The sequence below is a fragment of the Anopheles marshallii genome, chromosome 2 (assembly GCF_943734725.1).
Source record: "Anopheles marshallii chromosome 2, idAnoMarsDA_429_01, whole genome shotgun sequence".
Lineage (NCBI taxonomy): Eukaryota > Metazoa > Arthropoda > Insecta > Diptera > Culicidae > Anopheles > Anopheles marshallii.
In genome coordinates, this window is record NC_071326.1 from 51,553,079 (window position 1) to 51,697,257 (window position 144,179).

The 144,179-nt window shown below is 43.9% G+C and overlaps 9 protein-coding genes across 9 annotated transcripts; 5 read left to right on the forward strand and 4 right to left on the reverse strand.

The window, feature by feature from the left end:
- Positions 1–4,921: 4,921 nt before the first annotated feature.
- Positions 4,922–73,907, forward strand: LOC128709686 (mushroom body large-type Kenyon cell-specific protein 1-like). The gene is made up of 7 exons (XM_053804696.1): positions 4,922–5,015; positions 51,235–51,618; positions 51,700–52,146; positions 52,255–52,640; positions 52,717–52,969; positions 53,042–53,270; positions 70,589–73,907. Exons 1-7 carry the CDS (start codon positions 4,922–4,924, stop codon positions 73,905–73,907), a joined length of 5,112 nt encoding a protein of 1,703 aa, XP_053660671.1.
- Positions 73,908–102,893: 28,986 nt separating this feature from the next.
- Positions 102,894–104,110, reverse strand: LOC128708644 (probable E3 ubiquitin-protein ligase HERC3). Its single transcript, XM_053803623.1, has 3 exons — positions 104,044–104,110; positions 103,452–103,947; positions 102,894–103,392 (listed from the first exon to the last, which is right to left on the reverse strand). Exons 1-3 carry the CDS (start codon positions 104,108–104,110, stop codon positions 102,894–102,896), a joined length of 1,062 nt encoding a protein of 353 aa, XP_053659598.1.
- A 781-nt stretch (positions 104,111–104,891) lies between these two features.
- LOC128718111 (ADP-ribosylation factor-like protein 3) lies at positions 104,892–111,765 on the forward strand. The gene is given in 6 exon segments (XM_053811785.1): positions 104,892–105,419; positions 111,359–111,414; positions 111,416–111,491; positions 111,493–111,534; positions 111,536–111,618; positions 111,705–111,765. Coding segments are annotated over 6 exon segments (846 nt in total).
- On the reverse strand, positions 106,736–108,581 carry LOC128709445 (uncharacterized). Its single transcript, XM_053804442.1, has 3 exons — positions 107,587–108,581; positions 107,132–107,414; positions 106,736–107,059 (listed from the first exon to the last, which is right to left on the reverse strand). The coding sequence occupies exons 1-3, from the start codon at positions 108,579–108,581 to the stop codon at positions 106,736–106,738; spliced, it is 1,602 nt and encodes a 533-aa protein (XP_053660417.1).
- Positions 111,766–111,819: 54 nt separating the features above from the next.
- Positions 111,820–112,886, forward strand: LOC128709058 (luciferin sulfotransferase). The gene is made up of 2 exons (XM_053804044.1): positions 111,820–112,163; positions 112,247–112,886. Exons 1-2 carry the CDS (start codon positions 111,820–111,822, stop codon positions 112,884–112,886), a joined length of 984 nt encoding a protein of 327 aa, XP_053660019.1.
- Positions 112,887–114,399: 1,513 nt separating this feature from the next.
- Positions 114,400–116,545, forward strand: LOC128706929 (protein fem-1 homolog C). The gene is made up of 3 exons (XM_053801873.1): positions 114,400–114,910; positions 114,978–116,257; positions 116,318–116,545. Exons 1-3 carry the CDS (start codon positions 114,400–114,402, stop codon positions 116,543–116,545), a joined length of 2,019 nt encoding a protein of 672 aa, XP_053657848.1.
- A 3,649-nt stretch (positions 116,546–120,194) lies between these two features.
- LOC128707700 (protein Skeletor, isoforms B/C) lies at positions 120,195–123,815 on the forward strand. Its single transcript, XM_053802659.1, has 3 exons — positions 120,195–120,318; positions 121,733–121,952; positions 122,024–123,815. The coding sequence occupies exons 1-3, from the start codon at positions 120,195–120,197 to the stop codon at positions 123,813–123,815; spliced, it is 2,136 nt and encodes a 711-aa protein (XP_053658634.1).
- Positions 123,816–124,015: 200 nt separating this feature from the next.
- Positions 124,016–125,274, reverse strand: LOC128708445 (allantoicase-like). The gene is made up of 2 exons (XM_053803423.1): positions 125,188–125,274; positions 124,016–125,113 (listed from the first exon to the last, which is right to left on the reverse strand). The coding sequence occupies exons 1-2, from the start codon at positions 125,272–125,274 to the stop codon at positions 124,016–124,018; spliced, it is 1,185 nt and encodes a 394-aa protein (XP_053659398.1).
- Positions 125,275–128,928: 3,654 nt separating this feature from the next.
- Positions 128,929–135,334, reverse strand: LOC128709628 (protein phosphatase PP2A 55 kDa regulatory subunit). The gene is made up of 4 exons (XM_053804633.1): positions 135,260–135,334; positions 130,889–131,040; positions 129,454–130,263; positions 128,929–129,347 (listed from the first exon to the last, which is right to left on the reverse strand). The coding sequence occupies exons 1-4, from the start codon at positions 135,264–135,266 to the stop codon at positions 128,979–128,981; spliced, it is 1,338 nt and encodes a 445-aa protein (XP_053660608.1). The 5' UTR covers positions 135,267–135,334; the 3' UTR covers positions 128,929–128,978.
- Between the last annotated feature and the right edge of the window lie 8,845 nt (positions 135,335–144,179).

A 144,179-nucleotide genomic window follows, 5' to 3' on the forward strand; every position in this document is an offset into this window, starting at 1 on the left:
TTAAAGACATCCACGTGTAGCGGACCGTACTGTTCACTAGCAGTGCTCGCTGTGTGCCACCACGAACCAACATTTGCACTGTTGAGGATGTAGAGTTATGCGATCCGGCCACGACGCAGCCTGACGCTCGATTGCTAATTATGCAATCTGTTGCACCATGCACATTGGTGGGATTGGGCGACTGAGGTTAACGTGTGGGAGTGTAAACGTCCAACTACACACACGCACACCTCTAACCTAACCTCTCATCAATTCATTCATTTTCGGAAGGATCTCCATTTTGGTGTCGGGCTTCCCGGGAAATCCCTTTTCGATTTTCGTGTTTCCTTCCGTTGTCATTACGATCCGAGCGGGCATACAGTCGCGTAGTAAACGGTCGAGATGCATGCATTGCCGTTTATCCACCCTGCCTGCTTGCTGCACAGCATAACGTACGATACAGATCCAAACGACTGCGAGCGAACGAATGGTCCGAACGTTGCTGAAGCTATTTACGGAACAAAAAATGCTTCCCAACGCCGTCACCTCGCAGGTGCAACGGGTGCATTGATATCCGAGCATGCAACAGTACGGCGGATAGAGTTCCCTGTGTTCCCTGGCACTCGACAGAAGCACTCGTTATGCGATGCGACTCGACTTCCCCGGTACCATTTGGTCAATGTAAACCGAAAATTAATACGAATTTAAAAGCTGGCTCCCTGCTTTGCAAACTCCGGCTGGTCCGGGGTCGGAGTCTACGAGTTTGAAATCTTTCTCCTGCCATGGGCAAATGCGGTGTGTAAACCATCGTACTTTGCGTTCCCGGTGCCTTTCGGTATGCCACATTGCTGAACTTTAACTATGCTCATTCCCAATGCACTCGACTGGTATTGGACTGTGGGGAATTGCGGGTGAAAATGGGGAGCACGGGAAAGGGGTTTATCGTGCAAACCAACACTCCATAAAACCGGTCCCAAATCGTTTAACTTCTCGTCTGCCAAACAAAACCGAATTACGGAAGCTTGGAAGTCCGGGCGGCATCGGTGGAATGATGCGAACGGATACGGAGCGGGTAGTAAGTGGTTTGGTGACGTGTAAATTTTCGGCATTTTAACGTAAATTGCTCTCCTTTGTGCCGGCACACACCTTGCCTCGGATTTCCCGCTAGTGGTGGGGGAAACACGGGAATTGATGTTGCACCACAGCTGGGTCGAGTTCGGGTGTCTGTTAACAAAATCTGCCACGAAAGCCACTTCGTTCCCAAATTGTTCCCTCCGGGGAGCAGATAACGAACTGGAACAATCGGTAGGTTTCAAAGGATGGTGCTGTCTGTGGATGGTTTTATTTAGACCTGTTGCACCAGTGGCTCTTCTCTTTGGAGTGATTTGTCAGCGTATGAAAATATGAACCCAAGAATAAAAGGAAAAGAAATCCTAAACACATGATACACACCTTGTAGCATTTGTTGGACACACTTCCACACCTTATGTCAGTGCCGTTACCAGGAGAAGTTTTCCTTTCCAAAATGAATGTTCCAATGTGTGTTTTCCGACGGTTTTGAAAACGGTTGCTCCAAAACGATGGTGGCGCTTCGAGTGGTTCCAACGGAAGTTTGCTTCCGCCCGTTAGCCAAAGCATCGAATAGTTTCTCGTCTTGTGCTCAGAGGATGTAAGGGATGTTGGAGATTATTGTAAAACCTGTTGAATGTTAAACTGACACACTTGCATGTACGATGTATTAGTCGTAGTGTTTGAATGTGATTTTGAATGTAAAGCATAACACATTTCCTTACTCCTCCTGTGAACACACCCCAAAGAGGACGTGATCTATTGAAGGAGTCCTTCTGTTTTTATACCCCGGTTCCTCTGGCGGAACAACCAATGTGTTTGTTATGTTGCCTGTCATGGCACCAATATTCATTTGGATTAACTAGATGGACCTTACGGGCTGAGTCGTTCGGTGCCATTTTAATAACATGACCAGCCCACCATAGCCAGTATAATTCGCTGTGCGATAGTGAGTTCATTGCAAAAGTCATCAAACTTGTCACTATAGCGACTCCTCCATTGTCATTCTACGCGTACTTCTTCTGAGCGTCTTCCTCACGAATGCGACTATGAGGTTTTCGTTTTGGTTGAAGTCCATGTCTCAGAGGCGTATGTGAGTACGGGAACTATAAGGTCTACATAGTCCCAGCTTCTTTCTTCGCAACAGGTGTTTTGAGTAGAGAAGTTTCTTCATATTGTAGAAGGACCTGTTTTCTGCTAGAACCCTACTGTATCTAAAAATCAATGCTATAATCGGTGTTGACCTTCGACAGTTTTTTTGAACGACTTCAAAAGAACGACTTACTTGTACGCCATCGCTGAATAAATCAGGATTTGTGGTATCACCATCAATTTGGTGGCATTGTCTTTTCACTCCTTTATACTATTCTTTATGTTAATCCTTTTTTATAAATTATTTTCTTAACTGCATTTACTATCATTACCATCTTTTTTTAATTGAAAACAAGTTTTAGTGGATCAGTGCAAAGAAGCCCGTTTAACTTCATCTTAGGATTTACATATTTTGTTCATTAATATTATTACTGTTATTTGCTTCTTGCTAAAAAAAATGCAGAAAGGTATGTTCACACGATACAATTTTCTGCTCGATTTTTCACCCACTGCAAACCTTTTCTTGCATGTGTTGGTGTATTCGAGCAGAGCTGGCAAATCTTTTTGAGCAGAAAAGATTGGCCAACTTTGATGGACAACACAAATCATTTGCATGCCATCTTTTGACAACCGGTTAGAATTTCAGCTATATTGAAGCAACAATGTTTGATCGCAGTAGCCAGAAAAGGATAAACAAATTCATAAAAGATTTTAATCTTTTGAACACGAAACACAAACGAATCTGTTTTTATTGATACAGTTTGATTGATTCTTCTTTCCTTCTCATTCCAGATGTCATTCTGCCTCCATGACACTAAGCTAACACGATCATCGTATTGATTCGAACTAAAATTCATTCCAAACAAAGTAAGTACATTCGGAACTCGCACAAATTCTCAACACACAAGTGGGAATCCGTCTGTGTTTATTTAAAAAATTATAATTTTTCTCAAAAGTTATCTCGATGTTTTTTTTATGCTGCCCTATTGTACGACACAGAAGCTCCACAAAAATCGAACCAATTCTTCCCTAAAGGGTTATAATAGGCCACAGCAAAAAAAAAAAATTAGTGGCAAAAAAGCGAGCCAATGCAAGTGCGATAGTAACTAATGCCAGAACGCGAAGGCGTCTTGCTGTCGCCCGGAAAAATGCTATATCTCCAACCTCATGTGCACTCCCTGCAACTGCGCGCACTAGTGGTAGTGGAAGTTTCCTTCTTTAGCAAGCGTTGCGTTTGCGTTTTTGTTTGTTTGGCTGTGTCTGGATGTATTCGTACACAGACATGGCGTAGAAACCGCCCGTCCCAGGCTAAGTAACTGCAGCTATTGCAGCGTTTTAGTGGACGAAGCCGCGGACGGTGGCCAAGGATTTGCTGGGCGACGGGTGTGTATACCAACGGGCGTGTGTGTGTGTGTGTGTGAGCTGGTTTTTTTGTTACGTTATTTCCACCCCATCCCATAGAGATGCATTTTTCGTCCAGCCAACAGAGTATGTGTGCCGCGTGTATATGAGCGGAAGTGGCCCTCGTTCTTATAGCGTTTCTTTCTGTTTTTTTGTGTGTGCATCATTTTTTTGAACGATTTCTTTTCATTTCCGGACTTCCAATTCCCTGGCCAAGTTGCTTAGGAGTTTATATGGTGTTTCGTGTTTTTTTTTCCTCTGTCGTTCTTTTCGTTCGAGGAGTTTGTTGTTTTTTTTTGCGCTCAAGCACCATACAAGTTAATGTTGTATATTTCGTTTAGTTTACCCACCTTCCGGTTCATTTTTCCCCGCCTCGATTCTCGCCGGCGGCGCTTATATTTTTCTTCGCTGTGTGCAATACTTTCTGGTGTGTATTTTTTAATGTATATAATTTTTTCCGGCACTAGCATTTCCGTTTGTATTCGAGAAGTTCCAGCATGGTGTGCAGCAGAAAAGACAGTGTTTGGCGAGTTCCGGACCTTTCTCTTGCGCGGCATCTCGTTCGTTCGGATGCGTTTGGCTGGTGGACGCTCTGTGTCGCTCGTTTTGCGCACAACCCGCCCTGTGTCTAGCTCCCGCTTGCGTTTCCCGGCAGACGGGTCTTTGTACGTTTTCAAAATCCCGACCACTTGTTGTTGACGGTATACTTCTAAAATATTTTCCCATTATCTTATTTTCCCGTTTTGGGTGTTCATTCGTTTCGCTTTACTTTCAGCCCAGATCCTCCTCATCCACCCACGAGCACATCTTTCTGCATCAGTAGTAGTAGCCATCACCGCCGATACCGATATCGAGTGCGCGCGTGTGTTCTGCGTGTTTGTGTACGTTTTAGTGGGGCGATACTAGTGAGCCCCGTGCGGTTTTTGCATTCCATTTCCGGCACGGAATCACTGTAACGTGTGAACGAACGTGTTTGCGAGGGTGTGAAGAAACACATCCCTTGCGCGATTGTGTGAGCTCTCAAACTATAGTACATGAAGAAAACAGTCGATAGCGAAACATAAAGAAAAAGTGCAGGCAGTGAGGTTGGCTCGAGAACATTGCAACAGGTGTGACGTTACCGTGGCCGCTTTTTAAACCTATTTTAGTGAATTGATGTTACTTAGGCGAACAGCAGTGAATAGCCCAGATCTGCACGGTGCACAGTGTGGGAAGCGCGAATGTGCAGCGAAGATTTTCCAGCACAACAAATTGCCAAGTCGGAACCACCTGTGGCTTCTTGGAATCGTGTCCTCCGGGTGCGCCGTTCGCTGCAACCAAGTGGGTGCTGCTGTCTGCAGGAAATCGTCCACCTTCAGCACCCTGCTCCCGGGCCGTTACGATGGCAGACTGCTCGTACGCTCGCTGTGTTCAGGAGCGGCGCTACATAAGACGAGAGCTGGCCAAGTGGACGAAAAATATGGTGCACATAGTCGGTAAGTGTACTTAATATCTGTTTTAATCGTTCTATTCTGCAACGCATATGTAAGTAAGGGAGTGTTTTCTCATACCCGCGACCTACCACGGCGCGCATAGCAGTAACGATGCCGGATCAATAAACGATTTAGAATGCACAAATTTTGTCATTCACACCTGGCGGGGCAAACTTTACGGTTGAAAGTTATAACATCTCCCTGCCTTTACGACTTTTGTTGCCATGCCGAAATAAAGTACGTTTTTTTTTATTGTTGTTGGTCTTGTCTTGGAGCGCGATTCCGCGTACGAACCTTGCTCTCAGACACACCTCGCAAAAGCAGTCGGCTCCTCTCGAGTCGCTGAGCAGTAGTGGTAGTAGTAGTAGTAGTAGTAGTAGTAGTGCATCCGCATGTTGGACGCGCGCAACAAGTGAAATTTTCCTATATTTTCGAGTTGCTTTCTGACGTTTTTTTCCACCCTACACTACTACCCCCCCCCCCCCACTTTGCACGCTCCCCACCACTCCTTATCAGCCTTTTTGGTGGTGGGTGTGAGTGCATCCCTACTCGGTTCCTGACGCACGCAGCTAGCAAAGGGATGGGATACTTGTTGTTAGCGGCACGTACCAGTTTGTACTGTGTTTCACTTTTTACTTTTTTTATTCGTTAACGCGTCCTCCCCCCCCACCCCCCCTCTCCACCGCATCCTGCCGACCATCTCCATCCCAGTTGTGCATGCGTCCTTTTGGTGGACGCGGCAGTCTGTATATGTCTTGCAGGCGCACCCTGAAGCCAAGGCTTTGTTCGTGGCGTTGCGCGAAACAGAGAGAGATAGTGTGAGTGTGAGCGAGAAACGTTCGCTAGTGCTTCCCGTGGTGGATGGGTCCGAAGTGCACTGGTGCTGGGCGATGGCGATGGCGTACACACAGAAAGAAAGTCGTTGTATATAAAACCGAAACTCGCCGTCTGGGTCGGGTGGGTTGCTAGGGATGCCAGGACACAAGGCATGGCGAACCAAGGAGCCAACCCACCACCCCCCGGTACAGGAAATATAATCAGGTTTGTGCGCTTGTGTGTCAGTCGTTTCCGCTTTTCGTTAGTTCCGTTCCTCAATGTGCACCCTTTGGCGCAATCGGGAGAGCCTTTTACTGCGGGTGCTGCTTTCGGTGTGGCCTTCCTTGGGCTTCCTGTACAAACACGAAAATACCAACCCGTCGGGGACCGTTTTGCGCCTACCCGTCCCCTGATTGGGATTGGTTCGACTAATTCGTGCTCCTTGCGTTCCACCCGCCAGCTACGGTTGCATAGGGAAAGCGATCAATTTTTGTTGTATAACGCGGTCTGCATCAACCAGCACCCGATTTGTCTTGGCCCAAAACCCCTGAAATGACAGGAACGAATGTGTTGGGTTGGTGCTTCAAGGCGGCCGCTCTCTCCTCCTTTCACCACCCAGACGCCGTGGAGCGCGTCCTGCTTGATCTATCTCGCTCTGCTTGTCGCAGGCAGCAACAGAAGAATGGAAATCCTCCTCCTTGAGATGGTATATTTTCGACCGAGAAGGTTGCACTTTTCTTTATCGCCTTTCTGTCGCCTCGCTCTCGCTTGGTTCGTCTGACCGTGCATCCAGCACCAACACCAGCTCCCGCAGCCGGCTGTCTTCTGAATGTGGATCGAACGGAAAACTTCTTCCCACCCGGGGGCGCAGCGCTACCTTACCAAAAACGCACTAGAAAGGAACGGAAATGTCACTTCCCAGTGTACTGCATGCTCCGGCACACCCGTGTCGGACGATCCCGTATCCGATGCCGCTGGTAATGGGATGGTAGTCCAATTTTCGTTCAGTTCCATTCCGCCACGCACCGTTTCTCGATTCGTTTTCTTGCCATTTTCCCGTGCATCCTTATCGCTTTCGTTTGCTGAAGTTGGCTGCGTCTTCCGGGTGTACCCTGGCCAGAAATGGAATAAAACACGTGACTGTGTGGTGGAAAAGCTTCCTACCGCCGTTTTTCCATGGAAGCAGCGGTTGCGGCTAGGGATGGTGGCTGTGTGGCAGCCGTTTCCGATGTTGTCGGTGATGGTGTACCAACCCACACACACACAGCCGTTGCGATGCGTTGTATGCTACGGGCAACAGGTTTCCGTTTCAAACACGACCGAAAACAACGACAAACACCGACAAGGACGAGAGGACGGCGAGACGTTGGCCATGGAGGAGCGTGGTGAAAAGTTTTCTTTACAGCACAAAATCGCTATCAAAGTGTGCGACGTTCGGAGCGTTTTGCTGGTGGATCTCCTTTCCCACCGTGTATGCATTCGTGGAATGTCGGTCGGGTTTTGCGTACAATAAACGGCTGATGCGGAAACAGATGGTAGCCCATGGTCTTTTCACACAAATAAATCAATGAAGGATTTTCCAATATTGCGCAAAGGATTGATGGATGGAAGCCGTCTCGCCGAAATTGGTGGCAGCACACCACTTGGATAATGCGTTATTCATTCGATGAAATCGATACCACTTTATCACGAATCGCGAGGTGCTGCTGCTGCTGCACATAAAAGAAACTGCTTTGTTTGGGAAGAAAGCTTAAATTGTATGCCAACAGGAACAGAAATGTCAACAATGTCATCTTAACGCGCGAATGAGTTGATGAAATAGTGGTTATAAAATTCGATCACAACCGTTTCATCACTCGTTAGCTGGTTTGTGTTCTAACTTTTAATTCGTTACCGTGCTATTAATTGGCAGGAAACATGCTAATCTTTGACACAAACATACGCAGACAAACACCCTAAACCTCAGAAAGCAACTAGTGGTTACACTCCAAACAAGTGCCCCTTAACCTGCGCACCTTCCGCCGTTGCACTTGGCACTGCACACACCGACATTTCGAAGTGTTGCGCCATGGAACGCAACGAAATCACTTAATAACTTAATCCCTTTAACCGGCGAAACTGACGAGCGGCCAAAAACATTTGCCCAAACAACCGAAAACATGTGCTCGGCAGACAGATGTCGACCGTGCACACGCTCATCTCTGGCAATCATCGCTGCAGTGTGCATGTGTAACGGAAAACGAGCAACGGGAAGGCCCACAAAACACCCCTTGACAACCCTAGCGCTGTCGGGTTTCCAGCCTAAAGGCCGAAAGTTAAATGGCACCAAAATCTGAAACGATCAACTTTTTGTGGGGCGAACTTTTTGAAATTGATAGAGATAACCGGACCGGTCTGCATTCGTCGCCCCGCTCGTGGACAGTGCAATGTGGCATGGGCGGAAGGTATTTTGTGGAAATTCTAACCATTCCGAAAATGACCCGTTTGGTGTTGCGAAGGTTCGCCGTCAACGTTTAGAATGGACTATTTGGGGCAAACGATAAGGATGCATTCATTCCTTCGGAATAGATAAACGATTGCAACGGAGTGAAAGCGTCTGGGTTTGCCTCCCGACAGACCAGCTGCTAACTGTGCCACACTGTCTCGTGTGCTTCTGTGCCTATGTCTGCAACATTTTCGGACAAGTGGGCACTTTTTGTATCCATTGAGCACTCGTCCTCGCAAGCATAACGATGGAAACGAGTAGGACCCTCAGTCCGGTGGACACCAAGGCTCGGTGTTCAGGTCGTTAGAAACGGATACGATGTCCTTCTGGTCGTTGGTCCGGTGGTCCAGTCCGATTTGGCTTTTTTTCAACTGAACCGGCACTCGAAACCGTAACCATAAACCAACAGAATTGACCATTTTCGGGGTGAATCTGTTCACCCGTACGAACGTTCTGAAACGTTTGTGCCAACCAGGGCGAATTGGTTTCGCAAGCAGGCTAGATGCGAGGACTTCCAATAACCTTAGCCTGTTGCACATCTCACTGCAACGAATGAGTATCGAGCAGAAGAAAAGGAACAACAAAACAACAACAGCTACAAAAAACCAGGGTAGAAAGGTTTTCTGTTTCAATGCGACTGGGTAGAGAATTGGTTTCCATGCCCGGCCTGTACCGACAAAGCGGAAGCCAATTTTCCTATCACCCACCCGCCGGATGGAGATTCAGCTTTTGGCTAGCTGCTGTATCCTGTTGCTTTATTTTTGGGGCCACACACAGCACTACCGCACTCTGCATGAGAAAAATCCCACAAAATCCAGACGGAAACAGGACTGGCAGACTGTTGCATGTGACCAGTTGTGGCTGTCGGCTTCGTTTCCTATGATATTGCAATGTCTGTGAGCGGAGTGTACAACTTTATCCGTATCAGAAGGTGCTGCAGCACCTGTTGGGAAAACGCCTTTTTTCGGCCTTTTGTTAGTGTTGCATTTAATACAATTACTTAAAGCGTTTTCGTACGTACACGTTCCGGTCATTTCGGTATACTTAACATTAATGTATAGCTAATGAAAGGAGGAGTTACATCATTTAAGGTGTGTTCCAATGAATTGAAGCTCTTTTACCTTAGTAGGCAATTTTCACCAGGCGCCTCCATTGTCCTTAGAATTGCCATTGCACGTATTAAAATTGTTAGGACACAGCAGGTGTCGGTGTGATGCGATTGAGGCGAAACCTACGAGAGACTGCACTAGTTGCGAATGTTGATGATGCGGTAAATTTTAACCAAATATCAACCCACACTAACCAGACAGCCAACTTCCCGGAAGGAGGCATTTTATCTGGAGTGTCTTCACTCGTCTGCCATCGTTTTTTGATACTCGATTCCATCAGCCGTACGGGAACGGGCATGCGAGCTGTTTTTTGTGTGTGTCACGCAACGGATATTGTTTGTTTACGGCAGCGACCAAGCGCACCATCCACCGAAAGCTCGCGACATGGCAGCAGGCAACGCGATACGAAGATAATTTCATCGCCTCGCGTACTGAAGCCCCATGTTGGCAATAGAGCAATGGAGAAGCTCGTCTCATCATACGATTCCATGCGCTAAGCGCGTCAAGTGCTCTCCACTGGTGGTTTGGCGTTTTTGGGCGATGGCGAATAATGGCGTGACGCCGCATCGGTGTGACCACCATCATAGGGCGCACGTTGGCAGCATGCCACAACCGTTGCCGAATGGCGATGGTGAGCTTCGCTTGGTACTGCTAGCGGAAACACTTGTTGATGGGCCGATCCGACACAGTCTGTGCCGTGCTGTCTAGTGGTGGTAGCATACCGTTGCCGCTAGCACATCTTGCCCGATATGCTAGGAAGCGGACGGAAGGCCTACTCAATGCGACCCTTACCCAAAGAGCGCATGGAACGTAACGCCGGTGCAAGAGATAATGTCGTACTGGCCGGATGAATGGAATGTTGGCAAAAGTTTGCATCTTTCTGTTGCTGTTATTGTTTATGTTGCTGCAACGGCTGCTTCCGGTCGTATTGGTGGGCAGTATTTAGCTTACTGCGTGAAATGGAGTCTCCAGGGTGAATGGGAAAGTTATCGTTCGTGCTTAAACGGCTTATCGATTCTTGTCATTATTTTGTGAGGTATATTTTATGATTGTTTTTAATAACTGTAATAAGCGATTAACATTGTTTAGATTCTGAAATGTTTAACTTATTGGCTAAATAAATATCCGAAATTTTAAAAAAAGTATTCGTAGTTAATATGTAACGCAACACAACAAATTAATAGTTGTATGTTTTCCAGGAACAAGCAACAGGTTGCCAGAGTCATTACTCTTGTTAATGTGAACAATCGTTGGATAGAAGCCAAATATATTCGAATGAGAAATGCATGCTCGGCTCAAAGATATACGTTGGCGTACGAGCAAGAGTCCAAATTAATGGAATAAGCTTGTATGACTGAAATTGACGTTAGCCCAAATAAATATAAATCACTATGTTTAAAGTAGTGATGGGAAAATTCGTTTTTTTTGCGAAACTGAACGGAACTAGGTTCTTTGCTTAAAGTAACTGAACGAACCTAGCAGGTTCGTTGAATCCACTTTCACGAGAAAATTAAAATAACCATGCATGTTAGTACGATTTGCTTTGAGATGTCAGTTAATGTAAACAACGTCTTGCCGGGAACCGGGCGAAATAGTTGTCTGCTAGTGTTGCTGAATGTAGCGAATTTATTTACAGGATCGCACACCAGGTGGTGCTAGGAGCAAAGTCAGGTTTGACAAAAGGGTCATCGATCGACGCTAGGTCTGTCCAGTTGTAGAGAAAATTCGTTCCGCACAGAATGTAACCTTCTAAGCCTACCACAAATATCGTGGTATACGAACAGTTGTTACCTATGAGAATGGAATATAACAAAGAGTATTATATTGCAGAAAATCATTGAAGAAACATGAACACATTCTTGTCACTGTGAGTGTTGCTTACACTCTACTCGGCTTTGAGAAAGAGTAACAGAAGTTATAATTACTGTTATTATTATTATAATTATTAATATGAGTTATCGTTATAATCTTTGCAAGTTGAACATAACTTGTAGGTGAAAAAGCCTACTTTATGTTTTTTTGCACCTAGGTTCGATCGTTCTACTCAAGGAACTGCAAGAACCTAGTAGGTTTGGAACGAAATTCTCATCACTAGTTCAAAGTACCAGTTGGTTTTTAACCAGGTTTGATGCTTCAAAAGATTTTTCTGCTTCTTATCCGTTTTTGTACTAAGATGAGTCTTCTTCTTGCGATAACGGCGTACTGGGTCATGTGGCCTGCCATTTCTGACATACTAGACTTATTTTACCACGTAGCCAGATACTCAGAACTTGGTACGGGGAATTAGTCTAGATGAGGTTTTGGAACGGTCCTGTCGTGTGAGGACCAGCAACGCTACCAACACACCAACAAGCCACTTCGGTTTAGTGTAGTTAATATGTGCGTAGTTAATATTTCAACAATTTTGTAAAATATATCTAATTTTATAGAATTATGCCCAATGTTGTAGTATAAATAATGAAAATGTATCATAATTCATTAATAGGTGAGAATTTTCATAAATTAATAAATTGAATTAAATCCTTCAATTATCTTAAGGAAGGGCTTTCCTTGTTACCAACACTTCATTTGCGATCGTTTAGTTTAGCGACTATCAAAAACGCTGCCCAATACTGTCCTCTTTGTCTGGACATTGCCACCAGTTTCGTCTTCTAGATCCATCAGGATAGACGATTGCCCAAGGTAGCGCTGGGGAACTTTCGGACGACACTCACTTGCTTCAGTCCACCCTTCAAGCTTGTGCTAACTTCTGTTGAAAGTTCCTTCTGGCCCAGCCAGTTTTGATCCGGGGCGATGATTTTGTACTTTCCCTCACTTTGGTCGTTCATTTTCGTTCTTTGTCCAATTTCGAAGCCAATCCGTACAGTTTTTGCTCTTCGGGCAAGTAAAATCGAAAAAAATCCGATGCTGTCCCTTGTTTCGCCAGCATGTTGGTGGAACCGGACACATGCCCATGAGTATGATTTGGGTTTGAGTTAAAAACATAGCGAAAAAAAGGCACACTATGGGCCCGTTTCTTCATTAGAAAGTCCCCAGTTGCAGCTCCGTTCGTGGCATCAGCTCAGCGAGAGTAAAAGAGAGCAGCTCCGACAAGAAGTGCTAAGCAATACGTGCAGCTTAAAATATACTCACACTCGGACAACGCAGTGGAGAAACAGCCCTGACCGCTCTCTTCCCGCCACACTCCCATCCGCATGGGGCGAGGGAAGCAAAAATTAATGATTTTTTTCACAGCACATCCTTTCGCTTGCGTCCGCTCTTGTGTCGCTTCTTGTTTTATCCTTTCGCGGCATTCGGTTTCGGGCAAGGATCTAATTTTTTCCACCTTCCATCCAACCAACCTCATGGTACGCATGGACTCGTTCCTTCGCTGGAAAGTTTTTGCCCAGAACCCCGACCACGTTCCTGACCGTCCAGGGCGAGTCCCGGACATTGCACAGCACTGGCAACGATGCGCTTCCTTATGTGCTTATTTATTATTCATTTTCATTCTACACGCCACCGCCACGGCCGACGCTGGGTAACGAAACGCGATATTGAGTCTTTGCGCTGCACCCTTTGCACCACGGGACGGGAGTTCCCTTTGGTCCGAGTTGCCACCTAGCTCTAATTTTCATGTGTGTGTCTGTATGTGTGCGAGAGTGCGGTCCACTCTGTGTGCCACTGTAGTGGAGTTCACTCGTAGGGTCAATGCAAAAACCGAATATCAAAGTACGAGCTACCACCCTTCCTCAACTTCCATTCAACGAAGGAAAGAACAGAAGGAAAGCACGAGAAATGCCACCCACTTCGGGTGGGAGGTGAGAAAAGCTGTGCTTAAAAAATAGGATGGCCATCCGCTGTCGTCTCCACGTTCCGATCGTTTCATTGCCGTGGCGACCGGACCAGCCGGGTTGCTGCTTGCATCTTGAGCGAGATGTCCAGTTGAGTTCGGATTTTTAGTGGAGAAAAAACCGAAAAAAAATATTGATGATATCCGCTTCCGCCAATGCAATACCAAGACGCAAACTATCAACCTCGACGAGGCAAAACGGCAAAATTGACGCACACGTACACACGTGTATATATATATATATATATATCCTTGCGAACACTCTCCCACTGTGTGGGAAAAGGAATAGTGTATAAAAATTGCATCAAGCTTCTTTGCTGCCCGTCCCCACTGCTGCGAGTAGAGATGCACGGGTGGTGCGAAGGGAGTTGATTTTTTCCCGATACGCTCCTTAGTATATCTATGTCTCTGTTCCATCTGTTCTGCTCGTTCGTTTATGCCACTGTTTCTGTTTCTTTCGGTTGATCACGGCCTCCAGCTGAATGTTTCTTTTCCTCAGCTGTGCTTTAGATGGGGAGTTTTTTTTTTGGCCGTACCATCATGGAGATTTTTCTTCATTGCATTTTCCCCATCATGGCGCATGAAGGTAAAAAATGTACCCGATGCGATTTTAGATGAAGTTTTGTTGTTGTTGCCATGCATTTTATTTTGTTTTATTTTTTTTTTTCGTCTGTTTGGTTTGAGTTGAAGTATTTTTTTTCATTGTTGCTTTTTTTCACGCTCAATAAGAATAATGCGCACAGCGCAAATGCTGCCTCACACGAAAACCCCTTCACAAATACCTATGCACCGTGGAAAGCATCCTTACAGTTCGTGCTTGTCCAGGAATTGGCGTCCAGCCTTTCATCTCAGTTGAGCAACGTTCCGAAAGCCTTTTCACCTTTTGTGAAGTATTGTACAGTTTTAGCAAACAATTTTACCGATAGCCTTCATAAGCAAAAAAAGTTACCTAATTTCATACAACTAATATTTATGATTAATGTATGTATTGATAATATTAATATCGGAAGCTAAATGTGAATGTTTCTTCATAATACAAGTCTTAGAATTTTAGTAAAGCTTGTACCTATTTCGCTAGCTAATTTCTTTCAAGAATGTTGTAGCTTGAATATCTTTTACTAAAATTCCAATTAACATTGTTTTTTACAAGAAGCCTTTTTTTACCTTTTGTATACATCCCTTAATATATTCCCTTAAAAAATGGGAACCAATCGAGAGTCGCTGCCACACACCAATTCCCAGCCAACACATAAAACGTGCATTGCATTACGGTTGGCACCGTTCCAGTCAATATGCATCAACAAACCGCCAACAGGTGGTTTTACCCTAGCGTGTGGCATTATACACGTTGCATCTCATGCTTTTGAAGCAAAGCCGTCCTTACACGAAGGAAGCAGTCGATGGAGTCGCATGGTGGCGCTTTCAAGACACGACCATACGTGTTGCTTTTCTGAGCCGCCTTAAAAAATGTGTTGTTTATGTTTATGAAAGTTTTAGAAATTGTCGTTTGTTAATTCAGTTTTAAATGACTTTGAAACAGAAGGAAACTCGCTGCGCATACTTCATACTGCTTGTGCGGAACAAAATTAAAACAAACCTTAAACCCCACCATGGAGGAAAAGGCAATATAATCAAAGAAATAATTAAACATGGATGCAGTTCCTTTATTTTGATTTAAAAAAACACAGCACAAAACCCCAGCAAAAGAGATAGCGATGAGCCAAAATATAAGAACTGAGCTCCAGATACCCTTTTCCCCCCTTTCCGCCGACTCTCTCTCTCTCTCTCTCTCTCTCTCTCTCTCTCTCTCTCACTCTGTTTGGTGGTGTGAGAATTAAAATAAAAAACTGGTGTGTATATAATAACATTTGGATGCATTATGTAGTTTCCTTGCTGTAGTTTTCGCACATAGCGCCAAACAGTTCAGCAAAGCGTAGCGTTTTCTGTTTTCCGATTTACCGCACGTTAGCCAGCCATCCCGTTCCCTGTGCCGTGAAATTTTTATAGGATTTTTTCGGTATCCTGTCCAGGGGTATATCTTATTCTTTGCCCCGGTAGCCACCAATCCACTCTCTGCCCGCGAGTGCTAGTTTTCATTTCCTCATTTTATTATGTTTTTTACGCTCGCACTCTACCTGACACTAGCGTCTCCTGGCCCATTTCTTGAATCACTACTTAAGCTGTTAGTGTTCGTGTTGATCTTCTTTTCCGTTCGCACACCTCTCTTACGGACTGGAAAGAATTCCATGTGCGTGTTTTTTTTTATTCCCGTGCCGCGCTGCTGTTATTACTTTCCATCTGCCCGCTTTCGCACACTCGCACACACCGTCGCTGATCGTGGCACCGTGCTGAAAATGTTTTTAGTTATCAAGCTTCCGTGGTAAGAGTACCGTGGCGATTTGGCTATTTTTCGTTCGTCACTTTTCGTTCGTTCGATTCGACGCTCGTGTGCATCCAGCGCTCGTTCGTTCAACCGTTCGGGGCTGTGGATTTGGTTGTATTCTTCCTTTCCGCTTTTTTTTTTTTTTTTGGAAGCACCGAATCCCGAAGGATCCTGTTCGTATTTGCCATTTTCTAGTCGTCTATTGCATGCTCCTCAGTCACCGGTCGTTCCCTTCCCCGCAGCACAGTTTCACGATCGTGGTCTCTTTCTCGCCCACATGCAGCTGCAACCTTTGCATTGTATGCGTCGGTGCAGGTTGGTGGGTGGCAAAACTTTTTCTTTTTTACAACTCTTTGTTTTGTACATTTTTCAAGACCTTCCTTCCACCCGCGTGAGCGCCCACGATCGTGTAATCGCGATGCATTTCGGCTTCCTAGTCGCTTCATCGACTTCGCGTGCTGCTCTCTCGTTTTCCCTATCGCTGGCGTTTTCTCGCTCTCACACATGTGCACTCTTTTTCGGATGCATTGGCACAAACACTACGGCATCCTTGTTATGATGTTGTAGAAAAACTAGTCGCTAGGAGCACCGCACCGCAACCCGCTCGACGTTCTTCCATCTGCCGCGTCCTGGACGAAATGTGAATTCGTTTGGGGTTCGTTCGGAGTTCGGCAGTTTTCGGGACGTCTCACCACCCCACCCCTTGCCAGTCCGCCAGCGAACTAGCGAAACTAAATACGTTCGTGCTTCATACCCATTTTTTGTGCTGAAATGCTGCCGGAGGAACGCTGGAATAGGTTGCTGCGGAAGTGGACTACAGGAGGCTGTCGAATAGTGTGGCACTAGACACCAGCACGCTAAACCCTAGCGCTGCACCTCCACTTGATCATCGTGCTTTGTGCACTTCTTTGGGAGCGCACGGGGGTGGGTGACTTGGAGCAATTTTTCGGAACCACCGAACCACTCGCCATTTCCTGTCACGCCTGCGTCTCCATGCACTTCCGCATTCTCGGCAATGTCGTCGCTTTTATTTGGACAAGTTTTTCGTCGATGGCGAGTGCAACAAGTGACTCTCGCCCGGACCGGGTCGATTCGGATGTTGTAGTAGTTCTCGAACAACAATACCGTGCGCTGCTAGCGATCCTTACGAGTGTCCACCCCAATATTTTGACCGTTACAGAGACAGTTTTAAAGGAAGTTCCACCAGTCCAAAAGTGTCTCGAGGAAGGAGAAAATTTAGTAACTATTAATCAGTATAAGATCAGTGTACTATTAGTATAAAATGTCGGAGTTTCAAAACAACTTTGGAATGTAATGCGCTTATGCCACCTGTTGTTAGGTTGACCCACAAAGGATGTGATTTATCAGCTGACTGGTGGAGACGCATGGTGGTTTGTGGAATCGTGAAATCTCGACATAGCAAAGTGTCGTGACTATCTTACTGTGGTGAAACTGGTACCCAGAATTGAAGAAACCCTTCTAAAATTAATCTCGTGTTGTGTTAGTGCTGCATTGTAAATGCTTAAACTGTTCATCGTGTGTCAAATTTATGGATTAACAGTAGAGCAGTGATCGTAAGTTGGAGTTGCTTCAAAACGCTTAGTATTAAATATTTATGCACCGATGACAAGTGATTAGAGCGAAATGTTTTGCTTCGGTTCCGAAGTGATATCTCACGGTGGAGGAGGGCTTATTGAACCACAGTCTAATACCAAATGTCAACACTTTCATCATCGCGTTCATCATACGTCAATTGATCAGCTACAGCCTGCGGCGTTGCATGATCTGCAACCAATTGAAAATTCCGAAGACAAAATGAACAACGTGGGTGAGTTGGTCATTTTCAACTGTTTTTAATTAACTTTCGTTCGCTTAAATATGTTTTGTCACTTATTTCTTCAACTGATGTGGAATAATAATGAATGAAAAGAATATCTAAGAATTATGGCACCATGATGCGAATGGAATCCTAAACAACCACCTGTTGAATCGTGTGCCAATACTTTGCGGCTGTTTGACTTTTTTTAGGTGAAATCAACTCACTGAATTGTTGAAACTGATGGAAAAGCGGTTATTTAAAGTTGGATTCAACGCCTCATTTAGCACAACTGAAAGAATTTGTAGTGACAAAAATATTATTTTTCAAACACTTCTTATCAAATCTCTTTTTAATATTTCAAACCACGCCCCAAATGCTGTCAATGAAGTATTAGTGTTTTTTTAAGCTACAAATAATAATCCCTAATAAGTATGGACAGTGTTATTTTTTTAAACATAGTATCAATAACATGAACAAAGTTTAGCGAATTATTTGTCAAATAGTGCAATATGTTGTAGCTTGCAATGCATCGTTTATTTATGTCATGCACGGAGTGGAGCTGATGTCATGTATAAATATGAAAACTTTGTGTTATTCTGTTCGCCCTTCAATTAATTTGAAATAAAACAATACGGAAGTACTATTCCTCAATTATACAATTGTGCCGTCGTCAATGACATACGAACGAACTATATTTGAATGAAACGAGCCGTTATTTACAAACATTCCCAACATGTTTGGATGAACCGACTCGGTTGTGACTTTCGCAATGTACAGTGCCCTCATAGTTTGTGTAAACAGTCGCATACACTTCAGTGTGCTTATCAGAGTAATGCATTTTCGCAACCCCAAACGCATACTACATACGCACACGCAGTAAACTGTTTCTTATCAAAATAAGGCTCCACTCCAAGACACTAATCACAGATTCACTAACTAACCTCATCAACAACTTGAAAACAGAGCAAAACAGCGTTTTGCTTGTGTTCCGCAGATTGTGCTCCACCTATCAGCTCATAAATTCAAGGATTTCTGGGAAAACAGCAGTTCTAATACCTACAGTTCTAATAACAGCAGTTCGAATGTGGTTCCGTGTCAATATATTAAAATATTATGAGACAACACGAACTTCAAACTCTTCTCCTGTACGAACTTAGCGATCAATCTTAGTCTTACGGGTAAGGTCACCTTATATGTTGTTTTCTGATAAGAATATCAAAATATGTGGTTGAAAAGGTAACTCATTATTTCAGTCTTATCGCTTGTCCGTTACCCATGTTGTAAGGCACAATTGTTCGTCCATTTGTTTGGTGATGTCCAGAAAAAGGGAACTCTAAGATGGCAAGTGTATTTTATAGCTTCGGAGCTAACATCCCAAAAGCCCCCAAAAGAAAGAAGCACACCAGCAAATAGAAAACCCAGGGAAGAAGGACAATGAGTAGCGAGCAGTGAGAAGCGATCTCACCATGCTGCTGCTGCCGTTTGCTGCACTATTGCAAGATGCAACAAGTTTCTTTATCCCACTCGGTTCTCCACTGTGCATGCAACATTTGGCAAACTCTCTCGTTCCGTTCCATCGGCTCCATATCATGTCCTTCGAAACCCTTCTGTTTCACATCACTCCATTACAGCGCCGTCCGCTGATCGTCTCTCCACATCCGCACTGCACTCCCTTCCCCACCAACCCTTTTTCTCATCAACTCACATCCATACGCACTCACACACGCGAGTTTCTGCGTTTCTCAACGCATCATCATCTTTCATCGTCACATTATCGTCGTCGGTTGCAAGACTGCATTATAATTCCAAGTACGCAAGAAGTGCCAATTTTCTAAGCACGTTCCAGTCGCATGGACCACCGCTTGGAGCGCATTTCGTTGCGAGCTTCTTCCGCATATGATGCAAAATCCGGAGCGAAAGAGCGAGAAAGCAACAGGCTAAGAGCGTACAAACAGAACAAAAAAACCACACACACACACGCATTCAGAATGAAGGTCCAGAAAGGGAGAAGGATAATTCCAATTTGTGATTCAACCCCTAATGCACAACCCTCCCACAGTGCAGGGTGTAGGTTAGTTTTTTTTTCCCTATTCCAGTTTGCAATAGAGAGGGAGAGACATTTTTTAGGCCACTAAATTTAGTCTCCCAATTCACGCGACGGGAGAAGAGACACCATCAGCGGGCGAAGGACAGAAAGGGGGAGAACGCGATGAGGCGGAAGTGCGCCAATCTTCGTCTTACCACTACGGCCACTACCGATACAAAAACGCACACTAAAGCGATCGCTCGCCCTTCGCTGGTGTTTGTTCCGAACGACTTCCATCTCACGCTCCAACTTCGTTCGTTCTCGGAACTGCGCATCTATCGTTATCTCGTTCTAAAGTGCATGTGCAAGGGCAGCGCTGCACCGTAACCTCGCTGCCGCTACCGCACACCCCGAAAAAAGGGGAAAACGCATTCGGTTGTTCTTTATTCGCAGCACGAGCGAACGGGCACAAGCGAGAACGGTGTCCAACCGCACCGGAGCGACAGCGGAACGAGTGCAACGGATGCAGTTTCGGCGAGAACTGCACTTCCCGATGCAAACGGCGTTTCGCATGCGCCGATCGTCTTGTGCATGCAATTGTTGGGGTGGTCATGATTCCGATTCCATACGCTGCACGTGCACGCTAGTGTTGGTGAGTGACCGCGGGGGGTGCGCGCACTCGTGAGTGTCGGGTAGTTTTCCCCACCCCTGAGGCGGGTGCGCGCCAAGTGGTCACAGGGGGAAGCGCATACGGGCCGGCAGTGCGAGCGAGACAACAGGGCGTTTGGCAGAGCGCGCCTGCTCGACACGATGGCATTCAGTCCTTTGCGCGGCGTTTTCCCCGTTATTTTTTCAGTCGCATCAACGCACTGCTCCGATATGCACCGGAACGCAATTTCGGACGCGGCCCGAGTCGACCCGAGTAAGCCTGGTTCCTCAACCATTCACAGTCCGTCAGGCTCAGTCATTTTCCCAGCACGCTGAGCCGCAACGCTTAACCCACGCGGCGGTTGGCGGCAAGTGTGGGCCGCATGTCCGCAGTTGTGCGGACCCGGAGTCCTCGTAGGATCGCGAAAAGCCTCGCAGGCAGGGTGGGCCCTGGGAGAGAAGACGCAAACCATAATACACCGCCCGCCCCCGTGTTAGTGTCCGGTGTTTTGAAGCATTTTTAACTGCTCTCGGTGGTATTTGGGCCAATGAAGCGTTCGGTTGGCTTTGTGGCTCGAAGAATAGCAGCGAGTTAATTCGTGTGCTAGTGCGTGTGTCGATGCAGTGAGTTGACGGAAGTGGCGTGATCAAGGTAGCGGCGGCTTAAGCGTCCGAGCGGTTGCTCTCGAACTAAGCCCTATGAGAATTGATGAGGCGCGACGGTGGTGGTTGGTGTTTTTTCGTCGGTGTGGTGTTCCCAAAATTCCCGAAAATTCCCCAATGCCAGTGACGCGTTCGTCCGAATGTGATTCACATGCCTGTTGTGCAGTTGTGGAGCTTGTGCCTTACCCCTGTTGCCCAGAAGCAGCAGATCAAGTAACTTGATTGTCTTTGCCGCGACTATGCGGCGTACGAATCATTTGTGTGTGACAGTGCCGACAGAAACTTGTCGTGGTGTCGATCGGATGCACTCAAGTGTGCGTCGGAGCATCTACAACACTGTTCTGCGTTTTTTTCGTTTGCGTGATCTGCTGTGAAGATTCCCGGTGAAGGTGCAATTTCAGCTTAAACTTAGCTTAAACTAACCGCTTCCCACCAGTGCTACGTGCGATGTCATAAAAATACTGCACTTCTCTAGATGCAGTGGCGGCTGCTTACGCTAAGCAGACAGTAATTTGACAACCGAAGCAGAAACAAACAAAAAACTGAACCTAGTTAATGGGCACGAGCCGCTAGCCTGCCAGCTACCTTCGAGCGCCAAATTCAAAGCAACGAGAAGCAACCATAAAAAATGTGTACCAGTGAACTGAAACAATATCGTCGCCAAAAAATATTGCAACAAAAAAGAAGTTACCACTGTTTGCTGTTCTTTTTTTTTTTTTTGTTCAAAACCCATGTTACAGTGTGTTCAAATTATTTTCGACTCCAAACGTTGTATATGTCGACAGAAATTTTGGTGTCGCTACAAAGCCAGCAAATGCATGGTTCGTTGTTGGTGTCGTGTAAAGTTTGTTCGTTTCATGTTTTTCGGTTGTTTATGTTTTGTTTGCGATAGTTTTTTTGTTTGGTTTTTTTGGTTAAGTTTCTTACCCGGGTTTTACACATTTTTTGAGCTACTCGCAGGGTTAAGCAAAGATCCGTTATAATCGCGCGTGCGTGTGGAGTGATCGTGCGGGTTGGGCGTCGGTTTTATTTTGTGTAAAATGAGTCGGTTTTTTTTCGGTTCCTTCGTTTGGCAAGCATATTTTGTGAATTATTCTGTTAAAGTTTTCCTGGTTTACACTGCGCTGTTGCTTGTTTTGTGTCCCACTGTGAGTGCGCGAATTTACTGAATGTTTTCATTTTGTTTTTATTCTTCTTGCGTGTAGTTTCGTTATTGTTTTTACTCAAACTCCTCCACAACGTGTGCTTAATACGCGCCTTCAACGAGCTATCGCATCTAATCGGAACAAGTTACGATTGCGTCCGTGAGCGCGAGAGTGGCGTAAGACAAACTCACCATTACCAAGAAGCAAGCAGCTTAGATACTGTCGATACCGGTGCAGCATCAGCAAAAGTGCACAACAAAACTGCCCACCACCATGTTACTTAACCGAGGTCGGGTTTGTGTGCTAGTAGCAACAGCCAGTACGGCTTGACAGCCTTAACGTCCGTTGTCAATACCAAACTAATCCACGAAGGAAAGAGATCAAAGCCAAGGATGGTGCCAAGTAGTGTTTGTTAATGGAAAGAAAAACAGGTGATCGTGCAGCCCTTTGATAGTGTTGCTTTAATCTATGCATTCGTACCCTGCTGTGGTCGATCCTTCGCTTCACGTGACTGGCTACCTAATTTGCAAGCAAAACTAAACGCAACACTATTGTCCATCCGATGCTGTATGTGTGCTGTATACCCCCACACTCACACAAACACCATCGAACTGCGTTGTGCATTGCCGGTAGTGCGTCCAGGGATCGATCGAAGCTGACGCCCTCTTGCCTTTTGTACATCTCTGTGTTCCAGCAGTGTGCGTTAGTGCGTGCGCGTAGTTGTTATTTTATGTACATATATGTGAAACGAGCGGTGCGCGTTTTTTGTCCCACGTAAATTGCGTTACAGGCGCAGTGCAAACAAGAGTTCGAAGGAGGCGAAGAAGTGTGTGTGTGTGCGTGTTTTTTTTTAAATGAAAAGTGGTAAGTGTCGCCGGCGTGCCGTTCGATTTTAATGTCCACTGCTCAGCCGAGGTCGCATAGAGTTTCAATGTGACTCACGCACCACGGCTAGTGAGAGAAGCCGGAAGAAATATCTGTTGGTGACCCACAACAGCAGCAAAACAAAAACAAAACTAGCGCAAGTCAGAACGTCAAAGTAGGAGACTATCTTATTGAACCAGTAGTACGGAAAGCAAAATTTAGCCACCACTAGCGGTACGATCGTGAAACGACAGTATACAGTGGCGGAGTGACGGAGGTGTTGCATTTTGTTCGCAGCTCAGCGCCTCGTTGCCGAAAAGGTGGCGAAAGCTAGATTTAGAAGTCAAGTAACCAGCCTGGTAATCCCTACACTCGCAGCATTCTGTTTGCATGAAGGGAATCTTTGCCGTTGTTTCGTTCCGATCGTTCATTTGCACCTCGATGTCGTGATGTTCTCCGAGGCATCTTCCTTCCTGCCGGCAAAAGATATGAGTGCGTGAGTTTTACAGTACCAATTCTCTTTCCTTCACTACCGCGTGTCTGTCTCTTTTTCATGTTTGCTTCACCTTCCGTATTTTAGCCCGTTCTCGTTGGTTTTGCGACAAAACCAGGACTTTTGCGTCGTTGTGATTAACTTCAGCCCCGGGGGCTCCAAATCGATGGTGGTTAACTTTCTTTCCGATTTCCTCACACTAATCGTCTGTTCTTGTACATATTAGATAGCGGTTACTTCGTCTGAAAACTATTGTTCTGATAGAAATCATTTTGTTATTTGCAATCAAGTAGCATAACAGTAAGTGTGCGTTAATATTTATTCCATCGTGTAAAATACAACTGTAGCATGGTTTTACTAACAAAAGCTGTTCATAAATAATTAACTGAAATATTCCTGCAAAGCTCGCTATACTTTACATCGAATGGTTGGTGAGATATCCCGAAAGGAACTACCGCAACCACAAAATGGCTGTTTCTCATCAAACCGTTGCTGGCCGAAATTTTCGAAAGCTATGAGTCCGTGCCGCCGGTTGCTTACAAACATCTTAAACCAGACAGTGCGAAATCTGCTGACCCGACATGCACATGGGAAAGAAGCTGCATAAATCAGCGATATATGCGTTGAATAATGATACAGACATATGTTTGCATTGGGAATCAGATCGCTTTGACTACATTTTAGCTTTTGGATTTCTTTTTTTTATTTCGTTTCATTGCTTGTGCCTTCTATCCCATGTTTGTGAGACGAGATAAAGAAGAAAAATAAACCAGATGTCTGGCGCTTCATTCTTCTTCTTGCGAGAACGGAAGCGTATCGCATAAATCCGACTTCAACCCTTGGGAATTGTAATAGCACATACACAATGTCCTCATTTTGATACGAAGTGGCATTAAGTTGAAGTTGAGAATTTACAATAATCATAACAAGTAAAATTTAATAATTAAATTTAATTTTATAGTAACATGATTCGGGTTTGGGGCACATTATGCAACATTTAAAACATATTCATATCAAATATGAACCTGAAAGTGGAGAATCTTAGTATAACCAAAATATATTTTTCCACACACTGCATAGCACGTACAATTGTTAAAGCTATATTGAGACAGCTGTTAAGGTTTTTAAAATTGTGACAAAAGGACTTTTCCACTAAAATGACCTTATTGCTTATTAGTGCATAGCTAGATATAATAGAGGGAAATAAGCTGAATATTGCTATTCTGCAAGTGATCTTGTGAAACTCATTTCTTGGTCGAGGTTTTGGTCTTATTTGGAATTATTTACCTTTGGCCGGTGGCAATTTCACAACTTTCCAATTGCGTACATTTTTCTTCGCGCGAACCAGTCTGAACCAGACGTTGAAAAGGCTTTTAAGCTTTACTAAACGTAAAAAAAAGCAAGTGAGCCTTTTCGAAGCTCCTCCTTCTTTCTTACTAATTTCCGCTAGATTGCAACAAAATGCAGTCGAAAGACAAACATTGGGCAGACGGCATCAAAAATGCATTGATCGTAAGCGTACAGCCTTCTGTGCGCTCTATCAAGAACAAGAAGCGCCACACCACCGGCGGGTGCCCGGCCGATGATGAAATGTAAATTTGCGACGTGCAAAGGGGGAAAAAAATGTTGCTCGATAATAGGTGTCGGCCAAAAATAAACCTATACGGTTCTGGGTAATCGAAGCAAAACAGTGGATCACACCGCGACAAAGCAGTGAGAAGCTAATAACATTACTAAATTGTATCAAATTGGAAGAAAACCACATAAAATGGGGGAAAAAAAGATTGAATGAAGTGAGTGCGGAAAATCGGCAAATAGCAAATAGGTCGAACGTTTCCAAAGAGTGTAAATCGGGCATTGCAATCGAGCGTCTTTCATCATAAAGGGTCTTTTTTTTTGCTTTCACCTCAAAAATATGCTTTCTTACCTCCATCCGGTTTTGCAACTGCACGAACAAACACAAATGTATGCCGCGCAGTGCGTTTCAGTTCAGTGACACTTGAGGAAACAGGGCAGATGTTAATTGTACTGCTCAACTTGACTTCCAGCAAGGAAGCATTGCTTTAAATTGTTTGATGCGTCGCACGTCTTGCAACGGTATCAAAGCAAGAACATTGCGGGCAATTTTTCACCCAAACCGATAAAAGCACGTGTGCGGAGTGATTTCATGCGCTGCTCAAACGATTCAATTTCATTAACCGCCAGAGGATGATTTTACACCACCGAACTAATCCGTCCACCACTGGGCCGTGTAGAACAATCCCATTGAAGAGTCCACCGTATGCTGCCATTGAACAACTCGTGCCATAAAGGTAGAAGAACGGAGCAAGCGGTCGTTCTGCAGGAAGACGGTTTCGCTAGGCGATTTGTGAATGAAACGTACCACGCGACTCACCCATGGGCCTTAAGATGCATTCGTAAGATATGCATCACCGTTCCTGCGCAGCGCCGTGCAACAGCAAGGAAATATGGAGGAAAAGTGCAGCAAATCGGCTTCGAACAACGCGGCTGGGCGGGTTACGTGGTTTCCCGAGCGGGCGTAACGCAACACAGGGTGGTACTGGGAGGAAAATCTGCTGTCTCTGATGCTGCTGCTGCTGCTACCCTTCTACTACTGCTGCTACCCTGCTACGTTGACTGCCGATTGCCAGTTGCAGTTGCATAATCACAAGCGCACAACAGACACACAAACCGGCTTTCACGCGACGAATGGTAATGGTTTTCCGTGAAGGTCGGCATCCATCCCACGGCGACGAACCGTGCGCGCGCGAAACGGAAGGGTCAAGGGTTCGTGGCGTCGAGGACACGATGCTCTGATGCACCTTTATAAATACGTCACGGTCTCGGCGGAGACAACTCGTTGTGTGTGTGTGTGTGCTAGTGCACCGGAGGGAATTGGAGCAACAATCTCACGACGAGTTTTCCAGACGCCGTCGGTCCAGACAACAGCATCGTGGTGGCGGATTTTCTTGAACACCGTTCACCCCGATTGTATCGATTGCTCGCCGTACTGGGCAAGTAAATGCAACTAGTGCATTCCCACCTGACCATAACCCCCACCGTTCTCCACCCGTGGCGACCCGCGACCCTTCGAGCAGTGGCTGTAGATCAGTCGGGGTGGTCAGTCATCTTCACCTTGACGGTGGGCGAGATGCTGGGGTTTACCTTTTAAAGTGAAAACAGTCAACAGTGTGTGAGCGCTGCGGTGGTCCGGCGACCGGTGACTTGTACCAGACGGCCAGAGATGATGATCGGCACTGTCCGGCCGACTGCAAACCGGGATGGCACGTGCTTAGTCGCCTCGATTGCGAAAAGCTGAAGCATGTCGGGGCACATTTTACGCCACTCCATTCAAAGCAATCTCGGCTCGGGGTGGTGCATTAGGGGAGTGCGTTTAGAATGCTTCCTCTCACCAAAACACACGCAACCATGCACTCGGTGACGCTGTGACTGCGACCTGTGCAGTGGGTTGCCGCTGCGTTGGAAAATTGGGTAAAATTTTCAACCGGGAACCTCGTGTGCGTGTGGGTGTCTGTGAGTGAGTGGTTCAGCATATTTCAGCTGTGCCGATTCTAATCGCTTCTTGTTTGGAGCGCTGATCACACACTCCCACTCGATATCTCGGCGGACGTGTGCACGGACGAGTGTCGATTCGGCCTGCTGTCTCCCATCAGCTGCAGTTGCACAGTGAGTGCAACAGCGCACTGGGTTGGGTAACGTTACCGTTTTTGTGCCGAAATAAAAACTCAATAAAACCTGCATATGTGTGCGGAACGGATGCAACAGATGGAGTATGCTTAGAAAACTTTGGCTCACCACACACACACACACGCACTGCTGAATCCAAACAAACACATTTATCGAAACGTGTACCGAACCGGGACAGAAACAACTGGTTTGCTTCGTTCCCATCCCGACTGGGGGGGGGAGGGATGGAAATAGATTTAGAAAAAGCAGCTCTACGCACTCGAACGGCCTAACCGTACCGAAATATGGAGACGATACGAAGCTAGACGAGGACAAAGCGATGATGCATTTTGCCTAACTGCAGCTACGTTTTTCTAATGCATCGTTAGCCACTTCTAGCGTTGGGATGAGTGCGCCCAGTGTCGGTTGGTTCAAAAAACGAAACCTTCGGAGTTGCATAGAAAAACCGGATTTCGGGCCCTCGTCATTGGTTCGGTCAGTTTGGGTGATTGAATGAAGGAATTTTAAGAATAAGCAACGAACTTGTGCAATGCCGGAGTGGACAAATTGCAACACTACGGTAACTTGGATGCGTTTGGTGAACTACTGGAGTTTGGTGGAGTTGTAAAATACATCTCCAGCTTAGTTTTGCTATTCTCCAAACATTCATATTTACAGGCTGGATTTGAAGTAGATACATAAATCTAATAAGGATAGTTTTAAAATTTTAACTACAGCAGCATCGAAACTGATCGCATTTGATACCTGTACAGACGCATACGGCAAATAAACTTGACCGAAATGACTCAACCGGACGGTTCCACCTCGCTATCTTGACCTTAATGAGTCGCGAAGTGGACGATTTTAATGAGATTTTGATTGAACGATCACCTACATCTAGCAATTTCTCTAAACGGATCAGAGAAATGCCTGCGCTCGTACCGTTGGGTTTTGCCCTTAAATCATTAAAAGCAAACTGACACGGCTAACCCGTCACCGACCACGTTGCGTATTTTGTATTTCCTTTCACGTGCGGTGCTTGGTTTAATTGTGCACCTTCAGCCGATCGGTTCTTTGCCACAGTTTTAGAACAAAACGCTGGAAAATAGGTTATGACATGTGAGCGCTCAATGCTAACCGTTCGCGAACCATGTACGATGCAGAACAAAAAAAAATCCGGACGAAGCCCTGTCCGCGGCTTCCAACCAAACAACGGAGCACCTTCCACCGTAGCGCGCGATTTAGAATCGCTCTCAAAACGGGTTCGTATATCCACATACGCCAATTCAAGATTCAAATCGTGCGCCCTCAAAGGCCAAACCCTCGAAACAGCCATTTTTAACGCTTTACCCCCATGCGCCTACCTTTCAGCCCGTGCCGCGGTCACGAGACAACTTCGTAGGTTCTCAAGCTGCCCTTCATCCCTACCACGTCGACCGTACCCGTTGCAGCTCGCACGTTGATACGTTGTAAATAACACAAATGCACAAATCCCTCCCTCCGATGTCCCTCCTCATGTTGCGGTTCCACAAGCTTAATTCGATAAATTTAAATAAATCTAAACTTGAAATTCCACCATCGCTGTTAGTAAGACCTCGAAGCGGTTCTACCTGCAACGGTCCAGCTGCATTAAGTTCAAGTTTTTTCGCCATTACCCACTGCTGGCCACACTTCACTGCCTTCATCGACAGTTGCATCTCCGAGCAGCCTAACGCCCTCCCCCCACCCCCGTTTCCCGCCACCCCACTCCTCTCGTATCTCGCCCATCTACCGAACGGTGTCCTTCATCGTTTCAGTTCCTCGATCATCGATCGTTTGGAAGTGCAATATGGCGACCCCCAGCACAAACGGCACAAAACTCGCAGCAGCGTGCACTCGAACGTGCGTAATTAGCGCCTAACGAGTGGTCACTAGATACTCTCCGTAGCAGCAGCAGCAGCACACTACCATGTCATAAGAGTGCCGTTTTTTTCCTGTTCGTATGTAGCGAATCGAGCAAGCTTGACTACCCCGGTTAGATGGCTCGATCAAGCTCAAAAAGAATGAGACGGCCGTTCCTACACTGCCCAAGAATTCGTGATCATTAACGATCCGATACCCCTTTTTTTGCTACTGCGCCGTTTCACGTTGCACTCGCAGCTCGCAGCAAACCGGTTGCACTTCCTTGAGCGAGGGAGGCCATACCCACTGCCAGGTTTACAATCATTTTGGCATAAAAACGATAAAGACGATCAAACACCTTAATGACGCTTCATTGCGCTGTAGAGCGTCGTCACAGAAAAAGTGGCACGATTGGCGTTTCGTTCGGACAGAGCGAAGAGCCGATATTTCTATCAACCCATTCGACGGCTGCTCTTCAGCAGGAAGGGAACGTGAGTTAAGCACCATCCGGAACCTGCCTCTAAGTTTGCACTTATCTGTCACATATGCCAAACAGAAGCCACCCGCAACCCCCTATGGCCTTTGTTGGACAACGGGGTAGATCGGAATAGCTCACGTCCTCCGCACGTGCAATTGCTGATTCGCTTCCACCAGCCGACGAAACCCGCGTTCAGATTGTTTGCACTTTTGTCTTATTTTTGGGGTGCCTTCTTCTAGAACTTGTCACATATCTGGTGATTATTGCTGTGCCCACAAGCACCACCTCCGGCTATTCTTCTTTGTTTGAGGCGCTATAAACACACGCTACCTTGAACAACGTTGGAACAATCCCATGTCCAATACAGCAACAATCACTTTGTTGCTGTTTAGAAAACACCATTTACATCATTTTCTTTCGTGTACTTACTAACATTTGATTTTAATGCAACCGCCAAAAACTACAACCGATACGAGAAATTCCATGTGCAATCAGCAAATATTTGGCATGCTTAATTAACTTGAAATTGGCATAATTTCTGCCTTATTTGTTTCCCCCACCCCGGCTCAACATTTATCGTTTATCTGTCAACCTTGTTTGTGTGCGCCCTTCTTTGCTGTTGCCTCGTTCGATATCATTCGCAAGGTGGTAAGTGTGCGAGCTTCATGGAACCACAGTTGGCACTGGGACAGGAAGGGACCTGACACGAGCCAGGTTTGGACGTGAGTTAGGACGCATTTTTCTAAGTGCGACTCATCGTTACCCCTTCAGTGTCGCGTGAATCTGTCGCACGCGCTCTACTTGGGCTTGTTGTTTGCTCGGTACTCGGCATCTGAAGCAAGTGATGCATTTTGGCGCCATTTGTTATTGAAGTTTTTTATTTAGCAATTTAGCTTGCTCAGGCAACCTTCATAACTCATGACAACTTTATTCGTAAATTTTATTAGTATCCCCGCTCAACAGCTAATTGCCTATCTAATAAAATGCAATAACATTAAAGTAATTATTACCAATAAACTGTGAACAATAATTAATTACAATCATGTTTGTTCGAATGTTTGATAATAGCCTTCGGGAAAATAGCATTGACGACCTATTACGCCAGCTGGTCAAAACTTTAGTAAACGTCACTCAAAACCTGTAGGTGTTGTCTTTTCGTATTATCTTTGTAACTATTGAATTCGATCCTTCGTTTGAGGTTTGCTCAAAATAATTCTGTTCTTTATATCAGAGTGCTAGTTGGAAGGTTTGTGATCTTGGGTAAATCTTTAAAGTATTTTTTTACTGGAAATTTCAGTTAATCCTTCTAAGGTAAATCCGATGACGAGCTCAGATGTGATTGATCTTCATGAACATTGAACTGAATGAATGAATCCAATTCTCTATTTGAAAGATTCAAAATACCTCCAAAATTCATGAATCACCCAAGATTCGCCTGTCCGTCTTGTCGCCATCCCCTTCCCGGCTTTAAGGTACCAAAGACTGGCACGACTACCATTCCGCTTAAGGCTTCCAAAGTGGATTCCGCCATTGCTTTGGGGATTTGTAACCTTTTGAGGATAGATTCCTGATTTAAAAGACTCCTCACTATACAGGTGCATGATAGGATGGCAACAAAACAAGGAACCAATGTTATGTTCTCCATAATAGGGACAGGGAGCTGGAATGAAAAATCGCAGAAATTAGTGAAATCTTTAAATGCATGCATTTCATTTTTAAACAATTGCATTCAACTGTATGCCTTCAAAGGCCGTTTTTGTCGTTGTTAACTTCACAACTATCTAAGCTCGGCTTACTCGGCTTACTCGGCTTTAGCAACTTTATCGCTTTGTCATGGTTTTCTACTGAACGTCATCGATACTTGCATTTGAATGCACGTTCGAGGCGCGCGGCATGCGATCTATCATCAAGTGTGTTCCAAAAATTCAATAACAAAGAACCACACCCATGGCGCACTCCCTCACCTTACGTTCGGGGCCCATAAACTACCAGTGGCATACAAGAAAGATCCTCACTTTCGCTTTCATGTGAATCACTTCCATCACAATACCCCCCCCCCCCCCCACCCCCTTCTCCCAATCTCCCACCATAAATGAAACAAAAATGCACTCGATGACGCGAATCAGCACGCTGGCCTCATTTCGGCTGCATCTTGCCGAAAATGCATGTCAGCGAAAAGGAAGCGCATCAAGTGAACGCAAAAGAGAAAGCATGCATGTGTTTTGGGCGGCACGCAGGGCAATGAAGGCAGCGTTCTGAAGCGAGACTTCCGTTTACTGGCGTGCCAGAAAACGGGCCATCTGAGCACAAGGATGGGGAAATGCGATCCATTCGTTCGACATACAAGATAAACAAAGCGACACTCAGCTCAAGGTCTTCCCGTCCATCGGGCCGGACAGAGCAGCAGGCTGTTCGTTCGGCACGGCGAACACACCACACACAAGATCAGGCGAAATTCGATTCGATTTCGGCATATTTTGGCGCGTCCCGAGTCCCGCGTTGCCAGCACACGCATGCGGTAAGCGAAACTGCAGCCGAAATAAGCACGCCGGCCGAATCTTGCCGAAGTGCATACCGTGCCGGCCTGCACGCTTGCATGTGGTTATGTGCGGTGAGAGCCCGCCGCCGGTTTGCCGGCTGCTCGTGGCGCTGCGTACTTCGCGAAGGATGAGAACCGCGTGGTGTGCCCGAAACCCCAAATTCGGGCCGCCTGCCGTCGGTGCGTAGGCCGTGAGCGGTACCGTCGCGTATGCACTTACGAGACCAGCACAAGGCGCCGCCGATTTCTGCTGGTGTACGTAGCGCTCTCTCCGAATTTTGCGGCCTGCTCGTTGTTGCGACCACGACCGTGAAAGAGAACGGCTTTGTTTTTGGTGACTCGCGTTTTGCCGCGGGATTTTTTTTTCGCCTTCTTGCTGTGTTTGTCGCTTCCCCTTGCCCTACTTTCCGAGCCAGACGGACGGACAGCAGCAGGGCGGGATCAGATTGGGACCGTAATGATGATGCCCCCATCACGCCGGAGCACGCTCGCGACGCAACGATAACGTAAGGTTTTTTTGGGGTGTTCTTTTTATTGCTTATTTTATTGCGAGCGCTATCTGGTTACGGGTTTTCGGTTGCTCGAATCACCCGCCCACCCCACCACCTACCACCCAAGCAACGCACGCGGAGCCTGTGTTTTTTGTGTTGTGTTTCTTTGCCGCCTGAGGTTGGTTGCTGTTTCTGGCACAAATGTATTGACTCGACTGGATTCGGCTGTAATCGAGCCGAGTGGACGATGGCAAAACGGCAACCACGACCACCGCAGACTGTTTACACTTACACGTATTTAGGGTAGGTCATGGTCGTTGTCTGTACGGGTGACGCACCGTTCGCGCCGTTTCTGGTGTCTTTGTCTCGGTTGGGATAAGATATACCACTAAACAGAGTGCAGTTTATCGCTTTCATTGATTTTAACACCATGGCGTCTTCCTTCTCCCTGGTGTTAGTCCAAATTATATGACTCACACGTTTTAGTACATACATCAACAACAGGTGTATCAAATATGTCATATTGAGCTGGAATTCTTTTCGTGCAGTTGGGAAAATCAACACTTTTTACATAGTTTGTTGTTTGTATAAAGTGAAGTAAAGAAGAATAGCAGCTCCCACTTCAGATCTAAGATCGTATTTATAGTATGCGATGTAAAACAAGAGGCTACTTCCGTTCCCGCTCGATATCATGACAATTACTAACCTGCTATCATTTCGAAATGCTGTGCTAGTATTGCACATTTGATTGAAAGCTACTCACAATAAACTGTTTCATGTCAGTAGTATACTTTTTTAATGTAGGAATTAAGACATAAAAAAGACATAAGACTTGACATAATGCAATTTAAGATTTTATAAGAGAAAATATCATCTGTCTTATTTTTAGCTATTTCTCACAATTTTATTAGATTTTCAACCAGTATGACTCTGCAGTGATATAAATAGACTGGTTTATTTGTTGGAAATAGCCTCGCCAGTTAGAGGGAACCATAATGATGGTGGAACCAAAATTCCTGTTAATGTGAATGATTAGCACACAAAAAAGACCCCTTCGTTTCCTTACTTTCGGGTTTCGGAATGAACAGCAGCAATTGCAAGTGCATCTGACCGAACCTTACCCCGGTAGGTGGGTGTATGTGCGCTTGTATGCGATGGATTTATGTACGAAAAAGTGAACATGTTGCAATCCGCGCATGTATGTACTGTTGGCAGCACTGGTGAGCATTTAAAAAATAACATGTCCCGCATACGGCGGTACGAAAATAATGAAAAAAAAAATCCCACTCCCCTGGGCGTCCAGCATCGAATTTTTGCACACACCTCTGTCCAGTTTTTCCGAATCCCTAAAAACGCAATTTTATTCCGCTATTCTGTTCTCTTTTTATCTCATTCTCTCTCTTTCCCTCCCTCTTCCTCTCGCCTTCTCTCCCTCTCTCTTAAACAATTTATATATATTTTCCACCATTACCTTGTGTGTCACCCGTTTTCCCCTATTTGTTCCGTGCCCATTTTTCAGCACAATGTACCATCGAGCGTAGCCATCACCACCGATTAAAAATTCATTTTTAACGCTACGGCTATGAAGGTTTATTTTTTCGATCCGTTCTGTTTCCCTCTGGATTTTTTTTCTTTTTTTCTGTGTGTGTGTGCTGCACACGGGTGTGCACTTCTCCACAGAGAATGCATTTCGTCCCAGTCATCCCCAGTACTGTCCCACCTTTGCAATGAGTGCGCTCGGCTAGGACTAACTTCCATTGGCAACTACAGCGACACCGACGATGACGTTGACGATGATGATGACGATGTGATGACGATGATGGGTTAATGGGAATATAAATGTATGCGTGAGAGGTTCATTGTAATGGTTTTATTGGTACCACCGGGCATGCTGCTGCGTGCCGGGGCCATCGGGTCCTCCATTCGGTGTTTCTTTTTCGCGAAACATTCGATGATGCCAGCCTTCTTTTTTTTACCTACGTAGTAAAAATATTTGAAAACATCAGCACCCTCACTACTAAACGCACTTATGTATGGCAAATAGCGCTGCCCGTGTTTGGGCACTTCGGATGTTGGAGTATTAAGCATTATGTCGATTTTTGAACGCAGCCTTCCGATCCGTCATTGGATGTGGGATTCCACGATGTATGGGATTGCATTTTTATATAAATATACTAAAAAAACACACACACACACATACATACACAAGTTTGGTTGGGTTTCCTTTTTTCCTCGCTCAATTTTTCCTGCTCACTTGTGGAAAAAGAACCAACACATGAAAGCGCTGCGGGTTGGCGTACACCAACACTTGGAATGAAAATATTGGTTTGGAGTTTGGGATTGCAGGTTTTTATTTGCGTTCCTGGCGGAGGAGTTTTTGTTTTATTTTGCCAGAACCCATTTGATTGTGCGCTAGTAGCGCAAAAATTCAAGCGCAACCGACGGCTAAAAAACCAAAAAAAAGCAACACCAAATGGCGTCCTCGACCTTGCGAGTGGAATGCAAAAAGGCAAACAAAGCCGCACTGGGCCGAACACAAATCGTTGAACCCGCGCGCCGAAAAATAAACTAGATAAAATTTGTCTTGTTTCACGATGGGCACGATGAGAATGGCCTTGGAATGAAAGCAGTGACTTTCGTTACCCTGTTTGGTTGTTTTTTGGTTGGTTCGTTATGCTGCACGGCTGATGAATAGTTTGCACGTTTCATGTTTATTTTGGGCTTTAATTTAAAGTTTGTGCATCTTTCTGGGAAGTGTGAGCGCGAGATGATTTATGTATTAAATAGTAAGAACGGTTCATATAGGAGCCACCGTAACGAATCGCACATTATTGATTGATACTTTGTGTGGATTTTACGAACTATTTCAACCTTCTTTTCGTGTTGAATGCTGCTGGTGTACAACGTAAAGATACGTTTGAATTTGAATTTAATTTCTCTCCATTTCTATAAACAAAAGCTATAATTGGAGAGAATATAATTTTGAGCTGTTTTCGAAAATCCGGACTGTCCAGTGTTTGTAGTGTGTAGGACTCCACCGTCATGCTGAAACCAGTTGGCTCATCTGCAGCTGAGGTATGCAACGCTAGGAGGTACAAAGCAGAAAGCGGAGGGTTCGATGTGTGATGGGAAATGAATAAATTATGTTGATTTTTGAACAAGAAAACATACAACGCACGCCGTCAGTGGGTATGAGCAGAACGCACGATTGTGTTGAGCACGAGATATATTAAAAGGAAAAGCAAAAAAATAAATAAATACCGCGGAAAAATGGACACTGGAAAACCCGACCACCGTTCCGGTTAAAAACTCTGCGACCAAAAATATTGATTTTTGTGTCGAAACAGAAACAAAAAACGAGAGAAATGCAAAAATTCAATACACACACACCCACACGCGCGCGCCCACACCCACACGCACACTCACTTCAAAACAATCATTTACAAGTGCGCATCCTATGATGGGCAATAGCAAAAAAAGGGAGGAAGGGAGGGGTGGGAAGTAAAAAAAAGCAGCACACAGATAATAATTGTACATAATTTTCCGTCCGTGCGTCAGTTCCGCCTGCATCGCTTTGCATTCCGCCGGCAGCTCCACGCCACGCCTTGCGAAGGTGTCAAAATTATCCTAACCCGTTTCGGATGCGACAAAGTGTCCTGTGAAAGCGCTGCATTGGCACAAACAAAGGCGTTTGTGTTGTTTGAACGATCACAAAGTCGCCCTTCGCCGTCCATACACACTCTTGATGGCCATTTAGCGATTGGTGACGCCGCTACCGTTACACCGCCGTTCGCCGATCATCTCATTGTGACACATACGTGTGAATCATCTTCTTTCCCTATCGTATAGCCAACTGTCTGGCCTTTTTTTGTTGTTGTGCCTTGTCTTGCCTCGCGAACGAGTCTTTGTTGCGACCGGAATGAGTCGTGGTTTGATGGAGCGCCGAGCAGAAACCGGCGCGTATCGTACACAATGATCGTTGTTTCGCTTCTAACCTTGCATTTTTATCGTTTTGTTAGAGCGAGCGTGACTTTATTGCAGAATAAATTAAAAACAATCTAGCATCTATTGCGGGCATTGATAAATTATTGAGAATATTTCATTTGAATTTTCTCGTTTGCGCCGTTCAAGGTAGCCTGCAATTATGGAATGATAGCAAATGTATTGGAAGTTAGTTTTTTGATGTTGCTGTGTTTCAAATCAATTAATTCGCAATACATTGTTGGTTATTTGTAACACCTATCCTTTCCTGTGTTTTTTGCAGACAAGCCTTCAATTTTTTTCACAAATTTCTCACTCTCTCCCTCTCTATCTTTCTCTAATTCTCTCTCTCTCCCTTACTCGCTTGACGAATATAGCTTATAGCTTTACCCGAAAATAAACCATATTATGTGGCCCATAGTTCGCATACACTCACACTTGCACCACGCCACAACAACAGCCAGTGGTAGCCATTTAACAGCTAATGGTATTATTACATCCCGCTCTAGTGGCTGGCAGTTGGCACGCTCTCGGTTGCAAACCGGCGTTACAAGGGTGCACTACGAAACAAAAAGAAAACTGTGTCAATAATGCAGAAAATGACATTTTAAAACGAATAAAAATAAGCTGCATTTAGAATGGCTTCGCTGCTTTTGTTTCCTGGTGCGACATAATAGCTGGAAGCAGAATGAAACCCAGAAACACCGGAATGGTGGATAAGATTTGAGACTAGCACCCGGTGGTACTTCTGCCAATCGTTGCAACGCTGCACATTGCATTCCTTGTCTAATGCCGTTTGCCTATCGTAAGGGTACGGTGGTGTACGTATGAAAAATTATGCAGCTCTCGCCACAACCGAATGTACTGGTGGTGTATTTTACAAATCCGGCCGTGCACTTCACAGCGTGCATGAGTTATTTATGTTTTTATATTTGCATGCGTAAAAACGGTGCTACAATTGGGCTTCGATGTGAGGAGAGTTCAGCTGGGCCTTGTAACGATATCACAACTAGACTCGAACGGAGGAGTGTGCGTGCGGTAGCAATGGTTTGGTATCACTTTTGCCATAATGCTTCCGGGTGAAGAAACCTTCGCCACTGCACAATGGTACTAGGACTGTCGCTGAAGCGGGGAGTCAAAGAAATCACACGAATAAGTTATTAACAATAGCGTCAGCGATAACCCGTGCTCTGAACATCCTTTCAATGGCCATTGGGCGTATTTGAGTGCCGAAGAACCGATATGCCAATGTGTTCTAGTTCGGCCGCATCGAAACCGTAACATTCACCAGCTCCTATACCATAGACAACCATGCGCCTCCATTGTTATTTACTTCGCTTCCGTTCCGGGGCAAAACGCTATGTGTTAGGCTGTTTTAGAACCCCAAAATAGAATTGCAAACAGCTTTCAGGCGAGCCAGTTACCTTCAAACCATCGCCTTGCCACCAGTTCCACCAAACTGAGCCAAAAGTTGTGTTGAGGAAGGTTGTGGTTTTGTGTTGCTAATCAAATAAACTACTCACACAAACTATGACGTGCGCTGGTGTAACACGATAGTGAGCTCATCGAACGAAACTTGCAGTTGCAGCTGGCTTTTTTTTATAGACCCGAACCGATATGAGCAGTTGCAGTTTTTTTTAACATTATTTAGAGATAAAATCCCACTTCGGCTAGTATTTGTTTCTTGATCGTATTTATATAAAGCTCATATTGCATTAATCAATATAACCGCAGCAGCGTGTGGTTGGTGTCTGTACCGAGTACAATCGATAAACAAAAATTCTTCCCAAATAGTGTTTCATTTTTTTGTTGCTGTTGTACTGCCTACCGTTCCACCGGTTCCACATGCAGGAGCGCAAAGGCAACATACCGATTGATGATTACGCCCGGTGCTCATGTTCATGAAGCGTATGTTTCATTCGAGACGCCTAAACGACTACCCAAACCATGCCCCGTGCGGTGGTGGAATCAAAACAAAACTGGAGATACAGTGAAACATGCATGGAATGGAAGAGGCAGCGCCCGTAGGGATGGGGAAAAACCCACGAAAGAAGGGTACAAATAACAAGCGAATGGAGGAAAACGGAAGGATAAACAGGAATCGGCACATGGAAGGGGAAACCCGGTATGGGAGGACCACGGTGTGGGTTTACGTTTTAATATACGAGTTTTTTTTCTATGTATGCTCCAAAAGTACTTTTTTGTCCTCTCCTGTTAGCCCGCACCGTTCATCCATTAGCCTGTCGCACGTTCGAAATTTTTTTTTATCACAACTCACATAATTCGACTGCCATTACTGCCGCCATTTCCGTTTGCGAGCCATGGGTAGAGTAGGTGGTAGGGGTACGCGGTGGGGCTGAATGGTAGGGCCAGCCCAACAACATCGAACCATTTGGTGCACGTTGGGGTGAAGCTGATGCATGCCTGTCCGAGTGTGCTGCATTCTGTTGCGATCGATGCACTTTTTTTCGTATTTCGCTCAACTGCAATTGCACCCCAACGACTTTTTTTCACCCCTGTTTCGGTGTTTTTTTTTCGCTCTCTCTCTCACCCCTCCTTCTCTCTCTTTGTCTCACCTCTTGTTTCTTTCGCCAAACAAAATTACCAATACGCATATATTTGCCCACGGTTCGCCCCACCACCCTTTCGAAGCCTAGGCCAGCCAAGGGCTCTGAGCGGTGGTTAAGGATGGATAGCATAATTATGACCACCGTCCACACTGCCCGTCCTGAAACACGCTTGCCGGGCGATATTTGCCCGTTGTTCGGATAATCATCATCCGTTTGCAGCAAATTGAATTGCAGAACCCGAAAATGAATTTCAGCTTTTCGTAAATTAAAAATGAACAACGATGGGTCACGGGAGAAGGTAAAGGGAAAAAAGTATTTGCGGAAGGAGTATGGTTAACCCTGGAGCAATACAGACGGGACGCCGCCTGCCTACACCGTTGACGGTTCGCTTACTTCTCCAGGTCCGATGGAGACGCCTAGTAGCATGTGGACCATGCATGCATGGGCTATGTGTATGTGTGTGTGTGTGTGTTTTTTAAGCCTTCTAGCAAATCTAGGTGCGCGGCAGGAGCGACAAGATATCGCGGTGACACGGAATGTGCCGTGAAGAAGGCTCGCCTACACATGTCACATGCAAACAAGCATACGGTGCTCCATACTGGGGCGTGGATATGGCTGCCCCATCTTCTAACCTGACCCATGCCTCGGGGCACCGGGACGCAGGGTACGACGATTTACGTGTATTTACGCCCGAACAACCCGATTATATATAAATATATATATATACATTTTTTTCACTCCACCCGGGCCGTACACCATGCCCGACCCTTTACCGGCCAACCCGGGCTATTATTATCCTATCATTATTTGTAAAAACATTCATGCAAAATTGATATAAATGACAAAGTGAAATATTTATGCATCATCGATGCAGAATCCCCGGGATTTTTAAATCCACCCCGGTGTACATGTGTGCGGGTGTGAGTTTTTTTTTCCTGAGCACCCTTCAGCCTGTAGCCATCTTTGTCTATTCAATTCGATAAACTCTAATATTCTCTACGTCAGGACTGCTTGCAATCCGTTTCGTATGATTTATTTTTCATTAGCAATTGTTATTTCATTTCATGCACTGGATGTCTTGAGCTTAAACCATCCAGATAAAACATCCAGATCGCTACACAGATAAAACAAAATGGTTGCATTCAATGGTCAAATATTGGATTTGCTTATAATAATAATGACCTGTAAAATGTCTGAGTTTTTAAATAAATATCTATGATTTTGCAGTTTAATTAATAAAGCAGAAAAACCTTGACATGAAAAGTGCAAACTAGGAATCGAATTATAGTATGAAACATGTAAGCAAGTTATGGTCACATATTATACAGCAAAATAGCCTCAACTTATAAATAGTGGCAAATTTTAGCAAAACGGCATTTCAGCGCCGCCATATATGCACCATCACACCTTCACGAACATTGTTGGTGCAGTGAATTTGTGTTACTATTTCCGGACGACTGCTCGAATGAAGAAAAATGTCCACCCCCAAAACCCGACATATGGCCTCGAAAGTACACAAACACAACGGTACGGTGCATGTCACGTTCATTCGCACTTCTTTCGCTATCGATCCGCTTTACTGCTGTTTCGGTCGCCATTTCGGTCGCGTCATCGTCACCAATTCCTTATCCCAGCAGGATACTTGGAAAAGCGACCTAGGACACGCGGTCAAGCAGGGAGGAGCAAAAAAGTAAAATAAAAAGAACCAAAAAACCTCCCCTCCCCAACCACCCCCCTCCCCCCCCCCCCCCCCCCCCCACCCCACTGCTTCCCTCTCCCTTCGTAAACACAGACACACACAGCATTAGCTGTCAGGATTAGCTAACACAGCGACGAGGTTCTCACGAAACGGGGGTAAAACGGAAGAAATTTTACGACCGCGGACGAACCAAAACGAAACGAAGTAGTAGTGTAGTTGCTTCTTTTTTGCTTTTAAATCCCCTACGTCGCCATTCCCATTCGGTGCCTGCCTTTCTGCAGCTTGCATTTTTGTGCCCTTTTCACGCAGAAAAGTGGGTGCGGAAAATAATCGATAACGATGTCAAGCTTCTTTTTCTAGCGAATGTAGCACCTCGTTTCGGGCAGCCCGTAGGTTAGGTTTCTCGTGCGGCACCTTAATTTGAAGTTGCCTCCCGCGCGCAAAAAAAAGTCTTGGGTTTGCTGCATCTTTGCGAAATTTATTTGTAACGCTTTTGAAAAATAGATACTCCTATCTGTTTACTACTAGGAGATACTCCTTACTCCTACCCTACCGGGAAGGATTCAACGAATATACAAAACTAACCGGTGTAATGTTCACAAAGCTAGATGCATTCAGTTTAATAGAAAATTATGTTATTCAGTCCAAGTTTTGTGCGTCTTAAATAGATGCATTGCGAAGAAGCACCATAATCGAAACCCCGAACTAGATTGCAGCTATATTCTCAATGATTCTGTTCCAAAATCCGAAGCACACACACGTACACGTACACGTCGAGTCGGCGGTTTGGCCAGGTTACCCTTCCCAGGAATCTTTCCCTTTCTCCGACAGTTGGCCCGTAAAGACGCTCTTGCACGGCAATTGATGGTAAGAAGTTTGTTCGTTTGCTTGATTCGTTCATTGATTACGTGCGGAACGAGGCATGGTTAGAGCCTGGTGCAACGGGCTGCATGGCGGTGATGTACACGTTTGGCTCCTTGCGCTGCTCGCACCAGTACACAGGTAGATGGAGCGGTTTGTCGGATGCATCATGTATGCGTGCGTCCTTTTGGGGCAAAGATAAAAGATTATTGCACCGAAGGCATCTTTTTCATCTCACTATCAGCCCTGGATCGTTCCTTGGTTTGAGAGCTTGGTCAGGTGAGCTCTGGACCGGCACCGGGATCATAATCTTATCAGAGCAAGAAACAACATTCGCTCAGGAAGAAAATCGAACACTGTACGTTCCTGTTCCCGGAAGCCAAGAAAAAGCTGGCCCGAGAAACCCGGGTAGAGGATAGTTTAAGAAAATTATTAAGGATTCGATTTCTCCAAGGCAATGGCAGGAATCGATCCAGCTGCTTGAGCTCACACAGCAAGCAACGAGGTTGGTGTGAGATTGGCAAGGGATTGGCCCTGATGGAAGAGATCCTTGATGAGCTTCGATGCGTATCGGACGTTCTGTTGTGCCAAGATTCAGCATATGGCTTACCTGCCCATGGTAGCAAGTGTCCTGGGGTGGGGTACATAAAATTGGTACCTTTGCAGACCCCTCCCTACCGTCCTGGCTCCGTACCATATGGAAAATCATTTGCTTTTGTAAGATTTCTGAGACGAAATTTTAGAATCTCCTCGAATTAATCTTAAACCTAACGATGCCCGTTTGCGTGTACATGTTCTAGATGGCTTTTCTATCTTTCACACGTTCACACACACACACACATAAAGTTATGTGTGAGTGGTTTTTTGATGTTGATGAAGAAAGAGAAGACACGTCCACGTTTTCCCTTTCATGCATCAAGATGAACGCCCAATGCACCATGGAAAGGTCATCCGGTGTGTCGATGCTTAAAGAACGAAAGACGCACTTGGCCGGTGTGAAAACTTACCGAAACCAAAGTCCAGAATCGGGAGTAGTGCAGATGGGTGGAAAGATTTTCTTATCGGCGATGATTTTCACAACAACGCAAGACACACAAAAGGTGAGTCCCATCCTTTCGTCGATGTGCACGCACTGCGTAGCAGATGCAACCTAATTGGAATGAGGTGCCACTGTAGGGTAAGACACTCCATACTCGATATGCATAATATTTTGAGGAATCTTCCTTTCTTCAAACTTTCTTCCACTGCAAGATGTTCCATGGTTGTGGGCATGATTACCAACGGGTAGCCCGTACATGGTGGGTGTCGAGCCCTGGACTGGACAAGCTATTTTCCTATCTACTCGAGATTGTCCCTTCTCCATTCCAAACCCAGGCCCAGTATAATGGTCTTGGTGTGCACCGGTAGCTCTTATGGTAAATATAAATTAAAGGCCTACCTACCTACTGCCTACTACCCTGGGATGAGAAGAGCATTCGTTTGGGCAACCATCTCGAGTATACCGGCGAAACAATGTGAATTTATTGAGATGCACGAGCATGAGCACGACGAAATCTGAAGAATACGATCCCCGTCCTGTATGGAGGCATTGATGGCAGTTTCGAGAAAACTCACAATCAATAAGAAACCCGAATGCACGGAAGAATTGATTGATGATCGAGTTATGATCGGTATTTATTACACAGGCCTAGCACAATACGCCTATTCTTCTTCTAAGGGAGTGGAGGAAACATTCCTCTTATTATCCTGTCCATTTCCACACTTCTATCCTGGCGTCTTGGAATAGAGAGAATTGGAAGAGCTTCCGACTAATCCAAACCAGAAGCCAACGTGCCAAAATGTCTTACCTCATGCACCTTGCTTGTATGTAGATAGTTTCAGCAGACCGATGGCTGAATGTTGCAACTCACCTAATGGTTAACGCTCGGATCTGGCATCTTCCAGCACAAGACGCCCCAAGCATTCCTTATTCTTCGTCTTCGATTAGCAAGACGTTGTCCAGTGAACCGGTAGCAAGAGTTGGAAATTTCATTAATTTTGATTTTAAAAAGACATCCAACCATACCAATGGCAGGGAGATGGCAGTTTCTTCAGACAGTCTCTTCTTTTGGAGCGTCCGAGTAAGATACAGTTTCGTGCAATAATGGTATCGTCTTGTTATTTTGGAGACGAGCAAGCGAGACGGCAGAGTGTGTATAACGGCAAATCTAATTGCTGCTTGTAAACTATGCATGCTTCCCGATATCCTTTCGATGAGTTTGGGACGACTTGAAGCTCTCGGTCTGCCTGAAATTATATCTCGAAGCTGATAGTCAAGCTTTTGGACGCATACACACAGGCAAACGCAAACCACCACCACAACTCATCTACCTCAACTGGCAAATCTGGCACTGTATCTTATTGCAGCCGCCAGTGCCCCCGGTGGTGCCTAATAGATACAAAACAGTACCATAAGATTTGCTGCCGGCTCATGTTCAAAGTGCTACTATCCTATGGTCTTCCTTTGGACACTTCCTTTTCTTATAGACTAGCTCCTTGCGTTCGAACGAAAGAAAGTTTCCGTCCCCCAAGTCGAATGCAAATGACAGAAGAAGAACACGGACACACGACATGCAGATATCGAACCGTCCGGTATACCATCGTTGCTTGCATTCAATTTTCGTTTGCGAGAAAAAGCAGCCTACCTTTACTTTTGTTGGCTCTGAGCCTTGAAATAACTCCGATAACCTCTGCTGCTAGCCCGGATTCCAATAATCTGCATCAGCCTGGAAACGGGCGCAAGTGCGTAACGCTCCATCCGGAATTTTTGGTACACAGCCCATCCACACGTGTGTGAGTTCATTCGTTGGAACACAACACAACACCATCCACACCCACTAAGACATAAGGTACCGAATGCGAAGAAACTCTATTAAAATGTGTTCGAAATGCCAAACCAAGATGCAAATGTGGTTTAAAACCTAAATTTGTATCGCTGACCCTGTCCCTTACCTGTCCCAACCGTGCACGCACCATCCGTCTTCCGATGGGTCGGTTCGGAAAATGTACGCAAACTGGCCCGACAGCAACAAGATATTAAGAAGACTTTCTCGGAGACATAGGAAATGTCGTTCAAGTACGAAATAAGATGAACGAGACGAGGTTCGGTATGCAGCACAATATGTTGCGCACACATCCGTCCTCATGCTAGTGTCCACACAATCAGTGCGTACCAGTCGATGGTTTCACCTCAGGTGGAGAAAGCTACCGTTTGAAGATGTCGAAATGAGAATCAAGATGACACGTTTTCTGGCAATCGATGGTCAGTTTATTTGATATTTGATCGACGTGTGTATTCCAATATGAAACAACATGAACAACTTATGTTGCAACGCTGAATAGTATTATCATGTCAGCAACAACGTCTTGTACCCTTTTGAATCTGTGTGACGTTTTGCTTTCAACATCGTGTACTTTTCATTTTAATTTCTCTTTAAATTTATAAAAAAGTTTAATATTGTGTAAATATTGCAATTAATCAGATTATACCCAATAATAACAGCCATGGTTTGAATACATCAGAACACTCAACATACCTTTAGACTTCGCAATGTATGGTTTCTAGCAGTAATGCTGTAAACTTCACTGCATATTCTGCTTCTTTTGCAATCATTGAACCAACAACAGCCCACTTTTCGTCGACTGCCAAATCGAGTGTCCTCACCCAAGTGCAATCCAATTCCAATTACAACACCCTGTCTCATCAGTACTTGCTCTTCACTTTCTTAACGATAGACCCTTTGCCACTCGTTTCCTTCCCGTGCACTGCCACTTGGCATAGGAATGATGCCAAAAACTGAAACATTTTATCAAGCACAAGAAACTAGTTCGCCCCAAGGCTTTGGTTTTAAGGCGAAATAGCCAGGCAAGACTTGGACGCCGGGCTAACGCGAGATAGAGAGAGAGAGAGAGAGCGAAGGAGAATCCTGCTTCAGAAGAAAGGATTACCAGGTAATGGAGAAACGACTCGGGATGTTGGAATGGGGTGCAGTGCCTCATCCCTACTGCAGAGAATGGTTTTGATCCACCCGACAGACTACCTCCAACTCCATCCGGCCTTACAACGGCATTACAAACCGTACGGAGCCACCATCCGTCCTTGTGAGCATCGGTTTCCCACCCCATTTTGCTAATCACATTTTCGGAGCTACCAACACGTCGATCGAAGACATGGCCACACGGAATTGCGTTCGATGTGCCACATGTATGCCACTGGGATGAGGGTTTTCGCAACCAATCTCAACCAACCCCACAGCTTGGTTCAAACGAGCACAAAACCACAACTGACCGAAGCTGCACCGCCTTCCGCACACGCTGACTTATCGCCCCGTCCCCACCACAGCACACCCGTCCCGAAAATACACCTTTTTCGTAAATACCTCCCCGATGGGTGACACTCTAACCGTCTCGAAATAGAAATCTTCCAACCGGGCGCGCACCGAACAAAGGGACAACGGTGGCACGGGTGGCAGAAACATTCGATTCAACCGAATAATTTATAGCACAATTCGTGTGTGTAAAACCTACGTAAACATGTTATTATGTTTATGATAAGGATTTTCGGCTGCTGGAAAGTCACTGGGCGGGAGGATTGTGGGATGGGAAGACGATGCATTTGGGAGAAGTGATTGGGGCGGTCATCCGAAAATTTCCCAGCAAAATGGTCAGTCGAGATAAGGAAAAGGTAAAGGGCTACTGACTGCCAGTCGACTGCATTGTACCAGCCCGCTTCGGTTTTAGTGTATATGTGTCTGTGGGTGTGTATTGGTGCGAAAGGATTTCGGAAACTGGATTCTATTTACAACCGTCACGCAGAGGAAGATGTTGCAGATGGGTGGCTATTGCCTGCTCTAAGACGATGAAATCCATCCGTTTTGTGCCATCCGTCCCTCTGCCGCTGGTGACGCTGCCCCCTGTCTAGCTAGGGCCGTAGTTTCTTCGATTTTCATATCTCCCCTTGCCGGAACACCGAGGGTCGAGTAACGCCGAATAACAAGTGCTGCTCGGCAGTGGTACGAATGACCAGAAGGCAACTCCACCCAGCACCAATCTTCCATGCCTGATATAAGGCAAGGCATATAAGCAAGGCGATGGAGTGGGAATCACTGGGGTTGAAATTTTCTTCAAGGTACATTAGTGTACGCACCGGCCGGCACACAAGCCTACTAGCCTTTCTCCAGTTTTGGTCCGGCACCCCTGGTTGCACCTTCTCCGATTCCCAATTTGTGGTGCACAATTTCCATCTTACCGTCCGGATCTCGAACTGTAGTGCCTCGGACAAGGCCTTGCGACACAAGACATCATCAAGACTTTGGCCTGATCCTTACGTTTGCTGCGTGCAAATGAGTGCCTCCCCGCTACTCGATGCAACCCACCGATCCAACATGCAACGGGGTGCGAAAGGGGAACGAATTTTCGGATGCATTTCGGATGCATCAATAATGTAGGAGGCAGTCGAAATTAGATTGTAAAGCGCACAGTGGGCCGTCCGAAGCAATTCTCCCCCCGGTCTTCGTATAAAGCATGCAGCAGGCTAGCATACTGCCTGTGGTAAGGGAGAACGAACATTAAGAAACGGGAGATCGGAACTGGTTCCCCCTCTTACCAACACCGTTTACCACCCCGCTTCAGTGCGGCCGGTGTCGCACTTCTTGCTGTTTTCTTTCATCTGGAAAGAAACCCCAAACGGAGATGTGGCTGCCACACAATGCACAGTGCCTTATGCATGGAGTGGGTTGCATCGGTCGGAATATTTCCAAAGACCACCAACCGACCCTACCCGCAACAATAGCATCGCCCAAAAAGCCCACCACTTTCTTCATTGCCACTGACAAACCTGCCCAATCTCTGTCTCTTTCTTCAGCATTCCCTCTGCTGCAGGGAGCAACGCAGACAGGTGGTATATGGTTTTTCCGGCAGTGCAGCAAGGACACGCCGAGCCAGGTTCGAAGACTTCCGGGTGCTCTAGATTAGAAGAAGCAGTCTTCTTATTCTTGCGCACCCGCCACCCTTTCTTTTGGGCCGTCCTCGGCAGGTTGTCCAGGGCCGTACGACATCCTAACCCGAAGTGGGATGGTAAATTTCGGATTCGATCGAAGATTTGAAATTTCCTTATGGTTGCTTCTGTGCTTCTTACCGGACACGATGATGCTTGGGGCAAGCGACCCGGGTGCACCGATGCTGTTATGTGCGTATTTATGCGTGCGTGTTTATATGCATGGACCCGGTAAGATTTCGATCAAACACAATGGAACCGGGTGCGGAGTGGGGCGGGATGGCGAGACGACAGCACCTTAGGATGTGGCCAGAAAATGCAATTTTCGAGAATCGAACCTTCCACCCATCCTCGCTCCCATCCAGCCCCACGTTACGGGCGACGGGCTGCGGTAAGGCAGCGGGACCTCATACATTCATTCTCATTCCTTCCGGCTTTTGTGGCATGGTTTGAGAGACTTTTGGGCCGTCTGCTTCGGATGGTCCGGCTTGGTGTATGCGTGCGTTACGTAGGCGTATCGGTCACCGGTAGGTGGTAAATGGGCACGAACGATGGCAAGATGAAGAAGTACGTGGTCATTTTCTCCAATTTTCGGTAGGAACTGGTCAAACGATGCTGAAGGTGTTCCTTCGTGTGGTGTAGGCAGGCAAGCTTGTATTGGTAGGCTTTCCTTAACTAGCGTGGGACGAAGACAACACTCGTACGCTTTGAAGAAACTTCACTACCGACCGAAGACAACCAGAAAAGGAAGTACAACGGAAGACGGCGGTGGGTCTGTTTTTGGTGATGATGGAATTGCTATTAGTGTTGATATTTTTGATATTCTTATGCGAGCCAGTCCTCCATCACTGCCACCCAGCTGCACACATGATGCACAACACGTGCGCATACGCGATTCCGAAGCACGTACTGGCAGCACCGGTAACGTCTTTACAAAGCACCAGTGCACCAACGCGTAAGGAAAGGACATACATACGACGCCAAGCGCAGGAAGAAGGCACAGCGGGTTAGTGTGATAAGGATATATCAAGATTGAGAGCCGAAATACGCACACAAATAGAGATGACGAGCAGATGCAAGTGGAAAAAAGACGCAAGCGTGTGGGCGTGAGCGAGATGGGAAGGTTCGCTTGTGCGACGGCCGTAAGATTCGTCCAGTTTCGTGTGCGGCGTCTTGGTGCAGGACAGAAATAATAATACTTAATGCAAACTAATATTGAAATAATGAAATGCATTATCGATTTTCTATTTATTACTTATGTATGTGCGTAGGGTCCAGTTTCGGTGCTGAGGCATGTTCGAACCCCTCTTCTCTGCCCCCTCTGCCCCATCCCATCCCCCTCTGTGGCCCACGTGGCTCTCGCCGAAACATGCGTGATACGAAACACCGCAGGCCAGGATGTAAGGCCCTTGGTCCTGCCCGGGCACTGCTGGTGGTGCTGAGGCGCTGAGATGATGCACCGCGTTTGCTGCAACAGCAATTCGTGACCGATGAACCCCTTGACGGGGAACAAGAAAGTTTGGCAAATTCGTGGACCGCACTGGGCGATGGGCCGCGGTGAACGGGGCCGCAGAAGCGTGTTCCTGAACGCACTTTGCGCTTGTTACGCATAAATGAAGCCTCCCGCACACTCCGCCCTGTTCCGTTTTGCCACCTTCTGCCCAATCAACTGGGCGGCCGAATTCCGGGGCCATGCCAAAGAGGCGTCGCGTATCGGCAACCGGAAAATCGTTGCCTAGGATTTTCGCTACTTAAGAACCGAATCCGGTGCGGGGTTGGAGCGTCCGCACTCAAATTTCTGTTCCCGCACATCCGCTCGCTGCCTCCGCGCTGCTTCCCGGTTAAATGATTTCTTGCATTCGGCGGAACTCTGACCATAGGGAGCGAAGGCTGGGACGTGCTGCCACTGCAGAACGTGCACCAAGAAGGGTAGCGATCCAACGATGCAAGGCACGCGTAAATGACATGCACACACGCACAGGGAGGATGAAAATGTACCCCGGTATGGTGGCGGTGGGTGAGAATGGTGGGCTTTATTTTTGTTTTTTGTGCCTCCACTGCGATGCGTGTACAATCGTGGTACCGCATCTACCGGTTCCCGGCCATTATTGTTGCAGGAGGCATTATCCACACACACCTTTTTTTTCGCTCTCTCCACACTAGCTCGGTTTTGGTGTACTCGATGCACAAGTACTCGATGAAAATGCTACATTTTGTTATCCTGGCAGGCCCCGCTGTAGCTGACCGTACGTTTGCTTTTGAATAATAACCTAAACAACCTAAAAACTGTAACGGTAGCACGGGCAGGGCTTGAATTGCATGCCGCGCGAAGGAGAACAGAAAAAGTACGCATTTTTAATATGCATTCACTAAGTCGATCGATGACGAGTGAAACTCCTGCAGAAAGGTAGTGGAGAGTCGGGCGTCGACAGGGTACGACAGGGGTTTCCTTAATTATTATCCTTACCGTCGTTTGCAGTGCTTTGCCGGTCGCGGCCCCTACTAACTGCAGCAGGACTCTGCAGTTTTAACCGAATAGGTTAAATGGGTCAAAATTGCGTGCGGTTCGAATTCGTCCCTCGTACGCCGCCCGCCTGTCGGACTCGCCCGTAAACAATGGTATGAAGGCTTTCGTCCGCACGTCTTGCCGGGCATGGTAGCACCATAGCGGGAGCAACGGAAACGGAAAGTAATTAAAATTTGAAAATAGGATCGAATCGAGCTATCGAAGCGGGGTTGAACACTAGCAAAGGGTTGCTATTTTCTTTTATTTATTTATTTCTTTTACTACTCACTGCGAGAATAGATAAACCACTCGCGGGAAAGGGAGATTCGGGGGATCTAGCAAACCAGGGCAGCAATCTAGCACTAGAGCAACATTGGCTTCAGTGCAAAGTCTCTCTCTGAATTCTGAGGGGAACTCGCAAAAACAAACTGGCAACATAAAAGATCCAACGGCGATGGGACGAAAGCGGTGGAACCGTACGAAAGTAACAACATTAACGTAATCATGCAAGTAATTGGAAGAAAAAAAAATCCCATGTTCATTTGGGTGCGCTTTTTTCCCTTCTGGCCTCATTTTGTAAGCATTTAAACAACAACAGCAAACACACTCACCCAGAACACAACATGTACATATAAACACATGGCACATTATGCTAGGCAGCAGCGGGAGGGACCGATGGGAGCCATAGTAAATGATTATTGATTAGCGAAGTTCTTACGGGTTCCCTTTCTCCGAGGATTCAAGTCGTTCGGTCCAATGCATTTCTCGTTTCAGAGCCCGCTTTTTAGCATGCCTGTCGAAGAAATTAAACGCACTTGAGAAAAAAGGACGCGAAGCGAACGGTCGAATAGGCTGGAACTGATTTGTAATTAGTTAAAACATTGGTTTAGTAACATCGTACGCCTTGTAAAGGAAAATAAATGGATATGTTTTAGTTTACCTACAAGGGTTGGTACTTGTACTTGTGGTACTTGAAAGTACGATCAAACAAAACATGTTACACTGTCCACTGTGTGATTCTCGTTCGATTGGTTGGCTTCGATTTGATTGTTTCATGCAGAGAATGCTGTAGACTTGTAAAATAACAAATCATCTGACAGATTTCTTCTTTCTTACTAACCAGCATTTCGCAATTTATAACCACCCAGTTTGATAAATTCCAATGTAGTACAAACCATTAAACTTTGCTCTCCGTTATCAACCCCGGAACAGGACTAGAACGTGTCGCTGAAGAATTGATGGGACGCAGGAAATGGAAACACTATCAGGACGTCCTAACGCGACAACAGTTAAATCTGCTGGACCCCAGTACAACAAACACCACCGAGGACGATCTGCTGAGCGGCACCACCGGTGTAGCCGCTGCCGCCGCTGCAGCAGCTGCAGCCGCGGCCGCCCAACTCCAGCAGGGGCAGCTGATGAATACCGCCAGCGCTACAGCCGCTGCCGCAGCCCTCTCGCTTGCTGGCGGCGGCATGATCGATCAGAAGACCAGTCCCGCCGCCATTGTGGCCGCAGCCAACGCTGCTGCTGTGGCTTCCCTCACGACACCTGCCGCTGCCCAAGCTGCCAACACAACTGCCGCGACAGCTATAGGTAAGGCGCTGTGTTGCGCCGCCAGCGTTAAGCCCGTCCACGCCCCTAACGTAACATTGTCTCTCCCAACTTCCAACGCAGTACGAAACGGGCACTGTCAGCAAGGCGACGTAGATGTCGATCCCAAAATTGCCGCCTCCGCCAGCCCCGACAGTCCCCGTGCCACCAACTGTCTGGCGTCGGAAAAGCTCAGCCCCTCTAGTGCCAGATCGCCACGACACGGCAAGGACGATCGTTCGGTCTCGCCGGTATCGCGCGACTGTCACGCCAATGATAACGGCACGGCGACGCCATCGACCGGTACGACAATGGACGGAGCGTCTCCCATGCCCTCGTCACCCTCGGGAACGATTGATGGAGATCCAGCGCGGCCCAAGTCAGCCTCCGGTCCCCAGCAAGTAACTGCCGAGCCAAGAAAATCTAGCACACCCGATCGTCGCGCGTCTTCCGTGACAAGTCCCGATCTCCAAGGAGACCAAACTGCCACCGAACATGAAAGTGTGTCCATTGTGAAACAGGAACCCGTAGGTAAGTGACGACAAATATTTCATACCAATTCTCTAAAGCTTCTGGACGAACTGGACCAATTAGGGTCTTGGCACTGTTCACTGTTTAATGTTGGGTGGTCGTTTACAGAAAATTCTACAGAAAATGAAGATACGTCGCTGATAAAATCGGAACAACCAAACCCAGAATCGACTGAGGCGGCGGCGGCAAAGCTGAGCCTCGTGTCGAAGTTGCCCATTGTCGGGACGAACAACAACAACACTATCAACAGTAACAACAACACAATCCAGCATCGCAGCAACGGAATGGCGACCGAGGATGGTTCCACCGGAACCCCGCCGGTAACGACGGAAACGCCCACAGAATCTGAGGGTGCCACGCCGATCGACTGGAAACCACAGGACAAGTGCTACTTCTGCGTCGACGGTAAACTCCTGACCGTGAACGAGGCAGGCGAGTTGGTACCCGAGTCTGGTCCGGCCCCAATCGAAGGAGACCGTTTTCTTAACCGACGGGTAAGTACAACAAAACGCACACGCCTTTCTGCCGTTCTGCTGAAGGACTAACGCTCCTGCTGTGGTAATTGTTTAGGCCGCTGCCGCTGCTGCTGCTGCCGCGATGGCCGAATCCGACAGCGATACGAGCGAGAGCAGTGAGCCAGAACTTTTGGCTAATTTGTTGAGCGTCGGTGCGGCCGGTGGCGTGTCCGCCAAATCGCTGGCCGGTTTGTTGCGTGAGGCCGGAGTCTCCCAAAATCTGCCCTCGTTGCAGTCGTTCGTGGCGCAGTACACGGCGGCTGCATCACTGCAGGGTCTGCAGCCGAATCTTGCCCAGCTCTACAACCGTAAGTAACGACGTTATGCCGACACACCGTTACTATGTGTTACATATCTGCTGTCTGCACCTCTCCCAACAGCTCTCTGGTATTCGCAACTACAGCAGCAAATGTCACCGACCACCGTCGAATCTGGTGCTGGGGCCGCATCCGCTGCCATCAGTCCTACAGCTGCGGCCAAGCTGGCCGCCGAGCTTGGGACGACGGTTGGCGGGACCGGGGAGCAACCGCTTGATCTCAGTGCGAAACCGAGCACTTCCGGTATGACATCACTGCTGAGCAGTATGATGGATTCGAAGCATATCTACAAGTAAGTGACGCATTTTCCACGAATGATATGACGCTCGGGCAGGCACATATACACCAAAGACAAACTATTTCAATTATGTCTTTCTTTCCAACGCGGGGACTGGGTACCCGACTAGGTTCGGGGTTCAGGTATCGCCGATCGTAATCGAACCTTCGATCCAACAGGAACAAATTGCTCCACCGTGCTCAACGATCGGCCCAAATGGTGTCACCCATGTCGCCATTTTTTAATTGAATTTTTGCTTCTTTTTCTCACATTTTTTGCACTCTTGCGCGCGCGCTGCATTGCAACAGGGAGGAATTGAAATTCGATACCCATCACCCGGTCCCGGCATTCCGGAACTCCCACGGACGACCCATTAGGGGGACCACTGCATGGTGGATATGTGCCGAGATAATGAAAATATACTAGTTGTCGATTGTTTTCCCATTTTCCCTACCAAAACCTCCCTGCGTCACAGTTTACCCGTTTGGGAAGTAACCTTGCAGGGGGAAACACTTCGTGCCGCCCGTGCGCCGTGCTGCAGGCCGTTACGAGTTCCACTTCGCGAGCATATCGTGTCAGGGAAGACAAAAGAGCTTTCATGTCCTTCCCGATCTCTTGAGGCAATCGAGCGATAGCGGTTCGATTGATTGGTTTTGATTCACCCGAGTCCATTCGCACTCCGTTCTCCCGTTCTCTGGGGCAGTGCTATTTTGGTCCACGTGTTGTTCCTTGCACCCGGTGGACTTTACCTGCGGTTTTTTTGTCCATCGCTGGAAAACCTCCGGACGGAGCTTCCAAACCCGTCACAATTAACATCACTTTCTCATTAACACTTTCCCCTACCGGCGACTCACGCTTGTGCCGATGTTCAACTCTGTTGAATTCTTCGTGCAGGTGCAGGTGATTGGAAAAGAAAATGCTTCTGTATCATGTATCCATCACCACACCCAGCGCTGTGTTTTAGATGTCGAATGCGATTACACTGGGTAGGAGAAGCTACAAAATGCTATTAAAAAGGAAATGGCCGATATCCATCGTATGCGCTTACACGATCTCGCCACGGCTTGTGGGCTATCGTGCGCGTGATCGTTGTTATCGATGGATAAATTTTTAATTAGTAATTCGAAACACTCCTGCTGCGATTGCTGTTTGCAAAGTGGGTCCTTCCAACTGCTTGCCAACAGAAGCATAAGAAACCGGACGAGTTCTTTGTAACGTTATCACGCGTTTACGCGAGAATTGTTTCATCGGAAAACAATCATACAAGCGGAAGAGTTCTAGTGCAACTTAGAATTTTTCAAAACGACGTAGATTAAGGCACCGGTTAATAGGCTGTAAACTCAAGAAAAGGTTAATTATATTTCCTTATCTGGTTGGGAGTCTTTATGAGTTATGAGTTTGCTTCACGACAATTCAGCACCATTAATCATTGGTTCAAGTACAGTCCGCTTCAAAGTGACACGATCAATTCATTACCCACGGCCGATGCACTGCCTTTAATGGCGAATGAAAAATGTATCACGGTTTCTTCCATAAAAATGACAGCTGGCCGTGATTTGTTAACACATCGTAACATATCGCTGACGTGTTGCAAAACCCCGCTGGCCAGATTTTGAACCAGCCGCATCATTTGTCAGAACGCACGTCTTTCGTGATGCTTTTATTGCATTTGAAAACTGCCACACGTGATGCGTTGCATTTGTCTTCACTTTGCACTTCAATTGACCGACCGTAGCGACCCAGCGTTACCCACCCTCTCGCTGCCGTGCTCCCCAAAAAAATCCACACATGCAAATGTTTGCCACACACATGGGTGTTCCAAATGGTGTACCAAATTAATCAAGCAAAAAAAAAACCCACGAGTGAAAACAAACAAACATACGCACAATCTTACATCTGACGGGCACTGCCTCACACTATCATTTCATCCCATATGGGACCTACCGATCCAAAATACCGCAAAGTTCGTTCACATCGCACCGATCTAACGGGATGCGAATCTTTTGGAGCAGATTTTGAGGCTTCACTTCCTGTCGTCTCCCCTGCCAGCTGACTGCGACAACCCACCCGCCTGTACCAGTTGCAAGACCTAGCAGATGCGCGTATGTGAGGTTAATTTGCCGCCAAAATAATCATCATAAAAACGGGCAATGGCAATGGTAATAATAATCATGCTGCGAACACAGGCAAAGCAAAGCGATGCGCCCCAAAACGGCAACAACAACAGAGCGGGCTCTTCATCGGGGATCGGGGCAACCATGCGCTCAAATGCAGGCGGCATAAACGGGGCCCCCTGTTGTCCTTCGGCCCCTTTACATCCCACCCCGAAACCATCGTGCATCGCCACGATGATACGAGAACGCGGCCAAATGTGTCAAAAAGCGGTATTCTGCATGTTGCCTTCGGCCTTAATGCCTGTTACGCTCTTCCACTTTCACCGTATTGTGTTCTTTTCTCCGTTTATGTTTCGTGCACCACGAGCGAAAATGGCCCATACGCCCAAAACGAAAAGATGATGCCAGCTCCCCCAAAAAATAAAAAATAAAAGGTGAACGACAACATTTCGGCTGGTGGTAAGCGAATGCATGTTTTGGGCCGGTGCATCGTCGTATATTCCCCATTTGCCGGTGGCAGCGACCCTTTCGCTTTTTATTTTTGCCTTTCCGCTACATATCCCGGGGTTTGTTTTGTAATATTTAGCTTATTTTTTTTATTTTTTGTGTGTTTTGTTTCTCCAAACGGCACAAGGAAAACGAACGCACACCGAAGAATGATGCCCCGAACGGGACTCGAGAACGGCAAGGCGACACATCAGTACGCCGGGCCGGGGTCAATGCTCTCGGGCATTTTCTTTCCTTTCAACTTTCCTTTTCGTTGGCTTCGCAGCGCAAAAAAAACGGGTGTAATAGGTTTGGAGCTAACAGAAGCGGAAAAGAATTACAATATTTATGGTGTGCTTTGAAATGGATCTCTCAAATTTGTACTGCAATGTTCCGTTCTTTTCACTCTCCGCTTTCACCTTATGGTGGTGATGCGTTGCGTTGCATACGGCCACATATGGTCTGAATTTATGTTGCTTTAACGATATCATTGCAACATCATTCACATTATGCATTGTATGAAAAACAGTACCTTGAGTCACCGGCTTAAAAAATCTAACATATTCTGTAAACTTTGCTCAGATAGTCTTATATCGTTGGAGCTCTTCAAACGACAACATTTAAGGCTTGAAACAATTTCCTGGTTTTTTATCATTGCTCTGTCTCACTATGCTGAGCAAAGGAATAATGCACGATGAAGCAAGAAGAAAGCACATCCACTCTTCCAAAATCTGTCGAGAACGGTTTGTCACATTATATCAACGGATCATTTTTGCATTTTTATTTTCCTTACGCTTAGCCATGCTCTCAGTTGCTCAGTTAGGGATACACGCAGTTGTCTCATGACAAATTAGTAGCAACGTGTTTTACGGCTGTGAAGTTCGTGATTCTTTGCGTGATGAGCTACGTGAAAGTGTTAACAGTATGACAAATTATACGATTGGATGTGACAGTTACTGCTTGTCAACATTAAACATTCAATATGACACGATTATCACAGATTGCAGATTTTGTTTAATGTGTTGTTAATTTCAGATTGTTGTATTGTAAATCTAGCAAAATACAAAAATACTAGCTTTGGAAAACTTAGATCATTTTCTCAAATTTTCTGCATTTTTGAAATTCTAACCCAAAATTAATTATTGTCTATTAAAATCAAGAACGAGTTTGAAGCTGGGGATTATAAGGTGGTCAAATACGTCATCAATGTTACTGAAAGCATCGTGATGTCAACGGAAGGATCAACTGAGTATTTGGTTGGACTGGAAGAAAATTATCTATTACGAGTTGCCTCATAAGTTTACCGCAGAAAAGATGCTGTGTTCCATCAGAGCAACACCATAGCAAACCCGGCCTAAGTGACTTGCCCGAAGATCAAGGACCTTGGTTGAGAAATGCTAATGCACAAACATATAGTCTGAACCTGCTATCAAGCGAATATCACCTTATGCTCGCATTACAAAACTTCGCGTTGGAAGATTGGGATCTACACATGATTGTGGAAAATAATTATTCCAGTTTTTTTACTAAGAATCACCAATACTCTATGGGTCTTCTTGAATATCATGCAAAAATAATGGATTTCTGTTTCTCTAACTAAATATCCACCATTCTGATCCGCTTCTGATGCCACCATACGCAGTGCACGATTTTCTATGAGGCATTTTCCTAATGTTTCGCTTTAATTTCGATTAAATCGAACAAAATTCTGAGTGGTAAGAGAGAATCCAGGGCCTCGACTTTCAAAGATGTTTTCTCTAGGCGGTCATTCTAATTATGTCCATTTAAATGGCTCACATTTAAGTTGGACCCATATTAAACAAGTATTTAAAATATAACTGCTTGGTATACTGTGCGGCAAATTTTTCTTCTGTAAAATGGCATAAATCGACTAAAAAGTTGAAAAAACGCTGATTTCTACTAAAGAATAGGTAACATAAGTCATTCCTTTTTTATGTTCGTTTGGCCGTATACTTCAGTCGCTGGAAATCGCAGAATTTTCCCAAGTTTTTATTATCACTACTATTAATCTTTGGCACGAGATTTCCGCAAATATGTACAACATGTACAACAATGAAATGGATAAGCGAATATTACCGTACTTCTGTGACACACGGGGCAACGCTCGCATGAAATGCATGCATCTATCATCGGTCCATTCTTTACGTGACATCATTCAACATATCACGCGTATCCTATCACTCATATGCAATTTTTCCTTTCAAATGCAAAATGCTTAAAACACCAACGGGTCAATAATGTTGAACCATCAAAAGGATTTTTCTATTTCCAATTTAAATAAAACAACAACAAAAAAACATAAACTCTGAAAACCTCTATCCATTGTTTCTAGCTGTTAATTGAATGATGCACCTGTCGGAATTTCTCTTTTTCAACATTTTATTTCCTTCCCTTTTTCCTCTCCTCTAACAAAGCCAAGCAACAATGGTGGGGCTATTTTTTCTCCCATACAATTCCACAATATCCAGTGGACGGTGGTGTGCTGGAGACGGAACAAAAACAAAATTGTTGGAAAAGAATTTCTATGGATTTGCTGCATGCAACCCATATTTTTGTTGTTTGCGTTTGCTTTTTCCCTGCATATTATATCCTGTACGTTTGTATGCGTTTCAAATCGCACACAAAATAATCGTTTCCGTGCGTTTGCTGCTGCTTTTTTTTTGTTATAAATTTTCTACTGATCTCTTTTCTCGTAAATCGCTTTTTCTGATTTTTTCCGAACACTGTTCGCACCCATTTTTCATTGGCACCACTTTGGCGGAAGCAATTCGCACCGGATGGACTTCAATGCGTTTGGGTTGAAAATACGTTGAAATAATACAAACAGTCGCTATGTCCCTGCTAAAAAAAAATAAACACACATATTTATGAACGAGTGTATTCCAATTAGAAGCCGGATTGGATGGGACAGTTTTTTTATGCCTATATGTTTTTTTATTGTTTTTTCTTCTATTGCTTCACTGCCATCCGTTGTCCATGGGGGATCAATCCCAAATGAGCGCCGAGTAAAACAGGCTTTTCTAGGCAGACATGTTGTTATCGTAGCAAACCAAACATCAAAATGAAAATATGGTTACATTTCCAGCGGCACTCTATCTATTTGAAGCTGTCTGCGCAATAGGAAATGATTGAACCATTTATTAAAGTACGTGCCAAACATGCCAAAATTTATGCACTAAAACCGTAAAATGACTATAAAACTGATGATGCATCGCTTTCATCCTATAAATTGGATACGAATTTAGTTATGATAATAATAATAAACAAGTAACCTGTGGCTTCTTAAGGGAATCCCATCTACGACCACTTACCACAAGCAACATGCAGGAATTCCAAGAAATGCAGTCAAAATAATATCCGCAACGTATCACGTTCGTTAAGACGAAAACACGGTTGAGTTTGGGAATGGCTGGCAACTGTGCGCGACTCGCACTGGAACGATGACAAATTATTATCGTTTTCTAATAAGCAGAAGGTAACCTGAGTATTGTGGGTGCTTAGGTGTCATTTTGAGAACAGTTATCTTCGTTGCTCTTGCTCGTATTTAAGGGGGGTGGCCGGTGTCGGAGGCCTGCGTGTTTGGACAACAGTTTCTAAACAATCTTCTTCCGACACACTTCGCACGGCACCGAGATGATAGCAAAGATTCCACTTGGTTATGTGACCATAGCCGTATTCACCTTTGATCTCCTTTTCGAGAGGAAGCTGATGGTGGTGGGAGCGGCTGCACACCATGGATTTCGCTCGAAAGAAGCTCGAATAAATTGTTAACGCAGCAAACCCAATTGGTACACCGAAACAACGACACTGCTGCACAGCCCCGGCCGGATGCGGATCAACCATTGCCGATCGGCCATCAAATGTCAGCAAGCATTACGAAATGCCACTTGCGTACCGCGAACGTTTCGCGCCTTTCGGACGATGATGATGATGATGATGATGATGATGATGATGGAGGGCTTACGTCGCGCGACCTCGCAACTCGTACGCCGAGTCTTGACCTTTTTAGCGTTGATTCGTTTTCTCGTACGCTGGTACTTTTTTTTCTTTCAGAACCACGTTATTGGCGTTTTTGTCCACATCGCTGTAATACTTGAGCCCCTCCGTGTATCTGAGCTCGAATCCGATGACACGCATGTTTGCCTGCGGTGCAACGTTATGTCCGCGAACTTTGGACAAAGAAACTGACAACGGCTGAGTGGAAGTTGCAGAAGAAGAAGGAGTAAAAATTTAAAAAAATCTCCCGATCTGATCGAAAGGGAAAATCCTGTGACGGAGCGAGAAAAAGAGAGAGAAAGAAAGAGAGTGTGAGAGAGACAGAGAGCACGCACACGACGCTTGTTGCTGCCTGTTTGTGCTTACCGCAATGCATTGGACTATGATGGTGCGTTGCATTACTGCAATTTTAATCGAAAATTACCGCCACTGCACACCACTGCGGCGTGCCGGTACCACCGCCCGGCACCATCCGAGCCCAAACGAGCAGAAACTCCGCAAGGGTTTGGGGGAGTACGCGAGTTTCATAAATAATAAATTTGACCTTAAAATATTTAATCACATCGATTCGCATTCGGCGCAAACTATGATTCCAACGAGGAGAAGGGCAACAGGCGCACACACCATGTAGCTCAAGTCGCTATGTCTCAAGCCCAAGGCGAATGGCTCTGGACAAAGGCAACCGCCGTTCGCTCCAACCGAGAACCAATGAAAAGCGGGGAAAACATGGCAACGATGGATACAATCATGCAAACTATGCGCCCTGTAGGTGTTCCCGTTCTCATCCGTTGAACCATCTCAGACAAAATAAAAGGATTTAAAAAGAATAAGGGTCGAACTCCAGAATGGTCAACCAAAGTGCCACGTATGCGATATGAGGCTCTTTATTTTTGGGGTTGATGGAGACGAGCTCAAGTAACCGAAAACTGGACTCTTAAGGATGAATTATGGAGATCTCATCATCTACAAAGCTGATTATCTTTCTCAAGGGACAGACACACTTTTAAACTTGAAATGTAGAATCCTTTGGGTATGGTGAGTGTACCTCTCGTACATTCGAAGATACGAAGATAGGCAGGCAACGTAAGATGGGGGGATTATCTTTTACCGAAGGTGGTCAGAACGGTTTCCCTCCCCGTTAACAAAAGGCGGTCAGAACGGTTGTTCTTTGAGCCTGGATGAGGACCACTATTCCATTCCATTCCTAATGTTAAACTACACATTCCCGTCACCAAAAATTAATACATTATCCAAAATGTGCACGATGTGTGTGTTGCAGGGTGGGGCAACACCAAACATCCACCACGTGGATAAATGTCTTCAAATTTTCATAAAAAAACACCTCCTCTAATGCACGGCCACTTCAATCCCCGGTCCCCTAAAAAGAAAAGGTTAATGAACTTGCCGAACTTCCGTTCAGCTTTCTGCCATACACTGCCGCCCAAAGCCCAACCCCTGGCCGAAGAAAAGGAAGCCGAATCTTCAAAGGTACACACCATACACGTTAGACACGTTGCGACACGTATGCAGAAAGTGGGCTCACACATCCTGCAAATGCATTTGCACTCGATGCAACGAATTCTTCCCCGGGCATCCGCCTCCCTCCCCCCCCTTCCCCTTCCCTTCTTTCCACGACCATTCACTCGACCCCAAATCCTTTCACGAGTGATAGAACGAACTCTTGGGCCTGCACGCTGTGATTGAAAACTGCGGAAGGAACTTCCTTTTGGGAGCGGTCCTTCCTTTTATTAGCTAAAAAGAAGAGCTAAAAAAAACTGCATACACGACGCACACACACTCAAACATCCGTGCATCACTCACCCTTCCGTGTGGCGTGGTCCTTGCGGTTCCTTGCGATCGAGGATTTCCAATTCACCGTCATCACCGGCAAAACGCCCTTCCCCTCGGCGCCCCACCCTTCTTCTAATGTGCACTGTGGAGTGCATTTTTACACTGAATTTGCATTTCTGTCACCAACACACATGAACACATACAAACACCTACTTGGGCATATGTGTCCGTGTGCGTGTGTGTGAAAATTCAACAAAAAAAAACACACAAACTCACACACTTACGCTTCCACACACACACATGCTGCTGCCACCGCCGGCACTGCCAGTGTCAACCGCAATGTTTGGATGCAATTTTATGTTCCTTGCCTTTGCCGCGAAACATTTACAAAAAGGGTGGTAAAAAAAATGAAGCAAGTCCTCATCAAAATTTTAAAACTTGCACCCTTGCAACCTTCATCCCAAAACGGGACGACAACAACGACACAAACACCGCACATCGCATATCGTCCACAATCTATTCGCGGAGTGCATCATATCAAAACCGACGAACGTTGAGGGGGTGGGGGGACGGTGATGGGAGTTGGGAGGTGAAGGTGAGCTGCCAGCAGTCGTCGTCGTCGTCGTCGTCATCGTCGTCGTCGTTGTGCCACCGATGGCTGGCTTTATACCGCCGTTCATTAGCCACCGTTCCACCGGCTGACGGTTCGTTTCCGATTTGCTTCGGACCCCGAATGCCCGTTGCAGAAAAGTGCATTTCCAGCGACGCTAGTGCTGCCGCTGTGGTTGGGTCTTCCCTCGTGGTAGCGAAAGAACGGGACACACACATGTGGCTCCGCCGCAAGAGCTATAGCTCACTCCGCGGATGGAACAACGAAAATCCCCAAGAAAGGACGAATTGTCGTAGAATGTTTGCGTCTTGCTGCCATATGTAACCCACAAAAACTACCTTTATTTCCTACTGTGCAATTTTTGTGCGCCAGTTGCATGTGCCTCGCCTTGGGATTATGTTTTTCTTCTTCCTCTCCTGCCATCCTTTCAAGTGTGCGTAAGTGTTGGTGCAGGTTTTTTTTTTGCAAAACGGCTTTTTTGACGGTAGCATAAATTACACTCCTACACACAGGCCCTTCTTGCCGTGCTGATTGTTCCTGACGGCCGTCGTTTGCACTGTTACCGTTGTTCCTATCCCTTCGTACTATCTTTGTCGCGCTTTGCCGGAGCTGCTTGCTATCATTTCATTTCCTCCATATCCTAAAAAAGCAGCTCACACATACGTTTGCAAAAATAGAAGAAAAAAAACACCACCTCCATCGCTGAAAATACCATCCCGAAAACCGAGCGCACACGAGCCAAACGGGCCCATACATGCACGGAACTGATATGTTTGTGCACATGCATGTTAGAATGCATTTTTCGGTGGCACGAATATAGATCCCTTATCCCCGATTTTCACCCATTTCCGCTCCACATACCGTACACCCTTTTGCTTTCACATGCACCCGTTTGCATATATGCACCGGCTGCATTGCTCCGAAAATGCACTAACATGCTCATTACCGTCTTTCACCCTTCGAATGAACAAAAACCACAAACTGAAGGTTCGAATCTTTGTACATGCGTGTGTGTGTTTATGTGTTGGATGGGTAGAAGGAAAACAGAGAAGGTGGATCGGAGGAAGAAAAAGAGGGAGGGAGGGAGGGGGGGGGGGGGTACTGTTTTGCCTGTTTACCTCCCGAAGGTGGTTTTTTTTTTCGGAAGCGTTTTTTTCGGTTTTAATTTTTCACTCTTGAGTTTTTCAGCTATCTTTTGGCAGTGATGAAAAGCATAATTACAATGCGCTGACACCGCCACATTTCACACCACATTGTTTTGAAGTAGCACCTTCGGTTTCATACACATCTACGCATTTCATACATGGAAGATAGAAAAAAGGCATTTTAATCTACAATTTAACAAAAGCATTTTTAAGTTAGCTCTATCCTCTCATCGATGAAATTTTGAAGTGCTGCCTTACATTGTTAGTTGAAACTAGCAGTAACTGAGCCGGTTGTCGGTTTCCGAATTGTTACATTGTTGTTATCGTTTAAAAAAATATTTTATTTTAATAAAATATCAGCTAAATTTACAAAAGACCTATATAGTTGGACGCAAATCCCTTTGAGTGCAACATAAATTACATGTACAGTATAGGATAAACCATTTGAAACTTTTGTAATCCCCTCAGAATGAAAGCATTGTTCTGTAGGCTATAGTCGTTTCAGTGTAGTTATGATTCTTACATAATGACTGTAATAAAATGTTAAAGAATGGAAATACAATGCATCTGTTGATGACGACGATGATGATAATGACGGTGAAATGATGAGACAAAGTGAGTTATGATAAGCATGAGACAATTCAAAATTGAAACGTTTAACCGCGGTACCTAATGGATTTTAAACGGGTTTCGAGCCCTGACTGTTCTATCATGAACTGTTAAATCTAAGCTTCTCTTTGCAATAACAGCATACAAAAATTCAATACGAAACAAATAAAATTATTAGGCTCGTATTGTGTTGAAAGTCAGATGAAATTGTTCACAGAAGTTTATGGAAGAAAGGAAGAACATAAGGTATTAGATGCCAATAAATTATTGGGGATAAAGGTGTGTGGAGAATAATTCAGTACTTTTTTACAAAACTGCACTTGTTTTGTCCAGTACTGTATGTACTCTAAAGCCAAAAAGCAAAACAAAAAATCCATACACATTTTTCGCGTAACGTACCTTGTCACTGATGTGTATGTGCGCCTTTCGTGAACTGCAGCAAAGAAGGGATACATGTTCGAATGCATTTAAAATACGTTACGGTCGGTCCGTTGGATGGCGTTGGCTTCACCTAGCCAAAAGATGCCACCCGCAGCACTCCATTACCATCGCCATTCTCCATGCCATCGACGCCACTCTGCACGTCGTCGTTGTCGTCGTCTTGGACGGATAATGTACCGAACAGCAGAGGGAACCAAATAACAAGTCCTGGTCAGTCGGTAACGTCTGCTAGCCCGACGTTGGCACGGGTGGGATGCACGGGATGTGCAATGTTTGCACTGCTCTTGTGTAAAACGAAAGCAACTATACACTCCCAACGTAACTTGTTATGCACGGCGAAAAGGTGATTCGGCGGATGGTGAAAAGACAAGGACCGGCGGTGTTTCGCCGTTTCCAGCTTGCCTATAACGTGGGACGGATTCTTTTTGCGCTATGCCTGCTACCGAAATGCGGCTTCTCAATGCAAACCACCCGACCTACCTACCACAACCCTTGCAAGGAGGGCCGAGATGGTTGGAGACGATGCACAAAAAATGCATTCAGAAAATATGTATGAGTTCTGTTGCACTTTGCTATTCCCATGAAAAAAGCATACACACACACACACATATGCAAACAAACACACACGCACACATGGACAGTCACATTCGATGCCGAATGCATTGCGTTCCAAAAAAGTTGGCCGGCACGTTGGAAAGGAAAACCCCCTTCGGTTCGGCCTCACCGTACACGAAGGCAAATCCCATAGAAAGATGCACTTTGGCGTATTCCATCGGGCCACGTATCAAGCGCTACCCTTCGTCTACGTTAACGTTTACATAGTTTTTTTTTATTTAAGCTGGTGCGCCTTACAACCCAAGAAAGTAACCTCATTCCACCAGTGTGTCAACTAACCAGCACAAAAAATTGTCAAATTAAGGGAGCTGGGCTGATCGAAAGAGGATAAGTCGTAGGACTGGCATCGGGCAAGTGGTACAAGTTACCGGGACGGTTTTGACGTACGCGAAGGGCATGCATCACTACTAACGGACTCACCAGACAGTGCTGTACGCAGATGAATTCTGCTTTAGGCGTCTTTTGTTACGTTACGTCTTGCAAGTGGAATAATGCGTTCAAAATTTCAACTCAACTTGTCATGTACAATTTCAACTATGACAATCCATACCATGCTCGTCAAAACTGTTTGTGACTAAAAATACTCAGTTTTAAAAACTGACCTCTAAAAAATCCCACCTGATAAGCTGTTAGATTTCACAGATCGCTGGCAGAGTTGCACAACACACGTTTTACAGCGCCCCAGGAAGTGACACAGTTGCAAAATCTATGCCATATTTGTCCTTAAGCGAGAGGCAAGCGAAATACTTCACGGCGCTTTATTTAGTTTTGTTTCACTTTGCTACAACCCCAAACGATGTGAAGCTGCTAATATAAATTAGCGTTTCCTTCCAAATTATGTCAACTAGCAGCCAGCCAATTTGTAGCCACTGTTTTTGACAGATTATGCACGTGTATTTACATCACATTGCTGCAGTCGCAATACTCTGTATGGCTGCTATTGGCAGTATTAGTTTGTTTCAAAGTATCGAGACGGAATATCATTAACCGGACGATCACGTGTTTCATGCGTAGTGAAGCAAAAGCAAATGATAGATGGCATAACCCCGTACAAATTTGATCGGTAACCATTTCTAATCCCAAAAATCAACATGGCCGAAAACGAAAGGCAACTACGAAAAGGCAACGGCCATTGAAAGGCGTTCCTAATACGTAGTTTTTGGCCGTTTCGCTTTGCTTGCGTTTCGTAAATTCGTCTAAACGCGCCACCATTCGAAGCGAAGACAGCGTGAGGCAAACACAATACAAAAGAGAATCGGCACAAAAACCGGTCCATTTTTGAGGCAACCATCATGATCCGTCGATCATAGAGGCGTTCGCAAAAAGAAACTATTGTGCATCTATTCCATGTATGTACATCTCTCTCACACTGTCATCGTGTCTATCATTTCCTGTTTTGTTCGATACACTCTTCTATATTACTTCAACCTTTTTATAACCTTCTTTAACCTCAGTCAACTATAACGCGCTCATCATAAGTTAATTATAATTTTATCTAGCAACAAAAGTTAACGAAAATGTACTTTCCTCAATTGTTCATTTGAAATAAATTTATAGACGTGATGGTCAATTGGTCCACACCGAAAGTACGTCATTAATTCGCCGCTTCATCATCACGTAGATCGCATTCCAAGCATGCTTTCAACACCTTTAGATTGTCTTCGTGAGTTTACAAATGTTTTGCATCTTTTACCTACAGAAACATTATCTTTGACATCAGTAACTTCACAGGTTCTTCGAGAGCTTAAACGGAATACTTCGATTAGCTTATTTAGAAACTATTTAATCGTCAGAAGTACATGAAAGCTTAGTTCGTTGATGGCATTGATCTAAGCAGCTCCTATGTATTCCAAATTGGACCAAAATATCTTAAATTTTTCGACTTCAACGCTGAGCAACCAGCAAAGGATTTTATATGTCTAAATACTCGCTAAAACTGGATTGATTGTAGATTACAATTACAAGTATTATTCAATGTTAAGTTTACTTCATATTTCGAATGTAAATCAACATAACTAATCAAACTTCGTGCAAACCATGTACCACTGTCAAACGTACAAATCGCAAAGGCTGCAAAGAAGAAAAATAACCGCTTAATTTGCACTTTCTTCTCCTGTTATCGAATGCAGGTGTTATTGCAACTTACAACTATGTGAGTGTGGTGTGTTTTGTTTTCTCCATCGTTTGGTGCTTTTTTTTTGTACATTGCAATTTGCAAGTTAACGTTTCCCGGAAGAAAGGTGCCGAAAGTGTAAAAAGCCGATCGTGATTGGCACACAAGATTTCGAGGAAATGTGTTGTGCGCCATTGCCAAGTACGGTGGGATGCAAATGTTCGAACGCAGCTGAATTGTCGCCAGCATAATGCACGCAGGCGGGCGAGTAAGCCACGTCAACCGTTTTTGTTTTCGGTTCCCACCAAACGGTTCCACCGAAAACTGCCTGCCAAAGTTTTCCCGGAATGACGCGACCACTTGAACCCGATTGCACCACCTTTCCCCCCTCCCTGCCTCCCGCCACAACGGTCGCGCATCCCTCCCGCACACCCGTTCCACATAATATCTGCTTGAGAGCGAAGGTATGCGTATGTGTGCGAGTGGGAAACAGGGTGGAAGTTAGGAAGGAAGGAATGAGGGGGTGGTTTTGTGTTGTATGACGCTGGAATTTGGGCCAACAGCCGAACAAGAGGCCTCACAAAAATCGACACGTCTAGACATGCTCTCTGTCTCTCTGTTGGCTCCCTTGCACATGCTCGTGCATGCCCTGTGCTCGCGGAACCTTCCTTCCGGTCGTTCGCCCTACAACTTTGACACCCCTCATACGCGATTCTTCTTCGGTAGCCTCTCAAATGCTCGCTCCATTCTTATGCGGCGCTTATCTTGCGAGCTTATTCAACAACCTCGGCACACTGCTTTGACCCTGTGCGGGGCGAATGTTCGTACGAAATCGTCGCAGCCTTTTTTCTTACTTCTTTTCCTCCCTCCGGTTGTTTCTTCGTTCGGGGGGTGGTTTTGTCTGATTCGCAAGTCGTCTTCGTTCCCCACCTAAACCCCGCTTTGCAACGATCCTCCAAACAGTTTATTCCGACAATCAAACTCCGGGATTTAAAAGGAGCATAAAACGTTCGAAAGAAGCATCAAACACCATCGCACAGGGAACCGATGGATTCCTGCGGGAAGAATGTGTGACACAGGGTGGACGGAGCGTGCGGAGCAAATGGTCGTGAGTGTAACCCCAAAAGCAACGACATAATCAACACCATGACCATCAGTTCTATAGCTGTCTGCATTTGGAACATCGTCAGGCAGCCGCCGGGTCGTCGTATGAATCAAGAGCGAAATGAACCAAACAAGACGGAGCTCGAGATAAGAAGATCCTTCGATCTGCCAAGCGGCAGCCCGGCCCCTCGACTGGTGAAGGTACATAAACGTCGTCAAGTTGAGCTGGTCAGTAACCTGACGCGGGGCCATCGATACACACGAGAGCCGGGCACTCTCCCAACGGCAGAGTGGAAACGTTTTATGATGCAATTATCACCCCGACGCATCCATTCCCCACCCTCGTCCCCGCCGTTGCGACCTCACTGTGTCATCACTGCAGTGGCATCCAAGTGTTATTTCTGACTTTTTCTGTTTCTTGTGTAAGTTTTTTTTCCGTTCTGTTCACCCAACTTCAAACCGAACGGACGAACGTACGAGTGGTCGGAGCGGATTGATTTAACGTTGCATCTATCAGTTTGAATTGGTTTCGGTGCGATTCGGTTGATTGAAGTCGCCCCTTTAGGTCGCTCTATCGCACTCTGCCACTCAGGCAGCGGCGTCGGAGTCCTTCACAAAACTACCCACTGCGATGTATCGGCAAACAATCTACGCACACAGCCTTCTAGCCACATCTTTCCGAAAGGTTGTAAACAAAATAAAAATGTAAAAGAAAACGCGGATCTTGCGGCTGAACTGCTGACAGCAGTCCGCACATCCGTCAGCGTCATAAAAATGGATCATGTTTCGTGCCGTGCCTCGTAACACGTTTGTTTACTTTGCCCCATCGACGACCACTGAACGGAGAATTTGTGGTATGGATCCGGAAATTGCAGCAGTATCTTATTTCGGTGTATCAAATCCGATCGTCTTTATAATAACATATACGCTTTGTGCAGCACGCTGCCAATATTTTTGCAGCAAATCCTCATTTCAATGCATGCCGTTTTAAGGGCTCACATTCAAAACTACACCATTGCCTCTGTTACCGTCACTGTTAAAGTCATTATTACTGACATTGTTTTAGTGGGGGTGGGTCCACATGCTGAGCTTTTCCAAAAGAACGTAGGATTAGGCGGTATAAAGATGGAAAATGAGATCCTTCTCCTATTGCTCCTTACCTTTTGCCGTTCCGCAGCAGCGTTTCGTTGCTGACCGAATTAGGGCAAGTGGTTGTGGAAAGTGGCTTCCTTACGGTTACGGTCCTCCCATCCTCCCAGGATGGAACCACTGACAGACACAGGTGGCCACCACCACCACCTCACAGTCCCCAACAGTGTCGCTCTTTGGTTTTGAGCATCGAGCTTCATTTTCACCACCATTTTTTACCATTCGCTGAGCGTTATTTTTACTTTTTCGCCATGTTCGTCCCTTTTGTGTTCGGCGAGAATGGCGCCCTTGCTTTGCCTGGTGTATGCCCCTTTATCCAGGAACCGTGGGCAACTTCCTTTTCTCCCCGGTGCATATCATGTGTGAAGCGCTTGGTGTGCGGCTCGGTACGGTACACACATCGCATCCATCGTCCTAGCGCACGGGCACGAGTGGCACTTGTTTTCTGACTGGCGAAAATTTTTCACCAAGCCGCACCTCACGAGAGCGAACCACTTATATCCGTTCAGCCCAGTTCGGGTGAAAAGAATGCGGGAGTGAAGAGGGTTTGTGCGGGGAAAAAAAGAGACGAAATCACCATCGCCGGGTCGGTTGGGAAGAAACAAGTGTCTGGGAATAGTAAGATGCTAGCGTTAGCGATATGTGTACAGTCAACTACTCTCACACGCGACCCTGCAACGAAGATGCCCAGCGAAGACCTGGGCCCCGCCAGCGGCTCGGGTTGATGGGGAGAGGGGAAGCGAAACATAATATAGGCAAATCTGTGTGCACCGAACGGACAAAACCCCGAGCCGTGCATCCACACTCGCTTAGATTGGTTAGTCTAAATCATGAAGGAACTGGAGTAGAATCTTCTGTCCACGACAGCAAACTAATGAAAAATCACGTTTGCTGACGTTTTGCTTTCGCTTGCCGTTGCTCCATTGTCTGAACACATCGTATTCCAACCGCAAGGATGGACATATTTCGGCTGAAGCTTTCGAAAACGCAAAAAAAATCACTCACATTACTCGACCTCGTTCGGAGTGAATATTCGACTTCACTTCAAAATCAATTTTCATTTCCTTGCCGAATTCGCTGATGCATTGCACTACCATCTGTTAATATTTCCCGTTCCGTAAATCTTACATTCTTTCCAGGGCAAAGCCACGGTTATCACCTATCGGAGGGCGCAAAACCTACACTGAGGATGGCTTGCAGAATGCGCTGCAGGACATACTAAGCGGGCGGCTCGGTACACGCAAGGCAGCAATGCAGTACGGCATTCCGCGATCGACGCTACGCAACAAGGTCTATAAGATGGCGCTCGGCAGCAAGCGCGGCATGGCGTCACTTCTGGATGATGACGACGATAAGGATTCGCAGGATGGTGACATCAAGGATGGTGACCTGCTGGACAAACTGCCCCAGCACATGCTGGCGGATATGTTGCTGAAGATGTACGGCGCCACCGGCACAACCCGACCGCAAGAGACAAACCTCACCCGTACTCCGCCCGCCATCGCTACCCCGCCTGCCCATCGTGCCACACCCGAGCCGGCCTCACTGGACATAGCCGGTATGAGCCTAAAGCCACATCCCAGCTCCCTCCCGGTACCGATGCAACCGTCGTCGGCACCACGTCAGTCCGCCACGACGACTGGCACACCTCCCGCGACAACACAGCCGCCGCAGTCGTCACCGCTAGTGGCCGCGGCAGCATCCAGTCTGCTCACGCCGAATCTAGTGATGCAGGTCGAACGCGTACTACAGGTAACGGCGACGGCACAGGCATCGGGGGAAACACAGCAAGCACTGGCCGAACTTCCAGAACTCCTCCGGAAGATCATCGATCAGCAGCAGCTGCTGGCGGATCAGATCAAGAAAGCCAGCGGCAGTGTACCGGCGGCTGCGTCAGTACAACCGTCCGTGTCGGGAAGGCCGGGTTCCAGCCCCATAATTTCCGGACATCCAGCGGTCTCTGGAACACCCTCCCTGGGAAACTCCTCCGCGCTTGATGCGGCACTAGCAAGATCTCCCTCGCTCAGTGCGGCACTCAACGCGAACGGAACCGTTCCACCAGCGGTGTCTCTAGATTCCTATCTACCGTATCTACAGCAGCTGCAACAGCAACAGCAGCACGGGAAGCTGCGCACGATGTCCGCCGGGACTCCGGACACGCCCGCGTCGATGTCGTCGATCGAGCTGAATGACGCCGCAAGTGATGATCCGCACGTCATTCTAAAGATTCCGTCCTACGGACGAGCGCCCGGCACTTCCCCGGGTGTTGGCGTCCCTGCCAGTAGCAAAAATGGCGACCTGGAACGGCACCTGCACCAGCACAATATGACCACTCCGTCACCTCCGACAGCGGCGGCCGCCGCCGTGCTCAGCAGTCTCGTGGCAGCCCCTGTCCGTGCACCACATGCATCCGCCAGTCCTCAAGCGAACCTGCTGAACAGTGTCGGTAATGGTGGGACCAGCATTGGAGGTGTTGCGTCAGCACCCACCTCCTCGCAGGTGTCTCTGGCGTCATCACTCTCATCCTCTTCGCCGCTCTCTTCGTTGTCGGTGGCATCGTCGGTAGCGCAGCAGGAACGAGGGAGTGCCCAGGCAAACCACCTCTCGGTCATATCTCCACCCCTGATGAACCTGCGGGGTGTCGTCAAAGCTGAGTCTGCCATCTCACCACCAGCCGCCGGACACGGTTCGGTGGCAGCGGGAATGTCAGCGTCAGCCGGCAAATCGATGCTTTCCGTGCATGAGGTGATAGCGAGAAGCATCAGCAAAAACTTTCAACAGCATCAGCAGTCCGACATCATGCACAAGCAGCAGATGGAACAGATGAAACGGCCGAGCATTTCCGTCATCAAAACCCTCGGTGACATCTCACACTTCGGAAGTGCTGCGGCAGCAGCCGCTGGGCTCGGTCCGGTGGGAAGTGCGGCACAGTTAGCGGCGGCTGCGGCGGCCGCTGCGGCCAATAATACCGGCACTGGCGGAAAAGGCACACGTCCCAAGCGGGGCAAGTACCGGAACTACGATCGAGACAGCTTGGTAGAGGCGGTGAAGGCAGTGCAACGGGGTGAAATGTCGGTACATCGGGCGGGAAGCTACTATGGCGTACCTCACTCAACCTTGGAGTATAAAGTAAAGGAGCGGCATCTGATGCGGCCGAGAAAGCGCGAACCCAAACCCCAGCCTGGGCTGGACGATCATCGACTCGGCGGTTCGTCGTCTTCGAAAGGAACGTCCGATGGTTCGTCTTCTCTCCGCGGTATCGATAAGGGTAAGGGTGGGATGGGTGGTCTTGGCGGTGGATCGAAGGGTTCCGCCGGCCACGCTGGGAAAAACCATCACCATCTGCAGCAACAGGCGCAGCAGGCGCAGTTCTCCACCAACTCACCCAACGGTGCGCTCGGTGCGAAAATGCCCATGTTTGATGCTTCGGCCATGGCTTACGGTGCACCCTTCTTCTGGCCCCACGCGTCCGGCTTCGGTGGCATGGCGGGCGTTGACTTTGCCCGCGGCCAATCCACCCCCGATGGCGTATTCAATTCCCCGTCGCTAATGCAGCGGTTTCAGCAGGAAGCCACGGCCAGTCCACTGTCACCAGCCGACACGCGACACTACGCGGGTGGAAAGTCCGGCCCGGCCGGTGCCAATGCTGCGGCCGCTAGCTTAGCCGCCCTGCCCAAGGGTAGCAGTGTGCGTGAAATGGCCGAGCAGCTGTACGACGGTAGCGGTGCCAACGGTGGCTCCTTCCTGGACGACATCATCCGACAGAGCCTCGACAAAAAGTCGGGCGAACTGAATACCCACAATGCGCTGTTCGATCATCTGCTGAAGGGCAAACTTCGCTCGTCAGCAGCGGCAGCAGCAGCCGCCGCCGCTGGCTCCATAGGTACTTCAGAGGACGCCAACACGGCCGCACTGCTTGCCAAAGCGGCAACGAAACGAGCCGCCACCAGTCCTCCGTTATCCTTCCACCCGGAGAGCGTCAAGCGCGAGCGGGCCAGTCCCGGTGCCTCGTCCACGTCCTCGACCGGCAGCAGCAATCACCGAATGGGCAACGATCATCAACATCACGGGCACGGTCTTCAGCAGCAGCAGCAGCAGCAACAAAACCCATCACAGTCGGCCACCTGCGTCAACACGCCCGAGCAGTTACTGGCGAAAAACGTCGAAAGCCTCATGAAACTGCACGAGAATCTTTCGTCGATGTCCGTGGCGCACCTACAGCGGACCGCGATGGAAGAACTCAACGGTACACAAGGCGCCACCGGCGGTGCAGCCCGGGGATCGCTGCTCGGCCACCAGTCCGACGCGGTGGATCAGCACGGCTCGGACGGTGACACGGACACGGACTCGATGCGATCGCACACCACCAACCATCACGGCGGGCACAGCCTGCGCCACAGTTTGCTGCAGCAGCACCACCACCACCACCAGCGGGGCCTGACGGATGACAGCTCATAGGGCCGGCTGCGCGGTGCATCGGCAATGCAACTGCGACGACCCATCTGCTGAGCGTGTGAAATGTAAGTGATGATGCTGTGCTGTGCGCTAGAGGCATTCAGGGGTGGCAAGTGAGCAACCGCGCGACTAGCAACCGACACAAAATGGGCAGTTCGTTGAGAAACGGAGAATCCATAGTTCAAATATTATTCTTATATTAATTGTATACCCCGTAGTCAAAGCAGAGAAAGCAGAGTGGTTCCCATTCCGAGAGGAAAATGGGAAAGGAAAGGGAGCGGGAACCGAAGGCAAAACCGGGACGATGCAGTAGCACAGTTGAATGGGGGGATGGGAGTTTAAGAAAACTGAAGAAACAAGTAGATACCGCTAACAGAGAGCACGAAGTGTTAACAATTTTATCCATTTAAGCGAAAGGGCTGAAGATCGCAGAATCAGATTTAACTTTATCGTAGATCGCTAAACAAAGCAGCGGTGAAGTAAAGCAAAAAGCGGATCAACGGAGAGAGAGACCTAGCGATAATAATGTTACAAAGAGCTATACAGACAGTTGGAGAGTATTGGACGGCACCACAAAGCATGCGTCTAAGATGGCAAAGAATACTTTACTATTTTCCTTACACTTTACACCGTCTATCATCAGCAACCATCACCATCATCGACATTCTAAACAGCATCATCCACGGAACATATACACGAATGATCACACTTTTTTCGATCATCCGCTAGAGCTTAGTGTAGCTTGGTGGCTCTCGTTCAAGGTGAACATAGAAGAACGTACACGTAACACACAACAACAACAAAACACCGCGTACATCTCCATGCGGGAGACAAGTCAATATAGGCATTGGAAGTGTGAACCAGAACTTGAATGGCTACGAAAATCGCACATCTAACAAAAACGAACGGAATCAGCAGAAAGGAAAACGTGCACGCGGTAGAAGTGAGGCGGTGCTGCAGTAAGCACCGCAAGCACACGAAATGTTGTTTGACAATCGACAAATAGGCTCCTTTTGTGTAAAACTTTACACTACGACACAAATGTACACCCCAACAATCGCCACCACCACCACCACCACTAACAACAACAACAACAGGAACATTATTATGGTAGCATGCGACAGTGCATGCCAGCCAGTCCATAACGACTACCACCCATCACCGTGACCCGGTCAAGAAGCGGGCTGAGTATAGGAATTAGAAGTGAATTTGAAATCGAAGTGCAAGAAACTGGAGGATGGGGTTAAATCGCGCGCAAAAATCAAACCCCCCCTCATTCGATCTCGCACCCGTATAAAACATAACACCACCACCATCGCATCCACCGTGACCAGCAATAGACTATAACGGTACGAAACCGATCACTCAAGTCGCTCCATTCACTACCCAATGCTTGCGTTAACACACTCGGAACCAACAGAACAATGCGAAATCAATAGAAAAAATAATGTCCCTCGTTTTTAGCCAGATAGTGCCAGCGAAAGCACAACGGGCCGTAAAGGATTAACATCGGAAACAGTGGGAAACATGGGTAAATGTAATTACAACGTTTTGGAAATCTTTTTTAGGCACTTTAGCAAAGAAAACAAAAAACAATCCCGAACAGGGAGACGGTCCTATTCTGTTCCGGCAAAAACTAAGAACACGACACACACACATTAACACACATACATGTATAGAAAGGCAGCCATCATGTGAGCCACCGCGCGCCGGGACGTTGCGTTGCTTAGTTGGCGAACAGCGAGCAAGGCTAGGCAAGCATATTTTCCAAAGGAAAAAAAACCTAATACTTATGCAAAATTGATATCTCTAGACGTGTACCCGTAATGTTTTTGGCAATTGAGTTATAACACTGTACTTCATTGTGAACGCAGACGCGAGCAGGAGCAAGAAAAAGTAAAATCTAAGAAAATCCAAAAAATACCTAAATGTTGTGGCTATATCAAAATTTGCAAAAGTATTATCGGTTCTGGGAGGAACCGGATGTTCGAAAGGGGAAAACGTTTAGAACCAAAACCTTAAAATTATAGAAGTATTATCGTACTGTCAGGCGAAACGTGATCCTGAAATCTATTTGGTGTTCAAAATTGTATCACTCTATAAACAAAACAGAAAATACTCTCGTGCGGATTGCTTCACGGAAACGAACCAACATCAAAATTCAAAATCGCAGCATCGCAGCACAAGAGCAACAGATGGAACCAAAGCCAACCGTCTAGTGCCGTCATTGCAGAAACAAACGAGTAAAATGGGAGTTTGTTCACATTTATCCCACAGTTCTGGCAAAACGCTGCCCGGAAGCCATCGCCATTGGAAGAAGAAGATAACCGTAAAAAAAAAAATCCAAAAGTATATGAAAATAACAAATCCCTCTATGTTTCGACGTTTTTACATTCAAATTTAAGCAACATACTATCGTAGGAAGTGATGGCAAAGTAAAATGGTGGTGTGCCGGTTTAAATGATGTTGTGTGAAGTGAAATCTTATCAAAAATTATCTATACAAACAAAACCATACAACAAATTTAAACACTAAACTATAACTGGATGTATTTTCGTTTTTCTAAAAATAAGTCTAGACATTTGTGAAAAAGATCAAACAAACACTCACCCACACATACACAGCTGGTGGGTGAGCTAGTGTATGAGGCGGCAGCAAATTGCACATTCTAAGGCAAACATGAGGACTGAAACAAAACGATTAAAAACGAAAATTCCAAGATGATAGCGTAAGGGGTTAAGAGTGCAGAATCAACCAACATCCTTTAGCGGTCAAAACACCATCACGCGGCGTTATCAAGCGTTATTTAAAAGCGTTACCAACTGCGATGCGTAATTCCTATGCCAACGCACCAAGGCTTGCCTCCGGGAGCGATGTATGCGTGTATACCGTGTATCGTCCCGTCCAGACTGGAACAGGCACCCCACACAAAAATGGAAAAACCCCCCGTAACCTAGCCCACCCATACGAGATCATTCATTCACCCCCCAAAATCCCCATTTATCACCCATTCTGCTGCCCGTAACGGCATCCACCGCAGATAGGTCAAAATCCAATCCAATAGTGAAAAACAATGCAAACAGAAAAAAATAAGGGTGAAAAATAAGTAAGAAATATATTATATGTGTGTGTCTTCACGTCGCGTATACCTCAAACGATAACACAAAAACAAAACAAAAAAATATTTAACTGATCAACAGAGAATGGCAAGCACTGTTCAGGCACGGAATGTAGGCGAAATTTGCAAAACGAATCATTGGAGCGGGCGAGAGAGAAAGAGAAACAAAAAACGTAGCTATTACCACCAAAATGCCAACCGAATGGATGTATCGACACATATTTGGGGATGCTTTAGTAACAAGCATGCAGAAAGGGATGCTCTGTAGTACGATTTATTGGCACGAAATTACTTTCCCACGGCGAGCACACATTCGCGAGCTTTGAGTTATCGGTTGAGTTCTATTCCCTACCTGGTTCAATCGCTTTGTTTCGAATACACTTTAATAAGCCACCCGAATTTAACTAGCTAGGCGTGTGAAATGATATCAAATTACGTGAAATATAACCAGTCTTTGGTTGTTCCGCACACGTTCATCCTTTCTGGAATGCTTACGCTTTTGGAAGCGATCAAGAACGCGCTAAAGCATTTCGTCCCAATTTCGACACGAATAACGAATGTTCTAAACAGAAACACTAGCGAGAGAGACTAGCATAAATGTTTTGGATGATGGACCGGAATGGCACAGGCAATGGGAGACGGAGAGAGAAGAAGGACGATAAAAAAATATATATTTATACACTATCTGTGATTGATAATCCAAAATTTTGATGTATATTTTTCTCTAAATAAACAAAACAAAAGAAGAAAATTTAAAACTTTAGGAGCTAATTGCTAGGAGCAAAAACCGTCGTTCCGACGAATGGCAGCAGCAAAACGGTACCAGAAGAGCAAAGGAAACAAACACAATGGAAAAACGTGACGTTAAGCAAAGCAACAGCGTAGGGTTTTTATGTGGTTTGTGGGCGAATGTTTGACCAACCGAACCGAAGATGCCACACCGCCTAATGTGGGCCTGGACTGGACACAACCCAATTCGATGGCCACCCCCCCTTTACAGTGCGTGTGTGCGTTTCGGGTATCTTTGTTCCATCTTCTGCGTTGCGTTGATTCTTTCGACCAAACTAAGATTTCGTTAGCAAATTGATTAAGCGAAAGGAAAGTGAGCGGTGTCAGGGTGTAGCGTAACCAAAACAGAAGAAAATAACACATATATTAAAAAGAAATTCTATGCGGGACGCAGGTGTACGGCGCGTCACGAGATGGGATTTATTTTAAGCAGAAAAAACAATGTTTCCAAACAAAAACAAAACCCCCCGTTTCAAATAGTGCGTGCTATTTAGTGCACCAGTGTTTCTCAGTGTCGAATGAAACCGTGGTACCGTGACCGCTGGAGTATTGGCGGAAAGCAGGAACGATGTGGCAACGTTTTTGTCCTTCGATTTTAGTGTTTAGTGGAAATCGGTAAGGTAAAACATGTGAAGCTACCCCAAGAAACAAGAAAAAAAACGGTGGTGACGAAACGGGACAAAGCGTGCGCAAACATAGACTGAGAATGCGCAAGGAATAGATGCATGGTGGTGTAAAGATAAAGAGAAAAAAAAACAATTGAAATCAGTAACAATATTGAATGGAGTGCGATCGGATGCGGGAACGGAGACGTGGAAGTTGATGATAAAGAAGAAAAAGAAGAAGTAAAAAACAAAAGTGCAATTAGAACGATGTAAACCGTAACATATTCGTTATTTATATTGACAAAACAAAGAAACAAACATAACAAAAAACTGAAAAGCTAAACAAAACCATACAAAAAGCATCAAAAATATTAATGCAAAAATATGCGAAAGAACGCCAGGAAGCGAACACCCAAAAACCCAAAACGAGTCTAAACAGAACAACTTAACTACACACATACACACATACACACATACACGGACAAGCATATACATGCGGACATGCGAATACAAGTGGTAGGTGTAATAAATTTAAATATATAGGAAAAATTATTTAATTCTATATTTACAAAAGCAAAGCGAAACAAAACCAACAAAATGTAACTGGCAGCCAAGCGTTCAAAGAAAAGTCACGAAGGCGCTGTCCAGTACGTGTATTGGCGTAAGTATGGCGTACGGAATGAAACAATTAAGCCCGAATAATGGCGGAGACCAGTGTTATGGCGGAGCACACACATGCACGTACACAATATTCAAAATTATCCCAAACTGAATCAAATCCAAGGAATATTGAAAAATGCATTTCAACCAGAACAAGCACAGAACAAGCTAAACCACTCCGGATGCAACACAGTCAAATGTTTCGTTCATTTCTATGTTAGGCTTACGGTAAACGTGTTGCATTTGGGAAGGACATTAACATGATTTAAATCGTGTAATGTCAAGATGAAGCAACGTGAAGCTCTAACCTGCGCGATAAGCTAAAAACACCTAACCAAACAGCGCCCATCGCTTACGCCACACGCGCAATCTCCACAGAAGAGTCCAGTAAAAATTGTTGTTTGGACAAGGTTTTTTGGAGAAGCTAATGAATGAAGCATTTATCGAGAACGCTACTAAAAACTGGATAAAGTCTCTCTGTAGCAAACGAAACCACTAGCCATTCAAGCGTTCCGTAACGTTTTAACTTACCTTTCTCCCCATGGTGTTTTTGTATGACGAATGTTTTCAGTTTCCATTTAAGTTTTTTCCCACTCTTCTCCATATTTCTTTCCCAAAATGTATCCTACTCGTTTCCTTTTCACGTTCCTTTTCATATCATGTCCTTATTTACCCTGTTTGAAAAGAAAAACAATGCTGCCACTAATTTGCCCTTCGAAGCAAGTGGCAAGGGCCGCACCGTTACCGATGCGAATGTCGATCGGTTTCTACCAGGCGATTTAAAGCTACCCCAATTGCGGTGGAAGAAAACTCAAAACAAATAGCTAGTGCAATGTTTTTTTTAAATATATATTATTGTTTTAATAATGCGAAATAATATGAGCGAACCTTCCATGTTTTCCTTTTATCTGTGCTTTAAGTGAACGAAATCAAAAATAACTTTTAAGATGTAAACTATGCGTGCGCAAGCCTAACTTAGCAAACGATAGTAGAATGGAAAAGTAAGGGAAAATGCGACAGAATGCCAGAAGAAAATACACCCAAAAAACAAAACACATTTGTAAGCGGAAATTGATAAATTTTTAAAGCAAAAAACAGAAAGTAATCGAAAAACACAGACCGGAAAATGTTTGGCGGCTACCACAATGAATCCGTAAGGAGCGAAAAACACAAACAAAAGGCACCAACAAAACAAATGCGTATCAACTGCGGAAGAAAAGCAAACAAAAGCAAACCCTCTTCGAATCGCAAAACCTGTATGTTAATGATCCAGTTATCCTACCTTATGATTTTAATGCGTTACAAACGATCGAATATGTCGTCCTTGTGTTCGTAAAGCAGCAAACACCATTATAATGCTTTATTTCACCGGAATGGACCAACAGTAACAGAGAGAAAGTATCTTACACAGCAAAAACAGATAACGTAAATGTTCGAACAAATCTTTGTTTTGGCACATGTTTTAAAGTAAGAGATAAAATACCGGATTTGGGCCACCGAACCACCACGAAATTAACTACAAACTAACGCAATAAAACAACTTCAACAACAACAACCCTTATAGAACAGTACAGTATTGCAACAGCAACAGTTACATTCATAAAAATACACACACACAGATACACACGCATAATTACCACAGAAAATGGTCAATTGTTTGTCGTATGTTTGAACACACACGTATTTGTTCACTTTTGGGAAATGTGACAATTTGAACAATTGAATCGCGTTTGGCAAATGTTTTACCGTTCGTAAAAAAATGCATCAACCAAAACTATCTGCAAAGAGGAAGAAAGGAAACAGAAGAATGCTTGGGACATGCAAGCACGGTTTTACGCAGTGAAACAGACAGTGACAGAAGCAACAGAATCAATCGAGTAAAAAATCGAAGGTCCATCAATTAATGAAAAAAACAAAGTAGCAACAACAAAAAACTGTCTCACCAGCAAATACAATAACAACAGCAATATAAACAAAGATCGAATCTACGACACTGATTTGATGCCGGATAAATGCAAGAGGAAAAAAACAACCAATAGCACCACCATCATCATCACTACACCATCCCTATCAGCAGCAGGATAACGCCTCCACACACCATTAATCAACCCCATCAACCCCACACCAACCTACACGCTCAATCCGCCTTACCCACTCAAGCAACTCCTACTACTACAAACTTCCCTGAAAACTAGCCTATGCCGACAGTCGATTGGCACTGGGATACATCGCGGTCGAAGCCAAACGTCGATCCTGCGTCGGTCGTGTTGCTTCCGCGTACGCGTGCTGCCGCGATGTATCACAGTGTACACACATACACACAGCAAAGTAAACTGACTCACAAATAGACCAACCCAACAACCATCGCAACAACAGCAGTAAAGTAACAATAGCCATTACAATAGAACTCAACAATTGACAAACACACCATACATGCAAACCGCAATGGTCCCAAATATGGGCTGACAATAGCAAACGTAATAAAATGGATAAAATACCACAACCAGCAATACCAACACTTCAAACTCCCAGTTACGGTTATAATTATTATTGCTACAGTCCGGTGAGGAACCAATCAAGTTCAGTAACAACAATAAATCAATAGACTCCATATCAATCTCACTCACTCTCACTCTCTATCTCTCTCTATTACAAATACACACACACACACATACTTATAATTACAATACTACCAAAACACTCGGTTTAGCAAACAATAGCCCGGAGATACTGAAGCCTCCAACCGACAGTGTTGTTCTTCACGCCACAACTTACAGCAGTAATCTTTATTGTACAATAGCCCAGGATTAATGGATAAGCAACTGACTTATCTCTTGTTCACATATTCACATCAACTTACACACACACACACACATCATATTACAATAATACAGCCACGGCACAATATCGCAACCAGCCGATAGTCGTGCGGAATTAATGTTTAAAATTTTGTTACAGTTCTCTTGCTAAGCAGTAATTAATAACCGTAATGAACAGCAACAGCAACTAAATAGTAGATGGAATACAGCAACAACAAAAGAAAAATACAACAAAAAAAGATATTTCCCTCGTTTTTTCCCCCAAACATTTCCCCCGCTACTGTGTCGTACAGGAAAAAAATAAAATAAAGGAAAATACAAACCCAAACCCAACAGCTGATGATGATCCTCTATAAATGACCAGTAAAACACAGGCAACTCTCAGCAAACTACAGCGATCACATTCAATTCAATACAACCGCAGTACTTACCATAGTTACAATAGTAAACAATAAGAGCAAACCGATCTGTAAAACCAATGTAAAAACAAAAAAGGCAGAACAAACTGCTGCAATTGCTGCAGTACGATCACAAGCAAATGTATCAAATCGGATGTTCCCCCGTGGGCAAAACAATCAACCTCAATCCCGTACTCCCTGTGCCGGTTTTCCACCAGGTGTGATCCAACCAGACCAGGTTGGAGTACGGAGTACGGGGAGAGGCGAATGAACAGGACATCAGACAAAAAAAAACCGCGCTATTACTGTCTGCGGAGGACCATTCGATGACAATAGAAACAATAGACCTTATCATTCCAAGCGGCAGGATAGAATTAAATCACACTGAATTTCACACACATACACACACACACATACAAATACAAATCTTTACACACAGTAAGAAAAACATGTAATAGTTGTGCTGAATGTGAAAATGCGCATTAAAATAGAAACTCAAACCAATAGTAATAAAGCCGGATGCAAACATACACATCTACACACAACAACACTCGAACGAAACCAAGTAAAAACCATCCTTTCTTTAATCATATTGCAACCAAATACACGATACAATTTCTCAAACAGTTGACACTGTATTAGCCAGTCAAAGGATGTGTAGAAAATGGGAAAGAAAGAAAGGAAGTCAAAGTAGGAAGAAAAGTCGCTAAAGTATGGCTTACGCAGGTAGCAAAAACAAGAAGATGAAACAGAACAATAGAAAACACAGCCAATGCATTAACCGAAACAATACAACACCAGCAAAATGCAGATTTGCGAACACATTTGCCAGGAAACAAAAAACAGCAAACAGTAAATGCGAACAAAACAATATCAAATGTGGATGCAGCGCAAAGGCGCCCTATTATTTAATTGTGACCATCTTTCTTTAGCCGAATGAAAAAAAAAACGAGATAGGGGATGCGATCAATCGGTTCAAGCGAAGAGAAGAAAAAACAACGGAGTTTTACGAGCAGATCCAAAGATGAACAAAAATTTCAAGCTTTCAATGTGTTTCCCCAATTTTGTTTTGTATTTGCATGCAGTTTTTAACACTAATGTGAAGGCTTTTAGGCTTTGTTTCCGCTTACGGGGAACAATAGTTGTTCTCAGCAGTAAAAAAAAAACAAGCAACAATCACAACCATGATCAAACTGATCATGACTAACCGGTAACAATACCCGGCAGTGAATGCATTTTTAATTCCGCCTTTAATTGCCGAGAGGGTTTTTGGTTTACGTCAAATAGTGATAAATGCTTAGTTATAAATTCCGTAGCTTTTGTGCGTAAGTGGGCGTGTAAGGAAAGAGGAATGCTAAACTTATTTTATGCACCCATAGGTTTTACGTGCGTCTACAAAATCGCTCGCAACGAGTTCCGACAAGAAGATTACAGACAAACTGCAGTTAGACACGGTTAGACAAGAAAGGAACAAATTCAAACAGGGCCACACGTTTCAAAACGGGAGCTCGGAGAAAAGTAAGTTCTCCTGCCCTTGGTTTAGCGTAAGACTAGTTAAATAGTTGTATTTAACGGAGGAAGAGGGAAGGAAATATCCAAACGTAAGAAATACGCCGGGCGAATACCACCAGCAATGAATATGAATGTTATTTGCATGACGTGCATCACGATCGGGTGCACCACGATGCAGTTGTTGTATAGTGCGTTTTACTCTTTAATTTTAAGTAAATTTGTTTCACAAGTGTATACCACCTATGGATGCTTTGTTTGCCTAGTTGCAAAACGTTCCATCGTAAGCATTAATGGTTGAGTTGTATCTGTCATGTTCGAGGGACCCCGGAAAGTCATACCGCCAAACAGGAAAAACAAAATCAAATATCGGTCGGTTTTCTGTGTGCCCATGTGGGGCTAACAATAAGCATAACAATAATGTGAGAAATTATACACACACACACACACAATAACAACACACACTCTCACACAAACATAAAAAAACACACCCATAACACAATATAGTCTTATGTAAAATGAACAACAGTAAAATGAACAGGATAAGCAGATAAGAAAACTTATAAAATGGCTGCCTAGAAAAGTAGAAATATACATTTAAAAACATAGTATACTTGCATCAACACAAATTCATTTGATTTAGTGCTAGCGCTTAAGTGAACAGTGAACAAAGACATGTGCGTTTTGGTTTTAAGTGGGCGACAGTTGGCACAATAATACTTTACGTTATGTTTTTTTTTATACATATATATATATATATACATATATACATATACAATCGAAACACTGTGCGTGTCAGTGTCAGAATGTATGGCCGCAAAATGTCGAAACTGTCTTTTATTTACCCTCAATAAACACATCGGAATACAACATACACACACACACAGGCATCTACCCACATTTCCTGAATTGTCTGGAAAGAATTGCAAACAATTCGCGATCAGGTCCTTATTTTACCTTTGTTGTTTCCATTCGCTTCAGCAAATGCACATCACATGCTTAGGCAATTCGGGATGTTTGAAGATGCAGAATCCTCGGAAGAATGAATTTAACGCGATTGAGGGTATCGTGGTGTGGCAAAGATTTCAATCTTTATATTCGTATTTGGTTCTATTGTTTCTAATTATATATTTCGATAAATTTTGTTGTAGTAATATTGTTTACGAAGATAAAGACAATGCTAACATACAGAAACATACACAAAAAAAAATTAAAACAAAAACATGTTAAGAAATCAACTACTAAGTATTTACCACCAAAAATGTGCCAGAAACAAAATGGAGATGGAAAAACAATACACAACAATGTGCTCGGCGTAACATAAATGCGCCAATACGCACCTATACAATTGTGAACAATTTCGAGTTTTAAACTAGAGTTACATGTTTTTAATTTGTCCTTTGTTTAAGGAATACACACACACCCACACAAGCAAGCGCGCAAGCAAAAATAGTAAACAAAAAACAACTATCCAAATTCAACCAATTCAACCTACAGCAATTAGAGCAACCGAATGGATTTTAATTGAAACATCCCCCTGTTCAGATGTCTTACTTATTTCCTTTCTCTTATTCTCAAGATCAAATTTGGCAGTACGCAAAATCAAATCTCGAAGTACAGCAGTGCACATAGGATAGTAGTGAACTAAATTTATCTTTGTATAAACAAAATCAATGCCTTACTGCGGTAGTAAAAAGAAAGAAGGAAAAAAGGAAGATATTAATTAATTATTCGACCGTAATGCATAAGCGAGAATATCAGACGGCCCCAAACACGTGCCGCGCATGATCGTGAATTTGTTAAATTTTGTCCCAACCGCGCTACATAACGAGTGAGTTAGGATGTAGCTTGTGCGCCATGTCTAAGCCCAGGTAAAGAGGCTAGCTTTTCAACGGAAGATACAAAAGGAGAAACTTGTGTAAAAAAAGTGTACTCGTCGAGGCATAAAATAGGAATGTATCAGAGCTGTGTTTTTTTTTTTATTTAATTTATGATCACATTGTACAGTCCCGTACAGGAGCTGCACAGTTTTCGATATGAATATACATATGTATCTGTAAAGTGCATGTTCGTGTTTGTCGGATGTAAATTTTTGGTTGTTTGCCACTGAAGGGTGTAGATTTATTTTTTTGTGAAAAGGTATTTTATTTTGTGCCACGGTAAAGTACTGATGCTAACCACCCAATATCCGTAGCAAAACGCAAGGAAATTCATGAAAAGCAAGAAAACAAAACATGGTTTCAAGGCTATAGCACTATACCTTGTTGCTAGCTGACCTTTTGTTTAGTTAGCTATGCTTGGAACTCTACACTCAAGGAATTGGAAAAAAGGAAAACTAATAATGACAACCGCTATGACATTTCGTTTCAGCGAAAGAATTGCATGCCGGTTTCTTTCGCACGCAGAGCAATCATTGTTAACCCATCTTAAGCGAAAACATGTAAGAAAAGCACCTTTTATAATTGACCAAAAAAAAACAACAAAAGTCGATACGATTAAGCTTAACGATATGGAACACATGTGATTGGAAGCATTTTTGTCAATAATTTTACATCCCGTTCTGCTAACACACACACTGTTACACTTTAGAAACACCGTACCCATGCTAAGGAAAACGAAATATTGGCAAGACTAAACTTTTACCGAACGGACTAAATTGTAACGTTGTTTAAACGATCAAAAACTGGCACCAGTGCCACAAAATTGTGATTACATGCGATTTATATTGGCAGTCAAGCATTCGGGATCGATTGTCGAAATCTAAATTCGAAACCCACTGCGTACAGTGTTCATACACCGGAACGAGAAGGTGCTAAATTAATTAGGAATTTTAAACAAACCAAAACTCGAACGCACCGATATTTTGTGATTGGATAGCTTTTAGCGTTTTGATTTTCCCAAAATTCATGTTACTGGCGAATGCAGCAGAACGGCCGGGCTGCACATTCATCTTAATGGATCGACTAAACAAAAAACTAAAACTATGAGACTAAGTGCAAGCGCGATATTCGAATGTGTTAAACAATGGTGCTTGGAGGATTTACCGACGAACGTCGAAGGATCATTGCGCAATTTAATTTAATTTCGCTTATCTAGTTGTTTCGATTTCGAGCATGAACATTGAGGTGTGTACATAGTAGACAAGAAAGAGGAAAAAAGCAAACGAACCACGTAAGAAAACCCACGTTTACTCGGGTGAGAAATTGTTATTTTGTTGTTATCATCCCCTAACGCCGGCAAATCAGTCTGTGTGCGCTAGGTGTGCTTCTAGTGGATGATATAGTGTGCGTAAAAAAACCCATTGTTTACACCGTTTAGGGAAAATGTTTATAGATTATTCCTTTATTTCATATTGAATTCAGTATAAAGAAATTGCCGTAGCAAATGAAGCTTTTATACACCTTTTACGGGCCGGACAAAATGGCGAAACGGGCAAGAGATCATGTGCGTGTAATACCCTTGCCACCCTCGGTGTCATGATGTAGCCCGGGAGGCTGACGATGAATATTTACTCTCTGTCCAAAAGTAAAATGCATTTATACATCTAACGTTTTAATACACCCGTGATCGAAACAAATGTCAGAGTTCAGGTTCGTCGCTTGTAACAAGTAATGCTGAAAACAGATAAAAACGAAACATAACGATCGATGTATCCATTGCACCGTATCGTGTCTACGAGATGTGGAGCTTTCATTTCATCTGATGTCTAAATGTGATATGTAAATTTATGTTGGATACAGGATAAGGACAATTAGTACGCAAGCATAAGTTACAAACCCCTTGTAATATTGCGGTAAAGAAGAGATAAAAAAAACCTGGTGTAAAATAAAAGAATGAAAACGTCATGGCACGATTTAATGTCGAAATCAATGTAAAAGAACAAATCAAAGCTATTTAATCCCTAAAAACGCAAGTGGGGACAAGAAAAAAGATACGATACCAATTAAAAACAAGTTTAGGCACACGTCAGTCTGAAAAGTAAAAAAATACATATACATAATGTTTCATTCCATACCAGTTGGCTCTGATAACGATGCGTGAATACAAAAGGAATGTGCGGAAATGAAAATTCAAGTAGAAAAGGAATCAAATATCCAACAGCTAAACACGTCCAACAAGCAGCGTGAAAGAGAAAACAGTGCAACAAACATTCAATATCAGCAAAGCTTGCACGGAAAACATCCATCAAGGATGATAATGCGATAAAAATTTAGTTATTCTTCTTATAATTTATGAATTATGCAAAAAAATTATTTTTTTTCTGACAAACAAAATAAGCACATAGATGACAGCTCATCCACCAAACATAACGCTGTTTGAATGCAATTGAATCAGCAAACATCCATAATGCAATAGGAAATAGCAGCCGATACCATTCTAAGCAGCAACAACAAACAGCCACATAAATAAATAATCAAAGGACTAATTTTACCTTATAATACTAACACCATAGCACAGTATAATAACTACAATAGAAGACAGCAGCAGCAACAACATTCGAATAGAATTCTTAAGTCACTGCACACACAACACACTCATTGCGTTACGAACGATGAGCTATTACACACTCTCACATTACAATAACGAACCCAACAATATCCACCAAGAACAACAGAAAGCAACAGATACAACAATAGGATAACAACATCATAAACCACAACCAAATAGCATAGGCGGTTACATGCTTTTGTAACTACTTTGGTACTGTACGTACAGTACATTGTTCAATCGTGGAGTCCCGTCAGTGTCCGGGGCAAAAGATACTTTTGAATTACGTACTTTTTCCGGAAAAAAATTCTAGTTTTCTTTAATAATCTTTTACACAAATTCACTGTACCGGTCTACTCCACGCTGTAATAAAATACGCATACGTATTTCCGTTTACTATCTACAGTTTTGATTTTAAAACACACGACAACGTTTGCTCTTACGCACCATTCCGACAGGTGCTGTTGGGCACCGGTGTGTTGAGTATGGTTTTGGATATATCATTCCTGATCGAACGTTAAGGACAGACGCATCTCAAACGCATCCGTCTTCTAGTCGGCCGGCAACACTCAAACTGCTGCTGCCCGACCGAACGTGCAGCAAAAGAACATTCCAGCAGTGCAGCGCATTGGCTCTGGTCCGAGTTTGCTTCCAAACAAACAAAAACAACAACAACAAATAGTGTCACGAAGCATCCGTCTGAAGATTTGTTAATCTCTTTCTTTTGTTTCTGTGGCGCCCGTGAACATTTGACATCTGTTTGAGATTCACAATCGCAAACGCAGTCACCAGTCGTACGTAGCTGTTTTGTTTTATACAGTTGTTTTGCTTAAGAGAATATTTCTTTATGTTTTATGCCTTACATGGTGTTTAAGTTGTTGTTATAGGTCGTACTACTTTTTTATTCTATAAGCAACTATTACTACTGTAAGCGATACTGCTTTACTCATTTGTACTATTTTCTATACCCAACGTTATTCATTCTCTGTTACTTTCACACTTATTGCTCTTTGTTTCATACGATATGCCATCTCAATTGAAGAACTTACAAACAACACGCATTTATTTGTACGTTTTTGGTTTTTAGCGTTGCTTTACCAGCTAGCAGAAAAGACATGTTCACAGTCAACAGTGAACACTTTACACACATAGGAGCATTACCATCTGTGCTGATCAACTGTCAATGAATGCATTGCTTGGTTTAATATGTCTCACTTTTTCGGATGCTGCTTACACTGGAAAATAAACGAAGAGAGCGGTCTGCACTCGTGTGTAGAGATATTTTTTGTTTTGTCACAAAATTATCTGAGCACCACAACCCCAAACTATCGAACCATTTGCAAATGCACACGAACAACAATATCGATGCATAGGAAACGCATCAGAGCCAAGAAAAAGATGGAAAATGGAAATCCAAACTAAATGTACATTAACAAATAAGCTAAACTAAACACGGACAAACACTCAAAACACACACCAACACACAGCAATAGCCGTAATAAATACAATTGAAAAAAGGAAAATAAAAGGAAAGTTATATGACAACTACACACAGCAACATGCAGAGTAAGCAAACCACAACATAACCAGAATTAACGCAGACAGAGCGAGAAAGCTAACCGCTTAAACTAATCATGGGATCGGTAATCTAAGCTAAGATTGCGCTATAGTGACAGCATATAAGGCAGGCAAATTGTCGACAGGCACCATCCTTGTAAGGTCTACCTATGGAGTAAAATAATAAAACAAAGACATGTCATCGATGCATGTAGCATGCATTCAGTGAGCTTTTCTGTAACAAATCTATCCGGCGTTCGGAAGCGTGTGTTACACACCTCTATATCCACAAAATAGATCGCGTTTCCCCTAAAGTCTTAGAGATTCGGAGAAGCGTGCAAAAAACTTGTACATAGGGCCGCAAATAGTTCAGCAAAACCGGACCGTTCTCTAAGCAAACACGGTAGAACGCGCTTTGAAATCACTGAAGATGTATGGAACACTGGAACGATGGCTAGAGTTAATCTTGCATTCAAAGAGGGCGGATGTCAACCATTCTCTGTACACAATATATACAAACACAGCAAACCCACTAACAGAGCAATGGTTTTACCAACAATCGAGCAAATGACGGTCGAACGATGGTCGCGAGATCAATGGCCAAACCGACAGATGAAGGCAATCTGCAACAAACAGGATCAGAATTAAGTTTTCCGATTCCGACTTGTAAACGATACTACATGTGGAAGTTTGTTTATTTTTTGTTCTTTCTTTCTTACTGACAGTCCAACAGGTTTAATATCAGTTCCACGAGCATAGCTCACACAGGCGACAGTGGCAAGAGCTGCCCGGGCAGAAGTGTAATGCAATCGTGCGAAAGTAGTGCGGAGCCCTTATAACCTGCAGTGGTAATTCGGGAGTTGCAAATGCAGTGTCTATCACAGTAGTAGTGCCAGTATATGAGTACCGATAGGACTTTTTTCGTTGGGTTCTTGCCTGATTACGACCGAAACCGAATGAAGAACGTATATTTTCAATTACATTATCGTATTGGAGATCAGCACGGTGTGACACTAGCAATCACACTGCTGCAAAATAGTTAGCTAGATAGAAAGGAAGGTTTATCAGGAACATAAACATAAGGATACAAGTTTTTATACGAAGTACATCTGTAAGCATTACCTGCACTCTACTTCAGTAAGGCACGCGGGGATTAGGGTTTAGTTGTTTTCTTTTACCCATTTAACGTTAAGTTGTACAACACATATGCTTGAAAGAATAGCAACTGTAGCAGCAACACCGGCAAAGCGTTTAGATTCTAACAAAGGGTTCACCGGCAAGTCGCTGTGATGTTGCTTCCGGTCAAGAACTCCTTTCCATTACTTAAATGCTAGCTTTAACTATTCCATCTTCTGAAGCCAATGGTTACATTGTAAGATTTTTTTTTTGTTTATGGTCAACGGTTTTTAGGATCATACAAAGCGGACAAGTTAATTTCACATCAACAGTACAATTGATGTTTACGGTAAAGCGGTTACAGAGAAGCATCGGATAGCGTTCTAAGTTTGATTCGTTTAAGTTTAGTGATTTTTAGTATTTAGTTAAGTATTTTTAATTACGGTTTATTAGTTTGCAGGAAACCCTTTTTTCTGCAGGGTACAGGTGTTGGAAAAGTCAGCGTAACGTAAGCTTCGTAACACAATTTAGACGTAGCATGGCCTCCTTAGGTCGTTGCTCCAATTAATAAGGACAAAGAACGGGTGTTCTTCAGAAGAATAGGAGGCAAATTCTAATACAGTACTTTGGAGCCTGCAAAGACATTGCGTTTTAATTTTAATCTTTCGCAACTCCAAGGATCAAATCACTGTCCAAAGGCACTCACCGGGCGCTACCATTAGCACGATTGCATCCGCTTGACCGCTCCAACTTGTCACTGGGCGCCCAAGCGAGATCTACAGTAACAATAACAGCAACTGCAGTAATAACAGGCAAACACCGAACCAAACTACAATTTGCAATAGAGAATATCACAGAAAATATACTAGCAAGCAGCAACAACAACAAAAGAAAATGAACAACAGCAGCAGCACTAACAACCAAAACCATTTCCACCAAAACAGCAAAACCCATTCAAACCACTTTTAAAACATCTCAAAAGCAATAGCCCAAAACAGAAGTTTTTTAACAGTTTCGGTTCACTCATTTTGACAAACATCTTTACACCAACACAACAAACAGAACTACGATCATGGCAAATCCTGCGTCGTCCATCATCGATTGCAGCGATCACGATCACATTAAAGGAATACCGTTGGCTCGAACGTTTAGGCAAACGCAAGATGAAACGCATGCGCGAAACCCAAGTGGTGTGCGTGCAATTAATATCTTTACAGCTAAAATTAAAAAAAAAGGAAACAAAAATTAAACAAAGACTGACAAAACAAACAAACCATCAAATCACCCTTTAAGGACGAAATAAAACGGGAACTTTGTACATGTATGTACTTAGAGCAACATTTGCCACACCAATGGTGAATGGTGCATAGTATTATTCCCACACCCCGTACACACTTTTCGCACACAATCCAGAAGAAGTTTGGCGGTGCAGAAGGCCAGCATTTCATTTATGTGTTTTATTTTACCAAATGGCGAAAACAAAATTATTGTTCCGATATGCTGCAAAACATAACAGTGGTGCCCGAAAGCATAAAGGTTTGGGAAAATGGAGTGGTTACAGATGTGCAACACTTAACCGTATCCCACTGTGGCAGTGCTTCGGAACGCGAGGGCTTTCAAGAATCGTATCGTGCATGTAAACATGTAACCACTAGAAAACAAACGTAAACAAAACCTGTTTTGGGACCAAAAGCACCTCCAGAATCAGCATTCCAAAAGTCCATATCCAGTCGTAACTGAAAATTACAATCTAACGAATTCCGCGTTTGTGTGGCATTTACACGCGTGATTACTCCACCTAGAAGTTACTAGAGTTCGTCAAAAAGGCTCTGTCATAGGGCAAACTTTCGTCAAACGAAACAAAAAAAAAACACATATAGAATGGGAATGGGAAGCTGCAGTGTAAAGAGAGAACAAAAAATGTACGAAAAGATTAAAAGAAAGCATACGGGACGGTATGTCAAAGATATCCGAGATATCGATGCCTTTTTCATTTACGGTAGAAGGTACGCTTAAAATTGTATAAAATATTGAATGCAAAGACGCAAACACGAGTTCTTTGGAGCACCTTTGTGAGGAAAAGCAAGTTAAAGAAAAACGAAAAAAATGTATAATTTATACGAGAAAAGTAAATGTTTCGAATAACACAAAATACATTATCATTAAACCAATGTGAAATGAAAACAAAAACTAATACATGCGAAGAAAAACTCACAGAAAAACATTTCGTCCGGCAATGCTACAAAAAATCACAAACTCTTGTTAGCCAAAACTCTGATTAGCAAAACTAAACCGATATTGGAAGAACATGGAGAAAAAGGAACGAAAATTACATCGGAATATGTAAACAAGGAACAAAAGTAAACCCGCTTTAAAGGAAGCGCCAGAGACTGTGTAAGCTTTTTAGCTGAACGGAACACGAGTAAATCAAACAAAACATGTTGAATACATATTAAACGTTGTGGGATTGTTATTAAAAAAGAGGAAGAAAAAACTAAACATAGTACAGATTGCATCATATGCAGAACAGTGAGAGTAGCTGAAGAGAAAATAGATAAGCTAAAGAAGATGAAAAACAAGAGCAAAACGAACGGAAAATGGTGGCGTAACACTAAGCAACGCTGGGCGGTACGTGATGATAGTGCTAGTAAAACATGCAACAATATTCGTTACGATAAGCACGATGCGTTCCGCCGTAAGCGAATCTGTTTTTGTGTTAGCAATCAGTGTCGATCTGCAGTTGCAACTGCACAGAGATCGGCCAATTCACCACGAAAACAACAAAAAATCAACAAAAATCACGCAAACGATCAGGCGTACCAGCGCCAGTAATATTGAATAAAGTGAAAACCACGTTCTATAGAATAAATAGAAGCAAAGAGATTAGATCGGAAATGGTGAACGAATGGCAAGAAAAAGGGAATACCCAACACACTTTTACACACAACCACACACACACTCTCACCTACATGCATACACAGATGAAGAGTGTACTACAAGAAACCGAAAAACCGGGGGGAGAAATTATATAATAAACAAGAAAATAATTATTGTAATATATTTATAATGTGAATTTGGAATATAACCAGTATTTATTATACTGTAATAAAAATATATTTAAAACGTAACCCCATCTCGAAAGAATTTCCAAACAGAGCGTGGATGAGTCGCAAACGGCGTGTACAGTTTTTAGAATCTGTTTTTGTTGTCATCTATTGGGAAACGGTAGGTAATAATGTTAACAAACAGAAGCTGCAACTAATTTGCTTTCCATCAGCAAAACCACGAAGCAAACCACGTAGATCGGTAAATAATAGCAATGAGATACTATTTTCCACCTTTGTAAGAAAGGTGATGATTATTCTTGCAGGATATTACATGAAATTACTCCAAGTTTTGGTTAATTTTGCAGAAAATTTTGCTTTCGTTGTGCACTCTTTCTGATAATGTTGCCAGTTCTCGCAACGACCCGCATTGATTCAAACTACCGTAGCTGGAAGCCACATAACACATAAGACAGTTTCTGCTACTGTTAACATTAGCAAAAACATACTACTGTGTCCAAAAAATAAGGTGACATTTGAGCTCAACCTGCGCACGTCGAAAAAATTTACGGATTGTTAATGTTTTTGTGAGTGGCTACACGTATAGTTCTCGTTTTTTGCGATGTACAAATTTGACAAGACGAAATGCATTATCACTGGAAGCGAGACTTGGATCTATGCTTACGACTCTGAAACAAGCAGAGGTGCTTTGCATCGAGTACTACGCAAACAGCGACAGCTTTCAATACTCTGTTCGAACGGCAGACGTCTTACCGAAGTGAAGAAATTTCACATGGTCAGGCATTTCCGATTTGTCAGTTATAGCTGATCTATGATCTATCGAATGATCAGAGTGTCAAAAAGGTGTCCCTGGTTACCCAACACCAAACGTGTTCGTAAATGGCAACAGAATCTAAAAATATAAAAATATTAAAAAATATAAAATATAAATATAAGTGATCACTTCCATAAAATATAAGTGATCCTAAATCATAACACCCTGTAAGTTGAAGCAATCAGCTAAACAACTAAGAAATAACAAATCACAATGAAATTGGAAATCTTTCCAGTCGAGACCAGCTGTTGTTAACATTAGCAATAATATATCCTAGATTGGGAGGGAATGTCCCAGAAGAAACTGATTACTATCATGCCATTAACGGCTTATCTTATGGAAAGACACTGGCTAAATCAATTGCCAGGTCTTAATATAATGATACGCCTGGATGAGTAATGTCTTCCAATGGCTATCATACTACAGTGTACCTGCAGAAGTTTTATTGGCAAAATTGACCAATATAAAGTTCTTCTAGGGCAGCAAAATTGATTTCTGGCCAATAAACATATAAGCTTCCCGGAATACAATATCATACGACAAGATTGATTTGCACCAGCTTTAGGCGTTTTAGGGGAGTATTAATTGGTATTCGACACTTCGAACTTCAACAGAATACCGCTCTCTACACCCGAGGCAAACAAATATGTCGTTATTAAGAAAAAGATAGGATCTTGATAAGATAAGATCTTGACGTTTGATTTGCCTCAATGTGTATCCCACCGGGAGCCAAATTGGATCCCGAGAAGATCAAAAAGGATCTTGAAACCCTTGAAGCGGTTTTACCAAAAACGTTTTTATCGTGATGTTTTTTAAGTGACGATAATTGTGCACCAGCCATTAGGGATTTCTGCGACACGTTTAGTTTGACAAGCTTGAAGTCACTCAGGTGAAGCCGCTAGGATGGAGACACCTATGGATTCAAAATGGAAGGTTATCCAAGACCCACTTGGCAGTGACCACCCGCCAATAGAGATCTTCATTACCAACAGGAGTCATTCAGTCGACCAGGTACCCGTTGAATGTGAGGAACGAGGAACATCGCTTATACGAAATACGGTGTACATTTGTCTGCATGGCTGAGCCGTGTAAACCCCTTTTTCTCCCCAGACGAGCTGTGCAAAAATCTCGTTAAGACGATCTCCAGGTTTGGATCGAATAAGGAACAATTTGTCTCCAAATTCGATGTATCGCTTGAGGGCAAAACGATAAATATTGCCAAATCTTTTCGACACCTTGGCGGTTGGTTTGATAGCAAAAACATGTCGAGGTCACATTTTGACTATTTAGTTAAAAAATGCACTAGAAGAATCAATTTTCTTAGAACGAATACCGGATTCTGGTAGGGTTTTTTTCCCATCATCTGCCAATCCATTATCACGGCTTTTTTGACGCATCAACTCCATCACCCCAGCTCAATTTGGGCCTACCACGCCTCCTCTGCCCATATGGACGACCTAAAAGGGCTTTATTGGCTGGTCGTCCGGTGTCATTTTAATCACATGACCAGACCACCGGAGCCTAGGGAGTCTAATCCACTGTACAACAGTGAGTTCACCGTAGCAATGTCTCCTCCATTGAAGAGTCGCTACAATGGCCCCTCCATTGTCCTCCCACTCATACGGAGCCAAAAATCCTTCAAAGCATCTTCCTCACGAACGTTTTGTCAGTGTTGGACAAAGTCTATGTCTCAGATCAAATTACGCCAACCATGCTCGGTATACGTAGCGGAGCTTGCGGCGTACTTATATCCCTTGTAAAGTATAAGTAAAAGCCCTCCCTGCAAGAATATTTTATTTTTTCTGATAGCCGAAGTCCTATCGAAGCACTGAAATCCGTGCAGGTTGTTAAGAGGTAAACTAATGGTGTGTCTGTGTGACCCCGTCTTGCTTATGCTTGTCTTTGTGCTGTATATTTTATCTCGCTTGTATATATGAAGAATACGTGTTTGTTGGAATGAAAGTATGAATGAGTTTGATGCGTGTAAGTTGTGGGTACGATAAAGCAAAGTCGAGCGCTGCAGCACCACGAGAACCAATTTGGGACAGGAACCACCAATTTGGGACAATCAATTTGTAGGAAATAATGATCATTTTCACTAATGTGTGGGGTGGATCAAATACGAAAAAACACAACAGTCAAAGGTTACGATCAAATTTTAAAATGACCTACTTACGCGAAACCCCGCAACAAATACCGCTCGCGTAACAAAAATACACAAAACTGACCTAAATCAACGTGCTATTCTTATCAAGGCCCATTAATTGGTGGGATGAGTGCTATTTGGCTTCGTTCGCCTTTTTTCACGAAACCATTTTGCGAAACAACCACAATCACATTTCGCCACTGATACGGCCGTATCCCGTCTCCCACAGGGAGTGTCTGGTCTGGTTTGTGTTCGGCGGTGAGAACCATCGTCAGGGAGCGTCAAGTGGTCAAACATTGCGCAAACTTCCACCGTCCTCAGACCGCTCTCGGGAGCAGACGTCTGCTAATGAGGCCACAGTCGGTTGCACTTCCGAAAAAAAAAATCACATGTAAATACACTCACGCCGAAAGCAAAAATCATGCAAACAGCAACATTAACCCATCGTGGGGCCACAGCAGATTACAAGCATTATTTTCCTTTCATTCTTTACTTCTTCTTTTTCGCGCCACTCCACCCGGAGGTCGTCCGCCCAATCCTAACCTCATTCGAACGCGTAACTCTCGGTGCTCTCAGACGGAACGATCGTCGTGTAAACAAACGCACACGATAATGCACAAAACCGACCAGACGGAGTATTGCAGCAATACTGTAGCTGCAGGATGGCCTTGAATTCGCACAGTCGGGTCACAGCTCGTGCACATTTTTGTCTGGAGACGAGCTGACGGAAAAATTTAACTTGATGCGCATCAAATAAACAGATACCGCACAGGGAAAGAGGGCGTATCATTTCCGGTGCATGGTCTCATTTTCCCCTTTCGGAAAGAAAACAAAACGGGTGGCGGTGGAGAATTTCCATCAAATAACGGCAGTATTAGTGACACACAAACAAACAACACGCGTGCAATAAAATGACCATCATTTGAGCCGTAGCATTCGACGGGGGCCAACCCTCAAACATGCGGTGGCACCCGGTTTTCTGTTGATCGCGAGTTCAATGTTTCTAATTCGTTGAACCCGAAAGTCGTCCTCTGTAGCGCTCGGTGGTGGCGCATCACTTCAAAACAGCTTAGCCTAGGTCCGGGTCTGTGAATCACCGGTGGCATTAGCGATGGCCGGCTTTTTTTTTGTGTATGCCTTTTTCGCACACACCGTCGCTCGGTCGCCGTCGTTATCTGCTACATTGTTTGCTTTTCGCTTCTTTTTTGTTCGCATGTCAAGAAACTTTGTACGACTGATATATACGCGAGGGTCGCGATAATACGTCACTCGGTGCTGTATGAAAGCGGCAAATGGACGGAGAGTGAGCATTCCGCTCGCAGACGTCTGGTTTATGGTGCGCGTTTTGATCAGCGGTCTGGTGGGGTAGACGTCGCTGCGTCGAAAATCTTCACCGACCAAGGACGTACATCAACACCGGGCAAACGATAAGCCCGGCCGGTGCTGGCTTGGAGGCAGATGTACTGCTATTACGTTTTGGTAAAAAAAGCGTCGTGCAAATATCTTACATCTCTTCCACCTCGTGTGGTGTTGAATACTCTTTTGGAGAAGAGTCATACATAGGCATCCTCGGTGGGTCGATTCACAAAAGATACATTAATAGATGCCAGATCAATTAATGTTTGTTGTCTTCTTCAAAACGGTTCAAACATCAATGCGAAGCTCATTTCTATGGAACAATTTTCAGTGAGAGGCAAAAACGTTACCGACAAATATGCTACCAATACAGTTTAATATCAGGACTTTCAGGATGCTCACTTTCGTTCAATTCTTCATTGTTGTAGACATATTGAGGGGCATCTTATCGGTGTCTTGTTTAGTTTTGTATTTCCTTGATGTTTTGATGGGACACTACATAGTTTGTTATCTCATATCTACATAAACATTCTTAACTGCATATAGATTTCACAGTAAATACTTTTTCATTGTACTTCGACGATAAGTTATTTCATTTTTATTAAAATACTTATTTCAGAGGATAAACAACACGCATAAAAATGATATCTTGGATACGTAGCATCGAGATTCTCATAATGAGATGCTCATTATGTTCAAAATTTTATTCAAATTAATGGACCTGAATCCAAAGTACCCAACACTGTTCTAAATTGATAAATTTACTGAAAAAAGAAACGCTTCCTGGGGATGTATTGGAAGCGGTTCAACGACTTCAACGAGTGAACAACGATAACATGCTCTTTTTAATTCCTTCACCTATAAAAGAAGCTATTCGCTAATGTCGAGCATAAGCTGCAGTTGCTGATGTATGTCCTTTGTCTTGGTTCTTCAAATTTTGAGGATATAATTGGCCGAAACGGGTTTGAATTCCTCGGTTCGGGTTTTGAAACATTGAAACAATTTTCCCAAATAAAACAAAACAATCCCTTTGTCCTCAAACGTAAAGTGTTATCGTGCAAGCTGTTTTAACAAAAGTGGTGCAACAAGAGTCACTCAATTTGGTAATTCAAATATTGTGTCTTGTAGGGGCGGATCTGCTTACAAGCGGCCGCGAGCGGGGAAGCTAGGGCCTAAAGGGGGCCCTAAAATTCGGGCCCTAGCTCGGGCTTAGTTCTTGATTCAAAAAGCATGTTATTTTAATTTTATTCATTGAAACGTACTTTTTAAGTTTATTATTACACACATCTGTTGGTTAATGCGGAAATCAACAGTGCTCTAAAATATCGAACATATTCGTGAGCAATCTTGAAGATGGTGTATTTAAAGATTCGAAGGGGCCTGGCCACTTGTCAGTTATTCGAGCTGAAGTTGAAGACCCTTACGAAAACAACTTTTCAAACGTATTTGTTGTGAATTAATATCGACACCAAATGTGTCCTGTCTGTGAACACCGTTTATTCACACAACGTTTTGGTCACAACTAATGGAATATCGGTCGGTCGGAGAGCTTACTAAGGTTACAATAAGATCTGACCAGAACCCGAACTGTACAGTAGCATTTTTTTTTGCATCATTTTAAAGATTTGAGGCTAGTTGGCTAGCTGGAAAGTTGTGCAATTATAACTTATTAAAGACAATAACATAACAAAGCGACACATAATTGATTTTCATATAAAGTAAGAAAAACAAAAAATGCTAGAAATTATGCTTATGAAACAGCAACAAAATGTGTCATGCGTAGTATAAAAACACGGTTACAGCGTTGTGTTAAAGTGTAAAATATGTTTACCTTTCGTTGATATATCCCAAGCACATTTTTTCTGTTTTTAAAAGAGTTTAAAAGTTATTGAAGAAGTTTAAAAGTTATTGAAGGAGGGTAAAAGTTATCAATACTTACGCTAAATCAACTAGAAAATTTGAAGAAACCCTCTGGTTTTGATATATCTAGATAAAATTTTCGGAATTTTATCTTAACATGATAATCAGTCTAAGGCATATATGTTTCTTCGTGTTTCATCATCCATCCATTAATTTCACTCATCCATTAAACTGAAATTCGATATACTATATTTTAGGAGACGGCTAATGGCCCAATTTGGTACCACCGCTTGGATCCCTCGAGATAGATAAATCCGTCACTGGAGCTTTGTATAAAACATATGCTACAACCTATACAAATATATAACTAACATTTTAAACTTGCGGATCACCCAAAGAATTTTAAATCATTTAGTAGGAAAAATACCGATGAAAATAGAAGAAATAAAACAGAAAACTACTGCTACATTAAACCAATAGCGAACTTCTATAAATTTTTGAAAGCTTAGAATTTCAACTCAATTCAACTTGACGTTGAAGATGTAGCATTTCGTTACATCTGATTAACACATGGTATAAAAATAAAGGAAGTATTTCGTTACATTTGGTTCGTTCGTGAATTAGTCAACATTGATAAAAAATTACACGAGGTATAACATGATTTTAAAAAAACTTAGACCATAAGAGAGTGACAATTTCCTTTAGTTCCGTTATTACTTTGCTGAAAACTTAACCCAGACCATGTGTTCGCCATTTTTTTAGTTTTTTTACTTATTATTTAATTTGCCATCATGCACCTGCCGTAAAGTTGCAGCTTTCTTTATAATCTACGGTATAACTGTTACTTTAATGCATACCATTTTACATCTAATTGAACTTTTCATTTACCGTTCACTGGTCTGGGTCTGGTTTGAGATATTATTAAAATATGCAAACAATGTAATTATTTAATCACATATTCGTCCAACTACATTTCTATTTTTTATACATCATAAAAGCTGTCTCCATCATACGACAACCAAGTGGTAAGAACAAAAAAGCGGTTCTTCACCGTTCCTACCAACATCCTTCAATTTGTTCTGCACTAATTACGCACGTTCTGCCAACCGATCGCAGAACCGTAATCGTTCCCTTTCCAAATGATCCGAAATAAAATGCAATTTCCCCCGCACAATGAGTTTGCCAAAAAATTATTACCCCGAAAAACGCAAAAACAAAAAACCGCTATCGAAACTGGCATGCACATCCGTACTGCGGCTGTACCCAGCAAATTGGGAAGCGAAAAAAAGTGAAACTGCTCACAGACCGTAACAGTTTAATGATCATGCCCGGTTCCCCCTTTGCATGGGCGGGAGGAAGCGAACACTTAGTGCGCCCAGTTTTACAAAAGATCGAGGCCACATTCAACCCCGAAAAGCCAGCCAAAGACCTATCAAACCAACGAGCAGTCGACACTGATCCAGCGTGCGCAGAGAACCGGTTCCGACCGTGCTTCAGACCTTCCCAACGGTGTCCGGCCTCATAATTTTACTCATTTTTTGGACAAAAGCACTCATCCTCACCATGTCCTCACTGTGTACTGCCATCGTTGCGGTCATCATCATCTACGTCATTCGTTTTCGTCTTCGTCTTCGTCCTCGTTCTCGTCCTCGCCCTCTTCCATCGTTACGCACGCACACGCACACAATTGCCACACGTCTGTCGATGCAACGAAAAATGCATTTGCTCACTTGCGCTTGCGAGTGCAAGCGTTGCATTTGCGCATGCACATTAAACCCAGTTGTGCAAACTGTGGCAGGAAGAAACTGGCTGGCCTTGATCTTATTTTCACTCTCAATTTTTCGAGGGTTCGACCCGGTCTGTCTGGCTGTAAGAAGCGCGTCTTTCGGGTTTGCTTGTAGTTTTGTTTGGCCTTCCTGCTCCTGCGTTCTCCAAGCCGATGATCGACGTGTCGTGTTTTTTCTCTCTTCTGCTTGTTCGCTTGCAGTTGCTGCTTGTTCGCAGTGCCCTTTTGTTTACCGAGCCTTACATTTCGGCGAAAGCGTTGCAGCTACACGCAATGCACAAAAAGGGCAATAATAAAAATTTCCGTTTCACTGATCATAAAAGTGCTGCACGTAGACATGACTTTTGCGAACAGCCTACGGTTTCATGTGGTGCGCGTTTTCGCATGGCAAGGATGCTGCATGACAAGGATGCGGACGTCCCAGCCGGGGACGGGCGGTATGACCTCATTTCTTTACAATTTTGGGGCCAGCTGAAACCTTGAACATAGCGGCCGGCCTCAAGCAACACCATATCCTGGCCTGATTGTTGCTTCCTTCCATAATCCCTTCCACGCCTGCAGCCACTGAGCGATCTGCTTCGTGTCGGTCACCCAGTAGTAGTAGCATCGGATGAACAACGTTTACTGCTTGCATTTTCTTTCAATGCCGGCTTGATTATGTGAGAGTCCGCGTTTTGTCTGCTTTTGGCCATCCGTTTTGTTGTTTTCCTCCTGCGTGATCTCGCGTACTTGAAACCAGCAAAACTTGTTTCCTCAAAATATTACTGCTCTTATGAAGCATCACCTCGCACTTGTATGTCGCAGTTTTGCTCTTTTTCGGTCTTTCTGCAGCACGTATTAATAGCCACAGTGGAATCAGGTCAAGGATTGTGTAACGTTTTGTAGACCTTTTTGAGGCAGGCTTTATTCGTTTTGAACACGCTGCAGGAAGTAAACTTGGTTTGCTCCGGTCCCTAGCTCAAATAGTTTACCTGTTTCATTATTAGGTCCATTGAGCTTTCGAAAGCCCTGGAAATTTGCTGAAGATGATGTTTGCTTATAGTGGAACCGTTTTTCTAAATCCCAACCCGCTATTAGCACATTTTGCTGTCCATCGACAGCAGTAACTTCCACGACCGTGTGTCCAATGCCGCAGTGCACTTTTTCCACTGTTACTTCTTCATCGCCCGGCAAGGATACGATCTGTGGCAGTGAAACAACACGATCGTTGTGTTGTGCATCCTTTAATCCTAGCTGACCCTGATTGTTCCAGCCCCATGTGTACAGATCACCGAAGGAAGATACCGCTGCCGAGTGCCATCCTTCTGCATCGATGTCGATTATTTTCACTCCTGCTAAAGCTTCCACTATACGCGGTTGCTCATTGAAAACAGCAATCACCCCGTTGCCAAGCTGTCCGCGCCTGTTTAGAATAAACTGAAGAATTACATCTGGATCTTTACGAAGTTCCACCATACTTACAATCCTCCACCCCAGCTGTATACATCCCCATTCGTCGTGAGCAGTAAGCAATGTTCGAATCCGGCTGCAATTTTTCTAACTCGCACGTGTTTCGGCAGGGTGATGGTGTGGTTTGGAATATTATATATGCCATTGTCCGACGTGCATGCTATGGTAACGCATTCGCCACAGGCCAAATGCGTGATCGAACTCTTCATTTTATCGACAGCCTTCGTTTTGTCGTCCACGATCCCGAGAAAATTTATCGCAACTAATTGATTTGCTAAGCATTCGTACTTCTTCAGTTCCCCAGTGGTCAACAGCACTAAACAGTGTTTATTATTTGCTGCTAAACATACAATGTTCGCATCGAAACTGATAGTTCTACGCACCGACGTTAAAGCGCAAAACATGTACAGTTTATTCTCGTGCGCAATGAAGCTGTATATTTGTCCGAACTGTATCTTTATTCTAGATGCAAGTGCGTTGACCGTCAATAATTGGCACAAATTTATTTCTGGAATAAAATGGGCATAAAATTTTGTTTTCAATTTTACAAATTTTCAATTTCAAAATTTCAATTTTTTTATTTTTATTTATTCTACCATCTCACCTTTCCAACCACAAATCGATTCAGCTTCGACAGGGCTCATCCCTTTTATCCATAATTTAACGGTCATTTTTAATAATTTTTTGAATCGGGTTTACGAACCCTGCACTACAGCGACATCTAGATGTCAAGGTTCGAAGCTGATATCAGAGAAGTTTGTGACAGTTGATCGTGTTTCGTGTTGTTGCTGTTTTGCTGCTCGCACTGTTTGCTGCTCCTATCAGCATTCACAGTTTTGGAAAAAACTTCACATTTCTTCGGCCAATACGTAACGACTGTACAACTTTCAATGGTAATAGATCACCCACAAATTAATTCTCAGTGCGAAATCTTCTTTTGAATCGATAATTACCTTCTTTTTATGTACGGTATTGAGAGTGATTGTGTTTGGTGTACGTTTCCCGGGAAACCGAGTTTGTTTTGACATACCTCGCGGGTTTGGGTGTTTGCGTTAGTTTATTGATTCCCATTGAATTTTTCATAATATTGCTTTTTGTTTTATTACCCCGACAGCAAAACAAAAAATCCCAATCAATTAGATAAGACTATTAACAGCTGAATCATATTTCGTGAATAATAGCATTTATGAAGAAAGCTTGAATATATTATTAATTATTGAATATATTATTATTAACATTAGGTGTATTAGTAGCGACGCCGGTCCCGAAAGGACCGGTCAAAAATCCCATCCGGACCAATCTTCCGTACGCACCACTGACTATCCGGCTAGGGGTAGAAAAAGTCACAGGCCAGTAATTGCAGACCTAGACCTCCTGAGGTTGTTGTGCCGATAAAGAAGATCATCGAGCAACATTTGAAATTTGAATTTACCTTCTTGTTTTACCATTTGGATGGATACTAATTCTTCTGTTTATATTCAGGGTCTTCTATCTCTTTTACGAAAGCTACGATCTGCACCGGAAAAGGAGCTTCGCATTCTATTGCTCGGATTGGACAACGCGGGCAAGACCACGCTACTTAAACAGCTTGCCTCGGAGGAAGTAACACAAGTGACTCCAACTGCAGGATTCAACATTAAATCTGTAGTATCTGATGGATTCAAGCTGAATGTCTGGGACATTGGCGGGCAGAGCAAGATACGGCCGTATTGGAAGAACTATTTCGAAAACACCGACGTCCTTATATACGTTATCGATTCGAGTGACAAAAAAAGGTTGGAAGAAACTGGCGATGAGCTTACCGAGTTGCTGTTGGACGATAAGTTGAAATCTGTGCCGTTGCTGGTGTTTGCAAATAAGCAAGACGTGGTCGGTGCCCTGAAGGCATCCGAGATTGCAGAATGTTTGAAGCTGGTTAAGCTCATGGACCGCACCTGGCAAATACAAGCATGTTCTGCACTGCAAGGCACAGGAGTAAAGGTAAGTAATTGTTGCACGTAAACAATTCTGCAGTTGGTACTCTCGCGTCAAGTATTTGCTTACCATGCTAACGTTTTTCCACTAACCAATCGAATACATGTCTTTCATTCTATGCCGCTATCATTGATCTCTAGGAGGGAATGGATTGGGTTTGTAAAAGCATAAAAAAATAAGCTCTACTACCAAGCGCGCTCATTTCATTCGATAAACAACACTAATACCATGTTCCGTCCGCATGTAACACATTAGCCTTAACACCGAAGTGCAATAAAAAGCATAACCGTATAATGATGCAATGCAATTACTCGATCAAATTATGTACAAAACTAGAAAAAAAACCTAGTCGTAATACAGGTTTAATTTTTTTTTATTTGAAATTTATTTTTGTTTCCTTTCTTTTTTGGTCGTGACCATGTCGCGTAATAATAATCATCCTCTGCGTCATAGGGTTTTTTCAGTCGCTCAACAGTGTAACTATGCCAGTATTTGTAACTTACATTCGAACCCACTACTCGTGCGCGAAGCATTCAATCATAATGTGAAAAATCTTTCCACTCATTTCCATACATTCCTAAGCCACCCATATAATATGCTTAAAGGCGCATGAACATAAGCGCACTTTAGTCTGATAATTACTGCTATCTTAAAATATATCTGCTTTTCACACTATCAAGGTCTCGTAAATGCCGATCTTGGGGGCAAATTAAGTTAAAATATCCCTTGATACTTCAATTCACCTACTAACTGCTACATTGAAGATCATTTCTAATCACTTCAAGATAGTTTTGGGAACAGTTATGAACTCATAGTTACATTCACCCGGTACGGAAAGTCCATGTGGTGAAGCTGCAATTGCATGCATGATATTTAAAATATATTAATTTCCTCTTGCTTACTTGTGTGCCTTACTTGAAAGCATTCAAACCTACCATACATCGTCCTAATTCTAACCATTCGTTCATTCATCATTCGCTCCCTTTCATCCATGCGTATAGAGGTGTAAGTTCGAATGTACATTTCAAAACCCTGTGGGCGACACGACTGTAACTAACGTTTTGACGCAGCACTATAATCGACTAAGATCACTAGTTTTTTTTGTAGTTTTAAGTCAACAATCACGTGTTTGTTCGTGTTTTTTTCTGGATAATCATTTTGTCAACCTCAAAAACTCGTCTCCATAGCAATGTAGGCATTCCTCGGAAAATCAGCGTTAATGAAACCGACAAATTGAAACTAACAACGAAAACGAGCGTAAGTTCCTTCTCGTTTCCCGATAAAGTCCTCCCGCGTGCTAACATTCGGATTGCACCTCGCCTCTAAAGCTCACTGTGCGGATACTCCGTAGTGACACGGTTTTCACTTTCGTGATACTCTAAACAATCGACCGGATGTTTTACATCGCAATGGTGCGGATCGTTAATGATGGCAAACAACGTCCAGAAGGGGGTGTGCGTTTCCTGCGCGATGAACCACGCGGCTGCCATGCTACCGAACCTAGTGACGCCATGCTTGAAACCACCGAGACCTAGCTTCTCGTTCGGATCATGTGAGTTGATCTCGCACAGGATGTATTTATCGCAGTGAGGTGTTACTATCGCCTGACGGTAAGCACGATGAACCTTTAGCACTGGTTCAATAACCTGTTTCGGAACAAAACATAACCGGCTATTCAATGTGGGTCACTTCAGTATAGCTGCATGGGATATGCTCACCTCAAGATTTAGCGTGTCTGTCAGCTTATCCGTCATCTCCGTCACATTGTACTGTTGCAGGAATTGTTTGGCCTTGCCCAGTTTTAACAGATCCTTGACGTAGTTCACGGCCGGCTTTACGTACTGAATGGAGGAAATTTTGACCGCCAGATGGCGCTTCGCAACGTGATCGATCAGGTGCGAGATCGTTTCGCTCGGTCGATTAATATCTAGGAACGTTTGTTTTGGATAGCCCTGCGATTGAAGGAACCCGTTGGCCATCATCTGTCCGGTGGCAACGTATCTGCAAATGAAACACCACAGAGGAAAGAATCGCACATTGTAATGAGTCGTGCGCACTGCTTGACCTACTTTCTGCAGCTTTGCATTTGAAGCGTATCGAATACACCACGTCATCTCGTAACGGTATTTCGGGCAAGGGAAGCAAACATGTGTCACTGCACGTGATTACTCACCGTTGGTAAACCTCCGGATTGGCAATGTAGTTCACCCACTCCGCCAGATAAATCGTGGCCGCCTTGATCCAACGCCGACGGAATGACTGGTTTTGCAGCGATTGGAACAGTTTGTCGTAGTCCAGTTTTCCATCACGCCCGACAAATCCTTTGAAGACTGCATTTAAACCCAACTTCATCCACAATGCTTCTGCAAGCTCGGACTGCGTGAACTGATCCCACATTACGTGGATGTTCTCTAGGAATGGTGGCAACACCCAGGAATGATCTTTATGCTTTGCATGGGTACGTTCCATTTCCGGTCCGGTAAACGACTGGAATGCTTGCACAGCCAACGGCAGCAGATTGATCAACGCGTCCGCTCCACCAGCGTTTGAGGGTTCTCGATCTTGATCGACATTGTTGTAGTTGGCCAGCCAGCTGGAAGCCATCGTGAGCACCGTATCGACGAGCGGATTCTGTCCCTGTTCGGCTTGGGCTTTCCGCTTCTGACGTTTACTGCCAGATTGCTGCTGACGACGAACAGGCTCATCGGGTGTATCATCGGCCCCATCACTACCACCGGCCGCTCCAGCAAACATTTGAATCACATTACCGATCAATGCAGGATCAAACCCTCCACTTCCACCACCACCGGCTGCTCCGCCTCCGTTCGCACCGGCGGCCAACATGCTTCCAATGCCCGACAGAATCGCACCCATACCATCGTTTCCACTAGCCTTCCCAGCACCACCACCACTATTCGCATTCGCCATCAGTGGCAGCAGCATGGAAGCGATTCCGGAAAGTCCGGCAATACCTCCACCGCCTCCACCACCACCACCACCGCCGCCCTGTTGGTTTCCCAATGTCGACAAAAACTCGGTCGCCATATCCAGGAACGGGCTACCTTCTTCAGCCACAGCATCATTCGAACGTTGGGCAGTGTATGCACCACCAGTGATTGAGAAGATCACCAACGAAACAAAGCACAGATATTTACCCTCGGAGTACATTGCTACAAATTTATTTGCAACGTTTCACCAAATAAGTTTATGCCACTGCTCAGCGCTTCTGTCTGGCCGCAAAGGTTCTAGCACATTGTTATCCACCACTACGGCAAAATGTGTTACGTTGCAACTGTATTTCACTGGCTATTTGTGCAGATGGTATGCTTTGAGACACTCAACAAATGTTTTCTTCACTCGCGAGGTCTTTGGTATGGCAGACAAGCGCTCAACTCGAAATCTGGTACCGAACTGAATGGAGCACAGAACAGCCACGTTCCTCGTGAAGATCGTTCGCCGTCTTGAAGCAGCAAAGCAACTTCTTTCTCCCGACGGTAACCACGGATCGGATGAGCAAACGAGACAGATATGTGGGACAGAAGCGGTAAAGCGACGGTAATTGTTGAGGTTGCGATCGTGAAGGAAAGAAGGTAAAGCTGTTGCGAAGATGGGACGAAAAGAAAAGCTTAAAGATGGAAGGAAAGGAAAGAAATAACATACTAAAAACATACCCATAAAACCATGGCACGATGGGCATCGAAACGAAACGGAGCGAAGCACTAGAACAGGTTGTATGTGTGTGCGACAGGCTCAAGAAGTCAGTGGCCAAGCGTACCTAGAGCGTGATATCCGTATGTGGCGCGTGAGCTAGGCCATTCGACGCGGGTGACGGGAAAAGCGGGTAGATAGGTGGAAAATTATATTTTTATAACAGTAATTCTTAGGCGGGCCTGCTTCTGCTGGATTGTTCCTTTGGACCTGCAGTAGCTATTAGACGTACTATACCTATTCCCTTGGCCGGGGTATAGCATTCGAATCAGTTCCAGCTAGGGGCAGACCAAGGGAGCTGCTTAGAATCATGCGATTTTGCGTGCCTTGCCATGCCACTGTGCAGCGTAATTGACCAGCAGACCGCGCGAACCAACTATCCGCTAGCTTCCTATTTAGGGCACTGTTCGGCATCATGGTACTTGATCGTACATGTACTGCAATCCTTTGAAGCATTTAAAACTTGCTGGCTTGAAGTTTGCCAGATGCTATATGTACGATTTGTGGTAACATACCATCGCCGAAAATGACCGACCGACTGAGCTCGAGCTGCGTTCTTTGCAAATGTCCACGAAAACAAAAGCATCCAAACTTTCACCGACCAAAATATTGAATCGGCCTGGAAGACGGGCTAGGCCGTAGGTCTCGTAGACGTGAATAACGATCCAAGAGCGTTGCATTATTCATGATCGCCGCGTGAAAGGAGAACCGATCATCTGGGGGTGACGTTTGTTGATGTGTCGTGTGTAAGGGTAAATGCGAGACAGCAATGGGTGGAACAGGTTCCCGATGTGGTACCAGAATCCGCAAATAGGTCACTCAAAAACGGCCTTTAGTTATCCCCATGGCCGAGTGGAAGGCTTCCTTTGCTGGAATGAGGCAACAAACGATACGGAGAACGGTGATTGTTACAAAAACAATTATACCTGCGGAGTGTTAATTTATTAAAAAATAAGAGAGATAGAAGACACGAACGAGTGAGAGGATTCCACCAGTGTCGTTAACCTCAAATATGAGATGCTTGAAAAGAATGTTCTTTCTTTCGATGAAGCATCATTGAGTGTTTGTTTATCCGCTTGCGTCCGCCGCCGGCGGCCGCTTCTTCACATTGATCGCACTGTGTGGGTTTAAGAAGCAAACCGCTCTTTAGATTTGTTCCGAAAAGCTCTAATCAGAAACACAACATCGATATTCCGTCCCGCAAAAAGTAGGTCAAAAGCTATTCCAGTATAAACCGGGAACCCATTGCGCCATCATTGCGAACCAACGTGAGGTAAAAGCCAAGAGCCTTCAAGTTGGAAGGAAGGATTTAAAAGATTATCTCAATGCGGGTCGGATGCATTGAACGGTTTGGAGTACAAGAATATTGGGAAACGAAAGATACGAAGCTACTGATAGACGACACCTCGGAACGATAGAAAGGTCAAACGTCTTTGGGATAAGGTAACCAACCTGCTGGCAGAAGCGAATGAAAGGTTATCCCGATTCCTTAGGAAATATTCACGATTTATAGACAGTTTGCTATGTGTTGTAGTTAGTTTAATAAATTAGGATTTCTTCAGTTGAAAATAACTTTAACGACTTGGTAGCGGCGCCGGTCTTCACACGAACGTACCGGACCAAAATCCCATCCGGGCCAATCCCCCGTAGCAAGGAACGACTATCCGGCTACGTGGTAAAACAAGTCGCCATACCGTTCTAACGAAAAAAAAGAACTTTATCGACATTTTTGTTAAATGTTTAAATCATTAGAACATCTGTCGTTGTTATTGAACAATTTTAGAGATTTTGAAACATTAGAGTTTCTTAGATCTCTTGATCTGCCATAGGCTCTGTTGTAGGTGATCTGCATTTAAAGAGCAGTTGTACGTTACTTATTAAGAGCAATTGTTGTTAAATAGTTGTATTTGTAGCAAAATGGAATTATTTTCTCTTTCACGTAAGAATTTATCCACTTTTTCTTTATAACATCAATAGATGTGTGGTTTTCTACGACGATTAGCTGATGCATTTTATGATTCCATTATATAACTATGTCAGTGGCTCTTTTCGTTTCCTTTGGATGTCCACGCGGCTATCTAAATAGCATCCCTCAGATACAAGTATCTATATTATCTAAACGGAACTACAAGGTCCCTTAATCTGTGATATGTACTGCTCGTTTGGGGCAGAGGCATCGCCAGTGAATTTCACACGAGTAACCAAGGCAGTACATTGAATGTCCCTCTCCAATACAGATGGAGGTGCACGATGCCGAACGTAACCGTTCCTTCGGTTCCGAACAAACCGGCACAAAAACAACTGCTTTCACATACACCAACCCTGCGTCACAAACACGGAAATGCACCAGTCTGCACGGCAAATGGCTGCCCCAATCGCCCGGTACAACATCATCAAGCCCGACCACTATGGCTTGCAAGACTAGCTACTTTCTTCCTAGGAACTGTAGCCAAACACTTGGATACAAAAGGCCACTACAGTCCTGCGTCCAGTGCACGTATGAGACTGAGTGGGGGATTTCTAACGTCCAGCTATTGGAGTGCTTTTTATAAATGGCCCTGCACAACCGATTTCCGGCCTCAGTTACACCCGGTCGATGAACAGTGAAAGTGATCACGAGGAGAAGTGCAGTGCTCGAACGTAGAATTCACTCTATACATTCGGTGTAATTCGCTATTGCGTTAAGTTCAGTGGCAGAATGGACCTTGAGTATAATTCCCTCGGCGATGGTCTCAGGGAACGTTTGAATGCCTTCTTCGGTCGGCGGGATCACTTTATAGAGGTGAACCCGGGTCGAGTTGTTATGCCCAAATCGTTCGCCGATCTTGGCGATTCGATCCGTGCATTGCCGATCCGCTCGAACGATGTGTGGTTGATGTCTTTCCCAAGGGCCGGATCAACCTGGGCACAAGAGATGGTGTGGCTGCTCGGTAACAATCTCGACTATGATGCGGCCCGCAATCAAATGCAGCAAGTGCGTACACCGCTGCTCGAGCTGTCGGCCATCTTTTCGGACGATCGTAGCGTCGAAGACACCGTGACGTAAGTTATGGCTATAGAGCACAATGCAGTCACAATTCTCGGAACACTGATTTAATGCTATCCATTTCTGGTCCGGTGGTTAGCCGACACGAGAAAATAGATTCGGTACAATGTGTCGATCAGATGGTTGGAAGACGCTTCATTAAATCACATCTACCATGGCAGCTACATCCCCGCGAGATGGACAACGTGCGTCCAAAGATCATCTACGTGGTGCGAAATCCCAAGGATCTTTGCGTCTCTTACTACTACTACTGTCAGCTAATCCATCGGTCTGAAGGTACATTCGAAGAGCTTTGTGACATCTTCCTAGCAGATCTGGCTCCGATCGGACCGATGTGGGCTCATGCATTAGCTTTCTGGAAGCGGCGCAATCAGGACAATATACTCTTCTTGAAGTACGAGGATATGAAGCGTAACTTGCCAGTGGTGATACGCCGATGCGCTGAATTTCTCGATTTTGGTCGCGAACTGACAGACGACGAGGTGCAAAGGATGTGTGATCACCTTCAATTCGAACGGATGCAACGTAATCCCGCCGTCAATCTAGAACCGCTTATGAAAGACTCGCCAATCATGCAGAGTGATGCTGGTATGAAATTTATTCGCAAAGGCGAAATTGGTGACTGGAAAAACCATATGGATGCTGCATTGTCTGCAAGATTTGACGCCTGGATAGAGGAACATTTCGGAGGGACTGGTTTGGAGTTTGATTATGAATGAATTTTGAAATAAAATTATCACTAAAAAATCTGAAACAGTCAAACACTTACAAAGAAGTAATGAAAAAACTCCGCCGTAATGCAAAAATCGGTGGATTGCTTTTAAGAGTGCGTACAATCTAACGTAATGAACGTACGTCATTTATTTGCTAATTCCGCAATGTTTGCCACACAGCTTATGCAATCCCCGTTCGATCCGCATTCATACTTTCCTCCTTTATCTCTCCTCTTCCTTTTCGTTACTAGTAAATGCCCCATCCTCTTCCTGTCCGTGATGCAAATTCATGCAACATCCGCCCGATATACTTACCACTTGTCTACAATAAAAGCTGCAAGAAAACTGGTCAGCTGATTATCGGGCTAACGATACAGGCCAGTCCAAACCACTTCATCCCCAGCTATCGGGTATCGAACATTTGGTTTGTAAGGGTTCAGGGTATGGACAACCGGTTCTCGTCTATGCTCCATGCGGACAAATCACTTGTAAACACCGTTACAACCACGTTTAGTTATGCCCTGCTAGGCTTCGGGAATCGTGTGTACACTACTAATAAGTGTAACGGTAACAATTCATCCTCCTTGGGTTCGCTATAATTGTATGATCTAGATTCCTCTCTTCGAAGAACATTGAAACGGACGATAAACTGATATGGTTAGCCATTGAAATAGAGTTTTTTGTCATTCTGTTTATTCTGATTTGTTGCATAAAAAGAACGATATTGTCGTTTAGGATGTTTAGGGCCAATTTGCTGTTTATGAAATTGTTTTTTAGCATTTCATTATCCAGTACAACACGTGGCTGGATCTATCATCGGAGCTTGGTTCTTGATATTACTTCCCCATGATTGAATCATTGAAGTTTAATGGAATAATGTATTCACAATAAACCATTGGTTAATAATCGCCAGAAGCGCCGAAAAAAAGGCCGTTACCTGAACACCTGAACCTGAACCTGTTACCTGAAAAAGTACAAAATTGAACTCCTGACTGTAGAATAACCTTGTAATATTGGCTTAAGGTGTTGCCTAAATATAATTAATTAATATATAAATATAATAATGAATTGCCTAAATAAATTCTGTGTGTTTATATTTTTCAGTGATAACATTCCACTAGTTGAATAAATGTTCAAATCAAGGGTTTTTAAATAAAATGAAACTCGACCACGGTGCACAGTGGTTGGGCGTCAAAAAGTATGTCCATCTGTCAGACTGGTAAGCACAATGTCACAACAAACATCCGTAAATAAAAAATATAAAATTGTGAAAAGGTTCCTGCCAACTCCATTTAATTTTCGTTTATCTATTTTTACTACTGGCTGAAACCATTGAACTGTTTAAGAGACTGCTCACGTTCATGTTTTCGTAACCTTTCCAAATTACAAACTTACAAACGGACAAACTTTCCATTTTACTAGTTTGTCCGTAGCAATTCAACTTGAATTCTCAGTATAGTCCATTGTTGAAAAAGTGTTTGCAAATCCACTTTTGTCGCAGTAATCAGAAATAACGCTAATGGGAAAACTTACGACGAATCCGTCGCATTCAACAACATCGTCGTCATCAGCATCATCATCTTCTTTATCGAAACAAGTGTATCAACACAGAACTTTGGAGCAAATTTCGAATGAATTGCTACAAGAATGCAAATCCTGTACCGACAATTCGCGCCTCACCAAAGGGCTACGCGACCGCCTGGAGCGACTCCCGCGAAAAATGCGAAAGGAAGTTGTGAAACGGATGAGCGACGACTGCTCACCACTATTCATTGCCTGTCGCCGAGGAAATGTGCACATCACGGAGTATTTGATAACGGCGTGCGAAGCAGACAGCGAACAGAAAGGAATGTACGAAGTTCCTGAAGATCGCTCTGTCCACTGCGTAACTCCGCTCTGGTGTGCCTGCGTGTCCGGCAAGCTTCCGGTGGTGAAATGTCTCGTCCGTCTTGGTTCCAACATAAATGCACTCTCCGACACCGGATCAACGCCGTTGCGTAGTGCTTGCTTCATGACCCACATCGATATTGGTAAGTGATCCGAAGGACACAACGGCACTGACGAAAGCGACGATGGTTAAACGTTACTTTTTTACAGTTCAATTTTTGGTGGAACACGGAGCGGACATAAAAAAACCAAACTACAATGGAGGTACGTGTTTGATAAACTCCGTGCAGTCGGTAACGCTGTGCACGTATCTAATCACCAAGGGAGCGGACGTAAATGCCCGTGACATTCAGAATAAAACAGCACTACATTACGCTATTCAGGAGCACCGTTTGGAAACGGCTCAATTGTTGCTAGAGCACGGTGCCGATCCATTCGCTAAATCGCACTATGGCGATGATGCGCTTCAGACTGCCTGCCTCAAGGGAGCCTACCACATATTCGATTATTTGAAAAAGCGCATCAACTACTCTGCTGAACGCCTGGCTGATGCACACGAACTGTTCGGATCAACACTTATTGATGATCTGAACGTTACGCGTGGCGCAGTTCTCCACTGGCGGTTGGCGCACCAGATTCGCTTGCGGGAAGCCGAGTATATACCTAAGAAACCCACTATGGAGCCGAGAGCGGCTTACGGATATGCGTCCGAGTTTACCACAATCCCTGAACTTGACAATATTGCAGCAGACATGGACGCAATGCGCGTGCAGAGTTTGCTCATCTACGAACGTATTCTCGGCATTGACCACAGGGATACGCTATTTCGATTAATGTTCCGGGGAGCGTCATATGCCGATGCACATCGCTTTCAGCGTTGTATTGATCTGTGGCTGCTCGCACTACAGGTGCGGGTGCAAAAGTATTCCATCTTGTACTCGGATACATGCTTGACGGCACAGGCTCTCGTACGATTGATGTTGGATCTGATCGATGGGTATGATGAAATGCCTGTGGAACTATACGAAGGAAGTGTACCGAGATTCGAGGACGTGTACGCCGTTTTTAGCATCCTGACCGCCAACATAGCGGTAGCCCGGCAGCTCATCACCATCCGGCCAGTTCATCGGAAGCAGCAGGAAAATTTTGATCGCGTGATGAAATGCCTTACGCACTTGATGTATCTAATGCTAGCCACAGCCAAAACGGATGCGGATCGTAACGCAATCTACAAATCGGTGCACACGCTTGTCCACAGCAAAGTGAGCAGCGCCATTACCAATGACACTTTACTACATCTATCCGTGTCGCGTCTGAACGTGATAAAGAGTGGCTATTTCAGTGACGATTCCACTTCACTCAGAATCGTGTTTCCCAGCTTGAACGTGGCTAAGCTGCTGCTAGACTGTGGAGCGGATGTGAATGCAAAAAATGAATCCAATTCGACACCACTGCTGGTTGCTGCTATGCCTTACAACTATGATCGAGATGTAAGTATTCACAAACCACTGCACTGCGCAATTCTTAATGTATATGCTTTGTGTTCAAAGGTGATTCATACGCTACTTGAGTACGGCGCCCATTTGGATGAGCCAAATCGGCAGGACGATCGCCCGTTAAACTTAATACGCAACAATCCCATCAACGACATTCCGACATTAAATTATCTGCCACTCAAGTGTCTCTGCTCGACAGTGATCGTGCGGTTTGGCATACCGTACCGCAACCAGATACCAAGAACGCTTGAAGAGTTTGTCAAACGACACGAACCGTACTAAGCGGAATGGTTTAGAGCTACGTTGTTATGGTGATGGTACAACTGTTCGTAAGTATACTTACAGGATTAGTTTGTCTCAACATCGAGGAAGAACGGAAACGATTGTCTTTCGTTTTTGGGTTCAGCTATGTTCTAAATCTGTGATTTTTGTAGTGCGCTATCGGAAGAATTAAACTTAAAATTGTTTGCAATAATTAGGCCAATGTTTTACTATTGCAGCAAAGTGTCTAGGAGCTATTCGTCAATTTTGTTAGCAATAGAAAGCTTTTTTGAAAGCATTCAACAAAGCACTAGGGAAAGGTAGAATATGAAGTTGTGGACGAAAAACAAACAAACCACTCCAACTAAAATACAATTTGCAAACGCTGGTTAAACTACAAAACAATCTCACAAAACTAAAACACACACCTAGCACGTTGCATACACTACAAAGGCAAAGCAAATCATTGGGAACCGTTACTAACAGTTCCGTAGCTAGTGCTGCAGTTGAAATATTTAGAGTTGCGCAAATATTAGATGAGCACATTGAACTGTTACAGGCAAAAATATACGTTATAAAGGCTTAATTGAAGGGTATGGCTACTATAGCAACTGCAATACATAACCAAACGTAATACAGTATATAGCACCAACTATAGATAAGCTTTTGAAACGATTACTATCCATGTACTGTGGAAGTTACAAGAGTTGAGATTTACTTTTTGTTATAACTGTTCATTTCACATGGATCGGTTAAATAGTTTTGTCCGTAATTCACGTAATTCGGTCAAATACAGCAGTACAGCTCATAAACATGTTCCGGCATCGGGTAACTAAAGGAGAAAAGCATGTCGCTCGAACAAGCTCATATTTCTTTCTCCGATAATTGTATGAAGTGTATTAAAAATACATCATGAAATGTTTATAAAGCTTCTAATCTATGATAACAAGACTGTACCGGTGCTAATATTAATACACCACAGCAACTATCAGCAATGAGAGCATGTGTGCCAAATGGTAAAATTGCATCTGACCCATGCTATTCTGCTCGAAGGTTTTAATTACGGTTCACAAGTGAACTGTCGAACTTTAGTTAATTGTATCATTAACTGGAAGAATTTTTGTACCCGTGAAGTATGAAGCGAACATCCAAGGTTAGTTACAATGTTTGAACAATTTACCATGGATTTCACGGTGGTTTCAATTTCTATGATGCTCTACAATAATTTCCTTTAAAATTCATGAGTTCTTTTTCGACAAATTCTTTACTCAATATATTACGATCAGACTGCATCAGAGTTAAATTGTAGTTGAAGCATGTTGAGGAAAGTTACACGAAACAACACTACCAATACAAATACTGCTTTCATGACGACGACAAAAAGCCTACATACATCTGTGTACTAGTGTTAGCGAAACAAAGCCCACAATTAGAATGGTGTTTGGGAAAGATCATGTTAACGAATATTTGTGATTATAATCCGAAACAACAAATGCAAGTATTAGATACAAAGAGAGACATACAAACCCATATGCGTAACCGATAAATGTGTGAATTGGAATACAGAGAAATATCTCACATATAGGAGTGATATAGAGGCATATAAAACATAGAAAACTACAATAAAATTAAACTAATCCCGAGTGTTTCGCGTTTCTGCATTTCGAAAGTTAGTCCAATTTATGTACATTTTACATGCAAGATTTAAGTTTTCTTTTAATTTCTTTTAATTTTACATCCATAACGTATATACATTTAAAAAAATACTGTTTCGATTGTAATGGTGAAAATCGGGGAAAAGAATATTTAAACAAACTAAATTACATTTTATGCATTAAGAAATTTAAAACTGCATCAAAAATCAGCTGGTCGCCACGCCACATTGACCACGATAGACGCTTTTTTTTATTCTCGAATAGAGGAAGCGATACACATAATCTAAAGATCGGAGATCTTTCATTGTCATTGTCATAGTTAATTAGTATATAGTGACTACTGACTGGTGGACTGGCCACCAGATGACATTTTGTCGCTTTTTTAATGCACACGCTAGCACTGATGATTAAATTGTAGCACTGGGAAATTTAATTTTTTTAAAAGATTTAAATTAAAACGTTAGAATGAAGCTCTTATACTAATTCTTAAAACCTTAAACTCTGATACTCATCCTTAAAGATTTCCATAATTTGAAATAAGTAAAGGGGAGGGGTTTGCTGTGGCCCTCATCTCGAGGTTTAAATCTTGAGTTAACTCGCGATTTAATTCTTCACAGCGACCTTTAACTCACAATTTAAATCAAAAGTTAACTCTTGTGCGAGTTAACTCGCGATTTATATCGTGAATTTAAGGTCGCCGTGAAGACCTCTTGTGGGTACTATCTCGCTAAACTAACTAAAGCTAACTAAATCTTAATTATTTTGAATGGCTTAATTCTTTGTGAAAGAGTTAATTCGAGTTAATTAATAAATACTTCGAGATTAGAATTAACTCACTCCCTAGATCACTCCTATCACTCCTAATCATTAATTAATTCTGAGTCATTGTGCACATCGCTATTCTTCATACATTACGGACAGCTTTATCGCAAGAGGTCTATCTGATTGATAAAAAAATATTGTCACTATTCTTCAACAATGACCTTGAAAAGGGCACGGTTCTGCCAGATCATGGCCATGCGCTGAAATGATCGTTGCATGATGCTCTATGATGAACACCATGATTTATGATCATTTCGCAAACAAGCTCATCATAAAATGTGAATCAATATCACATCTGCACTCTGCATGCATGTATGCAACAGGGTCTCGGTGCGTAAACGTACAATGAGAAGATATGACAGCTTTCTGATTCATATCCCGGGGAACCAATTGCTGTCTGTATGCGTGCCGTGCGGCTGCGCAACGTGTGCGTACTGCTGTGGTGTGTTGGTGTGTCTGTTTATTTGCGAAAGTAACCGGACCGAACGGACCCGCACGGACTGCTGCAGCTGTTAACGAACGGCGATCGCGGCCACACAACACAACGACCGATCGCCGCTCACCACCAGTACTCGGGCGGGTCTCGATTTACTTCCTTCCTCCAGTGCGTATCGCGGCCCGCTTTCGGCCGCTTCACATTGTTTGGTAGTCGTGTCAGTCAGTCCTAAGATGGTCGACGATTGTTGCGATCGCCGCTGCTGGTAGTGTGTGAAAGGCGGCAACCAGAAACTCACACGACTGCTGCCGTTTGCTGCTACGTGTACGGTGCCGTCATTCGTGTGCGCTGTGAACACCTGAGCAGGCTCAAGCAAGTTCCTGTCCCTTTAGCTCACGCAGGGCACGCACGCGCTCCCTATCTGATTTCGGGCCCGATCGTACGGGTGCTTTTGGTGTAAGTGTACCATCGGAGAGGTGAGCTTAAGAAGCATGATTAGAAACTGGCCCACGAGTGTATGGTGCGAAACTGTATCTAAATCTCACCGCGCTTTCCACAACCAGCGAACAACGGCCACAGGTGAGGGCCACCAGTGAAAGCAAGCAACTAGAAGTCATTTGCAGCACCATTTCTCTGTGAATTCCTGCGCGCGGGTACGTTAACTTATCACACCGTGTCGAAGCAAAAGCTTGCCTCCTTTTCGGGCTGTGTTGTTACTGTGTTGCTTGAAGCGATTTGGGCGTTTGCTAGGCTGTGAATGGCAGGAACTGTGCAAGGAATGCGGTTTTTGTACGGATCCGCCGTTCGGTGGCGTGGATCGGTGTCTGCCATGCGGATTCTAGCCGTGGTGTTGCTGTGTGCGGTGGGTTTAGACAATGCTGGTAAGTACATCATGAAACCGACCCACGGCGCGGATGCAAACCTAACGAAAGACTTCTACTTGCGAACGGCAAGCGACGAACCGTGAAAGAGGGCGAAACAAGCAGTAAAACAAACGCACACAAGGGAGAGTGTGCAGCGCTCGGAAGCGAAGCGTTCTGCTTGCAACGTACACTTTTGCGGAAATGTTTTTACGCACCGTGTGCGCAACCTTGAGTTGAGCGCTCGTTGCTTTCGATGTAAGCGGCACAGCCCAGAGTTAGTGCAGTCAACTTTCCGCAATTTTGTATAAGCTCTGAACGCGGGGTGCATACTAAAAGTTGTGAAGATAATAAAATCAAACTTTGCCGCACAATAAGGAGGACCTTGTGATGATGTGTCATCGGGACGCTATTAGTCATGTTAAAAAAAAAATATGTGCGCAGCCACTTATTCATGGCATTCCATGGAATTCTCTTTCTTTATCGGCACGCACAACAACCTCAAGAGTTCTAGGCCTGCCATTTCTGGCATTCTTTGACTTTGTTTACCCGTAGCTGAATAATCAGCCCTGCGTACGCGGGATTGGTCCGGGTGGGATTTTGGACCGTTTCTGTCGAGTGAAATCGGCGCCAAATACCTCACCGAGCTGCCCCGAAAGTTTAAAATCGTGTTTGATTAATATTCTTTTCACACAGGTATTATTTTTAAATCAAATATAATTGAATTAGATAAGATATTCGCATTGACATACTGCCTTTTACAAGGGAGTGTAACAAATAGATTAATTGACTTACGAAAAAGGTATACAGTAGAACGTCGATTATGCGGGCTATTGCGGACCAGCCGCGTTCCGATTAAAAGTTTTCGACGGATAACAGGTTATTCAGCTTTATACCGTCTATGTTTGAAGACTATAGTTCAACATTTCAACCGGGGCGGCCCGATGCCATGATAGTAGCGGCGCCGGTCTTCACACGAACGGACCGGACCAATCTCCCGTACGCAGCTACGGGTAAATAAAGTCACAGAAACCCAGAAATGGCAGACCTTTCATTATGGAATATTATCCAGAGAGTTTAATTCGGTAAACTCTTCATTAAAAAAATCCCGTTTCCCTCTTAGGCCAAAGGGGTAAATGGTAAAAAACAAAATTACTCTACTACTCTACTAGCTGTCAGTATTTGAGCCCACGGATAATCCATCCGGTTCGGATATTCATTTATTATTATTATTATTATTGCCTGTGTGTTTCATTGTTGCAAAAGAAACTGTAGCTGTTTCTTCCTAGAATTTGAGCTCTTTTTATCTTATAAAATTGGGCGTTTCATTTCCTTTCGTCAACGGTATTGCAGGGAATATGTCAAATGTTCTTCGGAACTGTCGTTTCCTTTCCTCCTAATCTTAAACATTTTTATAATAAATTTCTTACTCCAGCAAGTCAAAAACCAGAAGAGGGTCCATATCGGGGGAAATACATTGGCAAGTTTAACTCCTATCACCATCAAGCTTCGGGAGACGTTTACGCCGTGGACGAGTACACGTTTCTACTGACCGGCTTCAACTACGACGGCAATGGAGTCGACACATTCTTCTGGTCCGGTGCAAGTAATCGCCCTGGACCTCAAGGATTTATCGTACCGGACGAGTACGGCAAGTAAGTGCACCAGCATTAGCGCAATACATCGTTTGTTTAAAGCACGATCATCCATTGTTTTCCCATTTCAGGACAAACATCTTAGAACGATACTTCAACAAAGATTTCACGATACGCCTCCCGGATAACAAGAAGATTACGGAGGTGAAATGGTTGGCCGTGTATGATCTGAACTCGCAGAATAACTTCGCCGATGTGTACATCCCGGAAGACTTTGAACCGCCCGTACCGCAAAAGGCAGGCAGTTTAACCGCCATCGCCGGTGGACCCATGGTGTCGAGCGACACGATCGACATTCTCGACTCGAAGACGATCCGTATCACCGACTTTAGCTACGATGGCAAAGCTGGTGCCCAAGCGGAGGTACATTTCTGGGTTGGCGTTGGTCCGTCACCGTCGTCCAAAGGTAGCAAGGTGCCGGACGAGATGGGTTACCTTGATCCCATACGGGCGTATGATCGTGAAACGATCACGTTGGAGCTTCCTGGTGATATGACAATCTTCGACATCGATTGGTTCAGTGTGTACGATGTGGCAGTGCGCCGGGACTACGGATCGATTCTGATTTCGGACGACCTCAACGTGCCACCGTCGTTGGTGCGCGTTACGCCGCATACCGAGTCACTGCCGAACTGTCGCCAGCTGCACAAGGATTATCGCGTTTCATGGGAAGTGTTCGGACCGCAGATCACTATCCAGCTGGCGGGAAACGTGCAGCAAGATGAATATCTCTCGTTCGGACTATCCGGCTCGGAACAACGGAGCCAAATGCTGGGAGCGGACGTAGTCGTCGCCTTCATCGATGGCCACCGAGGATATGCGGTGGACTATAACATCACCTCCCTAGCACCGTGTGTGCAGGTGCTCGGTCAAAACAAGGGCGTCTGCCGCGACGATGTGGTTGGTGGGCTGGACAGCTATCAACTGCACACGTTTAGCCGAGAGAACGACATCAACACGATCACCTTCCGGCGCACGCTCATTTCGTCCGATTCGGGCGACAAGGAGTTTCTGCTGGACCGCCCTATGTACGTAGTGTGGGCAATGGGTCGTCTTGATTCTAACAATGAGCCCACCTATCACGACGTCTACCCGAAACAAAATGTGCAGGTTCACTTTAATTCCTCCGAGCCAGTTAACGATTGCTTCAGCTTTACTAGTCGTGAAGCCAACCTGAAGGATGTTTGGGAGCGACAACAGATTTTCGATCGCTCGGTCCGATCTTTCACGGCTACCCTGGGTCCTGCGGGAGGTAAACGAGGCTACCAGGGCATTACCGGACATGTTTCTAACGGTCTTGCCTGGTACATCAACGGATTCCTTGTGCCGGAACTGTGGTTGCGACGAGGTCTCACCTACTCCTTCCTTGTACGCGGCGGCAACAATCCTCACTCACCGGAGTTCTACCATCCGCTTGTGATCACGGACGAACCGCACGGTGGCTTCGACCGGCTGTCCGATGCACGGCAGAGCGAAATCCGAGTTCTGGCGGGCGTCGAGTTTACGCGCCGCGGACGACCCAAACCAATTGCCGCCGGGCCACTTTGTCTCGCACGGCATCCAGAGGGACAGGATCGCCGGCTCGATGATAATTTTGCGACGTTCAAAAAGTTCAACCGTACGCTCAAGTGGAGTTGTGATTCCGGTGAACCGGCTATATTGGAGATAACGCCAAACACCAGCTGGCCAGACGTCGTCTACTATAACAGCTTCACCCACGCGAACATGGGCTGGAAGATACACATTGTCGACAGTTATAGCCAGTCAGCACGTAATCATGGCACGACTTACAGCTTTGATCATACGATTCGGTTACTGCTTCTCACCAGTAGCCTCGTCGTGTGCACTTGGCTACAGAAATAAAGAAAATACACAGAACTTCAAATATAATTAGTTCGCTTTCATGATTCTTCATTTATACCAATTTACATTTTTAAATAATGTGAACGAAACTTTACGCATTATTTGAGGGTATTGGCCACCACGACAGTGCGACTCACACATTAGGTATGAAACATTTTCCCTGAAGCATCGATCAAAGGATTTCCTTCGGAACACTTTTCCTATTCTCTTCCTATCGTTCCAAAAATGCGAACTCTCGAAAGTCCCCCATCCGGTGCAATGGTGATGCGTACGAACGAGGCAGTATTCCTTTGAGGCAGCAAATCTGCAGAACCAAATTCGTGCATCCGATCAGGTCCCAATTTTTTCCTTTCCATCAGCGGCATCCACAAATCCTGTTTACTTTTGCATGCATATTCTACACTGACGTTATCAGGAAAGTTTCCCTTGAAGTGTTTCGTGTCGATGCATATACGCTCCACCCAGCATCCATCCGGCGTACCCAGCTGAAAGGTGGCCCATTCGCTCCCGGGTACTTGTAGAATTCCCACATCATCCACCCGCAAAACAGGTGGTCGATCAAGCCGACGTGCCGTCTCCCAACCATCGCCCATATTGATACCATTGTTGGGTTTAATCAAATTACGTGGATGGCCATAATGAGCGTTGGAGAATCCAGTACAACGGCCACCGTTCAGCATGGCGATCACGTCGATCGGTTTATTTGCAGGCAAATTGTCACTCTCGTTTAGTGTCACCGTCCCGTAGACACGCAAACGTGCGATCCCACCATCCGGAAACATGTTAACACGTAAATGTTTGACGACTAGTGATTGCTTTCCTTTCGGTACGATGAAATACTGTCTGCGAGTTTGCTCGTATCCCGGCTTTAGCTCTGTGCGCGGCAACAACACATCCCAGTGATCTGTTCCGATCAGCTCCATCATTCCCAGTTCTTCCATCGTTCGCCCGGTACCGATGTTTGCATCACCATCGCATGCCAGCTGACGAGGAATAGAAGACTGCAGCATACGCTTCATCGTTTCGTCCAACGTACCACCCTGGATGGACACACGTGGCACATAGTTACCGGTGAAAAAGGCAGTGTCAATCAAAAAACCGGCAATCTGCGTAGGGGCACCAAGCTCGACTATGCACCAATCGTGCCCTGGGGTACGTTTACGTCGCGTTTCCCAACCGTCCATCCATTTCCCAAAGGATGTGTACTCGTCAGGGCGAAATACAGGCTCCGAATCCTTCAGCATCCATTCGGCCGGAGCAAACCAATCGTCCGTAGCGAAGAGAATCGATCCATTGCTCTGAAAAACAAAACAAAGAAAAATGTCTTGAAGAAAAAAAAAAAGGAATCATGACGAAAAGGAACTCTTCTTACTCCAATAGATGCCACTTCACTCAGCTCGGTAAATAACGGTTGCTGCTCCTGGGCTGGTGGTGCTTGTATATATTCCGAAGCTTGCATGTTTCGACGCCAGATTAACAGTTTTGTACACTATGATAGCACTCGTTCATTCACACTGTCATAAATTATACCAGCATTAAACTTAAACTTTTCAGCGAAGCGAAAAGATACAATAAAACCGGCAATGCCTACGTTGCACGAATAACGTACGATTTGAACTATTACGTATAAAAATTGCAATCGCTTGAGAGCGCAAACGCATTACACACTATCGCTCCTTTCTGGCTGTTGGAAGCGCATATTAATGTCTATCTACGTTCTTGTTGGAATTAGAATTTGCTTATATACACACACGTCCCATCTGCGATAAGGAAAGGCCTTACCAGTGGCCCTCTACCATCAAACATCCAACGAGCATACAATGGAAGCAGCTCGTATTATTGTGATCTACTAGCATGGTGTCTCCCGTAGGCCCTCGTTATTTGTACAACTGCTCTGCCCCTATTGTGATTACACAACTGCAAAACCGTCCAATGATAAGACTGAAAACAACAAAAATGTTTAATCGAAAATATTTGTCCAATTTGACCATGTCCGGTCTTGTGCGCCTTATTTTTGATGATTCTCATATAAACCGTTACTATTGAAAAACAAAACAACTGTCTACTTACTTGAGAATGACGCATTATTGCAAAACTATTTTGAATATTCTCAATACTTTGCCGTGTTGTCCATTTCGATATCGACATACGTTCTTGCTTGTGTGGTTTATTTCATTGTTTTATTTCATTTGATTTTGTTGTTTCTCTTGCTGCTTCGGCTATGCTGCTTCGTTACGTGGATTTCATAAACCATTCCCGTTTCCCTCCTTGTTTCTGCGCCAAAATGCTGTGTGCTTGTGTATATGTTTGTTTGTGTTTACCACTCTGCTTTGCCATATCGTTTCAAGCATTTCCATTAATCACCACACCTCGTCGTTCGTTACCCATTTTGTGTTTTCATCTTTGTTCCTGCGCTATTCTTGCCATCCTTCCTCAACCCTCCTATATTGTTGTCTATAGTCTTTTGCGATCGTACAAGACGAAGTAAACACGAGTATCACATGCCATCATATACAAGCAGTTCTGTCCCCGCATTTCCATTCAATCAATAAACCATTCGTGGTTGCCGCCTGCCGTTTGTCTTTTCACCCAGATTCAAGGCGGTGATGGAGTGTGTTCTGCCACTCGATCTTCTGCGATACCGAGCAACTTTCACAAATGCTTCTGGAACAAACAAACGAAAGCTCTAATAATAAAACAAGTCGGAGCAAAGGCAGCAACAACGTAAGTGGGATAAAAGTTTAACTTAATATGAAGAATAATTAAAAAAAAACACTAACGCAAAGGAATTGTTTTTAAAACGCTACTACACATAACCACGTACGTATCTTTTGCAGGATGTAGCATAATGCGTTTTCACACCTGATTGCCTTACTGTGTGTAAACTGCTATTTTAACACGTCGCTTCTGTGCGACTCTAACTGCCCCCAAACCAATAAACGGAATTTATATGACACGATCGACGAACGTCCGTGCTTATACAACCCTTCCAAAAAATCACACACTCTTCTGTCTCTCACAGTTATTCCAATTGCATATGAGCGCATACTAGCGCATACCCATTTTACAGCAACCTTCCTATATTCAATGCTTTGTGCTGCCGCAGCGCATATCGCTTCTGCATGGTTACACTTCCGCGTAGCTTAATATTTCAATTTTGTCCGTCTTTCTCTCTAGCTTTAGTTTGTTTATAATGCATCGTAATTAAGTGCGGTGAGTGTTTGTTTTCGATTTGCTGCTATCGTTTATTACTGATCGTTTCCTCCGCCTCATACGCATCGAAGCGCTTCACTGTTCTTTCCTAAGCCCATCAGCCTTACCCATTTAAATGCAAAACAGAATAAACGATAAAAATGTGTTAAGTGTTATAAATCCCTCATGCATAAAGCTTTATCGAACTGGCAACATCAACCGTACTTACTACGGCCAATGATGTTCGTTCATAATCTCTCTGTAGTTGGCTGCAAAAAGTGCAATTGGAATAGCCGAGACTGTGTGGGAGTAAAATGTTTATGAGAGAGGTGATTTCAGTCACACAACACCTCTCTTTGCATAATTTTACAAAAACCATATTGCTTTTCGCAAATGAAAATGAGTGAAAATTGAAAGCAGATTTTCGAATTTTGTTTCAATACGCGCGCGTTACCCTCAATACATATACATACATACACTCGCATTATGCTAAATCAACACAGAAAAGGTACTGTTGTTTTTAACCATTATTGAGCTGCGAAGTATGCTGATATTTTACTTAGCCTTTTCTTAATTAAACCTTTTGATGCGTTGATTACTTTTTGTCCGATGTGTCCGGTGCACGTTGTGAGAACGATTTTCGTGAAGCTTCATGCATATTATGTCCGTAATTCTTAAGGTTTTGTAACTCTCTCTCTAATGATATAATGGCTCGAAATGATGATGATAGGCAACGTTTCACAAAAATCCATCAATCAATAATTTCGAAAATAATCAAATTAGGATTGATTTCGAATATCCTGTTAGGTCTCCTCCTCAAGATTGACATTTTCTTCCTGATACCCTCCTCTTCACTATGTGCAAAATTATTCCAGTTGCTTGTCGTCCCGGCTGTAACCGGACATCCGTCACGCACACCACGGGGGATTCGTTTTTTTTTTTTTACACTGTTTTCATTCCGTTTCTAGAATCCTTTACCCAAAACACCGGCCTAACTGGTTTATTTCACTAGAATCTAGAATTAACGATGTACTCTTATTTTTCACACTCACATCATATTCCAAGCACGCATAGTTCATCCACACTCTTTCCGATCTCAACACAACATCGCACTCAAAATACATCGCGTACACTCATTCTCACGCACTTATCCTTCGGCATATTCACACGAAATTCCCGCTCACTCAAACACAGGCATGGCGTTTTAGTAGTTATTGTTCTTTTGTATAGTGCCGTCTTTCAAGCGAACAGCTCCTGATTCTATTGTTGGGGCGGAAATAACGATCGGATTGATCTTGTTCATGCGTTTCCTGGGACTACTAGGCCTAGGGGTAGGCGTTTTGGCAAATCAAAACAGTTGTTACTGAACATCAAACAAAAATGCAAAACAAAAATGAAAGATCCGATTATTCATCACACGATTAATTCCACTTGAATTGAAGGGACTAAATCAACCGACTTGTTTGTCTTTTCGGCGTAGAATATGAAATGTAAAGCTGTTTCAACTTCATGTGCTTAAATAACATGCAGTGCAATGCATCCGGATCACCGTACATCGTCTATCCTAGCTACCTCTTATGTGGCCACCACTTACGCTTTACACGCTCTTTCGGTGAAAGATTTACCACCCACTATGCCCAATTATCCGACAAACTACAACAAAGACGGTTTTCTGCAAACCATTTGATTGTTTTCTTCCTTCATCAGCTCCCCTTCCACCGTGTCCCGCGAAACAAACGTGTAAATTTTCATGTTCCGAAAACACTATCTCTATCAATTCGTTCGCATTTCCCAACCGCTTTACAGAGTATGCCAAAATATTGCCGTCTTACTCATCCCTTTCACATAACCCCATTTCCCCTACAGTTCTTTTGCTCTGCCTTTGCCCAGGAAACTCTATCAATAATAATAATAATAATCATTACAATTAGAATAATATTTAATTATCCTCACTACTACTATTACTATTGGCTAAAACTTATCCTGAAATATGAATAAATTATTGGTTGCGGCCACGGCGATGATGTTTTCGAGCGGATGCCAAGCAGTGTGGAGAATCCGCTTGTTGAAGGCCAAACAATCAACGCTGATTTCGTCCTTTTTCCGCTTGCCACCGGTGCAGACTTTGCGCGGTTTCAACACTGTCTTCGGTTTGATAATGTCGCGGGACGCTTCCAACGTTACGTCCTTACTCGTGTTTCGGTCAAAAATGCGGAAGAAGTTGTTGTAACTGCCGGTCATAATTGCAGAATCGTTTCCGTTCCAGCAACATTCGAACTTGTCGAAGATACAATCGTTCTCGTACAGTGAGCACAGCTTCGTACGGAGGTATTCATGAACCTGCAAAAAATGGATAACGTATGAAATTGGAAGAAATCGGCGCCAAACAGTCCCACAACAATCGCTGCTATGGGTATCCCATCGATTCCCGGTTTACACCACTTACCGGATACGTTTCAATAGGTCTCGTTTCCATGTGCAAATCCCACACCTTAATACTCAGATAGTCCCGCGATATCATGTAGCGCCCGGAATTGCTCAACTTTACATCGCTAATCGAACTGATGATTTCGCGGAAAAAACTTTTATTTGTTATATCCACATCTTCCGGCTCCTCGAACAGCTTTGCATGCCGGTCGCATAACGCCGAAGAGCGCATATCACATAACCTAATTGTACCCTTGCTGCTCGAGTAAACGAACACGTTGCATTCTGTCGGATGGAACTCGGCCGCGGTGATCACTTCTGTCAGTTCCTCCATATTAGCCGGCTTAATGTCAACAATGTTGAAACTCTGGTCGGTAATTTCTAGATGCCACAGGTTAATCCGCAGATCATCTGCCGATAGGTATGTTTCCTGATCTGAGTTCACCGAGATCGAGTTTATGTGGTAGGTATGCGCGTTCGCAAAAATACGACGCGGCGACGCTTCCACCATCAGATCCATCGGTTTGATCGATGGAACCCGCAGCGTATTGATCGAGGAAGGATCGCGAATGCTACCATTGTCCTCCCGCGTGTTGTAGCCCTCCACACGCTTATCGCGCTCGGACACCTTCCACAACTTGATCGTTTTGTCGTTGGTCGAAAGCAGAAAATGTGACTGATTCTTTCGTTTCAGCCATCTTATTTTATTGATCTTCTCCTCGATCTCGAGCGACTTTAAGTAATCGAACTCTGGCTCGTGCGATTGAAAGGTGGAATACACGTTGTATTCACCGCGCCGCGGTGTGGATGCCTTCGAAGACGGGTCCCTCTGGAGAGGAGAAACAGAAAGCAAACAAATATTAAACGTGTCTAGCCTGACCAAACTTTGTTAAATTTTCGATTGCTCAAGACATAATTTAATAATGAAAACTAATTGCACACATTTCAGCTCATATACCACGTAACAATGAAAACAGTAGAAATGATTTTTGAATAGAAATTTTTGAATATTTTACAACCCCAAAGGACGCAAAAAACGCTGATACGTATGTATTGCATAATCTAGGTTAAATGTCCAACCGCTGAGTACCCTGAGGGCAAATATCACGCAAAGCTTCTATCAAAACACTGAACTCACTACAATTATGGAAGCATGACCGGTTCGGCATCATGTCAGCTTGTTTATTACGTAAAATTGTACCAAGTTAAAGAGTAACGCTAGCATAAATCAAGCAGGGCAAAAAACAGTTTGCAACCGGTCGCCAAGCTGGAGTACTTTCGAATCCTGATTCATGTGCGTCGATGGACCAATGTGAGAACATTATCGTACCGTCGCGAGAACATGACTAAACAGGAGTGCACCAACTGAACTAAAAATTATTGCAAGCATGTATTTTTAACTGCTTTTCACGTTGTAAAGTAATAGCGATTCATTTGCAAGAGAATATTCTTACCTGAAATATAACAACCCTTCCGCCTTTGTCACCGGTGGCCAAAAGTTCACCATCATGATTAAACTCGACGCAGGAAATGATGTCGGCTTCGGTAACATCATCATCCAGGGCACCCTTTATCTGTGAAAAGCACCACGATGTTTCGCCATTACCTAAAGTGTGTCCGAGTGTGTGGGATGAAAGATAACACGTGTTATAGTTAATCATTTTTGTATACGAGCTAAGAGCAAAATAATTGCTTAGTTTAAGATATAATTAACATTGTAAAATCCTGCTCTATAGACTAGATTTTTTCATCACAGAAGATTTGAGCGCAAACAATAATTTTCCTTTGTATTTTTTAATCAGATTTTTATCTGTTTTTTTTTTTGGCAATCATAGGCACATGCATATTTTGATTTTTTTTAGATGTTATCTGTAATGTAATCATATGTCTGAGCAATTAAAACGATTGATTGTAACACCTTAAAACCCTAAGGCCACATTTTTGAAAGCTATTTGAGTCTGATTTTGTTGTCGCCATCAAATTGTCACGACTGATATGGTTCAGAAATCAATTCATTGAAGTTTGCAATAGATTTGATACCAACAGAAGGAATCCCGATGAAGATAAAGAGTACATACATGCACACTTCTTCTGTGTACTTCGGTAAACCGCAGGGTAGAATGTAATAATGGCACTGGGTTCAAATAAACAAATATCATTAGGGTTTTTTTACTATATTGTGGCGGCCTCTGGGGTTAAAATGGATTTGTCCATCAAGACTTATCCTCCGTATACAGGACTTGACTATTTGGCTATGAGTAAATAAAGTCAAAAAACGCCAGAATTAGCAGACCTAGATCTCTTGAGATTTTTGTGCCGATAAAAGAAGGAATTGCTATATTTTAACAACTTGTCAAACAAGATACTCGTTGTCATGCCCAGTTTTTATGACTGTTAAATAGTGGCGGCATTAAGAGATGATAGCTGTGCGGTTGGACGTGAAATTAATATTTTTATAACTTATTGTGCGTGCGAATCAATATATATATATATATATATATATATATATATATATATATATATATATATATATATATATATATATATATATATATATATATATCTTAACAAAGTCCGTTGTTAGTATTCCGATATGAATTACAGATTGTCATATTTCTTGACGTGTTTCAATGTAGTGTATTCATTTGATCCTGTCTATATTGCGCCAATATGGCTTCTATGACTTCTACTCTTGCTCTGGAATTTATGACTTCCCATAGATCAATGAATCCATACTGATTCATAAAACCTCTAAGATTCAAGAATATCCAAAGAATCCTGAGTTACCTTTTTTATGTTTTTAGCGTTTGGAGTAAAAACTTTGACACACACGAAAAAATAACCTAAGTACAGCTAGCTTTCGACCTTGACCTTGTGATTAATCAACGAGTATTAATGAATCTTTGAGAGTCAGGGTCCGATTTGAACGACTCCTCACTGAAGATTCATATGAACGACTCTTTTTAAACGATTAATTTCGAACTATACTACTATTTCCTCATTAAACTGTGATGTCCAATGGCAGATGCCACATACATGCCACGATGTTCAAGCATAGTTTTTAAGTCTCCATTATTGATTCGCATTGTATCAAATTATTGGGGATAGTATAAATATCTTTTTGTATAACATAAACAATCGAACAGCAAATATAGTGGCATCCAAGAAGAATGTGTTGTGGCTGTAGGCATGAGATTAGACTGCTTCCATTAAGAAAAGCACTGAGTAACCAAAATTTACTTATCTTTCGGTTGAGATTCGGTCTAAAAATACCTATGAATATGCACAGCACTCCCAAATCTAGCACAGTATTTTCTACATACAGCAACATCACGGCGCAAGCTGGATGACTTGTGACTAAAGAAATCGAAAAACATTTTCCGAATTTCCTGTTTCTATTCTCATCGAATCCTTCAGCCTTCTAACATACTAAATTATTTCTTCGAACCGAGGGCACTTCCTTCCCTACGACGGAAGGTGACAATTTACTGTGTGCATAATGGATAAAATGGGATGACATCGATTGGAAATTAATGTCACCTAGCTGGCCGACACAACGTGAATGCTTATCCAACAAAAGGATGGATCTTGTCGGGACCTCTAGCTATAGATTTTCATTATTCAGTAGATAAGTGCACTCTTATACAAAAATTAGTTCCCTTTAAGACAGATACATCGTTTAAAATTAATGTCAAATGTGTTATTGGACATGCCCGTTTGTCCCTTAGGCACATCTCCTAAGTAGCACATAAGGGTACTAAAAAACCTAATTGATGTATTATCCGTGCGTCATATAGACGTTGTGGTTTTGTGCATTTTGTATCGATTTTTCTGCTTATCCGCGGATACTAATTCATGGTTCGTCGCCAAGAGAAGCACCGATTGTGGTTCTTACGTTTTTGTTGCACATTTATGCTTTGATTCTTTTAGGCAAAATTTTTCAATCTTTACTAGTTTGAAGTCCAACAAGGAAAGAAAAAATAAATTAAATATGTTGTATACTGATTAATGCTACCTGTCCCTGTCTATGCATATTAACTAATGAAGGTTCATATGTATGTCACATTAAGCAAGAAATCATATCTCAACTTCTGATTTTGGTATCTTAATTGAGCAAACGACACAACATTGAACTGTTGCCAAAGCCAAAGAGAATCCAAAAGAATCTACGTTATCCTAGAATGCAATACTGCAAGGTCAAGGATGCCCATTATGTTTAACTATTGTATGGATAGTATGTATGCTTCAATGTGTATTGATCACCAGGCATTCAAATCTGGAAACAACCTTATCCCATGTATTTTTATTTCATTCCAGTTTAAGTGAGTCAATGCTAAAACTCATCTCATCACAAAAAATGTTCTTACTTATGTTATTATTACATGTAAACAATGTTATTACATGTCAAACATTTGGTGAATGTCAGCTCTAAATATATATTTTTTAATTGACGTGGAAAATACCTTTACCGAACATTACGGAACATACCTCTAGAAAAAAGTTTTTGATTAAGAACAATTTTTATATATCTTTTTATACAGTACATTAGGGACGGTCAGTGGTGTATTGGTAGTGGCGCTGATAAAACACAAAAACATTTTTTAACAAATAAAAAATAAATTACAAACATATAACGTTTTGTCTGATACATATTTAAAGACTATTTTTGCACAATAATTATATGTAAGGAAGTTCAAATTCGGTTTAATCAATATTTTCAGATTTTTTTTTCTAAACAGCCAAAAGTTTTTTTTGTTAATGTGAGTAAATACTTTGATAATTCAGTTTCAACTTAATTTATCAATGAAAAAATTAGAAAAAAGATTAAATTGGTTTCTTAAATATTTGTAGCCGCAAGATGTTCATTTACAACAGGAAACGTAAATTAGAATGGCAGCATAAATAGCAATCGAAAATGTGACTAATCCTCGTTTCCTATTTATTCGGTTTAATATTATATAATAAAAAGTTATATGCTGTGCAAAACTAACATATTTCATTATAAAATATCGAAACAGTTATATTTTCCAAATTAGTACTATTAATAATCACAATCGAAATTTTTATGAAGTATCATTCGTATAATAAAAAGAAATATTTGTAAAATAGCAACATAATAAATATTTTACTAGTAAATATTTCATATGCACCGCTTTTGCCGGTGCTTTTTTTGCTCTCATTAATCAACATCACGACCTACCACGTGTTGACAAACCCTGTCCTACGTCACGGTCTCAGTTAGTAAAAGTGTATTGTACACGAGAACACATCGTTTATCACGCACACACTGACAACGCAGCGCGCGAATCCGTTTTCTTATTCCTTTTATTTTGCAGAAACTAACACACACTGAGAGTGTCCAAGCATCTTCTTCTAATGCCCCTTATTCACCTACACGCCTCTTTCGGTCTATTCGTGATAGCAACATTAATGTGGCTGCTACACCACCGTTTTGCCTCATGATGAAACCACTTGGTAAGGTACGGCACGGTTCCGATAATGTACGTCGTGTATGGAGTGAGATTTCTTTCACAAATCTGCTCCTCCTTACAAAGAGCGCTACACAAACGTCAAAGAATTGTGAGCTGAAATAACGAACGCAGTTATGACTAACACAGCGATGCAGTAGGAACATAGCTATCGAAATCCTGAAAGTGAGGTTAGGATTCATTTGTTGTTACAAGGGCCAAAGGTCAAAGAGGCACTATTGCAAATGTATTTTGGTGTTCTATGTTCGATGGAATTCTAAAGATGCTAACCGCTTCCAGCCTCATTAAATATCCCTGCCTATGTAACATAAATCACACCTGAAAATATACACTCACCGGCCATGTCAAATCCAGTCGCAACCTCTACCGGAGAGAGACTTCATACAAGAACGAACTGTTTTCACTGCGTTTGGTTCTTTCAACAGGATCAGCAGGAAGTTAATTTTCGTTTTCTATTCGATTATTTCTTCTGGTGCGACACTAGAGCTCTGCTCACGGGAATGATTTGAAACCAGAACAATCGACAATGTTTGCAACAACCGGAGGAGCAATCTGTTCCGAGATAGAAAATTGCCACTTCGGCAAATCGGAGTCTCACGGTCGTGTGATGAAGAATGCAAAAATCTCGGGATTGAATGTTGTTGTATTCCAATAATATTGCGCACTTATGGTTTTTTTTTCACTTCGGAAGTACAAACGGGAGAACACAACTAGGTAGCACAACTAATCAGTAATCTGATAATAGGGGGAAAATTGAAGAATCAAAGAAAAAGCTAGAATCACTTAACACTTATGTGTACGTCTTTAACACCACGCATTGCGTCTATTACAACATTACTAAACGCCCGAGAGCGAGACTGATATCGGATGCCTTTTCTTCTTACGCTACGTGCATATATTTCACCAATTTCAGTACATTGTGTGGCTCATGAATGAATGACCACATGGTATAAGAAAACCAGAAACATACACCACACACCACTGCACTGTCTAAATGTCTACCCAACAGCCCCGTGAAGCACCCTCCGTGATAAGCTAGGGGGAGGCGAGTGTGACAGCTCACTTTTCTTCTTTTACACACCGTACCAACTACAAGGTCGAACCGCTTCCGAGTATGGTTAAAATTTGCTTGACCAACCAATGAATGTGGGAACCACCCACCGACCCTGGTTACTCCACGCCATGTAGAAATGCTGTCAGCCAATCTTCTCGCGAAAAAAACGAAACGCGAATTTCTTGAACAATTCTCAAACACATTCACGCGTTTCGCGACAATACATTTGCTTCGTCTTCGGACAAAAATTCACCACTACTAAAAGCGCACATCTCTCGCAGGAACAAAACTGCTGGATCCATCGTATGATTAGATTGAAACGGGCATAACGAGAAGAGGACAAATAATAATACTACCAACACCAGCAACTATACACTTTTATCAACTCTCTGTCCGTTCTAATCACCTAAGCAAACGATGGTTATCTTCCTGTGTACGAACGAATGCAACTTTCGATCGTTCCAATGCGTACCCGTTTACGATAAGCTAGGATTGAGAGCGTGCAGGATACGAATGTCGCCACTTGTCAAATCACCACCACTTGGAAACGGCCTCTACTAGAAACCAGTGTGTGCGAATCATACACATTGACAACGTCGCAAGGTATCAGAGGCGCTGCCGCTTTTCCTTTACCAATGCGGTATTTGCCAAAATCGATCACTGGCTGTCTTGTTGGGGTAAATCGGGTTACAAATTAAGATTGTGCTTTAGGGAAAATTTGCTTCTCACACACTACACGAGACCGGAATAGAGCAAATCGTCATTCGGATGCGTGGTATTTGTGCGGAAAAAACCGACACTCTTAATAGCGTTCTTTTTCCCTGCGAGAAGTTTGCACGGCCACCATTGCACACGGTTGCAAACGCACACACACGCACACACAGGCTCAGCTGCTGAACAGTGTGTGGAAGAAAAGCACAAGAAAACCTACGAAACATCCGTCACTTCACGGTTTTTTTGCGACAAACTAAATCTCGTGACACGACCACTTTCGATGCGTTTCGTTGTACTGCGTAGAATTAATTCTACGTAAAATATCGAGCGAAAACGCGTATACAGCGACAACCAACCAAGCTCCAACATATATGCTGACAAGAGGAAGAAGTGACCAAGTACAGCTGTCAAAAATCGCGCGTTCCCAATTGACATTCGAGTCAGGGATGAGCAATCAACGGCAGGCGCTATTTGGATGTGAACTGAGAATGAATGCCCGCAAGTTGGGCCACTGGAAAGAACATTCGTATAATTTCCAACACAGTTCATAATTTCATCACTAGTGATTAGGAAGCTTCTTCTGTTAATTTAGTCGTTTTTGGTTAGTCGAAAAACCACTTGTTCAACTATAAGTCCGACATTATAACTCGATTAGGGTTTTTCGCTGTTCAACTCTCTGAAGAGGAGTGTCAGGTTGAATGAAGGGTTAAATTTATTTCGAAATTTTTTATGTATGCTAAATGCTAAATGTAAACTAAATGCTCGCTTACTAATAAATAACTTGAGTTATACAAAAATATAATTAGAATTATCGAAGAAATTTTGTTAACAGAAATATATGCTGTACTTTTATCGAAAGAATAGTTTTACTTACTTTTTAACTAACGTGTTTATTTTACAAAATTATCAAGGCAAAGCAAAATAAAGATTAATACCTTTTGCAATGGTCTACCACCCCTTCTGCCTTTAAAAAAAAATCTTTGAAAGCACCAATCTTTTGCGTGGGATCGACCACTGTGCTATATTCCCCATAGTCGAGAAATTTATTCTCACTATTCCGACAATCGATCAGTTTTTTCTCACTATGGCATATTTGGATTGCTCATAAGCCATAATTTACAGCCTATCTGCTTTTTTTATGATAAAAAGATAAATAAAGGATAAAATAATGGAAAAATCTTAGTTTGAAATGCTGTAAAATTTAAAAAATCAGAGCAAACCACACATTTTTTGTTCATGCAGTATGGCCAAGCCGCATTGCCTATATATATTGGCAACTCAGCTTTAATCCACATTGGTTAGGAAATATTTAATTCTCCACTTTCGCACTTTATCTTGGGGGTTTTTGACCATGTCATTATTTCAGTACAGTGAAATATATGCAATATTTAAAAATACAGCAGTAGAAACATTCGAATCTCCATTTTAACATGTTCACGCACTTCTAGTGACGTACTAGTAGTTTCATGTGATCAATTGAGAGCATCTATCTAGAGTCTTTAGAGCATTTTAGAAGAATTTAGAATCAAGTGTAAACAGATACCATTTCCAATCACGACAGGACTGGTACGAAATCATATCCTAACTCTTTTTCCGAAGCAAAAGATAAGGAAAGCCCGAACACTCACACTTAGGTATCGGTCAAAAACAGAAAACTCATAAAATATTGGACGCTCACCCTCATTCAAACTCAGGCCTTAATATAACATCGAAAATGAATGGCACTACTTACCGCTGTTGCTACTGCTGCTGTTGCTGCTACCACTGCTGAATTGTTTTTTAGTTCCGTTGACGGCCGTATTGATCATGTATCCTATCTTCGTGAAGCTGGACTGTCGTATCACAGGTCGAGGTGGTATTGGCGGTGGCATATTGATGGGAGGACTGTTTGGAGGACTAGGACTGCTGGTCAACGTGTAGCTGTATCCCTCAGCCGTTCCGCTGGCCGTACTGCCTGGAATGGTTACCGGGTTCGTTGTCGACCGTCCCCATCGCCCAATTGATGACGCATTCTGTCTAAAGCTCGTCTGCACTTTAGCTGCACGAAAAAGGTGAGAAATTGTAAGAATATCACTGCCGGAGGCTAATCACACAACGGGCAATGTAAAATTGAGCCCACAGTTTGTTTATCTCGAAATCAATCCTTCCGCCATTGGAGCTGTGTTCAGTACTACTTCCCCTGTTCTGTGCGTGTCTCAGTATTGCAATAGAAGGTAGAATAATTGAAAAAGATAACAAACGATTTCAGAGCGATAAGAGTGTCCCATCGTTGGGGTCGTGCAGCGCACTTCATACCCATTCCCCGTTATCTATGCGAATAACAATTGCCGCGTGTAATAAAATGTTACCGTGTCACTTTGCGTGGCAGACAGCGATACACTTGTTCCACACACTTGGAAGTTGTTTACGATTTCTATAAACACCTCACGGCTACTAGGGTGATCTATCTCTCTTTTAATGCGGCCATGAATCGTACAATAGGAACAAGGCAGGGAGAACCATTTTCGGGCAGAGTTGTACCATTTTCCACTCACATGCTTAGCAGCTTAGAAGCACAATCATACTTACACTTCATCGATCGATTGGAAGCCGTCGGTGCTACAGACGGTCAAAACGAAGATGTCGGAGATGCTGACTTTGCCGGTTTATGTGAACCATGAAGTAGAAGCAACGCAAATATAAAAAAAAACTGGCAGTACGCTATCTTACTGGAGTGACCAAAGCGTTCCTAGAAAATTGATAGCACTAGGTATCAGTTTCTGCTGTGCCGTTATGATGCCGAGATGATGTCAAGGACGCTATAACGAGAAGCAAGATAATATGAAAGATCAGCAATGTTTTCTGACAGGGAATGCAAATACACGGGAGAGCAAAATATCTATCACGAACAATTCTTTGATGCTATCAATATTCGAGTTTTCACTTTCTTTAACCATCTGCAGTTGGCTGTGTTGCAACGAACAATGTGAAGTTATGGCTTATGAAATACTTTTAATGCAAAACATAACATATTCTCAATGGTTGTTCAACAGCAGTTCCATAGGATGTTTGACTTCATTTGGCGAATGCAGCTTTCTCTGTATTTGTCGATGCCAACAGGAGAAAAGTGTAAAAAGAGCTTAAGGAACTTGCAGAAATAGGCCATATGTTCCATAAATTAGCATATCCCGGAAGATTATGGCAAACCCGGGCATCAGCGAGAGGCTAAAACATAGTATATGGTTTCATATACATACCGGTTGGTTTGTTTCAATGACTGGAATTCTGCCAGCTACCTTTTCTCATCTGTGTGTGATTAGCTCACACGAAGCAGTGTACTTCCATTTGTACATTTCTTCACAAGAACGACCCGAAAGACCGCTTCGCACGACAAGTGCGGTACTAAATCCTATGCTAATTACGCTTCCCCGTATTAATGAGTGAGTTGCTGGCCCCGTGGTAAAAGTAAGTCTAGTGGATCGTCATATATCAACGGTAAGCCACTAGGTCCATACACCTAAAAAAGAACAAACTTAACATGTCAAACATGGAAATGGTTGAAACAAACACCACAAAGAACCAACGCTATCAATACTTCTAAACATTGATGTTTGCCGCTGTAACACGGCTCGTGCGACTTTCTCGAAAATAGCAAAATTCGCGAAAACAGCGAAATTCCCAGTCTGTCTCGGCTGGGATTTACGCAATGAAGTCATCGCTAACATTTTTCACATTTGTTTGTGCCGCTTGTGTTTTGTTAGCGTCCCGAGCAATGGTCCGTTTAAGTTGTTGTGGTTCAAATTGCCATTCAGACCACTGCTCACGTGAGCTGCTCTTGTAGTGCAAGTAGCGTAGAGGAAAACTGCAACCAAATTGCACCGATGAAAGACATCACTGGTGCGCCCCTACATTAGGGAACAGCCATTTATTACGTAACGTTGATATGGGGGAGCATGATTTGTAACATAGAGAAGAGGAGAAACATATTACAGGCAGAATCTTAGATTGTCGCTTCATAATGGTATTATGAGAAATTAACTTATTTAAGGGATTTTCTTTTAAGGGGGATTTAAGGATTTAAGGGAAATTCTTCTACAAATCCTTTATTATCTATCTTCTAGGTGAAGAATCTCCTAGTGCTGTCCGATGTGGATTTTTGAATTCTGGTGTGTAGTGTTGAATACAGTTTACATTCATTGTCACATTTCGAATCTTAAAAGAAGTATTGCGCTTGAAGAACTCCGAACAGTCTCAGGATCATCGCGCGTTTCAGCAAATGTGGCATTCATTTTCAAATCTACCGGCATAGACCCTAATTTTTGTTCAAAATTGTAAAAAAAATTGCCTCTTGATGCATCCAAGGTATCAGGTTTCTCATGGAGCATTATAACTGATCAATATCATTCAGTTCTCGGACTTTCATTCTTCAAACAATATCGATTTTCGACAACTACAACGTATGGCATCATGATCAATGTTTGTATGCCCGTGTTTGGAATAGATTTTAATGTAACCGAGTTTCACAATGCTCATCAAGCCACTTTAACCGTGATTACAAAAAAAAAAGTTTTATAATCACGCGACTGATCTCGACTCGACTGGATAATTACTGATTTTCCATTGCGTAGTAAACGACAAAAATGAAGTTACTAAAACTTTTATAGCAATCGTTATTTTTTAGAATTTCTATATATGTACTATCTATTTTGTGTGTTTATCTGTGTTATTTAACGTTAACCAAAACATAATTGGTCAAAAAAGTGATACATAATGTTGTAGATACAAAAGATGAATACCAAGGGCAAATTGACTTAATCGTTTCATCGGTAGATCTATGTAACCGACGAAATGGAGAAGAATTACGTACAAAATAAAAATTTGAACTGTAAGTAGTCCCCCAAAAAATGGTTGATAGTGCTGATAAATAACAGCATGTAGTGTAAGCTCTCAAACGAGTATTCTTTGTGGTTGCCGATCAGCGAAGGGGAAATATTTCTACCTTTGAGGTATGTAGTGATTAGGGACATGAATACGAAGTGTCTTGTAGAAGATGGTTTTCTCTTCTAGATCCTGGCCCTGGTTTAGTTAGCCTGGTCCATCCTCATTATGCTAATCATTATAAAATAATATGCCAACCAAAATAAACGATGTTTATGAAGGGCAGTATCGTGCCTATGTAGAGCGAAGAAAATTTAAAAGCCGTTTCAAATTATTCGCATCTATTCAGCAAGTCAATCTGGTGTGACTAGTAAATTTTACCAGGCAGTTTATTAATAGCAGTTTTTTCACCACAGCAGTTAATAAAAATTTAATTATTACCCTCTTACAGGGTCGGGCGATAGATAATAAGTGGCGTGCCCAACTTATTGAATCGCGCAAGCGAATAAGAAAAAACGGTGAGATTGATAGTGAAATACCAAACACTTTACGGTATCGCACAAATTGGATATGGAATCGCGTGCACAATTTAGTGAATGCCAATTTGGCCAGGCTGTTTACGCACATACGGATTCAGGAGTTGAGATATAAATTACAAAATTATACGAAATTTTAAACAAATGATGTTCAGAATAGAATTTAAAAATTATGTTCAATAATGAAAAATATTTGTGTTTGGTTTTTATCTAATTTAAAATTCAAAAAATTAATTTTATAACTTAACTCCTGAATTTGTGTTTTGTGTTTCATTATCAATCTCATCGTTTTTTCTTATTCGCTAGCGCGATTCAATTAGTTTGGCACGTCACTCATTATCTATCGCCAGACCCTGCAAACAAGAGAGGGAGGGGAGAGGGGGTCAACGAAATGTTACGCAATATAGGGGAGTTATTTCCAGTGTCACGTTTTGTTACAATAGGGGAGAGGGAGTCATAAATTGTAAATTTTTGCGTTACGTAATAATTGGATGAGCCCTAACAGTTCCGGTAGGTAGAACTAACATACAGGGTGGTTACTGATTGTTATCGTACGATTAGCGTAATCCACCTAGATATATTGCACTCTCCCTCTCACTTCCACCATCCTCAGACGATCGAACCCTAATCTTGCGGAATGATCTTGAGGTGATTATGCCTCAGACATGATCTTTATAATGCAATGAGCTTGTACGCATATAGACACACACACGCCCAACTATTGCGCCATCCATGTCCGGTACGAGTGCGGGTTTTATAGATGTGCAAGCGAAACCGATCGACGACCATCTGCCGCGCAGTTAGTCAGTTTGTTTAGCGCCTGTACGACATGTCTTGCGACCATGCCGCGTACATTGAAGTGTTTCATTTCTGTATCCATCGTCTAAGTACATGTTGCAAGCGTTCCTTTTGATTGGACAATGTAACAATTTACAGTATCTCAAACAAAATAACAACAAATACCACATTTACCTTCAGGAGATAACATAAAAAACAACGAAACAAGAAACGAAAATAGATTTGAACTCATAACGATAAGCTCAAAATAACGCATATACTCAGTTGCTCGGTTAATGATGATTTGGGAACATCTTAAAATCTCTTTTACCCATTATATTAAATGAAGCGAGTATCATTAACGCATTTGCCATGGTCACAAGTTACAACAGTGTGACTGTGAGTGTTGCCCTGGGGTAAGACGGTGTCTAAATTGACTGCTTAAACAAACTTTCGACCCCATCATGATGAACCACTACAAACATACGCGTACAAAAACACCCAACGCGAATAGGGAATAATGGCGGGACGATGGTCTAAAACACACACGGTACGTTGCGTACCATAAATATCTTCGTTAAGTGTAATTTACGCACGTGCTAACAAAACCCCGGAGTGAAGATTTGTTTTCCGCGTAGTGCCCGTCCGTCAACGCCAACGCCTGGTAACCCGTTAAGCGATCCGCCCCATTTCCCGAAAACTGTCTCAGCGTCTCCAAAAAAAAAACACACGCTAGATCATCGCCATTTTCAGTGCCCATCGTTATCATGGTCGACATTGTTTTCTTGCTGTTGTTACTTTTTCCATCCCCAGCCCAAGGCCACCGAACAGACAGAATGCGTGTCCGGCAAGCGAGAAAATAAATATACACCATCACCAGTTGGAAGGCAGTGGCGATAGGTTGCGGATTTGTGCGAAGCTTCGAATTGATGGATAAACTTTGATCGATCGATCGATTATTCACGAGCACTTCGGTCACCGGACAACGGAAGGCCACCGTAGACATACTGCTAATCAGATTTCAAGACCAATCCATTTCTCACACCTCTCCGTCCGTACTCCTTTTAACTCTTCTTTTGCCAGGGCTAATTAATGTCGCATAAGCGTTAATCGTGACACGGTTTTGTTTGTGTACATATCGTGTTGAATTGGACTGTGATTAGGTGCGGTATGGCTAGTAGCACTTCTATTTCCTGAACAATTTAACCAAAATCAGTCCATTTGTCTGAGCAGAGTTTGAGATGCATAGTGTACCATCGCATCAGACGCCGAAGTAAAAAAGAAAGTGCTTCATGAGCATCAACATAGTCACACCAGC

Bases quoted from the DNA above. Each gene is read 5' to 3' on its own strand.
- LOC128709686 (XM_053804696.1), top strand. From the start codon at position 4,922: ATGGCAGACTGCTCGTACGCTCGCTGTGTTCAGGAGCGGCGCTACATA. The intron at 51,619-51,699 runs GTAAGGCGCTGT...CTTCCAACGCAG, and splicing joins AACTGCCGCGACAGCTATAG to TACGAAACGGGCACTGTCAG. The intron at 53,271-70,588 runs GTAAGTGACGCA...CATTCTTTCCAG, and splicing joins GATTCGAAGCATATCTACAA to GGCAAAGCCACGGTTATCAC.
- LOC128708644 (XM_053803623.1), bottom strand. From the start codon at position 104,110: ATGACCGTTAAATTATGGATAAAAGGGATGAGCCCTGTCGAAGCTGAA. The intron at 103,948-104,043 runs GTGAGATGGTAG...ATTTTATTCCAG, and splicing joins ATCGATTTGTGGTTGGAAAG to AAATAAATTTGTGCCAATTA. The intron at 103,393-103,451 runs GTAAGTATGGTG...TATTCTAAACAG, and splicing joins TACAGCTGGGGTGGAGGATT to GCGCGGACAGCTTGGCAACG.
- LOC128709445 (XM_053804442.1), bottom strand. From the start codon at position 108,581: ATGTACTCCGAGGGTAAATATCTGTGCTTTGTTTCGTTGGTGATCTTC. The intron at 107,415-107,586 runs GTGAGTAATCAC...TTTCATTTGCAG, and splicing joins AATCCGGAGGTTTACCAACG to ATACGTTGCCACCGGACAGA. The intron at 107,060-107,131 runs GTGAGCATATCC...GTTCCGAAACAG, and splicing joins CAGACACGCTAAATCTTGAG to GTTATTGAACCAGTGCTAAA.
- LOC128709058 (XM_053804044.1), top strand. From the start codon at position 111,820: ATGGACCTTGAGTATAATTCCCTCGGCGATGGTCTCAGGGAACGTTTG. The intron at 112,164-112,246 runs GTAAGTTATGGC...TCCGGTGGTTAG, and splicing joins AGCGTCGAAGACACCGTGAC to CCGACACGAGAAAATAGATT.
- LOC128706929 (XM_053801873.1), top strand. From the start codon at position 114,400: ATGGGAAAACTTACGACGAATCCGTCGCATTCAACAACATCGTCGTCA. The intron at 114,911-114,977 runs GTAAGTGATCCG...ACTTTTTTACAG, and splicing joins CATGACCCACATCGATATTG to TTCAATTTTTGGTGGAACAC. The intron at 116,258-116,317 runs GTAAGTATTCAC...TTGTGTTCAAAG, and splicing joins CTTACAACTATGATCGAGAT to GTGATTCATACGCTACTTGA.
- LOC128707700 (XM_053802659.1), top strand. From the start codon at position 120,195: ATGGCAGGAACTGTGCAAGGAATGCGGTTTTTGTACGGATCCGCCGTT. The intron at 120,319-121,732 runs GTAAGTACATCA...TTCTTACTCCAG, and splicing joins GGTGGGTTTAGACAATGCTG to CAAGTCAAAAACCAGAAGAG. The intron at 121,953-122,023 runs GTAAGTGCACCA...TTCCCATTTCAG, and splicing joins GTACCGGACGAGTACGGCAA to GACAAACATCTTAGAACGAT.
- LOC128708445 (XM_053803423.1), bottom strand. From the start codon at position 125,274: ATGCAAGCTTCGGAATATATACAAGCACCACCAGCCCAGGAGCAGCAA. The intron at 125,114-125,187 runs GTAAGAAGAGTT...TTTGTTTTTCAG, and splicing joins GTGAAGTGGCATCTATTGGA to AGCAATGGATCGATTCTCTT.
- LOC128709628 (XM_053804633.1), bottom strand. The intron at 130,264-130,888 runs GTAAGAATATTC...TCTCCTCTCCAG, and splicing joins GAAGGGTTGTTATATTTCAG to AGGGACCCGTCTTCGAAGGC. The intron at 129,348-129,453 runs GTAAGTGGTGTA...CATTTTTTGCAG, and splicing joins GACCTATTGAAACGTATCCG to GTTCATGAATACCTCCGTAC.